The sequence below is a fragment of the Bos indicus x Bos taurus genome, chromosome 29 (assembly GCF_003369695.1).
Source record: "Bos indicus x Bos taurus breed Angus x Brahman F1 hybrid chromosome 29, Bos_hybrid_MaternalHap_v2.0, whole genome shotgun sequence".
Lineage (NCBI taxonomy): Eukaryota > Metazoa > Chordata > Mammalia > Artiodactyla > Bovidae > Bos > Bos indicus x Bos taurus.
The window spans coordinates 7,299,628-7,423,343 of NC_040104.1; the positions used below are offsets into that span (position 1 = coordinate 7,299,628).

Consider the following 123,716-nt stretch of genomic DNA (forward strand, 5'->3'; position numbering starts at 1 on the left):
TATATATAATTGTAAGTATGTGCAAATGTATATTACAGGATGTGGGTTTTGTTTTGTTTTCTCATTTCTAGAAGTGTTTGTACCAAATGCACCTTTGCACTTTTCTCACTCAGCAATACTTCGTGGAACTCTCTTCAAGTCAACTGATATTGCTGTAATTCACTCTTTTTTAATGGATATAATATCCTACAAGTGGAACTCAGCTACCTGTATGTTATTGCTTTGGTCTTGGTTGAATGCCAATATGAATATTGCTGCAATAAATCTTTCATAGTGTCTAAGGGTTGGAATTGCTGGGTTGAAAGATATAAGAATTTTGTGTTTTGCTAAATATTAGCTGAGTGCTTTTTTTTAAGTAACATATCTCATTTCCACAAAAAATGCATGGAAACTTCTGTGTCCCTGTATCATCTTCAGCCAACAGATGCTAAAGTTCTAAATTTTTGCCAGACTAGTTAGCAAAGCAGCAGAACTATATCCTTTTAATTTGCATTTCCTAACTTTTCAGTTTAATCATCTTTTCCTTTGCCATTTGGAATTTTCCTTCTGTGAATGCCTCTTTATATGCTCAGTTCATTTTTCCATCGAGTTCTTTGTCCTTGATTTGTAGAGCAATAGTAAGCTGCTGGGCCCCTAGGGGCTCAGAGGGTAACGAATCCTCCTCAGTGCAGGAGACCGGGGTTTGATCCTGGGTCAGGAAGATCCCCTGGAGAAGGGAATGGCTACCCACTCCAGTATACTTGCCTGGAAAATTCCATGGACAGAGGAGCCTGGTGGGCTACCATCCATGGGTTTGCAAAGAGCCAGACACAATTGAGCAACTAACATATACGCATATACTGTAAGCTGCTCTTGCCTTCTGCTTTGTAAATATTTTTCTTCCTTTTTTGAAAAAATATTTTACTGACCACACTGCACTGCACCTGCAGGTGGAATCTTTGTTCCCTGACCAGGGATTGAAACCACGGCCCTTTGCATTGGAAGCTTAACCACTCCACTTAACCAGTGGAGTCTTAACCACTGGACTGCCAGGGATGTAACTGTAAATATTTTTTTCTAAATCTGTTCTCTGTTTCTTTGCTTTGTCTCCAGCATCTTTTGGCATTCATATATTTACATTTTTAATTGAGTCAAATATGCCTATTATTCCTGTCATAACTTCTAGGTTTCCAGTCTTGGTTAAGAGAGTCTTCTCATTTTTAAAATTTTCTGACAATATTTTTATTATGTTAACAAAAAACATAATAAAAATCTTGTAAGAAAAGGAGAAGAGGGGGGCAGAGGATGAGATGGTTAAATAGCATCACTGACTCAGTGGACATGAATCTGAGCAAACTTGGGGAGATTGTGAAGGACAGGGAAGCCTGGTGTGCTACAGTCCATGAGGTCCCAAAGAGTTGGACGCGACTTAGTGACTGAACATAACAACAACAACAAATTTATTACATTTAAGAGTTAGATCCTTCTGGAATTTATATTTTGGAGACTAGCATAAGAGATAAAGCCAGTTGTATTTTCTTCTGGGTGGGTAGTGAACTTTGTGCTGGCACCTGCCATTACTTAGTACAGCCCCTTTCTGCTAAATCGACACTCGGCATGTGTCATATATTAAATCCTAAAATAGATAGGAACCCAACTTGATATTCTTAATTCAGCTGCATAAATCTGCAGGTCTAATTCTTTCCCAATACCAAATTGCTGTGATTACAGTGTTCTTACAGTGGCTCCTTCTTGAAAAGTGAGGCCCCTTCACGATTCTTTTTTGTATATTTTCACTAATCCCAGACTTGTATTATTTGAGATAAGCATTAGAATCATTTAAAGCTATTAAAAGAGGAAATTTAGAGATTTCCCTGGCTTTCCAGTGGTTAAGACTCCGAGCTTCCACTGCAGGGGGTCTGGGTTCAATCCCTGCTCAGGGACAAAGATCCCACATACCACGTAGCCAAAAAAATGTAGAACACTAATTTAAATTGCATTAAATGTATATACTAATTTTGGGGACAAGCGATCATTTTATGCTATTATGTCTAACTATCCAAAAATCTAGGATAGCTTTCTATTTGTTCCATTTTAAAACATGTCTTTCAATATGATATTGAAAAATGTGATTGTTCATATTGATCTCTGCTTTTCTTGCTAAATTTAGATTTATCTTTGATTCATTTTGAGTTAATTTTTGCACATAGTATAAGGGAAAAGGTCCAACTTCATTCTTTTGCATGTGAATATCCTGTTTTCCAATACTATTTGTTGAAAGACTGTCCTTTCCCCTTTGAATAGTCCTGGCACTCCTGTCTAAAATTGAGTGAGTGAGTGATAGTCACTCAATTGTGTCCAATTCTATTGCTCAGTCATGTCCCATGGACTATAGCCAGCCAGCTCCTCTGTCCATGAAATTTTCCAGGCAAGAATACTGGAGTGGGTTGCCATTTCCTTCTCCAGGGAATCTTTCTGACCTGGAGATCCAACACAGGTCTCCTACATTGCAGGCAGATTCTTTACCACCTGAGCCACCAGGGAAGCCTACTATTAAGAGACATTTCTAAGTATAAAGACAGGTCAACAAAAACTATCAGCTGATATATGCTTGACTTTATCTTATAATCTATAGACAATACATAAGAATATGTAATGAATCCATACATCTTTTTCAAAGAAATACCCAAGACAGAAGTAGCAATAAAGTTATAAATGACAGTCATCAATCAGATAAAATAATTTAGATGAAGCTTGTCTCTCTCGATGAGATGGGGACTGGGCAAGTGGTCAGGAAGGAAATACAACGTGCTTTTAACTTTGTATAAAAAAAATTTATTGACCATAAATGTGAGGGTTTATTTCTGGGATCTTAACTCTATTCCATTAGTCCCTGTATCTGTTGTTATGCCAATATCACAGTGCTTTGGCAGGTCTGTCTTTTTTTTTTTTTAATTGAAATATATTTACTTGAAATTAACACAACATTTAGGTCATACCTCAATGGTCTAGTGGTTTTCCCTACTTTCTTCAATTTAAGTCTGAATTTGGTAATAAGGAGTTCATGATCTGAGCCACAGTCAGCTCCAGTATAGAGCTTCTCCATCTTTGGCTGCAAAGAATATAATCAATCTGATTTCGGTATTGATCATCTGGTGATGTCCATGTGTAGTGTCTTCTCTTGTGTTGTTGGAAGAGGGTGTTTGCTATTACCAGTGCATTCTCTTGGCAAAACTCTATTAGCCTTTGCCCTGCTTCATTCCATACTCCAAGGCCAAATTTGCCTGTTACTCTAGGTGTTTCTTGACTTCCTACTTTTGCATTCCAGTCCTCTATAATGAAAAGGACATCTTTTTTGAGTGAATTTTAGTTCTAAAAGTGTCTTGTAGGTCTTCATAGAACTGTTCAACTTCAGCTTCTTCAGCGTTACTGGTTGGGGCATAGACTTGGATTACTGTGATATTGAATGGTTTGCTTTGGAAACAGAGATCATTCTGTCGTTTTTGAGATTGCATCCAAGTACTGCATTTCGGACTCTTGTTGACCATAATGGGTACTCCATTTCTTCTAAGGGATTCCTGCCCACAGTAGTAGATATAATGGTAATCTGAGTTAAATTCGCCCATTCCAATCCATTTTAGTTTGCTGATTCCTAGAATGCTGATGTTCACTCTTGTCATCTCCTGTTTGACCACTTCCAATTTGCCTTGATTCATGGACCTAAAATTCCAGGTTCCTATGCCATACTGCTCTTTACAGGATCGGACCTTGCTTCTATCACCAGTCACATCCACAGCTAGGTATTGTTTTTGCTTTGGCTCCATCCCTTCATTCTTTCTGGAGGTATTTCTCCAGCGATCTCCAGTAGCATATTGGGCACCTACTGACCTGGGGAGTTCCTCTTTCAGTATCCTATCATTTTGCCTTTTCATACTGTTCATGGGGTTCTTAAGGCAAGAATACTGAAGTGGTTTGCCATTCCCTTCTCCAGTGGTTGATTGACTATGCCAAAGCCTTTGACTGTGTGGATCACAATAAACTGTGGAAAATTCTGAAAGAGATGGGAATACCAGACTGCCTGACCTGCCTCTTGAGAAACCTGTATGCAGGTCAGGAAGCAACAGTTAGAACTGGACATGGAACAACAGACTGGTTCCAAATAGGAAAAGGAATACGTCAAGGCTGTATATTGTCACCCTGCTTATTTAACTTCTATGCAGAGTACATCATGAGAAACGCTGGGCTGGAAGAAGCACAAGCTGGAATCAAGATTGCCAGGAGAAATATCAATAACCTCAGATATGCAGATGACACCGCCCTTGTGGCAGAAAGTGAAGAGGAACTAAAAAGCCTCTTAAAGAAAGTGAAAGAGGAGAGTGAAAAAGTTGGCTTAAAGCTCAACATTCAGAAAACTAAGATCATGGCATCTGGTCCCATCACTTCATCGCAAATAGATGGGGAAACAGTGGAAACAGTGTCAGACTTTATTTTTGGGGGGCTCCAAAATCACTGCAGATGGTGACTGCAGCCATGAAATTAAAAGACGCTTACTCCTTGGAAGGAGGGTTATGACCAACCTAGATAGCATATTGAAAAGCAGTGACATTACTTTGCCAACAAGGGTCTGTCTAGTCAAGGCTATGGTTTTTCCAGTAGCCATGTATGGATGTGAGAGTTGGACTATGAGAAAGCTGAGCACCGAAGAATTGATGCTTTTGAACTGTGGTGTTGGAGAAGACTCTTGAGAGTCCCTTGGACTGCAAGGAGATCCAACCAGTCCATTGTAAAGGAGATCAGTCCTGGGTGTTCTTTGGAAGGACTGATGCTAAAGCTGAAACTCCAGTACTTTGGCCACCTCATGGGGCAAAAGTTGACTCACTGGAAAAGACTCTGATGCTGGGAGGGATTGGGGGCAAGAGGAGAAGGGGACGACAGAGGATGAGATGGCTGGATGGCATCACCAACTTGATGGACGTGAGTTTGAGTGAACTCTGGGAGTTGGTGATGGACAGGGAGGCCTGGCGTGCTGCATGCAGTTCATGGGGTCACAAAGAGTAGGACACGGCTGAGTGACTGAACTGAACTGAGCTGAACACAACGTTGCAAATCAACTATACTTCAATAAAATTTTTTAGGTTCAGTGGCTAAGAGAGACTTCGCTCTCCCATTGCAGGGAACCAGAGTTCAATCCCTGATCAAGGAACTAGGTCGCGGATGTTGCAGTTAAGTGTTCACCTACCACAGCCAACGAACCTGCATGTGGAAACTAAGACCTGGCACAGCCTATAATAAATAAGTGTTAAAAAAATAAAAATCTACCAAAGAAAGAGAAATGCATTTGACAGATAACATTGTGGAAATTTAAGGTGTACAGCATGTTAATTTGGTATTTTATATATTATCATATGATCTCCATTGTAGCCATTGTTAGGTTCCCATCAGGTTACATCATCATCATCCTTACAGCATCATCCATTCTTTTTAGTGGTTGGAATCATTAAGTTCTGGTCTCTTAGAAAGTCTGATGATTTTACTACTATATTATTTGGCTGGTTTGTTTGTTTGTTTGTTTCGATGCCATCTTTTTTTTTTGTCAGAAATGTGTTTTCATTTTCTTTTCTTTTTTTTTCTCGTTTCATACATGATATTATACATGTTTCAATGCCATTCTCCCAGATCTCCCCACCCTCTCCCTCTCCCACAGAGTCCATAAGACTGATCTATACATCAGTGTCTCTTTTGCTGTCTTGTACACAGGGTTATTGTTACCATCTTTCTAAATTCCATATATATGCGTTAGTATACTGTATTGGTGTTTTTCTTTCTGGCTTACTTCACTCTGTATAATAGGTTCCAGTTTCATCCATCTCATTAGAACTGATTCAAATGTATTCTTTTTAATGGCTGAGTAATACTCCATTGTGTATATGTACCACAGCTTGGAACAAAATAGAAAGCCCAGAGATAAATCCACGTACATATGGACACCTTATCTTTGACAAAGGAGGCAAGAATATACAATGGATTAAAGACAATCTCTTTAACAAGTGGTGCTGGGAAAACTGGTCAACCACTTGTAAAAGAATGAAACTAGAACACTTTCTAACACCATACACAAAAATAAACTCAAAATGGATTAAAGATCTCAACGTAAGACCAGAAACTATAAAACTCCTAGAGGAGAACATAGGCAAAACACTCTCCGACATACATCACAGCAGGATCCTCTATGACCCACCTCCCAGAATATTGGAAATAAAAGCAAAAATAAACAAATGGGACCTAATTAAACTTAAAAGCTTCTGTTTGTTTGTTTTTTTAACCTGATCTGGCAGTTTGTCTTTTATTGCAAGTATCCGGTCTCTCACATTTAGTGTAATGAATAATACACTTTCAATATTACTTTCAAGTCTTTCAATATTACTTTATGAGTAGAATTTGTTTTACATTGCTATTTCTTTATTTAATTAAAGTTTAAAGAAATGAGGTCTGTCATAAAAGTGTTTTAACATACTACTGAATAAACCTAATGTTCCAGAAAGAATCCTTACTCTGCCACTTATTAGCTATATGATTGGGTGAGTAATTTAACTTCTCTGAACCTCAATTTCCTGGTCTAAAAAATGTGAATAACACCACCAGTTGTTATTCACATTTTTCAGTTGGTGTTTGTGAGAAATAAATCACTGTTGAACATAAAGGGCCAGCAGAGTAAGTATACAATAAATAGATGCTAAAATACACTTTATTGAATCAAAGACTGCAGATTTATCTTACGACGTCGTGGGGCTTTGGCACTGCTGAGGTCTCCTGAGGTTTGAGAACCTCTTCCTTGGTCTCTATTTCTGGAGGGAGCAGGAAGCCAGCCAGATCCAGATGGATGTAGAAGCTTTAAATTTTTCCCCTTTTTGGTCGTACCACACAGCATGTGGGATCTTCATTTCCTAACCAGGGATTGAACCCGTGCCCCCTGCACTGGAAGCACAGAGTCTCAACCACTGGACTTTAGGGAAGTCCCAGGAGGCTTTAAAAAGGTGGTAAATGTTTGGAATAGCTGACCATGGGGACCAGAGAGGAGCTGCCCATGCAGAATTTCTTCCTTGTGACAACCATGAGACTTTCGAGGTCCTCAGAGACAGAGGGATCAAGGAGAGAGTAGGGACTTTTCTGGGCAGAACATAAAGGATCTGGCTGGTAGAGGGTGTGCAAGAGAGTGGGAGGGCTCTGGAAAAAGTAATTTGGAAGTAGAGAAAGAAGATGCTGGGAATTCCCTGATGGTCCAGGGATTGGTACTCCGAGAGGGGTTGATCCCTCCTGCACATCCCCCCACCCCCACAAGAAGGAGATGCTATGGGGTTGGCTGCCTCCTAGGAGGACTGGAGTGGAGTCAGTCTCTGACATTAAATAGTATCCTTCTGTGCAGCAGTCACATTGCTGCTGTCAAAGCAGAGAACCTTGACTTTCTCCACTATTCAGCTTTGTTTCTGTTTTGAGATCCACCATGCCTTGGGAGGGGGGTAGTTAATCTCAGTAATTTTTGAGGTGTGGACTTACATCTAAGGTAGAGATGGAGGGGAAGGAAGGGCTCCCCTGGAGCCATGATGTTGGTCATTTGAGCTGGTGGCTGAGTGCCATAGCTTTGTTTGAAATAAGGAATATTACCAGGTATAAAGAGAGACATTGCATAATTATAAAGGGGTTATTTCAAGAATACATAAAAACCCTAACTGTAGGTACTCAGTAAGAGTTCCTGGATGCGTGAAGCCAAAACCAACAGAACTGAAAGGAGAAACTGAGAAAACCACAGTTCGGCGTTCCTCCGTGGGTAATTGATAGAAGTTCAGAGAACGCCAGTGAATGTGGAGAAGATCTGAACACACTCTTGACCAAGTTGACCTAATTGACGTGAGTGTGTATCCAGTCGATCAGTCGTGTCTGACTCTCTGTGACCCTGTGACTATAGCCCACCAGGCTCCTCTGTCCTGGGATTTCCCAGGACAAGAATAAGAATAAGAATTCTTCCCAGGTAAGAATACTGGAGTGGACCCGGGGATGGAACCCACGTCTCCTGAGTCTCTGGCATTGGCAGGCGGAGTCTTCACCACTGAGCCTCCTGGGAACCCCAACCTAATTGACGTTCACGGTCAAAGACAGTGCCTGTTCCCACCAGTTGGAAAGGAAGACTTTGTAATGTTACAGGGAGCACTGACTCCTAGAAGGGTCATGCCTCAATAGTCAGGAATAATTAGCTCCTGGCTAAAGGCTGTTCTGTTTCCACCTAACAGATCCCTGGTACAAAATATATAAAGTATTAAATATTTATTATATATAAATATATATTTATATAAATTTATTTATATGTATTTATATATATGTACTCTTGCCTGGAAAATCCCACGGATGGAGGAGCCTGGTAGGCTGCAGTCCATGGGGTCGCTAAGAGTCAGACACGACTGAGCGACTTCACTTTCACTTTTCACTTTCATGCATTGGAGAAGGAAATGGCAACCCACTCCAGTGTTCTTGCCTGGAGAATCCCAGGGATGGGGGAGCCTGGTGGGCTGCCGTCTATGGGGTCGCACAGAGTCGGACACAACTGAAGCGACTTAGCAGCAACAGCAGCAGCAAAGCATTATATATATATTTAGGCTTTGTCCTAGTTCCTGGCACAGAGTTCCTAAAACCCTTGGAATGTCCTGAGTAATACGGATGTCTTTTGTTATTCATAAGTCCTTTTCAACCATAGCCAAATTTGTGCTGCTACTGCTGCTAAGTCACTTCAGTCGTGTCTGACTCTGTGCAACACCATAGACGGCAGCCCACCGGGCTCCCCCGTCCCTGGGATTCTCCAGGCAAGAATGCTGGAGTGGGTTGCCATTTCCTTCTCCAATGCATGAAAGTGAAAAGTGAAAGTGAAGTCGCTCAGTCGTGTCTGACTCTTAGCGACCCCATGGACTGCAGCCTTCCAGGCTCCTCCATCCATGGGATTCTCCAGGCAAGAGTATTGGAGTGGGGTGCCATTGCCTTCTAATGAGGTTATTATCGGTGGGCTCCTAAATAACTTCAGAATAGAGCAGGTAGCCTGAGAAACTACCCTTGTGATTGGTGGATGGAATTTTTAGCCCCCTGCCCCAACCTTGAAGGCGAAGAGCGGGAATAGAGATTCAGTTCAATCACCAATGGCCAATGACTTAATCAATCACACTTACATGGTGAAACCTCCATAAAAACTCCTAAACAGGGTATGGAGTGCTTCCGGGGTGGTGAACACCCAGTGCTGGGAAGGTGGAATGCCCAGAAAGGGCATGGAAGTCTGTACTCACCCCTCTACTTCACCTTCTCTTCCATTTGGTGGTTACTAAGGTATACCCTTTGGGCTTCCCCGGTGGCTCAGAGGTTAAAGTGTCTGCCTGCAATTCGGGAGACCTGGGTTCTATCCCTAGGTGGGGAAGATCCTTGGGTCGGGAAGATCCCCTGAAGGAAATGGCAACCCACTCCAGTATTCTTGCCTGGAGAATCCCATGGATGGAGAAGGCAATGGCACCCCACTCCAGTACTCTTGCATGGAAAATTCCATGGATGGAAGAGCCTGGTAGGCTGCAGTCCATGGGATCACTAAGAGTTGGACACGACTGAGCGACTTCACTTTCACTTTTCACTTTCATGCATTGAAGAAGGAAATGGCAACCCACTCCAGTGTTCTTGCCTGGAGAATCCCAGGAACGGGGGAGCCTGATGGGCTGCTGTCTATGGGGTCGCACAGAGTCGGACACGACTGACGCGACTTAGCAGCAGCAAGGTATACCCTTTATAATACAACATTTCCCTGGGCTCTGTGAGTTGTTCTGCTGAATTACGGAACCTGAGGGAAGAGGGTCATCTATAGATAGTGTTAGAATTGAAATGAATAGTTGGACACCCAGTTGGTATCAGAGAATTGCTTAGTGTGACAGGAAAAAAAACCTTCAAAATCTCAAAGCAAGATCCAAAGTACCAAATCATTTCAAAGTAATTTAAATGTGTCCTAGAATACAACTCAAAACTATTTGTAGGAATACAAGGATATCCTAGCACACAAAAAACTGAAATTCATCAGGCCTGATACCAGCGAAAGGTTACAAATATGCAAAAGTGTAGGAAAATATGACCCAATAATGAAAAGGAAAATTAATTAATTAAAACTGCCCCAAAGGGATTTCCCTAGTGGTCCACTGGTGAGAAATCTGCCTGCCAATGCACGGAATACGTTCCGTCTCTGGTCCGAGAAGATCCCACATGCTGAGGGGCGACTGAGCCCACGAGTCACAGCTGCTGAAGCCCGCGCAGCTAGAGTCTGTGCTGCAGAACAAGAGAAGTGACCACAATGAGGAGCCCGCACACTGCAGCTGCAGAGTAGCCCCTGCTGGCTGCAATTAGCGAAAGCCTGAGCGCTGCAGCAAGACCCAGGGCAGCCAAAAATAAATCAGTACAAGAAAATCCATTTAAAAATAAAACACACACAGAAAAAAACAAGTGAAAAGTCCTGCCCTGCCACTTCTGCACGGCGTCTTCCCTTCTCTGGACTTCAATCCACTCATTTGTAAAATGAGAATCAGTGTCATACGGGGTTGTTTTGAGAGATTTAAATGAGATTCATTCACATGAAGGGTCATGTTCTAAGCCCTCCACAGAGGCGAGATAGTATTCCTAGGGGAGAGGCATCTGGCCCCTGCTGTGCCTGTGGAAGCCCACCTGGTCCCTCCGGGTGCATCTTGGGCCTCCCCACACTGAGAGCAGGACCACTCCAGGTCTACCAGCTCCTGGTGGCTGGGGGAAGCCTTCTCCGGTGCCCTGATCCCTGTTGATGCCTGGGGACTCTGTGAAACCTCTCACATCGACTCTTGGGCTCCCATTGGCCATTATCCTTGCAGACACACTTGACCCGGCTCCAGCCAGCCCAGAAGCATAGCGCAGGCGCCCAGGCTGTGAGCAACCCAGGCTCTCCGGGTTCTCTTTTCATTTCCACACCTCAGCCAGGGTGTGGCCCAGTGGGAACTGGGACATAGGTTCTTCCTGGGTACACCCCAACTTCTCTGCTCCTTTCCGAAGCCTCTGCTGCGCCTCCCTTGTCCCCCGCTTTCATTATCCCCCTTGGGGAGGGTGGGACGTTGATGGGCTCAGTAGCTGAGCAGTCGTTCTTCCAAATCTATTGTTCATGACTCGGAAACCAGCATCGTGGCTCCTTTTGTTCCACTGTGTCCTGAGTCAGTGACTAGACAGGGAGTGTCTCCAGATGAAAGGAAGTGTGTGTGTTTGTGTGTGTATTTGACCTGTGACCCTCTTCTGGATGCCTCTGAGGAGGAGCAGTGGAATGGCGCTGACACTTGCTCCTGGGCCTTGGCTGGACTGGAGAGAGACTGGGGGTGTAGAGAGGCCAGAATGCGGGGAGGAACTGAGAAGCTGGGCCGGGGGCAGTGCGCTGAGTACAGGCAAGCAAACTAAGCCGGAGAAAGGGGAATGAACTTAGTCCCGAGTGCCCATGGGCTCTGCTCTGGAAGGAGGGGTGGATGCAGGAGATAGCTGGGGCTGGTGGAGGGGGACTCTGAGTTTGGGAGTTGGGAGGCCGGTGGATGGGCCTGTCTTGCTGCTGCTTGTTTGTGAATGCCAGCGAAGGAGCAGGATTTTCTTTCCTTCTTTGCCAAGATCTGAACAGCGTGAAGCTCTAGGATTGCCCTGGACCTACGGCTGCTCCTAGCCCCAAGTCAGAGCATCTCGCGTCGCACCACCCGAGCCAGCCCCATAGCCCTGGCTTTTATGTGGCTACCTTCTCTGGGACCACCTTTCCAAGGGTCTCGAACCTGGAAATCCGCAATGATCCAGAAAGGCCAGAAGGGCTGGGTGGGTGGACGTATCACTGTCAAAATGGAACTTTTTAATTTCTCCCTTTAAAATGTCAATTCCACCAGAGCTAGAGCTTGTCTTGCTCACTGCTCTGTCCCACGTGCATTGTGGGCACATAGTAAATACCTTGCTTGGGTCAAGATCTGAGGGGATTCCCCAGGGTGGGGAGCCTAGTGCCTTCTTTGAGGCTCCATAAGCAGAAGGCTGACAATCTCACGGAGGACAGAGGGAGACAGGTTTTGACCCTAGTCACAAAGGACCTTGAAAACCCAGAGCTGCTGTGAGCTTGCTATCGCCTGAGCTGACCACATGGAAGCTAGAGTTAGGCGGGGCAGGAAGGTGACTTGCTTCAAGGCAGACCCGAAGGGCCCCTGTGGGTCTTTCCAGCCACTGCATCTGGGACTGGGCTCCCGAGCCAAAGGTTCCTGCAACAAGATGTCAGCTCCTGAGTCAGACAGAACTGGGTTTAAATCCTGGCTCCTCTATTGAGCTGTGTGACCTTGGGCAGGTTACCCAGTGTCTCTGAGCCTATTACTAAATCTGTAATACAGCCATCCTAGTGATACAACGTTTGCCTCAAAGGCTGGCTGTAAGCACCAGATTCAAAGCTTCAGCCTCCTACAGCATTTAGCTCAACAACTGGCTCACCGCCAAAGCTCAGCAAACATTAGCTATTGTTACCGTGCTGGGGAAGGGAGGGGCGGTGGCTGAGGGGGGAGCTGGTGCTCCCAGCCCAGTAAACTAGGACAGATCACACAAGAAGCAAATTAATGGGTGGGTGGCCAGAAAGGGACACAACAGTGCCCTCATTCAACACTCGAGTGCACTCTTCTAGTTTGATAGAATTTTTAAAAAGTTGTTATCATGTATGTATGTATGTACAACTGTGCTGGTTCTCTGCTGCTCTTGGCAGGCTTTCTCTAGCTGTGCTGATCAGGGGCTACTCTTCGTGGCGGCGCGCAGGCTTCTCCTTGTGGTGGCTTCTCTTGCGGAGCCCGGGCTTCAGTGTGTCGGCTTCAGTGGCTGCAGCATAAGGGCTGGGTAGTTACGGCTCCCAGGCTCTAGAGCACAGGCTCAGTGGTTGCAGTGCAAGGGCTTAGTTGCCCACGGAATGTGGAATCTTCCTGGACCAGAGATTGAACCCGTGCCTGCTTCAGGCAGATTCCCACCCCCTAAACCACCAGGGAAGTCCAAGTTTGATGGAATTTTGATTCACACTCTTCCAAGTCATCTCTGGCAGGACAATATTCAGATATAGGGAAAGTGCCATTTTTAGGAGATTTATAGAGACAGATGTGCTTCCCAGTTGGTAAAGAATCTGCCTGCCAGTGCAGGAGATGCAAGAGACGTGGGTTCCATCCCTGGGTCAGGAAGATCCTCTGGAGGAGGAAATGGCAACCCACTCCAGTATTCTTGTCTGGGAAATTCCATGGAGAGAGGAGCCTGGAGGGCTATAGTCCATGCGGTTGCAGAGTCTGAGCACAAACACATCGAGACAGATACTAAATCCATAACTGGTGCGGAGATTTCTCAAACATGTCAGAGAACCGACAGAGAGCTTAGTTCTAAGTCCTTTAGCTAAGCAGGGAGGTCAAGGATTAGTTTTACTCTTCCTCTTCTCTGTTAGAACAATCTGCTCCAACAAAAGAACTATTTAGATTGTTTTGTAGCCAATTTTACATTGTTTTTTTATTAAACTCTGTTAATACAAAGTGCATTTGTAGAAACAACTTTTATCAACAATGACAATAAAGTTGTAATTCTTATTCAGCAAATGTAATTAGCATTAGGCCAACATTTAAAAATTCTCAGACCCCTAACTCAACACTGTAAAGCAACTATACTCCGATTAAAAAATGTTTTCACAAGAAGTTTAAAACACTGATTTTGAGACTCCCATTTGGAACTAAACCCACAAGAGAGGCTGAATTAGTCCTAAAATGAACTCAGTACTCCTATGGCTCCCACTTCTGCTGGAACTAACAGCAGAAGCAGAAGCAAACCCTTGTACCTTAGCCTGCATATACCTAGAGCTCTGTCTTGCTCTGGGCCCTGCCACACCTGGCAGCCTTCCAGGCACTCAGTGAATGGAACCGAGGAGAATTCCTGAGTGCAGCATATGCTCAGGTCTAAATGCGAACAATAGCCACCAGGTACGGCACCTTTTTTCATGGTGGGGGGTACAGGGTGCAATAACTGCAGTCCACTGTGTGACTATACCACAGTTCCTTTACCCATTCACTTGTTGATAAATATTTAGGTAGTTTACAGCTTTTCATACTAGAAAAAAGCTATAAATATCCTTGCACTTTGGGGGAATGTATTTTAAAATTTTTATTTTGGGAAAGCACATAGGAGAGAAAGAGCCAGTCAGGGGCAAACGCAGACTCAACTTTATAGACGCCAGTTTCCCAAAGTGGTTCTGCCCTTTCCCCTTCCCACCAGCAAGAGTCCCAGTTGCTCCACATGAGCTCATTTGATATTTTAGCTTGATTTGATTCTAGTACATGTGAAGTGGTACCTTATTATAGTTTTAATTTACGCATCTTTGATGACTCTTTTTTTTTTTTGGCTTTGCTGGATCTTCGCTCCCCTACCGGGAATGGATCCTGGGCCCTTGGCAGCAAAAACACAGAGTCCTAACCACTGGGATGCCAGGAAATTCTCTTTGATGACTATGATGAACATCTTTTATGTGTTTATTGCTTATCTATTTGTGCGTCTTTAACTTCTTTTTTATTTTGTATTGGAGTATAGTTGATCAACAGTGTTGTGTTAGTTTCAGGTGTGGAGCAAAGTGACTCCCTTATACATATATGTGTATCTATTTTTCAAATTCTTTTCCCATTTAGGTTATTACCAAGTATTGAGCAGGGTTCCCTGTGCTGTACAGTTTAAGTACTTGTTGGTTATCTATTTTAAATACAGCAGTGTGTACACGTCGATCCCAAACTCCCAATATCCTGCGTGTATCTCTCTTTTGTGTGAAGTTTCTTTTCAAATCTTTTGCTTGTTTTTTTTATCAATTCAGTTGCTCAGTCGTGTCCAACTCTTTGTGACCCCATGAATCGCAGCACGTCAGGCCTCCCTGTCCATCACCAACTCCCAGAGTCCACCCAAACCCACGTCCATCAAGTCAATGATGCCATCCAACCATCTCATCCTCTGTTGTCCCCTTCTCCTCCTGCCCTCAATCTTTCTCAGCATTGGGGTCTTTTCCAATGAGTCAGCTCTTCGCATCAGGTGGCCAAAGTATTGGAGTTTCAGCTTCAACATCAGTCCTTCCAATGAACACCCAGGACTGATCTCCTTTACAATGGACTGGTTGGATCTCCTTGCAGTCCAAGGGACTCTCAAGAGTCTTCTCCGACACCACAGTTCAAAAGCATCAATTCTTCAACACTCAGCTTTCTTCACAGTCCAATTCTCATATCCATACGTGACCACTGGAAAAACCATAGTTTTAACTAGACAGACCTTTGTTGGCAAAGTAATGTCTCTGCTTTTGAATATGCTGTCTAGGTTGGTCATAACTTTCCTTCCAAGGAGTAAGCATCTTTTAATTTCATGGCTGCAGTCACCATCTGCAGTGATTTTGGAGCCCAGAAAAATAAAGTCAGCCACTGTTTCCCCATCTATTTCCCATGAAGTGATGGGACCGGATGCCATGATCTTCGTTTTCTGAATGTTGAGCTTTAAGACAACTTTTTCACCCTCCTCTTTCACTTTCGTCAAGAGACTCTTTAGTTCTTCTTCACTTTCTGCCATAAGGGTGGTGTCATCTGCATATCTGAGGTTATTGGTATTTCTCCCGGGAATCTTGATTCCAGCTTGTGCTTCTTCCAGCCCAGCATTTCTCATGATGTACTCTGCATAGAAGTTAAATAAGCAGGGTGACAATATACAGCCTTGACATATTCCTTTTCCTATTTGGAACCAGTCTGTTGTTCCATGTTTGGTTCTAACTGTTGCTTCCTGACCTGCATACAAATTTCTCAAGAGGCAGGTCAGGTGGTCTGGTATTCCCATCTCTTGAAGAATTTTCCGCAGTTTATTGTGATCCACACAGTCAAAGGCTTTGGCATAGTCAATAAAGCAGAAATAGATGTTTTTCTGGAACTCTCTTGCTTTTTCCATGATCCAGCAGATGTTGGCAATTTGATCTCTGGTTCTTCTGCCTTTTCTAAAACCAGCTTGAACATCTGGAAGTTCACGGTTCACGTATTGCTGAAGCCTGGCTTGGAGAATTTTGAGCATTACTTTACTAGCGTGTGAGATGAGTGCAGTTGTGCCGAATGCTTTTTCTGCATCTATTGAGATGATCATATTAAACATACACATTTAACTTAATAAAGCCTTTTTGAAAACATGTATTTATTTGGCTGTGCCAGGTCTTAGAACACACAGGATCTTTGATCTTTCTTGTGATACGTGGAATCTAGGTTCCCTGACCAGGGATCGGACCCAAGCCCCCTACATTGGGAGCTCGGAGTCACCCACTGGACCACCACAGAAGTCCCCACTATGTCTCTCTCTTTCAGTCTTTTTTAAAAAAGATTTATTTATTTGCTTATTTATTTATTTTGCTGCGCTGGGTCGTCATTGCTGTGAGGGCTGTCTCTTGTATCACTGCGAGGGCTCCTCACTGCGGTGACTCTTCTCGTTGCAGAGCAGAGGCCTAGGGCATGCAGGCTTCAGGAGTTGAGGCACGTGGGCTCAGTCATTGTGGAGCACAAGCTTAATTGACCAGCAGCACGTGGGATCTTCCTGGACCAGGGATTGAACCTGTGTCCCCCTCATTGGCTGGTGGACTGTTAACCACTGGACCACCAGGGAAGCACCACTGTCATTTGATATATTACCTCTCCTCTACATTTTCCATATGTTCTTTCTGTGACTTATTAATAAAATAACTAGAAAATATTTGCAACACGAATACCTGAAAAAGTACCTGTATCCAGAATATATAAAGAATCCCTACATATCTTCACGACCCAGATAATCATGATGGTGTGATCACTCACCTAGAGCCAGACATCCTGGAATGTGAAGTCAAGTGGGCCTTAGGAAGCATCATTATGAACAAAGCTAGTGGAGGTAATGGAATTCCAGTTCAGCTATTTCAAATCCTGAAAGATGACGCTGTGAAAGTGCTGTACTCAATATGCCAGCAAATATGGAAAACTCAGCAGTGGCCACAGGACTGGAAAAGGTCGGTTTTCATTCCAATCCCAAAGAAAGCCAATGCCAAAGACTGCTCAAACTACCGCACAACTCTCAGAAAAGTAGTAATAGAAAGGAACTCCCTCAACCTAATTAAAAGCCTCTAGAGAAAAACCTGCAGCAAACGTGTTGCTGAATGGTGGAAGAGAATGCTCTCCTCCTAAGATTTGGGAAAAGGACTGGGATGTTCATTCCTACCACTTTTATTCAGACTTGTACTGCAGGTTCCACCCAGTACAATAAAGTAAAAAAAAAAAAAAAAAAGGAAAAAAGAAGAGATTAAAAGGCATTCTGCTATATGAATTGGAAAGGAAAAAGCAAAGATGCTTTTATTATAAAAAATATGATCATCTATGTAGAAAATCCTAAGAAATTTACCCTCTACTCACACACACAAAAAAGTTACAAGAACTAAAATGGGAGTTCAGCAAGGTTGCAGGATGCAATTTCCAACAATAAATTTCTATATACTAGCAATAAGCAATCATAAATTTAAAATTTAAAAACAATTAAAATATCATAAAATATTGAAAACTTAGGGATAAATTTGACAAAATATGTGTAAGGCCTATACACTGAAAAGTACAAAACAATGCGTGAAGAAATTAAAGAAAACTAAGTAAGGCTAGATATATACCTGAGATCATGGCTGAGAAAGCTGATATTAAGATGTCCATGCTCTGCGAAGTGTAGAAATTAACAAGCTGTATCCTAACACTTATACGAAAATGGAAGGGATTTTAAAGAAAAGAAGAGGAAAGTTGAAGGATTATAGTATCTAATTTCCAGATATAATGCAAAAGAAAAAAAAAGAACAAAAATAAAATCAAGGACCTTCCTTCATAGTCCAGTGGTTAAGACTCAATGCTTTCACTGCAGGTGGTACAGGCCGAGTCTCCCGGCCAACAGGAAACAAAAAAGATGTATTATAATGCTACAGTAATTGAGACTTTGTGGTATCAGCATAAAATAAACATATATCGATACAAACAACAGAACAGAGAGTCCAAAAGTACACCCGTACATATATGGTCAGTTGGTGCCAAAGTAATTCAATGGAGAAAGAATAATTTTTTTCAAGAAGTGGTGTTGAAACAATTCAATAATTGTGTGGAAAACAGGAAAAGAAAAGAAAGAAGCAAGCTCTTACTCAATACCATGTGCAAAAGTTAACTCTAAATGGATTATAGACCCAAATGTAAGAGCTCAAGCTATAAGGCTTCTAGAAAAAAATTGAAGAAAATCACAGTGGCCTTGAGTTTGGGAAAGATTTTTTTTTTTTTTTTAATTATCGAAGGGCTTCCCTGGTAGCTCAGTGGTAAAGTGAAGGAGACGTAGGTTTGACCCCTGATAGGGGAGGATCCCATGTGCTGTGAAGCAACTGCGCATCTGGGCCACAACCACGAAGGCTGTGCCTAGCCCGGGACCCGCAGCTACTGACCCCACGCGCCGCAGCAACCGCTGAAGCCCTGGAGTCCCAGAGCCCGCGCCCCACAGCCAGAAAAACCACCACAGTGAGAAGCTGGCGCAGCACTAGAGAGAAGCCCCCGCTTGCCGCAGCGAGAGAAAAGCCTGCGGAGCAATGAAGACCCAGCACGGTCAAAGTAAATAAATAAAAAATTTAAAACTCTTTAAAATTATTGAAGCGTAACAACATAACATTAGTCTCAGGCGTACAGCATATTTGATATTTTTAGAGATTTTACACTATACAGAGTCATTATAAAATAGTAACTATAGTCTGTGCTATGTATTACATCCTTGTGCCTTATTTATAAGTAGCAGCTTGTATTTCTTAATCCCCTTCACCTACTTTGCCCCTCCTCCCACCCCCTCCCCTCTAGTAACCACTAGTTTGTTCTCTGTATCTATTGCCAACATCCGCTGGATCATGGAAAAAGCAAGAGAGTTCCAGAAAAACATCTATTTCTGCTTTATTGACTATGCCAAAGCCTTTGACTGTGTGGATCACAATAAACTGCGGAAAATTCTTCAAGAGATGGGAATACCAGACCACCTGATCTGCCTCTTGAGAAATTTGTATGCAGGTCAGGAAGCAACAGTTAGAACTGGACATGGGACAACAGACTGGTTCCAAATAGGAAAAGGAGTTCGTCAAGGCTGTATATTGTCACCCTGTTTATTTAACTTATATGCAGAGTACATCATGAGAAATGCTGGGCTGGAAGAAACACAAGCTGGAATCAAGATTGCCAGGAGAAATATCAATAACCTCAGATATGCAGATGACACCACCCTTATGGCAGAAAGTGAAGAGGAACTAAAAAGCCTCTTGATGAAAGTGAAAGTGGAGAGTGAAAAAGTTGGCTTAAAGTTCAACATTCAGAAAACGAAGATCATGGCATCCGGTCCCATCACTTCATGGGAAATAGATGGGGAAACAGTGGAAACAGTGGCTGACTTTATTTTTCTGGGCTCCAAAATCACTGCAGATGGTGACTGCAGCCATGAAATTAAAAGATGCTTACTCCTTGGAAGGAAAGTTATGGCCAACTTTGATAGCATATTCAAAAGCAGAGACATTACTTTGCCAACAAAGGTCCGTCTAGTCAAGGCTATGGTTTTTCCTGTGGTCATGTATGGATGTGAGAGTTGGACTGTGAAGAAGGCTGAGTGCCGAAGAATTGATGCTTTTGAACTGTGGTGTTGGAGAAGACTCTTGAGAGTCCCTTGGACTGCAAGGAGATCCAACCAGTCCATTCTGAAGGAGATCAGCCCTGGGATTTCTTTGGAAGGAATGATGCTGAGGCTGAAACTCCAGTACTTTGACCACCTCATGCGAAGAGTTGACTCATTGGAAAAGACTCTGATGCTGGGAGGGATTGAGGGCAGGAGGAGAAGGGGACGACAGAGGATGCGATGGCTGGATGGCATCACTGACTCGATGGACGTGAGTCTGAGTGAACTCCGGGAGTTGGTGATGGACGGGGAGGCCTGGCGTGCTGCGATTCACGGGGTCGCAAAGGGTCGGATACGACTGAGCGACTGATCTGATCTGATCTGATCTGATTTGTTCATTTGTCCCATTTCTTAGATTCTACACGTAAGTGAGAACATACGGTATTTGCCTTTGTCTGACCTACTTCACTAAGCGTCATACCCTCTATGTCCATCCATGTTGTTGCAAATAGTAAGATCTCATTCCTTGTGATGGCTGAGTAATATTCCATTATATATCACATCTTCTTCATCCATTCATCTGTAGATGGGCTAAGATTTTTTAAACATGATACAAAAGACATGTAGTACAAAAGAAAAAATTGGACTTAAGCAAAATTAAAATATCTTTATTCTGCTCAACTGGTAAAGAGTCAACTGCAATGCAGGAGACTTGGGTTCGATCCCTGGGTTGGGAAGATCCCTTGGAGAAGGGAACGCCTACCTACTCCAGTATTCTGGCCTGGAGAATTCCATGGGCTGTATAGTCCGTGGGGTCGCAGAGTTGGACACGACTGAGCAAGTTTCACTTTCACTATTCTGCAAATAATAATGTTTTGAAAATGAAAAAGCAAGATACAGACTGAGAGAGAATATTTGCAAAACATAAACTCAACAAAGGACTTGTATTTAGAATATAGAAAGCCACATATAGTTCAAAAAGATCACCAAATTTTTTAAAAAGGCAAATATTTGAATAGATACTTCACTAAATAAGATACACGGATAACAAATAAGCACATGAAAAGATTCTCAGAAAACCTCTGGCAAGAAGTCTACAGAGAAATAGAAAGTGCAAATAATGTAATGAATGAAAAGGGACACATAACTATACTTACAGCAGATACTAAAAAGATAAGAAAGTCATCATCAACTTAATGCCAAGAGATTTTAAAACTTAGGTAGAATAAATTCCTAGAAAAACCACAACTTTTCAAAATCAACTCAGGAGAAGTCAAAATAGCCCTATAAATACTAATACAATTTTGATACCTAAATTAGACAAGGCCCCCCAAAAGGAAAACTACAGCCACTTAATTTACAAATGTAGTTGCAAAACCTCCTCCTAAAATGTCAAAAAATCAAATTTAACAGTGTAACGCACTGTGATGCAGCTAGGTGAATCCCAAGAATGCAGGATAGTTTAGTATTAGGAAATCTATGTCATACTCTGCACTTATAGATAAAGGAGAAAAATCATATGATCTCCATAGATAGCAGAAAAAAATTTAATAAAAATCAACAGCCAGGGAATTCCCTGGGGCTCTAGTGGTTATGGACTCGGTGGTTTCACTGCTGGGACTGGGTTGAATCCCTAATTGGGGAACTAAGAGTCATGAGCCCCACAGTGTGGCCAAAAAAAAAAAAAAATCAACACCCATTTATCACAAACACCTTAAACTAGAACTAGAAAGGAGCTTTCTTAACTTGATAATAGATATGTACAACAACAACAGAAAATCCCAAAATGGAATATGACCTGAGAACAAAAACTATACAAATATACTCTATATTTAATCACATTATTGGTGGTAGAGTTAGTATCGTTACCGCGAGTGTTTTGTCTACAGGATGAGACAGACCAAATGAACAACTGATTGAGAACTGAGAATTTTTTTTGTAGTAAAATATACATAATATAAAATTTACCATTTTAACTACTTTTAAGTGTACCGTTCAGTGACACTAAGTACATTCACGTTATTGTACCACCGTGACCACCATCTATCTCCAGAATGTTCATCGCCAACATAAACTCTACATCCATTAAATACTAACACCACATTGCTCCCCGCCCCACTGACCAACCACTGAGAACCATTATTCTACTTCCTGCCCCTATGAATGTGACTATTCTGGGTACCTCAAATACGTGGAATTGTGCAGTATTTGTCCTTTGGTGTCTGCCTTAGGGACTTCCCTATAGCTCAGTAGGTAAAGAATCTGCCTGCAATGCAGGAGACCCAGGTTCCATTCCTGGGTCAGGAAGATCCCCTGGAGAAGGAAATGGCAATCCACTCCAGTATTCTTGCCTGGAGAATCCTATGGACAGAAGAGCCTGGTGGGCTACAGTCCATGGGGTTACAAAGAGTCAGATATGATTAAGTGATTAACACACACACTATGTCACTTAGCCTAATGTCTTCAACGTTCATCCATATTGCAGCATATGTCAGAATTTCACTCCCTTTTAAGGCTGAATGAGATACACACACACACACACACACACACACACACATATATCCCATACACACACACACACACACAGATATATACCATGTTTTGTTTATTTGTGTATCTGTCCATTCACAATTGGGTTGCTTCTGTCTTTTGGCTATTGTAAATAATGCTGCTATGAGCACTGGTTTACAAATACCTGATTGAGTTCCTCCTTTTAGTTGTTTTGTGTTATACCCAGAGGTGGAATTGCTGGATCATATAGTAATTCTGTTTAATTTCTTGATAAATACTGTTTTCTATTTTCCACAGCACCTGTACCATTTTACACTCTTATCAATGATGTACAAAGAATCCAATTTCTCCACATTCTCAGCCACACTTGTAGTTTTGTTTTTCTGCTAACAGCCATCCTAATGAGCCATGAAATTAAAAGATGCTTACTCCTTGGAAGGAAAGTTATGGCCAACTTAGACAGCATATTCAAAAGCAGAGACATTACTTTGCCAACAAAGGTCCATCTAGTCAAGGCTATGGTTTTTCCAGTGGTCATGTATGGATATGAGAGTTGGACTGTGAAGAAAGCTGAGCACCGAAGAATTGATGCTTTTGAACTGTGGTGTTGGAGAAGACTCTTGAGAGTCCCTTGGACTGCAAGGAGATCCAACCAGTCCATTGTAAAGGAGATCAGTCCTGGGTGTTCATTGGAAGGACTGATGCTGAAGCTGAAACTCCAATACTTTGGCCACCTGATGCGAAGGGTTGACTCACTGGAAAAGACTCTGATGCTGGGAGGGATTGGGGTCAGGAGGAGAAGGGAACAACAGAGGATGATAAGATGGCTGGATGGCATCATCGACTCGATGGACAGGAGTCTGAGTGAACTCCAGGAGTTGGTGATGGACAGGGAGGCCTGGCATGCTGCGATTCATGGGGTCGCAAAGAGTCGGACACGACTGAGTGACTGAACTGAACTGAACTGAGTGAGTATGAAGTGGTATTTCATTGTAACTTTCAGTTGCATTTTCCTGATAGCTATTAGGTTGAGCATCTTCTCGTGTACTTATTAGTCACTTTTTATCTTCTTTGAAGAAATGTCTATTCAAGTTCATTGTCCATTTTTTAAATTGGGTTGTTTGGGGCTTTCCTGGTAGCTCAGTGGTAAAGGAATCTGCCTGCTACTGCAGGAGACACTGGTTCAATTCCTGATCCGGGAGGATCCCACATGCCTTGGAGCAACTAGGCGCGTGTGCCACAATTCTTGAGCCTGTGCTCTGCAAAAAGAGGAGCCACCACAATGCGAATCCCGTGCACCACAACTGGAGAGTAGCCCCGCTCTCTGAAACTGGAGAAAAGCCACTGTAGCAACGAAGACCCGGCACAGCCAAAAATAAATAAAATTATAAAAAAATAATAAATTGGGTTGTTTGCTTTTTTGGTTATTGAGTTTTAAGAGTTATTTATATATTGTGGCCAATGATGGAACAATTTGAACTTCAGTAATAATTGTAATGGAATAAAGCACCTCACGCGTGCTCAGTTGTGTCTGACTCTTTGCCTGTCCTATGGACCATAACCTGCCAGGTTTCTCTGTCCGTGAAATTTTCCAGGCAAGAATACCGGAGTGGGCTGCCATTTCCTCCTCCAGGAGATCTTCCCGACCCAGGGATCGAACTTGCATTTCCTACATTGGCAGGCAGATTCTTTACCACTGCAACACGTGGAATCCCTAAAACACATGAAAAACGTTTAAATCCATGCATTCGTTAAGATATTTTTTAAATGCTTATTAATTAACTTTGGAGGATGTTAAAGAACCAAGGCATTATTTTGAAAACTGATAAACAGAAATTCTATACCCTAATAATCACATTTAGATATATACCCAAGAAAAATTCTGGATATATGTAACAGGAGACATTCACAGGAATGTTCTGAACAACATTGTTTATAATAGCAATAAACTGGAAACCCAAATGGCCACCCTCAGGAGGAATAAATGAAAAACTGTGATATGTTTGTAGAATAGTACACAGTAGTAAAAAATTGAATGAACTAGGAAACAGATGAATATTAGTAATGTGTTGAGTGAAAAATAAATAACAAAGGACAACAAATAATACCATCTCTCTTACAGTTCAAAACTAAGCAAAAACAAACATCATGTATATATAATTTTTTTTCTTTAAATTTTTTTTATTTAGAAAAATCAAAGGAACAACAAATACAGAATTGTGGATGATGGCACCCTAGACACTGGGATAAGGAGAAGATGAACAGGTGAGGAGCAGGTGGGTAGATATAAGTTCTGAAGCTTTTCCATCCAGCCTCTTGAGTTTTGCAGTGGGTGCAGTGGAACTCGTTTTAATCTGAAAGGTATACATGTCTAAATTTTAAAAGGAGGACCATGCTAGCCTCAATGATGACTGTGTCATTAATCGAAGATTATAATTAATCCACTCTTTCTTCCTGACGACTGCCTCCTCAGAAAGAGTAAGGTGCCTTTTCTAATCCGGGGCAGCCACATGAAACCGAAATGAGTGGGAGGGGTGGTTAACTGTTTTCACTTTTCTCTTCCTGTTTTTTTTGAGCCTGGGAAAGCAAGTCAGAATTTCCAATCTTTTCCAATTCCCACACGATTCCCTAATTTAGAACGAACTTAGAGAAAATAAAAAGCCTTCCTGCATCTGGGGAAGACTGCCGCCAGCCGTGGAGCATCCTCACTGTGGGATGAAAAATCCTCCCGGGGGCGGTGTGTGCTCCAGCCCGACCCCCAACCCGCTCGTACGTGCTTGTACGGGGTTAAACCTTGGGGGACGATACCCTCGGCGAGGAGTCACAGAGACGGTTAATTAGTGGAAATGCTTTGAGAAACTCTTGGACCCCAGCAGGAAGCCCTGGGAGGAGGGGCGGGTAAGGGAGTTCAAACGGAACAGAGGTGTCAGGCTGCAGAGACGAGCTCCAGAGATTTACCCCTGGGTGACTACCCCTGTCCACCCACTGCCCCCGAGGGTCGGCAGTGTGGATGATCTTAAACCGACGAGCCTGCGGGTACTGCGCGAGCGGACGCGGCGCGGAGCCTCTGATCACGCTAACGTGCAGCAGGCTCCGCGAAGGCCACGATCCGAGTACTGCCAGGTGGGGAGGTCCAGGCCGCTTCTCTTTTTCCTCGTTGCATCCAGACTGGGGTGGACTGGAAATTAAAAAGTGCTTATGCGGCAATAAGCATCAAGAAGCACTTTTATTGACTAGGAAACCGTGAAGAGTTGAGCCACCTGGCCTTTGCGGGCGAAGCAGGCCGGAGCCTTTCCCTGCGCGGGGCGGGCGGTCAAAGCCCGGCAGCCCTAGCTTGGCTCCAGACCGGCTCGGGGTGACATCACCAAACTCCTCCGATCGGCGGGAGGAGGCCCCCGAAATCCCCTAAAAACATAGTGAGTAATCGCAGGCCCCGCCCTCCAGGCGGGGCCCAGACTCGGGAGCGAGCCGAGCTGCCCCGCCAGCCCCCGGAGCGGCCTCCAGGCGAGCTGCCTGTCGGTGCCCGGCGTGGCGCGCACTAGCTCCGGGTCGCCGGCAGCGGCGGCGCAAGCAGGCTGTCCACCCTGCACGCGGCCTATCTGTCCTCCGCGCGGCGCGCGTTCGCCCCTGAATCTCTCCCAGTGGCGGCGGCACCCGCGGCGCAGACGAGGGCGACGGAGACGCATTGCGCAGGCGCGGTCGGATTCCCGGCAGTGACGCGGCGGCGGGCGCGCGCGGCGCATTTCCGCCTCTGGCGAATGGCTCGACAGTAGCGCGCGCCGCGGGCCCAGCTGCGACCCCGGCCCCGCCCCCGGGACCCCGGCCATGGACGGTGAGGGCGCCCCCCTGACCCCGCGGGATGGCGGCGCTGGGGCCGCGGGGACCGCGGCGGGAGGCCCCTCTCCGCCTTCTGACCCTTCGTACGCCGATGGGCGCTGCGCAGGGAGCGGCCGGCCGGATGGTGGCGCGGGGCGGGGCGGGCATCGGGGGGTCTGACTCAGTTTCCCCCTGGGTGTGGGGTGTTGGGGGGAGCGTTGACTCAGTTTCCCCCCGGGACCCGGGGTGGGGGGGCTTGGGCAGTTCCAACTTAGTTTCCTTGTTAGAGGAGAATGTATCTGACTCAGTTTCCTCTAGGGATAGTGGGGGTGCCCTCCCTTAGTGTAACTTAAAACAGAAAAGGCCGTGACTCAGTTTCCCCTGGTGGAGGGAGGCGGCCATCCCTGGTTTCCTTCAGGAAAAGGGTGCTTCTGGCTCCATTACCCACGCCCCTAGTTTCCCTGAAGGTTCCAGGTAGCAGGCCCTGACTGTCCCAGAGAAGGAGCCTGGCTCCCTCTCACCTCAGGGAAGCGGGCCTTCCCTGATGAGGACAGGATGTGGGCTCCTGCTGACCCTTGTCTCCCTCTCCTTTCAGACCTCTTCCCCCTCATCTTCCCTGCAGGTAAGTGGACCATCCTTTCTCAGTGGGTCGGGAGGAGCTCCCCAAGGTCAGGAGCGATGGGGTCAGCCGGCTGATGGGCCTGGCCCGCATGTCCCCTGCAGAGCCGGCGCAGGCCTCTGGCCCCTATGTGGAGATCATCGAGCAGCCCAAGCAGCGGGGCATGCGCTTCCGCTACAAGTGTGAGGGCCGCTCAGCTGGCAGCATCCCTGGAGAGAGGAGCACGGACACCACCAAGACCCACCCCACTATCAAGGTCAGCAGAGCCCCAGGGCGGGGGACCCAGAGTCAATAAGGCTGGGACTTGCTTTCAGCCCCCACCCCACCCCCCCATCCCGAAATCTGTGTCTGGGAGTTGGGTCTGGAATTCCAGCCCTCTAGGGTGCTCTCTGTACTTTGGACAGATCAATGGCTACACTGGGCCAGGGACAGTCCGCATCTCCCTGGTCACCAAGGACCCCCCTCACCGGCCTCACCCCCACGAGCTAGTGGGGAAAGACTGCCGGGATGGCTTCTATGAGGCTGAGCTCTGCCCGGACCGCTGCATCCACAGGTGAGCTTCTTAGGGGTGGCAGGGGGTGGTGGAAGGTGGTGATGAGATGGGAATCGGAAAAGCAGGCAGTTATATTGCTGTTACAATGTTAATCGTTTCTGGACAGAGGGCAGAATTCCTCACTGCTTGCTCCCTCTCCAGCCTTGAAAGCTGATTCTTTTGTTTTGAAATTGTGTGTCTCCTCTCTCTAGTGGATAGGAGGAGCTCCATGTGAGCTCTGTGGCAAAGGTGTGGGTCCCTAATCACCTCTGAACCCCTGACTCCTGTGGCTGGAGTGTCACATCTCTTCTAGTCAGAATGAAAGCCATTGAACCAACGGTCTTCCCTGAAGCTTATGTACTGGTTGACAGAGGCAGACCGTAAATAAATGTACAAATAACTGAACAAGATATTGTTAGAAAGTCATCATTTCAGTGATGAAAATGAAGCAGTAACAGATTGGAAGAATAGCCTGAGGGGGGGGAGGTGAAGGAGCTGGTCCCATTCCTTTGCACTGGGAGGTCAGAAAGGCTTCTTGAAAGTAAGACCTAAATGTGAGAAAGTAGAGAAGCACAGAAGGGACATGCCCAGCAGAATGAACAGGTGCAAAAGGCTTTGAAATACGAACGAGTGTCATGTCTTTGGAGGGGGTAAGAGAAAGCCCTGGGGCAGAGGGTAGGGAGCTGGCAGGGACTGTGGCTGGGGCCAGGTGGCAGGGCACAGGGCCTTGTCAGCCAAAGTAAGGAGTGGCTTTCACCGTGGCACAGTTGGGTGGGGTGGCATTCAAGGGGGTTAAGAATGGAATGATCACCTGGTGAGTGGGTGGGGGATAAGGGGCAGAATGGGCAAGGCAGGAGGGCCCAGGCTCTGCTGGAGACAGTGGAGCTTATGCCTGGGGGGCCTCAGCTTTCAGAACCTGGGGATCCAGTGTGTAAAGAAGCGGGACCTGGAGCAGGCCATCAGCCAGCGCATCCAGACCAACAACAACCCCTTCCAAGGTGAGGGCGGCGACGGCGGAGGCCTGGGCCTGCCTGGAGCACCTCCAGCTGCTGTACGCTTCTGAGGCCACCTTCCCCTCACGTGTCCCTCACCGGCCAAGACGCGGTGCCCGTTCAGTACATACACCCGTTCAGTACATTTTACCATTGGAGAAACAGACAGAGAGCGGGGACGTAGGGGACAGGACATCCAGGGTCACAGGTGGAGTCAGTGATGGGTGTAGAACCTTCCCACTGCCCTCCTCTAGGACTCCTGCTATTTCACACACCTTCCAACAGCCCTCCCAGCCCAGAGCTACCCGCACACCCCGCTCCACCCCAGCTCCATCCCCGGCCCCGGCCCCGGCTCTCCTGACCATCGGCTCTCCTGACCATCGATTTTTCTGACAGTTCCCATAGAAGAGCAGCGCGGGGACTACGACCTGAATGCCGTCCGGCTCTGCTTCCAGGTGACAGTGCGGGACCCGGCAGGCAGGCCCCTCCGCCTGGCGCCTGTCCTCTCTCACCCCATCTTTGACAACCGTGAGTGGTCAGGGAGCCGCAGGAGGGGGAGAGGGGTGGGCCTGTGAGGAGGAAGGGAGAGGTGGGGAGGCGTGACCTCCAAGAGTCGCTCTGACTTCATCCAGTCATCCAGCACATCAGTTATCCCCTCTGTGCCCAGCGCTGTGCTGCCCAAAAAGACGAGGCAAAGGAGACGCAGAGCTGCCCTTGAGGTGCAGCGTCCAGGCTGGCAGGGAGTCAGATGGGAGACAGGCATTTCCAGCCCATGACGAGAGGTTGGTGTGCCCAGAACTGTACTGATGACTCCAGGAAATGAACTTCCAGGAACGAGATAATGTTAGAAACTAAGAATTCAATGAGGAAAGCTCACAGGAAGTTTACAGATGGATTGGGCTGACATTGGTCAACTGCAGTTTTAAAGTAGCCAGTAGGATACGTGAAAATAAAAAGGCTTTGGAGCCCCAAGGCCGGAAAACCAGGATGAACCAGTGTGTGGGGGTTGGGGGGCTCAGGAGGGAAGGATTCATTGCCAAGGCGGGTATGAATGGGTCTTGAATACTGCTTGGGTCAGGTGGAGAAACAGCAGTTGTGATCGCTTTGGTTCTCATAGGACTGTATGCTTCGTGAGGGCAGAGATGTTTACCTTTTGTGTGTGGTTATGTTCTTCAGGCCTAGAGCAGAGCTGGGCACGGAATAGGTACCGGTAGATAAAGAGTTGCTGAATTGGTTGGTGTGAGGCGCCAATGGAAATGGTTGAACCTTGGCTGCAGAGGTGTAGTCAGCAAACTCTGGACAACCTTGACCCTAGGCTGGGCAGGAGCCTTCTTTTCCTGCAGGTCAGCCCGGGAGAACGCTGGTGATTTAGAGATTCCTTCCTTATTCCCACACCCTCAGGCGCCCCCAACACCGCCGAGCTCAAGATCTGCCGGGTGAATCGGAACTCTGGGAGCTGCCTCGGCGGGGATGAGATCTTCCTGCTGTGTGACAAGGTGCAGAAAGGTACACAGCCAGAACGAGGGCTGGACCCAGGAGCAGGAGGCGAGGGGCAAGGCTAAGCAGACACACTAAGTATTAGGGAGCTGGTTTATGCACTGTCCCCAACTCCTTGGGGACAGCAGGGCCATGCATCTCTAGAGGCAAGTATCGGCAACTGCAGGGGGCGGTGGGCTGGGGGAGCTGAGCACCCATGCGGCCGCCCTGTCTCCTGCAGAGGACATCGAGGTGTATTTCACGGGACCAGGCTGGGAGGCCCGAGGCTCTTTTTCACAAGCTGACGTGCACCGGCAAGTGGCCATCGTGTTCCGGACGCCGCCCTACGCGGACCCCGGCCTGCAGGCCCCTGTGCGCGTCTCCATGCAGCTGCGGCGGCCTTCCGATCGGGAGCTCAGTGAGCCCATGGAATTCCAGTACTTGCCAGACACAGGTACCCAGCTGGGCAGGGCAGCAGTAGGGCTGTGGGTTCCAGCCAGTGGGAGTGAGGCTGGGCTGGATGCCACAGCTGTAGGTGAAGGTCAGAAGCTGGGGTTGGGCAGAGATTTCCATAATAATCAGAGTCTTCTCACCTCATTTAATAGTGATGCCCAAGACTTACTGAGCTCTTGTGACGTGTGGCCCTATTCCAGGCATATCAGTGAATTACCTGATTTTATTCTCTCATGAACCTTTTGAGGTGGGAGATAGCATCTAACTTGCCTGAGGTCACATAGCTAGTGAGTTATAGACCCAGACCTCATTTGAACCCAGGCCGTCTGGCTCCAGGGACCTGTTGCCGCACTGTATCTGTACTTATCACCACCACACAGCCATGGTGTGGTCAGGGCTTTCGGGCATCTGCTCAAATAGGAACAGCCAAAATGATCCTTTATCTGAAGCCTGTCATCCAGCCTGAAAGTGTGTCCTGCCCTGGGACCTGTCTAACAGTCTGGAAAACAAGGCCTGAAACGGCCATCAGTTCATTCCACCAGATGAGGACTGAGTGTCCACTTGGCACCAGGCTCTGCGCCAGGTATTCTCAATCCAAAGATGGATAAGACACGTTCCCTGCCCTTTGGGAGCTCGGTCACATGAGGAAGAGACACATGCAAAGCAGAGCCTACGTCACAGAATGACGAAGCAGCGAGGTGTGTGCAGAATACTGTGGGAACTGGAACCGGCTGCGTGGAGGAGGTAGCATTTAGGTTGGAGAAAGACCCAGAAGCGCATTCTCTAGGCGGGTGGAGTGGAAGGGCAGGGAGCGGGCACAGCACGTTTGGGGACAGCTTTGTGGCAGGAGTTCACATCGTCGGGCAGTGAGCAGGCCCCGGCAGAAGGACCTTGAAGGCTGGACTCGCGTTCATCTGGGGTCACATCCTAAGGCCTTGGGAGCCACCAAAGGTTTCTGAACAGAGAACTGATGTGAGCAGGTCTGGAAGCAGCCGGCAGAGGATCTGAGACGCGGGACACAAGGTGGGGAGGTTTTGGAAGATGTTCCAGTCGTTCCGGGAGAGAGGGTGCTGTATGAACCTCACAGACGGAACGCACGAGACCGTCTCACCCACCGCTGGCCTCCTCCGAGACCCTGAGCCCTACAGGCCCTGTGTGTCCTCCTGGGGACCTGTGCTCTAGCTGCTGCCTCTGCTCGGAATGCTTGGCCCCCAGATCTTCACGTGGTGGGCTCACACCAGTGCTTCCCTGGACCCCTAAACTAGATTCCTTGACCTTACTTGGGTGCTGTTACGTCACCCTGGGCCGCCACCTCAGAGCTCCTGTCACTTGTGTCAGTGCCCCTCTGTCACTTGGATGTCACAGCTTTGGCGAAGAGGAACCTTGTCTGCTTACTCAGGGCCATACTTCCCGTGGCTCGAATGGAGCCTGGCACGCAAGTGCTTGGTGAATGTGTGTCTAGAGGGTGAATGGTGGGGTGTGAGAAAGAGGAAGCTGCTGAGGATGTGTCCAAGGTTTGGGAACAGGGCAAAAGAGGTAGGGCGGGAACACCGAAGGGGAGAGAACCAGGGTCAGGTGTTTGAGGTGAGACGGTGAGGTTCGCTTTGGGCTCTTGATGTTGAGTGCTTTGGGCTTATCCAAGTGCTACAGTAGTTAGAGAGTTTGGAAAGCTCCAGACTAAACTTGGAAACCATCAGACAGAAGGTTAAGAGTCTGTTGAAGTCTTAAGCCAGCCTGTCGTGCCCGGGCTGCCCCAGAGCGCAGAGCGCACAGCACCAGGCCTGGTCAGGGCTGGACAGGAGCAGGGCCGTCAGTGGTGCAGGTGAGAGAAGCCTGAGGGGGGCCCTGCGACGGCTCCTGGCCCCTGACTTGGGGTCACCTGTGTCGCCTTTGGAGGGCAGATTCAGCTAACGGAGGTCTCCTCAAAAAAGTCATGGCGTTCTTTTAATTGTGGAGTGTCACAGAGTTGTGCTGCTCTTCTCATTGGCTGAGATTTAGAGAAAGGGTCTTGGAAAAGCTTGTCCTCTCGCCTACCTCCCGAGGGTCCTTTGGGAACTTTGGGGGTCCTACTGGTACAAGCAGGACCCACTTCCCTCCGTTACTTTCTCAGACGATCGTCACCGGATTGAGGAGAAGCGCAAAAGGACGTACGAGACCTTCAAGAGCATCATGAAAAAGAGCCCTTTCAATGGTAAGAGGGGGCGGCGGGAGAATCAGAGAGCAGTGGGTAGGGAGGGGACCCTAGACACCAAGAACTGACCTAGCCTTCACCCCACAGGACCCACCGACCCCCGGCCTCCAACCCGGCGCATCGCTGTGCCTAACCGCGGCTCAGCCTCCATCCCCAAGCCAGGTGAGGATTTCCTTTAGGTCATCACACCGGAACTGTAGGCTCAAATCTGTTCCACCATGGCTTCGACACCTCTTGGAGGGAGTCGAGCAGTCTCACCAGCAGGTGTCTGAAACCTGCACTCTGTTGGGCTCCTGTTTCTCAGGGCCTGAGCCTTGGTGGCCTAAAATCAGAGCCAGCTGGGAAGCAGTGAAGATGCTGATTCCCGGGCCCCTTACAGACCTGGGGAATCAGAGGCTTGGGAGGTGTGTCCCAGGAACCAGCACCCTCCTGGGGATGAGAACCCCTGTGGTGTCGGTTAAACCCACATTGAATGCCTTGAGATGCAGAAGTTTCAAAAATGCAGTCTCTGCTCTCAGTTCTCCATTGAAGTGGGGCAACCAAACAGTCCCCTCTGAAGTAGCAAAACAGCAACCTGTAATGCATGTGCTGCTATGTCTCAGAGGAGGAGGAAGAGGCACTGCTCCCTGCTGGCTGCTCGGGCACAAGGTTGTGCCCGTTCTGAAAGCATCCTTTCCTCTGAAGGCTGTGAGAGCTTTGTGGGCCGGGGTAGACAGGCAGGGCTCCACGGAGGTGAGCCTGGAACTGGGCCCTACAGGGGAGGCCAGATTGGCTAAGAAGAGGGAGTAGGTTGCCGGCGGTGACACCACAGGGAAGGGCTGAGCCTCAGCACTCAAGGCAGCGGCTGGGGCACAGAGGATGGGGGGCGAGGCTTTCTCTGACCCCTGCCTCTCTGTTTCTCTTCTCCAGCTCCCCAGCCCTATTCCTTTACGCCATCTCTCAGCACCATCAACTTTGAGGAGTTTTCCCCCATGGTCTTTCCTTCTGGGCAGATCCCAAGCCAGACCTCGGCCTTGGCACCAGCCCCCACCCCGGTCCTGACCCAGACCCAAGTCCTGGCCCCAGCCCCGGCCCCAGCCCCAGGCATGGCATCAACCCTGGCCCAGGCCCTAGCCCCAGGCCTGGCTCAGGCTGTGACCCCGCCTGCCCCCAGGACCAACCAGACCGGGGAAGGGACACTGACAGAGGCCCTGCTGCAGCTGCAGTTTGATACCGATGAAGACCTGGGGGCTCTGCTTGGCAACAACACTGACCCTGCCGTGTTCACAGACCTGGCATCTGTCGACAACTCTGAGTTTCAGCAGTTGCTGAACCAGGGTGTACCCATGGGCCCCCACACAGCTGAGCCCATGCTGATGGAGTACCCTGAGGCTATAACTCGCCTGGTGACAGGGTCCCAAAGGCCCCCTGACCCAGCTCCCACTCCCCTGGGGCCCCCTGGGCTCACCAATGGCCTCCTCTCGGGGGATGAAGACTTCTCCTCCATCGCGGATGTGGACTTCTCAGCCCTTCTGAGTCAGATCAGCTCCTAAAGGGGTGACACCCGCCCTGCCCAGCGCAGTGGGTTAGCAAGGGATTGAAGCCCTCCCAAAGCACACACTGATGGATTCTGGGAGGGTGGGCTCCAGTTGCCCCCAGCTGCCTTGGGTGATGTCTTCCTGGGGAGGGGGGGTGCATTTTATTCTTTTATTCGCAGTATCTCTCTCTCTTTTTGGAGGTGCTTAGGCAGAAGCATTAACTTCTCTGGAAAGGGGAGAGCTGGGAAGAGCTCTTCCATCCCTTATCCTGATGTTCGGCTCCAGGCTCTACAGAAAATTCTGGGGTCCCCCAACCTCACCCTTCAGCATCTAGTACTCTCCTAGAGAGATGGGCAGGCTGGAGCTATGGCCTTGGAGGCCACAAAGCCTTATTACAAGTGTCTTCCTCAAATCATAGATTCATTTATACCTTCAGGCAAAATAATCCCCGTTATGCGCCCCTCTCTGGTGCGGCATTCTTTGTGCCTAACTACCAGCCTTTGAGGGCCTGGCCTTCCCCGCCCGCGGAGGTCTCTGCCAGCTCTTCCCTTGCTGGGCTGTGGTTGGAGGGGACTGGTGGGGCAGTATTGGCCTTCTCCAGGATCCAGGGAGGTTCTCTGAGACTGCTCTGTTCTCCTTTTCTCAAGTGCCTTAATGGTAGGGCAAGCTGTTCAGAGTCGGGGAGAGCAGGCTGGCTGCTCTCCAGTCAAGAGGCTCAGTTTTTACTGAAGAATCAAACCATTTATAGACTATTGCTTTTTCTACTCTGAACTAATAAATTTGTTGCCATGCTGGCTAGAGATTTGTCTTCTTTGAGCACACTCTTTCCTGGTCATTTCAGGCTGGATGTTGGTGATACAGAGTTGGAGGGACACGTTTGAGAATACATTGCCACTGGGGAGCTTGCAGTCCACGGACACCTGTGGACACTCCTAGCTACCAGCCAGTGAATGAAAGCAGGCGGCTGTGTGGGGGCGAGGGGAAGTCCTAGCCTAGCGAGAGCCCGGTTGTACCCAGGAGTTGTGGGGATGGAGCATTTTCAGGAAGGGCTTCACAAAGGCCATGCTAGCTTCAGGTCTATACAGAGGGGCTAGCCAGCATTTATAGGTAAGCGGGGTAAGAGACGATGTTGGAAAGATTCGATGGGTCAGTCTGTAAAAGATGAAGAGGCTCGGCTAAGAGGTTTGGATTTCATCTCTTAAGTGGTTGGGGAGGGAGGTGCCAGGTGAAGGTCTGTCCTTTCATACCCTGCCCTGGGAGGACCAAGGAAATCTTAAATCCGAAGCCGTCTCCTCTCCACCACCGCGCACGGCCCAGGAGTCCTGAACAAAAACCAAGCCATGGCCCAAGGGCTAGGGCCGGACATCCTTCCGTTTTGTCCCGACGCACGCGCAGTAAAGCAGTCAGCCACCGGCCCTAGATAAGCGAGGGCCTGCCTTCCCGAGTGCGCAAGCGCACAGATAGCTTTCTACAACGGGGCGGCCAGGCAGTGCGCTTCGGAAAAAGCCCATCCTGAGGCCAATGGCGTTGCAGGGTTGCGGGAGGGTGAAGGCAGGAGCACTCAGGTATCAGTGAGACGTTGCTGCAAATCTAGCGAGTCCCCTGGGAACACAGGAGGCCCAGGGTGCAGGTTCCGATGGCGTCTACGAGAAAAGATGCCAGCTGGCGGCGGAATGTTGGGGAACCGGAAAGCATCTAGCGACTCGTGCTGCTCTGCGGCGTTTCTGTCGGGGGGCGGGGTCTGAAGCAGGTGTGCCACCCTGGGGCCTGGCCCAGCCGTACGAACGCCCGAGGGGCGGGACCCAAGAGCCGTGGCCGGGTCAGGACCCCGGCCGGAGTGCGTGCGGAGGTGAGGTTTGCAGCTGCTGCGCTGCGGGCGGGGCCAGGGCGAGCGCCGGGAAGGACCTGGCGGGGTGGTAAAACTCCTCACCGGAGTAAACTGATGGCCGAAACTGTCCGCAGTGTCGCCAACCTGAGCCCCGGAGGGAATTAGTGAGTTTGGGTCCTCCACCTCAGGCTGTGCCTCGCTCTTCTCGGCTTCCCCAGTGTCCTGAAGTGACCTCCCGCGCTCCCCCGAAAGCCCTCTCCTGGCCCTTCCCACACTCCCTGAGTGACCTCATCATGACCATGGCTCACCAGTCCAAAATCCTTGTCTCCAGCTCAGACTTCTCTCTCCTGTGCGCCCGCACTCTGGACATCTCACCCTGACATCCCTCAGGTCTTTCAAAATCTCGGTGCTCCAAGGGACCCTAGCCATCCCTGGCCTGCCCTTTCCCCGCAGTCATGGCCTTACCAGCCTCCAGGGCTCCTGTCGGAAACCTGGCCACCACCGTGGATTCTGCACCTTCTCCCCTAGCAACTTGAGTTCACTTCCTCACTTGGTCCTGGCAGCTGTGCCCGGTTATCCCCACCCCCACGGCCATTCCTTAGTTTAAGCAACCACCTTGCCCACTGGGGCTGCAACTACAGCCACCTCCCTGGCCATATCTTCCCTGTAGGGCTCTGACACCCACATCTCATCACCCTCCTTTTGAACATCTACCCACCACATCACCAGACCCCCGTTTTCTGCAGACTCACAGCCAGAGAGTAACCAGAGCCTTCCACCCTGCCTGTGAGGGATCCTCACTACAGTCCACCAGGTGAGAGCTGGGACCCAGTGCTGGGAACCCCAGTGCCCCCATTCACAGCCCTTTCTGATTCAGCTCCATCCTCCTCTACCCTGGATCCCTGCAAAAGCCAATTCCAGTCCAGTAGGCCCCCAACTGGTCCTACCCAGGATACCCTTGACTTCTCTATCCTGTGAACAGGACAGTAAACCTCTGCAACTCACATTACCTCCTCCTGATCCCAACCCTGTTTCTCATAGCCTGGCTCATCCTGCCAAAGCCTAAGTCGGTGGCTTGGGTCTCAGCAGGGCTGGACAAGGCATGTGATGCTGGGCAAGTCAGTGCCCTGTCTGGGCCTCAGGTCCTGAAAACAAAGAGTTTAGACACAATCCAAATTTGGACCCGCTAATGGACCTGCTACTCATGGGAAAGAGCCCAGCCTGGTGAGGAACAAGGGGTCAGACGCTGGTGAGGAGGAAAGTGAGTTGGAGACATGGAAACATCTCCCAGGCAGCTAAGGCAGAGAAGCTCCTACCTCTGGAACTGGGCCCTGCAAGATCTGGCCAGGTGACAGGAGTGCCAGGCTTGGGGGCTCAGTGTCTGCAGAGAGGAGAGGACTTCCTGTACCGGGGTCAGGGCCTTTAAAGGGGGGCGTGGCCAGCACCTTCCCTCCCCTGCCCAGCAGGTCCACTCTCTGCCTCTGATCTCAGCCCCTTGGGTTTGGTTGCAGGGAAAGGGCCTGGCTCCTACAGTTAAGCAGAATCGGTACAGAGTGTGGCGACTGGCTTCCCAACAGACCAAATAAATGTTTGTGGGACAGAAAACAAGGAATGGCCTAGCCTCAGAGAACCCCCCAGTTTGTGGCAGCCCAACTCTGAACCAATGTCCCCAGGGCTTCCCTAACCAGTCCCGGGAGCTTGGCCGGAGCCTATGGGAGCAAAACCCCTTCCCCCATCACGTCGTGCACACCTGTGTAGACACAAAGAGCAGTGGCTTCTTTATTCCCTGAAGTCCCCTTTTCTCCACAGAATATTTACAAATGGGTGGGGTGAGGGCAACTGTGTCACCGAATAATGGGCCGGGGAGTGGGGCAGTGCTAAGACGCGCCTCGCGCAGGGAGAGTTCCTGAGGAGTTTGTGCGGCCCAGGGGCCCTGAGCAGCCGGGCAGTTCCAGCAAATGGGCAGCCAGGCTGAGGCCCGCCTGACAGCTCAGGCCAGGTCGGTGGCCAGGGAGCCCAGCTGCTTGGAGGCCAAGAGCAGGCGGGTGGCCGCACTCTCCGACTCGGCCTGCAGCCGCCGGTTGTTGTGCCGCAGGCTCCGCACCTCCTCCTCCAGGGCCGCCCTGTCTGCCTTCTCCTGCGGGGGCGAGAGTGGGGGGAGGCGGGAGTCAGGGTGGCTGGGCCCCCAGCCCCGCTCCCAGGGCACCCGTGAGTCCCCGCGACCCGCGGCCGCCGTGTCACCTTCTGCAGGTCGTCCTGCAGCTTCCTGAGCATGGACTCCAGGTGAGAGACCTTCTCGGACAGGCTGCTGGGTTCTGGCCTGGGGACATGGAAGTCAGGACTCAGGGGGACCGGGGCGGGGGGCAGCACCACGGGCTGGTACCCAGACCCACCCGTGTGAGAGGGGCCCAACCCCCATCTTCTGACTCAGGTGTACAGAGCTTCCCTCTACTGCGTGGGCATGAACACTGGGCACAGGGTGAGGGGTAAGTCGGTGGAAGGCTTACTCAGCATCAGACTTCGGAGTTCCCTTGGCATCTCCACTCTCGAGGATGGGCTGTCCTGTGGGAACAGAGGGACCATCCGGGCACGTAAAGGGAGAGAGCCCCACTCTGGCTCCCGCACCCCTGATTCCCACCCCCTACCCCCGGAGCACCCTGGTGGCCTCACCCTCCCGGGAGAGCGACTCCAGGATGGTGTTGCAAGTGGAGGCGATCTCCGAGATGGACTGCCACTCGTCTTCCAGGGTCTCGCTGCCCGCCTCAGACATGACTGTGGGCAGCGAGGCTGGGCTCAGCCAGAGAAGCGCAGGCCAGGCCCCTCCCACTCTGCTCCTAGACCCCCACACCACCCTTGCTCCAGACTCACTTTTGCTGATAGAGTTCCTCAGAGACAAGGTTCGTGGCAAAAAGGAGGCCCTCAGCTCGGGGGCCGGTTCGTCCTTGTCCTCAAAGCCACCGGGGCTGCCTGGCCCATCCTGGGGGGCGGAAGTGGGTATAGATGGGGGATGCCCATCATGACCACTGTGCCCACCCCTGCTTGTGGGGCTCCAGAGCCTTGCTTCTGCTCACCTGAGTCAGGGGTGTCTCCCTACCCTCACTGGGTGCTGCCGGCTTGGCTGTGGTGGCGAGGAGGAGGTCTGGGGTGGTGTTGGGCAGGACTGGGGCCTCATCAGACAGGGAGCTGCGAGGGCAGGGACGGCTCAGCACTGGGAGCTGTGCCCGCCTGTGGCCCCTGCTTGCAGAGGCCTCCTGGGGTGCAGGAGAGGGGAGGCCGAGGGGGTACCTGCTGGGTGACGGCGGGTTCTGGCTGTGCAGGAACTCGGTCCTCTCCTCCACCAGGTCCCCAGGCCCTGGAGGACCACCGCTGTCATTCAGGCACACTTGCAGCAGCTGCTTCGTGTCGGGCAGTAGGGCCTCGGCGGGGGCCTCATCCTGCACCGGCTCTGCAGCCCCCCGCCGGCTAGGCTCCTGCAGAGACAGTGTGTACAGCTCCGAGAAGCTCCTGCAGGGGGGAAGAGGGGGTCAGGCGGAGTGTCCAGCACCACCAGCCCCACTCCCAGCTGTGCCGGAGGCTCGCTTCCAGGAGGAGAGCACGCCCAGCTGCCTAACAACAGTGAAAGAAGCCTGCCTGGCTGCTGGCCATTGTTCCCGCGGGCATGTGTGTGCGTGTGTGCTCAGTCACTTCAGTCATGTCTGCCTCTTTGTGACCCCATGGGCTGTAGCCCACCAGGCTCCTCTGTCGATGGGACCTCAGTTCAAATCACAGGGCTGCCCGCGTGTATCCTGAGCAAATCACTCTGTATGTCAACTTCTCCAACTGCGAAATGGAGATGATTCTACTGATCTCCTGGCTTGCTGTGAAGGTTTAAATAACGTGGGAAAACCACTCAGCGTAGAGATCCACAAAGTACTGCCTGGGCACAAATCCAGCCTCTTGGCTTTTCTTCTGTTTTAGCAGATGTGCCTGTTTCTGGAGTACTGAATACTAAGGATAGGTTTTTACGATCTTAAATGGTTAGGGAAAAAAAAAACACAAAAAGAATGTATCAATGGCATGTTAAAGTCATATCAAATTCAAACGTCAGAGTCCACACTCATCATTTACGTGACATCTGTGGATGCTTCTGAGCACCTGTGAGAGAGTTGAGCACCTGCAGCAGGGACCAGATAGCCCAGAAAACCTGAAATATTTTCCGTCTCTCTCTTTACAGGAGAAGCCAGCATGTCTCTACTTTAAAGTAGCAGGTAGTCAGTCAATAGTATGTGTGAGGGTGTCTTTGAGAAAGCTAGGCGGGGCTGCAGTACGATCTTTCCCGCAGTGAAGACAGTGCTTAGTTGGCTTCCTTCTACCCATAAGGAACGTGCCGTTCAGAGAAATTAAATAAGGGACGTGGGGTTCTCTAAGGGAAAAGCCTCCACGCAAGGTTCCTGTCGCCAGTGGGACACAGTAAGCATAAGCTAAGCAACGCGGTGGCCAAGCTGCCCGGTCCTCCCACCGCCCTGAGTCCCGGCACCCTGACCTGCGGGGCCGGCCGCTGTCGTCGGGGGGCAGGACGGTGACGCAGACCTTGGGCGCCGAGCGCAGCAGCTGGGCAGCGGCCTCGGGGCCGAGGCTGGGTACCGTCTGGCCGCACACGCGCAGCAGGCGCGCCCCAGGCCGCAGCCCCGTTGTCTCGGCGAACGTGAAGCGCTCCACGTGCGTGATGAAGCCGGCGGCGTCCACCTCGAAGCCCAGGCGGCCTTGGCCGTCGCGGGGCAGCGCCAGCTCACGGGTCTCGCAGCCCCGACTCACCAGCTGGGGCGGGGCGGGGCGTGAGCGGCGCTGCGCGCGGCCCCAGCGCCAGCCCCGGGACGTCCCAGGTCACACGGACCCTTTCCCACCCCCACCCCCAGGGAAGGGCATTAGCAACCACCCCGCGGAAGAGGGCTTGGGGACCCCCAGTTCCGGCTCTGCCAGGCTCCCGGACTGGGTGTGCCCCCGCCACTCTGACTCTCCCTTTCGCAGGAGAGGCGGCGGAAACGAGGGGTCCCAAAGCAGGCTCCTCCCTGCCGTGCCCCAAACTTAATCCCGCGCCTCACCTGCAGGCGCGCCACGACCTCGCCAACGGCTTGGCCAGGGGGCCCGTCGAACCGCAGCGTGATCGCCTCCCCGCGGCCGTAGTACAGGTCAAGCCGCTGCTCGGAGAAGGTCCAGGCCAGCACGTCGCGACAGGAGCAGTTGAAGACTACCCGGCCATCGCGCGGCGCCACCAACACCAGCGCCTCGGCCGAGATGCCCAGCAGGCAGGGCACCTCGGCGCCATCGGAACTGCCTGCCTCGGCTCCGGCCGCGCCCCGCGCCCCAGGCGCCGCGCGCACGCCCCACACCAGCGCGCCTGCCGCCTGCAGCTCAGCGCCTGGGCCCCGGGGGGCTGCCCGCCGTCTCCCGCCCAGGGAAGGCAGGCCAAAGCGCGACGCAGAGTCCAGCGATGTGGTGGTCACCTCGTTGGTGGCCAGGTCCTGCAGGTACTGCTGGCGTGTGCGCGTGGCCATGGCGTGGAACTGGCGTGCGTGGCCCGCCGCCTGTTCGCCATTGAGCGCCTTGGCCAGCAGGAGGGCCCGGAAGTCAGCGTTGGCCGCGAAGGGACCTCCGCCAGGCGGCAGAGCTGGCCCGAAGGCCGGCGTGTCCTGGGTGCGGCTCACGGCCACCCTATGGGGAGGGAGGCCGTAGTCAGGGGTAAAAGGAAGGTCCAAGAAGAGGCACCGCTGGCAGAACTGGAACCCTGGGGTGCCCACCTGTAGGAGGTGTGCGGAGTGCAGGGCGCCTCCGCCCGCACCACTAGGAATATGTGCTGGAAGTGTGAGCGGATGGTGGTGGGGCAGAAGGGCTTGCTGCCCGGTTCCTGGAACACGATGGTCACGATGTCGTTGCCGATGTGGCGCTTCCGCAGGAGCTGGGGGTTAGGAGGAGGGGAATGTGAACAGGGCTTCCCCATGTCCCTGCTCATTCAAGCCAGGCAGCGCCTGGGCACCCGTGGCCCCCACCGGCCCCCCAGTGCAGGCCTGGGGTGTCTGTCTTTGGGGAGTCACACTAGCTGGGAGGGAGAAGCTGGGGGTCAGCAGAGCTCAGGCCAAGGTCCCCGCAGCACCCCTCCCTGGTTCCCCAGAGCCCCCGTCACACCTGCTGCTGGTTATTGGGGGTGTACGGCAGCATCGTGGATACGTGGAACATGATCTCATGGTCCTGGTACGTGGTGTAGAGGGAGTGCGTGCCTGTGGAATCCGCTGTGGCCGGGGAGTTGGGGACACCGCGGGAAAGCAAGGGGAATCTGGGTGGCTTGGACCTGCCGTCCCTGCCCACAGGCTGGAGCCTCTGTCCTCCCCAGCCAGCAGGTGGACAACTCCTTCCCACCACCAGCCAAGGTCTAGGCCACGGGCTCCAAGGGCCTCAGCCTTGACTGCTCCCCTTTCCCCTCCCCGCCACCACAGGATTCAGCCTGGGGTTGGGATGCTGAAACAGAATGAAGACAGAAATGAGAAACGATCTGCTAAGAGAGGCAGGGGCGGATGTCCCAGGAGAGGACAGATGTTGGCCTAGGCACCAGCATGTGCGGAGCAGCTGAGAGAGGAAGGCAGGAGGTCACCTCCCAGGAACCCCGGGACCTTTCCAACACAACAGGCTGGGGCTGGGCTGGGGCTGTGTTTGGTGGGAGGAGGTGGTGCCCACAAACCCCCATGGCCCAGCTCCAGCAGTAGGGCACCAGGGCTTTGGGGGACAGTCCCAGCCCCTCCTCCCAGCCTTCACAACCCCCGATGCACGTCCTTAGCCTACCCGGAGAACTCTCCACCCCCGGCCCCAGCCCTAGGACAAGATGGGACAGAAAAGTGAGCAGGCAGCTAGTTCTTGGCAAGGCAGCCTGCCCTTCAGCACGGGTCTCCGCCCACCCCACCCCACCCTGACCCCCTGGGCCTCACTTTTGGTGTCCAGCTGGGCCCGGTAGCTCTCAAAGCCTTTGAGCCGCACCACGTCGCCCAGCAGGGTGAGGAACTGCATGAAGGCGGGTCCTGCCTCCTGGTTGTTGTACATCTCCTCCTCTGAGCCCTGGCCCGCCCGGCAGTACAAGATGCCCACCTTGCGCTGGAAGCTCAGCTGCAGAGGGGAGGGCACAGGCGGAAGGCTCAGGTCTCCGTCTCCCAGCAACACCCCGGGGGGCCTGGGGCATGGACGGGACACTGGCTTGGGGATCGGACTGCCTCTGCCCTCTCTAAGCCATGACCCTATCAAGTGGGTTCAGTCTCTCCTGCTCCGGGCGCTCAGGAGGGCAGAGGAGGGCAAGGTGGGAAGGAACAGAGAGGTGGCTGGTTCTCATGGGACCACAGAGGACGTGGTTCACGGAAAGGACCCTGCACAGAAGGTGCTCGATCCCAATCAGCGTCCACACAGTCATCCTCCTTAGCCCAAGGCCAGCCTGTCTTCCCCTCCCTGGAGTCCTAGGCACCTCGACCGCAGCCTCTGGAGCCCCGCACCACCTTTCACCCTCTGCTCCCAGCTCCTCTGGCTCCTTTGCATCTGGGCTTAACTGTGCACAGCTCAGGGTGCCCTGCCACCGTGCCAACGAGCCCAGGGCCCTCCAGCTCCTGCCTCCCTTCTTCACAGTAAGCCTGTCTACACTCACAGTCCCCACTTTCATCCCTCCTGACCCCTAGAGCCCCACACTTCCACCCCAACTTTTAAACCCCGAGCCCCTCTTAACAACCACAGGCATGGCCTCACCCTGGCATGCTCTCACCCTGGTTGGCACTTAGGACAACAGGAACTTCACTTGGCCTGTGACCCCAGGGACCACCCGCTTCGTGTCTGGGCCTCTTCTCCACTCCTGTTCTTTGCCCTCGGTGGCCAAAGCAGCCGTCTCCACGGACAACACCCCCATCTTGGCCTCCAGCGCAGCCCCTTTCCCAGCTGCAGCTGCATGGATGTCCTTCTAGCACCTGGCACCTCACCTCCTCCCTGTGACTCTTCCCTCCCACCCATCCTCCAGGGTCCCTGGCTCCACAAAAATACCACTCTCAGGGGCCAAGAAGGAGGGAATCTCAATACCCCCACCAGCCACTCTGTCCCTGGACTACCGCCTCTTCACCTCTGCCATCGTCACCACCAGGCCTGGCTTGGACAACTGCGACCGCCTTCAGCCTGGCCTCCAGTCCGGCCGCCACACTGCAGCCAGAGGGCTGCTTGACCTCTCAGATCTTCCACAGCTTCACAGCGCCCTCGGGACCAAAGGCCAGCCTTTGCCACCCTGTCCCCACTAGCCCCACTCCAGCCACGCTGAACTGCCCACAGGGTCCTGATGCAACAGTTCTTAGTCTCTAAGCTTCACCCACGTTGTTCCTTCTGCCCAGAACATGCCTGCCCTTCCTGGTTTGAGCTCTTGCATTTCCTCCATGATGCTAACCTCCTGGCCAAGGAAGGTCATCAGCCCCACACTGGTGCCCCACAGAGCCCTCAGCATCCCCCTTTCACTATTATCTTACTCATCATTATCCATGATTCTCTGTGGGTCTCTCCCCCACCTGGCTGTGAGCTACTTGAGGACAGAACCTGGTCTAGACAAGTCTCCAGCATCCAGTCTGGAGCCTGGTACCAAGGGATGAGGAAATGTTTGTTGAGTGACTGACTGAATGACCAAGGAGGAAAGTCAGGGCCAGTGGGTAGTAACTTTTGGCACAGGGGAGGGAAGGACTTCCAGCTGGCTTGGGTGGGCCCACAGTGGAAGGAGCAAGCAACCCAAACTAGCAGGAGACCCAGCAGGGCCTTGCAGGGCAAACTGCCAAAGAATGAGAGGGACTTGCAAGAAGAGGGAGTGGCGATCAGACAGTGCTCCTCAGCTGACAGGCACATGGGAATTATCTCGGGATCTCTTCACGTGCAGGGCCTGAGTCAGTAGGTCTGGGTTAGGACCCAGAACCTGCCTTTCTAACAAGCCCCCAGGTGATGTGGATGCTGCTGTTCTTGAGAGGCAAGGTTCCAGATGACCTCTCATGCCCTCCTTTTGAAAAGCTAGCTCTTCTGGGGTCCCTGTCCAGCTCAAGATCAGGGTCAAGGCTGGGTGGCTGGGAGCTGGGCAGACTTGATTCAGACTAGGTTGAGCTCTAGGACGAGGGTGTGCCCTGCCCACTCACCACTTGCTCGTCCAGCGTGAGGTCAAGGCTGGGTGGCTGGGAGCTGGGCAGACTGGGTTCAGACCAGGTCTAGCTCTAGGACAGGAGTGCCCTGCCCACTCACCACTTGCTCGTCCAGCGTGAGCAGCGTGCGAGGCACCTTGGGTGAAGCTGAGCCCAGGCGCAGGCAGGTGGGGCTCAGCCGTGGGGCCACATGCTCTAGAAGCTTCCTCGGGGACAGGCCTCGGGGGGGCCCTGGTGGCAGCGCGTCCTCTGAGATGGTGCCTCGGAGGGTCCGGAGCTAAGGACAGGATGTAGGGGCACTCAGGATACATGCAGGCGGCTCCGGAGGCAGTCCGCAGCCTGGCTCCCATGACCCCGGCCCACCTGCGTGGTCCGCACGATGATGCGGTAGCTGTGCAGAGTGCCCCCTCCGCTGCTGTCCTTCTCCTCCCGCCGCAGGCTCACTGCCACCGGGCCCAGGGCCTCATCCAGGCCAAAGAAGTTCTGGTGTTCTGCCAGGAGCAGGAGGCAGATGACCAGCCTCGCCCCTCAGCAGTCCCACACTCGCTCAACCACACCCATCACCAAGTCCCCCTCCCAGGTCCCATCACACTAGCTCAGATCATCCCCTCCTCAGCCCCGCCCACCTTTTACCAAGCCAAACCCTGACTCCTGTCCGCACCTATTATATGCTTGGGCCCTAAGCCTTGCCCGTATATCTCGCCCCGGATCCAGAGGGCCATGCCTCCCTGCTCCAAAGCCTAGATAGATCCTGCATGGCCTTGCCCAGCATGCCCATATTCTTCCCCAGAATATCCGGGGCTCTCCCGTGTGAACACTGATGATGACAAAGTGCCCAGGTGCAGGGGTTCAGATTTCAGCTCCCAGCAACAGCCCTAGGAAATCCCTCCCCAGCCCAGAGGAGTACGATGAACCCAACAGAGGCAGAGGAACATGTCTGGGTGTGAGGGGAGGCCTGGCTTGGCTGCAAGGAGGTGGTTACAGCTGGGCAGCCTTGACCCAGAGACAGAGCCTGACGCTTTACATAGCCAGGGACTCGACAGAAAGGACAGCGCGCTGCAGCTGACCCTTACCTTTGCCATAGAAGTACTTGCGGTAGTAGCCGGCGCCGAGGTCTGCGTGCTCCAGGCTGTAGGCGGAGGTTCGGTTCTGCGGCTCCTCCAAGACGGACACGGCCGCGTTGGGCAGTGACGGGGGCACAGGTGGAGACACTGGTCCCCCCAGGCCCAGCTCGCCTTCGCCCCCGAGCTCGCTCACAAAGCCAGGCGCCTCGAGCAGCAAGTCCGAGCTAGCAGTCTGGTCCTGAGCCGCGGCGGGGGTCCCAGAGCTGGCCTCCGCCTGCGCCCCCGGTCCCCGGGGCCTCGGAGACCAGTCAAAGAGCAGGCTCTGCACGTCGTAGTGGGCGAAGCAGCGGGGCTCAGGCACCGGCGGGAACTCAGGCTCCGGCTCCTCCGCCGGCAGCCCCAGTAGTGCCAGCGGGTCGGAGAAGAACCGGGCCGGGGGCGCGGTGGGGCGGCTGGCCTCCTCATGGCTGTGGGCGCGGGCACGAGGGCTGGCCGGCGTCGGGGGCCGGGCCTCGCCTGCATCGCTGCCGCTGCGCACGAGCGGGCCCCGGGTCGGCCTGGGCTCGAAGGTGTGCGGCGTCAGCGGGGGCCGGGCCGGCTGGCGCAGCTTGCGGGCGAAGAGGTCATCGGTGGGCGCAGGGGCCGGGCCCCGCCGAGGGCTCCCCACGCCGCCGCCGGCCCACATGGGCGCGCCTCGGACCTGGGGACCTGGCTCTCCGGGTGCCGGGCCGCATTGGCGGGCGCGGGTGGTTGGTGCCCAGCCGGCAGGCCGGTTCCTGCCCTGAGGGAAGAGTGGGCTGCTGAGAGGGGCCTGGGGAGAAAACAGGAACCCAGCCCCCAGCCTGGTCCTCCCCACGCGGGTTGGCTTCCGGCCCCCTCCGCGACCATCAAAGCCGCTTCCGCTTTCCTGGCCACTTCCTCGTCTGCCTGGGGCTGAGGTTTCAGCCCCCTCCTCCAGCTCAGCGCAGGGCAGGGCCAGGGGCTGGGCTGTGGCTACCTTGGCCCTGAGGGTCTGGGAGCCCCGGGCCGCCCTGGGGCCGCCAGGCGTCCCCAGCTCCCACTCACACACCTTGGCTGTGATCTGGGCCCAGGGTGAGGGTCCCCACCAAGACGTGGCCCAACCAGACAGATGATTTGTCTCCGCTGGGACGGGAAACCCATGGGGCCACTAGTGTCTGGGTCCTGCCCACTTGACAAAGGGAGGACGTCCTGTCCCCAGAGACCTTCCTCCCTGCTCCTCCCACTTCCTCCAGGATCCCAGAGGAACTAAGCACCCAGCGGCTGGGTCTCAATGCCGTGGCCCTCAATGCCTCGATACCTCAAGGACGAAGGGGTTCCCAGGGGGCAGTGGCAGGTCAGCAGGGACAGCAGGAGGACTTCCTTCAGTGCAGGAAGTGGCCCCAGCTCTGGGCCCAGCCCCCTGCCCGGCCCCACATCCTGAGGAAGGTGCTGGGGTCACACCAGCTCAGTCATGGGACCTCGGTCACCCTAACCTGAAGGACAGGTCTGGGCTCACCCTCCTGCAGGCTTCTGTGGCCCTGCCTGGGGGGAAGGGAGGGAGTCTTGGTGACCAGGCCCCTCTGCTGGAACTGGGACCTATGGGGACTTCAGCCTACCTGGCCACATTGAGGCTGACAGGGCATTCTGAGCCCCACATGACAATCAAACCGAGGTCCCCATAAGGGACTGCTCTTGCCCAGAGCAACTCTGTATCAGCTAGGATCTGAACCTGGGCCTGTCAGTCTGCAGGGCCTAAGCGATGCTGTACTTCCCCACTCCGAGCTCTGTGTGAGTAGGTGTGGGGCAGGTGGGGGCTGGGCTAAGGCTTGAGTTCTCACAGGATGTATGAGTGAGACACCGAAGGCCCCAGGGACCTGCTAAGTGCGGAAACGTGTCGAGACCAGGGGCAGGTGTAAAGAAAGGGTGGTGTGAGCACGTGAGGCGGCCACCCTCAGATGAACCCAGGATGGAGTGGGTGGCTGGGGCAGGGCTGTGGGTGACCCACTCGGGGTGCAGGCACCTGCTGGCGGGTTTTCATGCGTCAGCTAGGGCTGCCTGGGGCTGGGCTGGGGGTGGGGGGGGCACACGCTCTGTACCCCTCAGCTAGAGCTCTAGAACCAAGCAAGGGCAGGCCTCCAAGAGCTCAGAGTACCTCCTCCCTTAGCTTCTTCTAGGACAAAGTTCTTGACACTGACCCTGAACCTCTGTTCTCTCATCTCCAAAATGGGGTTAATTAACCCTTCCTGTCCCTTCCCAACCCTGCCAGGAGATTGCAAGCAAAGGCAAATGAGCGAAGCTGGCCATGTGTTAAGCGTATGGTGGCAGATGCAGGCCCTGGCTCCATGGGCCAAGCTCTGGGGCCTGGGCTGTGGTGTGTGTGTGTGAAGTGTGTGTGATGGGGTGGGAGGGGACACGAGGCAGGGGTCTGTGCAGGCTCCTGCTCCGTGCAGGTCGAGCTCTGTGTATCTGTGTGAACAGCTGGGGGCTGCTTCTTGCTCTGGCCCAGCGCTGGCTGGGCTCTGGCCCTGCCTTGAGGGGTGTTCTTGGGCTCTGCCCCCCACCCAGCAGCTTCACACAGGGTCCATTGAGGCCAGGACATTCCTTGCGGCCTGTGTCACTGGCGAGGAGGGGGCCGGCCCGCTCCCACAGATCCGGAAGGCCTGGCTGCCCCAGGAGGAGGCTCTGGACGCTTCCCAGCACATCTGGAGGTCATGACCCCATTTCTACTGCCAGGGGGCGCGACAGATGTTTCCTCCCAGGCCAGGCGCGGGACTGGGGGGCGGTGTGCAAAAGCTGGGTCGGAGGCCGCCCCGGGAGAAGGGGAGCCCCAGAACAGGGGGAGCCCGGCACACAGCCAGCACACAGCCAGCAGGCAGTCGGACAGTCGCCAGCTCCTCTGAGAGGAACCGGTAACCGCCGCATCCACTCACTCACCCGCCACAGGCCGGGCCGGGCTGTCCACGCAAAGGAGGTGGGGGCGGCACCAGTCAGAGGCAGGGGACTGGACGTGCTGACTCGGGACTAGAGCCCAGCGGGAGGTGGGGAGGGTGCAGGCGGCGAACTCCGCGAGGACTCTCTACCACCCACACACCACCCTGGCTGACCGGCAGGCCACCTCCTCCCCTGTCCCGCCCGACACAGTGCCGCCGCTCCCCCGCTCCCGCCAGTACCTCTGGGGCTCCCGCCGGGCCGCGTCCTCCGGCGCTGGGGTCCCGCTGCCTGCTCTCCAGCGGCGGCTCCAGGCGCCGGCTCCGCCTGGGGGGCGGGGCCACGCCGGGGGCGGGGCCGGGAGGAGGGGCGGGGCCGGCCCGGGAGTCCTCCGCGGCGGGAAGCGCAGCGGGAGGGGACTCGAGGCCTGGCCGCGGTCAGCGCGGAGCGCCTGCCCTGAGCCAGGCCCGGCCCGGCAAGCTGTTTAACTGTGGGGCTTCCAGCCCTTGGCCGAGAAACCGGAACAAGTGTACCGGCCTTCCAAACCAACTTGGGGGCTAGACCGGGACGCCTAGTGTTGGGCTGCAGCCTGGGCACAGAGACCAAGTGCTCAGAAAATGCCACTATTCATGAGTACTTGTAAGCGCTGCTCTACACACGCAGTCTCGTGTATTCTTAAAAGCCCTTAGGTGTCATCTCTTATTTACAACTGGAGAAACTGAGGCTCAGAGAAAGGCTCTGGCAAGGGTCAGACTGATAATTGCAGGAACCTGCCATTGGAGCTAGAAATCTTTGAACGTTTTGGCATGAGAAACAGAACTGCACACTTAAGGTCAAAGTTTAAAAAGGGAACAGGCTTGTGGCAACGAGGATCCAGTCCTACTTGAGTCCCACCCTGGTCTAACCTTGACCTCAGAGCCCAGCCCCACATCCTTCATCCCTCTCTGCTCATCTACCCTGACTTGACCACCTGCTCCACCCTCCACCCGAACACCCCCAGATAGAAGAAACTACCAACCAAAATCAAAAATAGTGTTATTAATTCTGGTGTCTCCGAAGCACGAAAAAAAAAAAAAAGAAAAAAAGAAAAAGAACCCCACCTTTCCCACATTTCAGCCCCAAGTCCAAGGCCAAAGGGCCACCCCAGCAGGCGGTGCAGGCCGAGGGGCCAAGTCAGTCCTGGCCATGGGCTTGAAGCGGGACCAGCCCATGGGTTTGGCTCTTAGGGCCCGACTGGGATGCTGCCTGCCTCAGTTTGGGGAGCCCAGGCCGTGGATTAGGGATGAGAGATCAGGGGTCAAGGTCAGAGGTCTGGGCTATTCAGTTCCAGTGCTCTGGCTAAGGCAGCCAGAGGTCAGGGTTCACATGTGGAAGCCAAAGCCACTTGGTTCTGTGGTCCAGCAGAAAGGGCCAGAGGCCAGGGGTCCAAGTTCCCAAATACAGGACTGAGGCCCAGAGGGCGCCAGGCCACTCAGTACTGGTGCTCCAGCAGGGGCTGAGCTGCCGGGCTCTCTCGCTCCTCTGCAGGGGCAGGCCAGTCGCCCAGGGCCCCGGTGGGCGTGCCAGTCTCAGGAGCACTGCTGTCCAAGCAAGGAATGTCCTGCACTGTTCTGGGGGGTGAGGCTTCAGTGCTGATGTCCGGGCTGAGGCTGAGGTCTAGAGGCGCCTGAGGGAAGGGAGACAGGTTGGCGGTGGGAGAGCAGACCTGAGCTGCCCAGACCTGACCCCGCTGGAAGAACCTTACCTGAGATTTGGGGGTGCTTCCTTTAGGGCTCCCTGAGGCTGGCTCCCCGTCGGATCCCCCTAGTCCCTTCCGACCCCCCAGGCTCCACTTCCCACTGGGACCCTCAGAACTTAGGAGACCAGGGCCAGGGGGCCTTGAGGGCCTGGGACCCTCAGGGAGAGCCGGTGAAGCGGGGGATGGTCCAGGGAGCCGAGGGGGTGGCCACTGCAGGAGAGGAGGGGGGCGCCCATCACCAGAGCCGCTCAGGGAGGGCCTTGGGCCCCAGGCAGGGCCTGGTGGGGGGGGCTGGTCCCCAGCGCCTGTGGGAGACAGATAACAGGGCAGACTTCAGTCACTAGGCTGCCCTTCCCACTCATGGGCTTAACTGGGCCTTGCCCACTCACCTGCTGTGTTCTCAGGTGTGGGTTGTGCCAAGGGGGGGTTATTGCTGAGGGAGGTCAAGCCCCCGCCTCCGCCACAGTCCGAGTCATCCACGTTCCCGCCGCTATTGCAGCCGGCACCACAGCCCTTGTGAAGCCTGGGAGAGGGGAAATGGAGACGACGTTGGTGGGGGGAGGAGGGTGCAATGCCCTCACAAGCACAAGTCCCCAACCCAAGGCACCTAACATCTCAGATCCTAGTCCTATTTCTAAAAGATTCTGCCATCTACTTTACAGGCTGTTTTTTTTTTTTAAGGTTACATTGTGAGGCATGTGGGATCTTAGTACCTTGCGGTGGAAACATGGTCTTACCCACTGGACAACTAAGGAAGCCCCTATAGTTTTTAAAGGTGGCATTATCGATGGTGCTTCAGGCTAAAGGCCACCTTCAGCTCTGGCTGAGAGGGCGGGGTGTGCAGTTGGGTCAGCTTGGGGTTCACCCCTGGCTCCAACGCTTCCTCAGTCAGACCCCGGAGGGCACCACTTCCTCTCTGTGAACCTCTGCTTCCTCCCCCGTGACCCCGGAGGCGGGGGTCAGAGCTCACCTCTCCCAGCTGCGCAGAAGCCAGCGGGCGATGGCGCCCAGGCTGACGGGGCCGCCCCACAGAGCCCGCAGCTGAGGGTGGCTGCCGGCCAGCGAGGTGGTGAGGGGAGACACGTAGATGGGGTAGCCCAGTGGCTGGTCGCAGGAGGAGTTGATCATGTTGCGGAGCGCCTGCTTGGCGTTCTGGATGCTACCGCGCTCGGGGTTGCGGTTGCGCAGGAACACCAGCTCCTGCTGCTGCCCGGCCCAGAGGCCGCGCACACACTCGCGGTTCACCTGCGGGGGCCACACATGTGGGAGGGGGTCAGGAGGCCGCGGCGGGAAGCGGGCAGGAGGGGTGAGCGGCAGGCCCCACCTTGATGACGCGGAAGCTGAGATGGCGCCGGTTGAGCATGATGATCTTGTACTCGTCCGAGGCGTCGTCCAGGACGTGGCGCAGCGCCAGCAGCGAGGGTGTGTTGCTGAGGATGGCACTGCGCCAGGCCGGGTCGCCCTCGTGCGAGATGACCAGCCGCTCCTCGTTGGCCGCAATGGCGTCATACAAGGCGGCTGGCTCCTCATACTCGTCTGGGGATGTGAAGTGGTCCTGCGGGGAGAACGGGAGGGCCGAGGTGGGCTGCCCTTGCCCTGGGCGGCAAGTTCACTGCCTGTCCGCCCTGCCTGGGCACACCTCTGCCTACCTGGTGAAGCTTGAGGGCCATGCGAACCCCGGGCGCCACCACGCGGTGAAGCAAGTCCATGTCGGCAAAGACCCACTCATCCCGCGGGGACGTGATCCTGAAGTCCCCCTTAAACAGGGCGTGCAGGCCGTAGAGGAAGGGCTCCAGGCTGGAGAGGAGGAGGGGGTGAATGCACCGGGCGCGCTGGGCTCCTCAGCGCTGGCTCTGTGTGTAGGGGTCAGAGGGCAGCCTGCTCTTCACGCTGGGCCTGTTTCCCCATCTTGACAAGGAGGTCAGTCCCTGCCCATGTCCCTCACAGGGTGAAGGTGAGGGGCAGGCAAGGTCCCATGGGGAGAGGAGCCGCACTAAAGGAAGGACTGATGTGGCCTTGGGGGCTGCAGCCAGAGGCCCAGAGCTTGTCAGGAGGTAGAGGAGGGGAGGGCCACAGGCCTGGCTGGGCACTCACCTGGCAGACATGCTGTGCGAGGCGGTCCCCAGGGCCCGGCGGCCCAGCACACACAGGCCAAAACACAGCGTGACGAGCGGCGAGTTCCAGTCCTGGTCCACAGGCTGCGGCACAAGGACCCCCGTCCCCAGAGCCCAGCTCAGACCTGGCACAGGGAACCTGGGGCAGGGACTGGGGCCCAGGCCAAGGGAGGCTGAGGGTGAGAAGAACCCGCACGGGGAGAGGGGAGGCCGAGGGGGAGAGGGCAGCCCCAGGGTGCTGGTGGCCGGACCTGACTGCGCCGGGAGGCACAGTACTGGATCCACTCCAGGTGCACGGCGCAGAAGGAGGGCAGCGAGAGGCCGGACAGGCGAAGGTCATAGTCCTCATCCACGCTCAGAGAGAAGGTGGGGTCGGAGTCAGCATAGCCAGGTGCCCGCACAGGACGCAGGGCCGTCGCAATGCCTTCGTGGCTCAGCCAGGCCTCCAGCTTTGGAGAGCGGCTCACGTAGTAGATGATACTCTGTGAGGAGAGGGCAGGGGTCACTGGGGGCGCGCCCTCACCCTGGCCACTAGGAGAGAGAGCGTCAGGGTACAGAGACTTCTCCCCGTGAGTTCCCTGGTGGTCTAGTGGTTAGGACTCTGCACTTTCACTGCAGAGGTCCTGGGTTCGATCTCTGGTTGGGGAACTAAGATCTCTCAAGCTATGTGGCCTAACCAAAAAAAAAAAGAAGCTTCTGCCTTAGATTGCGCTGAAGTCAGCTTCCCAGGACACCCATCCCCTCTCCCATTTCAGCTCCCTGAAGCCACACAGGCCTGTCTGCTCCTTCTCTCAGTCAGGGAAGAGGAAGGGGAAGGGGAAAGCTGACAGGAAGCACCCCTCCTTACGGAGCATCCACTAGAGAGTGCTGCCTGTGGCAGGTGCTCAGGTCACGGGTCCTTCAAGATAGCATGAGTGTGATCACAGGACTTCCCCTCAAAAAAAAGAGGCACAGCATCTGTACCCAAGCCAGGGGCTCCTCGACCCCTTAAGAGAATCTGCTGGGGACTTCAGTGGTTAAGACTCCGCCTTGCAGTACAGGGGACGTGGGTTCCATCTTTGGCTGGGGAACTAAGATCCCACACGCCGCAGGGCAAGTAAGCCCACGTGCCACAACTTCTGAGCCCGTGTACAGCCAGAGAAGCTGCATGCCACGACGAGGGTCCCTCGAGCCGCAACTAAGACCTGACTCGGCCAAGAAAGTAATAAAATACGTATTTAAAAATGAGAGATTCTGCTGGTTTCTAAGCAGGGGCGTGGGTGAATGGAGAAGAGCCTTTGGACAGTATGCGGCTGGTACAGACACGATGGATGGGCGGTCTGAGGCCGACAGTTGGCAGCCAGTCAGGTTGCTGCCCTGGATGGAGCCAACGCACGGTGGCCTTCTGCCTGGGGGAGGGATGGGGAACCCAGAGCTGCAGAGGCTGGTCCAGCTGGCTATGAACAGGGGCCTCTCGGCAACAGGAGCCCAGCAGCATGGTAGGACGTGGGGCCAAGAGCCTGGGCAAAGTGGCCACGGTATAAGCCCTCCTAGGAGCGAGTGCGGGCACGGGGCATCTGAGAAGGCAGTTGCTCTGACAAGTGACGCAGAGGGGCCACCCACTGGCAGCAAGGGTCAGCTGGGGGACACAGGACCGTCCAAGAGAGAACCTCAGGGGAGCAGGCTCCGTGGACTCCAACAAGCCGCCCACCCCTTCTGGGCCCACGACACGCCGCAGGGCAGATGCTGAGAGAGCATGAGGGGACCTGATTGTGACCCCTAGTCACTCCACTCCTGTAGTGCCCTCCTCATTCCTGCCACCTCACAGAACTGCAAGAATCTCTATTTCTCAAAAAGCTAAACAAAGGCAAAGAAAGCGACATGGCAGGAGTCCCAGAACCCAGCCCAGGGCTCCCTTGGGACCCCACACTGTGCCTCCTCAACCGCCTGCCCCACAACAGGTCTTGACCCCTCAGGCCTGGCTTGGAGGGCCCAGGTTAAGACAGGGAGGCCCAGCCCGGGCCTAGCCTAGCTCCGGCACTTCCTCCTGATGCTGGGGCCTCAGGCAAAGCACTTTCCACATCTAAGGCAGCAGCATGTCTCCTGCAAGGTGTGGTGGGCTTCTCCCAGCTCAGGAGAGGTGCCTGGCAGAGCCCACCCCTTGCTACGCACCGCTGCTTGGCAGCTGCTCCTAAAACTGTGTTAAGACCGCCACAGTTAGTGTTACTGTCTCTGTGTGCTGGTGGGGCAGGGCTGGTGGTCTGGAAGGTGGTCGTCAGCAATGCCCCTCCCAGGACCGAAGCCCAGAGAGAGGATCTGTGTAGGTGCTGCGCACTGGCCCCCAGTACTCACCACCCCACGGGAGCCTCCAAGAGGCAGTGACAGAGGGCCCCCACCCTAGGCCCCCAATGGGCAGAGTCACGGGGCCTCAGAGACCCGCTATCTGGCAGTGACTCTTTGGAAGATGCTTCCACTCTTTGAGGCCCCAGCTTCCCTTGGGCAGAGCAGGCTCCTGGAGACTCAGAAGGTGGCCTTCGGGAAGCTCCTGCCCAGCGAGCCCTGAGTGTGGGGCCCCGGCCACCCGGCCCCACCCTCCTACCCTGACGTAGTAGGTGACGAGGATCTTTCGGAGGTCGAACACCTGCAGCATGGACGCGGCGTTGTTATCGCTGATGCTGTAGCCCTCCAGCACGTACTTGCTGGCCGTCACCTCCCAGGCCAGCCAGCGCTGCCCGAAGGCCGCATTGAAGGACAGGACCCGCGGCAGGTGGCCTGGCTCACAGCAGCAGCAGCCCTCGTCCTCCTCCACGCCCTCAGTGATGGCCTCCACCTCCCGCTGCTGGCAGTATGTACCTGCGGAGACGGGGGGCCAGTCAGGGGACACGAGCCCATCCCCGCCTGCCTCCTCCCCAGAGTGCCCAGGCCCCTCCCCTGGAGGTGACGGGAGCCACCGTCACTTAGTGAACGGATGAACAAACGAGCCCCTTTCTCCTCCTAACTCCCAGTGGCCGTGGTGGGGTGGGACTGGGGTGGCGGTGACGGGACGGACAGGGCCAGATCCCTCACTTATAGACGCAAAGACTGAAGCTCGGGCTCGTGCTGCTCTGAGCTGTGCTTCGAGCCTCTCTGCACTCGGGGCCTCTTCTGAAGCTGGAACCTGCCAGGTGCATCCTTCCTGAGGGCCAGGAGCTGGCTCACTCCCCAGGGCTTATGCGTGGGCCCCAACCTGGGCCAGGCCTGAGTCCACAGAGCAGGCCAGCAGGAGCCCCAGGCCGGAGCTTCCACCAGAGCAGCCTGTTCACTACAGACCTGCCACAGTCAGGGCAGGGACGGGGCCGGGCCAAAGAAAGCCTGCCGCCTCAATGCTCAGACTAGGAATCCCAGGCCGTGGGGCCCGTGGCGGAGAGGGCCTTGCTCAAGGGCCCCAGCAAACTGGGGTAGAGCAGGGTTAGGGTCCGGGCCTCACACACGGACAAAGGTGGCGCCCTCGGCTCACCCCGGAACTCGAGGCCACGCAGCTGGAAGGTGACGAGGCCGTTGCCAACCTCGATGAGGTGGACCAGGGCGTTGAGGTAGTCAGAGGCCAGGACGAAGCAGTCACCGGGGCCGTAGTTGCCCCAGCGGCCCAGCACCAGGTCCCCACACAGTGTGTGCTGCAGTGAGCGGGTCAAGTGCTCGTAGAAGATCGAGTTGAGGTTGTTGTCATCAGCGCCTGGGACCCAGGATGGACGGACAGATGGACATGACAAGTGAGCAAGGCTCCCTCCCCAGGGCGGCCCTGCACCAAAGCCCCCGATGGCTGGGTACACACCAGGGTTCCGGTCCAGCTGAGTGACCAGGCGGGTGTTGGAATGATCCACGCGTTTAGTGCTGTTCAGAGACAGGGCGACACACAGGTGGCCAAGAGGGCAAGGCTCAGGTGACAGTTCCCGCCACCCTCCACCACGCCCCTCTGGGCTTGCACCCCGCTCCATGACAGGGGGAGGTTAAGGTTCACGGACGTGAGGGGACTCCCCCAGGGGCACCACACAGCCAGGAAGCCCAGGGTGTGAGCCCCAGGCCTCGGTCTGGCTCAAGCTGTGTTCCTGTGGATCAGCCACCTCAGTGAAGCCCACGGTGCTGTTCCCCACAGCCCAGCCTCCAATCTCCATCTGATCTCCCGGCAACCTGCCCCGTTCCACCCGCTCCCCACCAGTCCCCCTCAGGGTCCCACAGGGCATCCGCCTCCGGCCCAGGAGACTCACTTGTAGTCACGCTCCCAGAACTTGAGGGGCCGGGCGTAGGACATGATGAAGACGGCGCTGCCCAGCAGTGGGTTGAGAGGCGTGGAAAAGAGTGCCGAGAGCAGGGCCTGAACGAACAGCATGGCCGAGTCTGGGCGCGAGTCAAGGAGGTGGTGGGCACGCAGGACCCTCCCCAGCCTCCCTCATGACCCTTCCACCCCTGCCAGCCCGCCTGGAGCCCCCCCATCCGGGCGACAGCCCTCCCTGCACACTCCCACCCGGGCTGCAAGCGGCAGGCTGGGTACGTGGCACGGCAAACGGCTGGGCAAAAGCGTGGAAAGCTGAGCCCCAGGTGATCTGCCAGGGCGCGATGTAGGTCAGCACGAAACGCAACTTGTACAGCAGGTCCCACAGCTGCAGGGGTGGAGAGGGGAGAAGGTGAGAGATACACGGACTGCTCACAGAGAAGGGGGCCCACCAAGTGCCCACTCAGACCCCTGGGACTTCCGACACCATTAGCAACCCCAGACAAAGCACCCAAGGGGACATTAGCTATTTAATTCATATGATCGTCCTGGGAGCCTCCTATCACTGTCCCACTTCCCAGATGGGAAAACTGAGGTTCAGACGAGGTAGAACAGATACATGATTTGCTCAGGTTATGCCACTCTTGGTGATGCAGCTGTGATACCAAAAGTTAAGAGACAGTCACAGGCCCTGCCGTCAGAGGGGGACACAGTCTTGATCTCCACCATCCTGGGCCAGGCCAGAAATCAGACCAGAATGCTCACGGGAGTGAGATGAAAGCTCAGGCCTGTGCCAGGGTCCCCCGTGGGCACCACTGCGGGCCTCCAGTACAGAGCCAGGGAACAGGCCTTTGTTCAAGTCCCAGCTGACCACCAGCTCTCCAGGAAACCTGAGGCAAATCACTTATGCTCTCTAAACCTCAGCCTGCTCACTGCCCTACGAGGAGCCACTGCCAAGGCCCTCAGAGGGGATACCACGGGACTGGGGTGGGTCTCCCGCACCAAGGCAGGAGAGGCCTGCCCCCAGGGCTGCAGTGTGACCCCCAGCTCACCTTGCTGCAGAGCAGGGACATGAGGAAGTAGTCGAGCAGGAAGCCCTGGGAGAGGCGCGGGTAGTCGAAGTGAAAGAGCAAGACGGTGAACGCCAAGGTCAGGTACTGCTGGGGCGGGCAGCAGAAAGCCGAGCGCAGCAGCTTCAGCCCAGCCACGGTCATGAGCAGCGCCCGGCAGCTGTGGGCAAGAGGCAGGCTTTAAGGGCCAGGCGGTGAGGGTGGGGCCCACCCCTTGCAGGCCCCAGCCTGGGCTCTGCTGGGCGGGGCCCAGCTCTTCTGGGCCAGCGACCTTCATCTCTGCTCCCTGAAGAGGTCACTAACCCCCTCAACTTCAGGCGTACTGGAGGGACATGTCTGCTCCTGAGAAGGCAGGTGCTTCACTGGAAAGGGTGTCAGGAGCTGGGGGCCTACTTAAGCTTGCTGGCCAAGGGGACTCAGTTTCCCCCTGGGTTACTCAGGCAGGTAGGTGGTGGGATGACCAGGGGGCTGGCGGTCCTCACTAGAGGCAGAACTTGTCTGGGTGGCTGACGACCGTGTGAGCGTCCACCGTGAGGGCGTTGAGCACCACGGCCGGGTAGATGAGGTACTTCTCCACGCACTGCAGGCCGGCATACAGCTTCTCAAACCACATCACCTGGGCAGCACCTGCAACCACGGGCAAGGAGGTGGGCCTGCTGCTGAGCTCTGGGCCCTCCACATCTCCTCCTGCTGCTGCAAAGGGGGCAGGCGTGCTCTCCACGGGAAGCTGGCAGGAGGGCAGAGCCCAGGATGTGGGGGTGTGCAATTCTGGGCCCCTAGAATTTCTGAGCAGCTGGGGGTGTTGATCTTCAGCAAATCAAATGAGGGCGATGAGGCCCAGGCAGGGCGTGTTGGGGGCTCAGGGCAGGTGCTCTGCCCATTCGGCTGTCTGAAATAAAGGGTGATGACAACACCCCTGGTGTCCACCAGAGTCAGGACAGGTTGGGTGAGGCCCAAGTTCACAGTGACCCTCAGTCACGGGGACCTTTGGACCGGGCCCATCACTGGCTCAAGGTGACGTAGCCACATGGAGACGCTGGCCCAGTGAACAAGATCCTTCACTGTCTAAGAAAAACAAGCGCACAGACCTTCGCACCACAGATGCAGGGATTTAAATACAAACTCCAAGGAATCTGTGTTGCACAATTCAGTGTGCACTACACTGACCTAGTTCACTAAGAACCAGTCTGTATCTCTCAACAACACCTCCTGGAGTTCTACTTCTATCTCGTCAGGGTCCACAAGGCAGGCAGGGAAAGGGCAGAGCAGGCAGGGCGAGAGTGAGGCAGGGGCTGAGGGTGGCACAGGAGAGGGTACAGAGGGCAGTGAAGGGGCCGGAGGGCCCATGCCATCGCAGACAGGGCGGTGTGGACAGAGGCTGCCCCCTGCTGGCACCCTAAGCTGAGAGGTCCGAGCTCGTAAAGGCAGGTCGGTGGAGGGCCCCAGACTGGCCGGAGGCACTCACCTCGCACTTCGTACTGGCTGTACTCCAGCGGCTTCAGCACGGGCTGCGACAGGCAGAACCAGGGCAGCTGCTTGCGGAGCTGAGGCAGCAGGTAATGTGTGAAGAAGCCTACGGCCCCCGCCAGCGCGTACAACACAAAACCTAGCACGGACTGCAAGGAGGAGGGGAGGCTCAGCCACGGGCTGCCCGGCGCACAGCGACCAGGGCCCGAGAAGGATGTGAGGCCACGGCCGCCCGGCCCTCGGGGCATGTGCGCTCTGGCAAAGACCTGGGCGAAAGGACTGGCCTGTGCCCCACGAACCTTCAGAGCAATGAAGACGGTGCTGGCGCTGATGGCAAAGGTGAGCACGGCGATCACCACACACATCACCAGGTCGGAATGGAGAACCTCGCGCTGCAGGGTCGGGAAACACCAGTGTGGGTGCTGCTGCCACCGGCGGCTGAACACACCCTTCCCCACAAGACAGGACCCCGAGACTCCGGGCGCTTACCACTGACTGGCGCATCTTTTCTGGCAGTGGGTCTGGGGGCTCAGCACGGGCGGTCTCCAAGCTCCGCTCCTCCAGCTCAGGGAAGAGCTTGCTCCGGACCAGAGACCTGGGGGGTTGGGCCGTGAGAAGTCAGGGGCCTGGGTCTGGGAGGCTGCCCCTCCTCCCACAGGCCCTGGGGTCAGGCGGTGACAGGCACATGTGCAGACCCCGCCCCCAACCCTTGCCAGGCACAGACACACACAGACAGTCCGCGCAGGCACCCACCAGAGCACGGTGGGGTCGCTGCTCTGCCGGCTCAGGTGGTAGGACAGCGCGACCAGGAGGCCACAGAAGACGGAGAAGATGACAGGGACGTGCTGCTCCGGCCAAGGGCTCTGGAGAGGGAGCCCGCGCCAGTCAGGGCTGCGGGCACCCTCACCCGGGGCAGAGGCTACTGCGGGCGCAACTCACAGCCCCATCCCGCAGCCCCCCGCTCTGGACGCCTCCCGGCCCCTCCCAGGTCATCCCTACCTTGATGGCCCCGAGGCAGAAGCCGTAGAGCAGGGCAGCGGCCAGCAGGCTGCGGGAGAGGCTGAAGACGGCTGTCAAGGGGCTGGTGGCGGCTGCGAGGCGAGCGGAGGCAAGTAAAGCCCAGAGCCCACCCGCCAGCCCCCGCGGCACTGGCCCCGCTGCCCCTCAACTTCCAGGGGCTAACCTCCCCTGGACTCGGGGCCCGGCCCACTGTTCTCTGCTCCCCCAGCCCAGAGAGGCCTGCAGGGCCTCTTGCATTCTCAGGTTTAAACCACTTGCCTGGGGAGGAGACGGGAGGAGTGGGGAAGGGAAGGGAAGAGATGGGCTCTTAGAATCTTCCATGTAGACCAGGAAAAGCCTCAGCAAAGTGCTAGACCCACAGTCGTATACCCTCATAGCCTCACAGACCCACAGGCCTGCACGTCCTCCTTACCCAGGAGCCCCGCCCTGGGTGTCATACCTGTGCCCCCAAAGCCGTGCATGTCTATCTGCTCCAGCAGGTACATGAGGCAGGTGTTCACCTGGGCAAGAGGCCCAGGAGGAAGACGAACGGGAAGCACAAGGTGAACACTGGCAGGGAGGGGGAGCGGAGGCCTGGTCAGTCTGCCGGCTGCACCCCCGGCCCACCCGTAGGGCCTCGCTCCCCCCCACCCCCTTGCAACCTCAACCCTACCCGGCCTTACCAGTGGCCACGTCACGGGCACAAAAGAAGAAAGAGGCGGAGAACAGCGTGAGGCCATAGAGGGAGACAGGCGGGAAGGGCTGCGCGGAGCCCAGAGCGTCCAGCAGCCAGATGAGCAGACAGCAGATGCAGAAGTAGACGGGCCGGCTGTACGCGATGACCCAGTTGTGGCCCTGGGGAGGGGGCCTGTGAGGCGCCGCACCTCCCTCACTGAACGCCCTACTCGCGAACGCATGCTCACGTGCCCCGGGCCCGGCCCTGGGTCCAAGAGAGCTTGGCAGGGTCGGGGCAAAAGGACCAGGGGTCTGGGGGCAACGGGGAAGGGTGAGGGTCACAGCCCCGCCCAGGCCCGGGCCTCACGGGAGGCATGCTCCCCTGTACTCACGTGCATGGGGGAGGCGGCGTCCGGCTGCACACTCTGCAAGAGACAGGAGCTACATGGTGACGAGAGCCTCGCCCAAGGGGGTGTCAGAGGCCTGGGACCTGTTCAATTCCACTTCTGGGGCGTTGTGAGGGACCAGGGCAGGACTCCCCCTTCAACTGTCCTGAGCTTCAGTTCCTTCATTTGTTGGATGGGGGATGGTGGTGAACAGGGGACCTGAAGCATCTTATCTGTTTTCTAGCTCGACCCCCTCAAGAGGGGTCGTGGGAGGAGGGGGAGGAGACCCCGGAAGCCAGGCCTGACCTTCAGCAGGGAATACTGGCAGGAGGCGATGACCAGGCAGAACTGGAAGACCCAGATGTCCGTGAAGAAGCCCTTGAGCAGCAGCAGGTAGCCCAGGAAGGCGACGAGGCTGCTCAGGCCGACGCCGAGGATGTTCTCCAGCAGCCCGCGCGTCCTGGAGAGACCGCCGGGTCAGAGCACGCCTACCTCCTCCCGTACTGGCGGGGCAAGGGATTAGGGGGTGGGGGTGTGGGGGACAGGACCCAGCCACAAAGACCCACATCCGGGGTGGCGCCCATGCCAGCCATCATCTTGAGTATCTGGAGCTATAACCTTGGGCAGGGCCAGGCTGCACCTGCTCCAGGAAGCCAGCCCACCGCTACCCTGCACCCAACCCCAGGCTCTGTCCCCTCTAGACCCGGAGACCTCAGGGGCCACCACCCTGGGATCTGGCCGATCTGCCTCCCGCTTCCCCAAAGCACCGCTCTCAGTGCCGGGAGAAATCCAGAGCGCAGGAAGCCACCCAGACAACAAACGTCACCTGACCTCTCTGTCTTTCTGGGCCTCAGTTTCCTCCCAGAAAAAACGGAGAGCTGAGACAGATGATTTGCTGGCTTTTTAGGCTATACAGGATTCAATTTAATTGAATCTAACACAGAAGCAAATAAAAAAAATAGAAACACAACACGAAGAAGCCATGTCTCCCTCCAGCAAAATTTTGAGAGAAAAATGACCAGAGCACCCCCAACTAGGCCAACCATTTGCCCCTAGAAGAACCTGAAGCAATCCCACTGCAAATTCCAGCCCTCCACGCACCCGCAGTGACCCAGCGGTTAGGCTCTCTGTGGCCATGACGGCCTCCACACGTTCCCAGAGTCTGGAAGCCCTGGGGCCAGGAATGACAGAGGCCTGGGAGCCGAGGGGCTGAGTGCTCACCGGTCCAGCAGCGCCAGCAGGGCGAGCCGCTCATAGCGCACAGAGGTCCAGCGGCCAGGAAGAAGCCAGTACTTGTAACTGTGCTGGGCCCGGGGTGGCGCCTCCTCCATCAGCGTCTGCTCCTGGGATTCGTGCAGGGAGTCCTGGTCCAGTAGGTCAAACTGCGGTCCCCACGGCCGCGGCCATCAGCCCCGCCCTCCCACCACAGTGGTCCACGCCACCCCCTGGCACACACTGGCCATCAGCCCCATCCCCCACCACCGCGGTCCACGCCACCCCCGGCACACATTGGCCATTAGCTCTGATCCACTCCCGTCCATGCCACCCCCGGCACACACGAGCTGGTCTATACAGAAAGTCCCTACCATCTAGCAGCCCCACAGCCTGCCCTGACCCTCCACCCCAGGGCCTGCTCCTTTCTCCAGCTTCCCAAGATATGGCTCAACGGCTGCGGGAGCTGCCAAGGGCCAGGGTTACCAGCTCCTGTGTCTGTCTTCACCACTCAGGAGACATCTCTGGCCCCTTTCTGGGGTCAGCGAAATCCACCTTACCATTCGGGAGCCAGTAAAAATGCCACCCTTTGCCCAGATGTGGCCATCAGGGTCACTTTGACCACTCTACCCTGGAGCACAAGGAGGCCTGGCCCTGAGGGCAGGCCTGGGTGCCAATGCCACTGCTGTGAGGCCCTGGGCTGCCTACTTAACCTCTCTGGGCTTGTGGGTCTTTAAGTCAACAAGTGTTTACGGGACGCATTCATGAGCCTGTCCTGTGCCAGACTCCAGGGACACAAGGAGAGCCACCACAGCACAGCCTCTGCCTCTGGAGGAGCCCTCGCCCATGTGAGGACCGCACTGCTCTCCCACGGGACGGGGAAGGAGAACAAGCACGTAGGGAAGGGGCACGCACGGCTTCTGGGTGCTGCCCTTGGTCTCTCAGTGGCCCTGGCTGCGTGGGCACTACTCTCATGATTGTTCTTTAAGCTCTGAATCTGTGCCTTACACAATCCTAGTGTTTTTGTCACTTCCTGACCGATTACATAAGTTGTTGTCCACACCAGGACACTTTCAGGAACAAGAAGAGGTGCTCTTACTAACCCTACTGAAACAGACAAGCTCGACCAGCATGCCTCAAGCGACCCGTCGCCACTGTCCAGTGATCTCAGCTGTCCCCTTCGCGGGTGCCACTGCACCCTCCCCACTAACTGCGGACCCTGCCAGGGTAACGAAGCTACTCCAGACAAGCTTACTGAGTAAATAAATAAGCAACTTGAGTCCTTCATGTTCTGTGCACCCTGTGCTGGCCATCAAAGGTCAGGACAGCCACCTTAGGGCCCCTGGAGCCCTCACTCGGAACCACCTGGCCCTCCTGGGGCCCGCGCAAGCGCTTGGTGCTCTGCATCCCCCACCCCTTCCTGCAGGTCCTTCCCCAATGCTGGCTTCTCACCTCCGGGATCTCCAGGGGCACTCGGCGCACCTGCATGCCCTGCAGGACGACGGGCCGCGGCTGCAGCAGGTTCAGGCCGCCGGTGGCCTCTGGGACATCGGCTGAATGGAAGCTGGAGGAATGTGAGTGGCGGTCCCTGTGGGAACAGCAGAGGTGAGGGTCGGGGCTGTGGGCGAGCCCAGGAATGAAACAGGGTTGAGGCCAAGGCCAGGCCACAACTGGGGGCCCGAGGGGGGCTACTCGAGTACCCAGAAGATGTACAGGGGTGTCAAGAGGAGACAGGTCACAGAGGGCCTCCCTCCCAGACCCTAGGCATCCAAGAAGACCCTGGAGCCTCGTGCTTGGAAGTCCCGTGGAGCCAGGGAACCAAGGGATCCCTGCAGGCTTGCCCCTCTCCCCTCCATGCCCCTCGCTGCCGCGCACCCTCCTCTCCTCCTGGAGGTCTGAGCTACCTCCTGGAGGTCTTTGCTCCTGCCCAAAGAAGGAAGGGATAAAACCCCCCAGAAATGACAGCCCACTAGCCACAGGGCTGGGAGAGCCTGAGCTTGGAGACTCACCAGGCTCCATTGGCTGCCTGCTCCCCCTGCTGCCCCACGGGGTTCTCATAGCCACCTCCAGCCAGGCCAAAGGTGTAGGAACGCCGCACACCTGGAGCACAGACAGGTGTGGGACACAAGGCAGCCTGTCAGGGACAGGAGCACCGAGGCCCAACCCACCTGAGAAAAACCCTGTGCTGGGTTCTCCAGATGGCAGCCCAGCCCCAGGGCACCAAGGGTGTAATTTCAGGGACGATGACTCTCAGTGAGGGGGGAGAGGCTGGGCCACAGGCTTGGCCACTGGACGCAGGGAGGGGCTCACCGCTCTCGTCGTAGAAGTAGTGCACAGCACCCTCGGAGGTGTCATCGAAGGTGCAGGCCTCGTGCACGTTGGCACCGGCCCGGGTGAGCAGCAGCGAGGAGGCGAAGTGCAGGGCCGAGGGCAGCGTCAGAGCCCGGGAGTGGGAGGCCGCACGGCCCCGCTGAGCCTCCTGCAGGCTGCTGGGGAGGGGGCAGCCCACGGGCTGTCAGCAGCACTCAGAGCCAGTGGGCCCCCACCCCCCAACCCCAGGCAGCCAGCTGGTGCTCACCTGGGGGGCGAGCCCATGACCGAGGCTGGGGGGGTGGGGTTGCTGCCGGCGTTGTGCCGCCTCCGGATGGCCTGTGCCCGCCTCACGTTGCTTGAGTGGTCCCGCTTGCCAGTCTCCTCGGCAGCTGTCCAAAGAGAGGTCCCCCACCGCGATTTTAAGTGACAAGAAAGTGGACAGAGCCTGGGGGCGGGTGGCAAGGAGATGCAGGTGCTCCTGTGTGGAGCTAAAGATCAGGTCTAGTCCAACCATATCCAGGCTCTGTGACCCTGCCAGGTGACCTAACCACTTGGGCCATGATTTCTAAATCTGGGAATAAGTACGTGACTTGTTCTGCTCCGCTGGTGGCCCAGGAGGACGAGCGTGGCTCGAGAGACCTCGAAGAAAAAGGACTCAAGTGCTAGCTTTAGGACTGGAGCCAGGTGCCGGAGGTCTCTGCCTTAAAGGCCTCCTCTCTGCTCAGCCCTGCTTATCTGAAGCGCCAGCAGATGACCGTCACCAGACAGCAGTGTTCACGTCCACCTGCTGTCGGAGGCTGAGCAGGCCCCCCTCCAGCTGCCCCTTGCCTCGACCCCCGCCCCTCCCCAGCCGGCACTCACCTCCCCCCAGCGCACCTTCCTCCCGCAGCTCCCCGCGCCAGCCAGGCTGGTTGGCAGCAGGTCCCCTGCGGGCCTCAGCAGCCAGCACAGTGGGCTCAGCGGCAGCCAGCTCCACCCCCGCCTGGGCCTCCAGCTCAGCCTTGGAGCCTGCCGGGGGACCCCGTAGGGCATCCCCCCCTGCCCCGTCCATGCTCAGCACGCGGGCGTGCGTTTTGGCGCTGGCAGTACTAGGCGTCCGCTGGGTCCCATAGGGCCGCTTGGGGGGCACAGCCATCCCCTCCTCAGCCCCGTGGGGGGCCCGTCGTTTTCGGGCTCCCCCAGCAGCCCCCCGAGAACTCGCGGGGGAATAGCATGAAGTGGAAGAGGAGCTGTCGGTGCTGTAGCGGCGCTGGGACCGGAGGCTGGAGGCTGGGCTCAGTTCACTGCCCTCGCTGGTGTCGTCATCCTCGAAGAAGCCCCGGCCTTCCAGCAGCGGCCGCCGAGGGGCACGGCCGGTGGCAGGGGAGTGTCTCCGCACAGGCGGCCGCCGTTTGCTGGGCCGGAGCAGCGCCAAGTCCTTGGGCCGCACAACCAGGAGAGGCTCGGCCGGGCCCGGCGGCGTCCCTGCTCCTACAACCGTGTCGAAGGAGCGCAGCGTGTCATCTGAGGGGACTCCGGCATCAGGGGAGGCGGGCAGCTCTGCCTCCGAGGGGGGGTCTGTGTCGCTGCCCTCGGGGGCTTGCCCTCCAGGGGGGCTGTCCAGGTGGGTAGAATTGGTCTTCTCACTCTTGAAGCTGCTCAACGTCTCCCTGTCAGTGCCACTGAAGCAGGAATCTGAGGAGCCAGCTTTCTGGGGTGTGGGGTCCCCTGAGCCCCGCCGGTCCAGGGGCTGGTAGCCTCCTGCTCCCCGGCGCTGTTCCCGTCGACTGCTGGTCCTCACCAGGGCCCGCTCGGGCCGGGTCAGGGTCAGGAAGCTCTTGCTAAGCTCCTGGCTGAGGCTGCCCTTCAGGAGGGGGCTCATGGGAGTGTCAGCCACACTGCCACCACTCCACGGGGCTCCATCTCCAGCCAGGGGAGAACGTTCTGAGGAGTCCGTGCTGGGGAGAGAAGGGTCCGGGGCGGCCCCTGGAGGTGTCTGGGGAAGGTCTCCAACTGTCAGAAGAGAAGAAGACACGAGACTAGAAAAAGGTGTTCTATATCAGGAGCTGATGGCTGAGAGGGTCCTACGGCCCCGAGTTCTGAAAGCCCAGGGGGGCGGGACACTGAAGTCCTATCTCAGAGAACTAAGAGAGCCCCAGGAAGCAAAGGTTAGGGTGACTCAAAGACATGGCGGCTAGATTTCTCCCCAAGCCCTTGCCAATCATGCCCACTCACTCAGCTTCTCCTGTGAGCTTAGCTTCAGCATCTCTCGATCGGCCGAGGTCACGATCACGTTGTTGCTGCCCTGCTCCCGCACCAGCTCCTTGATGTCTACAAGCACAGCCCCAAACGCATTAGCAGTACCTCAAGGCATCGATGTGCTGGGCCCCGCTCTGCACCGCCACCTCAGTTCTCAACAGCAACCACCTACCTCTGAGGGGCCCAGAGTCCTCTATCCGGGGCAGCAACTCCTGAGCAGGTAAAAGAAAAGTTTGAAGGGGCCAAGAGAGCAAAAAAGTAGGTGTAGGACATACCCACATGGGGACAGGCTCCCAGGAGAGGAGTAGGGGAGGCTGAGGGCCGGGACCACTCACCGAGACCTGGTTGAAGCCAAACACGGAATGCTGAGAGCTACAGCGCACAGGGGGCGTGGAACTCACTTTTCGAAATACGGTCATTTCCACTCCAGGATCTCTAGCAGTGCACAGAAACATCAGCTTTAAGCTAACCTTCCCTCTTCACGCAGCACCTCTCCCACCATCCCCATCACTCCTCCCTCCACGTCGATTCTCCTGACAAATCCAGAGCCAATCAAGGAATATTCAACCACTCTTGGAGGCAATGTTCCCCAAGCCCCCTCTCCATCCTCCAATGCCAAGGCCCAAGCACCAAGAACCCTCCATTTCCAGCACAGGCCCTGCCTCGCCCACCTGGGCAGATTGTTGTCCCCCTGGGCAGGCTCTTCCTCTGGTTCCCCCATGGTAGAGTTGCGCTTCTCCACAATCTCGCCCTGGTCGAACATAGCATGCAGCCGATAGTTCACAGTCTTGATGGTAGCGAAGATGACAGCCACCACAAGGCAGTACACACCAGCCACCATCAAGCTGGGGGGCAGGACCTGGAGGTGGCAGCAAGTCAGGTCCTTCCTCATAGAGCCCTGCTCCCACAAGGGGTGGACCTGCCACCGCCATCAAGGTTAGGATTCACAAGTTCACAAGAAGACTTCCTGACCCCTGCATACAACCAGTACGAAGACCCTGCCTTTACTTAACTAACTGGACAAAGATTAAGTGAGGGGCTCAAGGTCACCCTGGCCAGAAAATTCTGGCCTCTCCTCCACACACTCCGAACTCTGCTTTGAGTCCCCTTCCCACAGCCCGGAGTCCCTGTCAGTTTGCACCCCTCGGTGACATCTGCCCTCCCTTTCCCCGGCGGGAGTTACAGGTGGCGGCAGCGTCTCACCATGTACAGCAAGAAAGGGAAGGTGAGCAGGAAGATCCAGACATAGAGGTGGAAGCAGTTGGAAAAGGTGCTCTGGTGCGGGTCGAAGAACCAACCGCCGGTGAGCGAGGCCCACACCCCCTGGCGTAGGATCTGCAATACCTGCGACCCCATGGCCCCGCCGCTGCTGCGCGCGCCCTCCTCCCGGGACCCTCATGGGGGCGGCCCCTGGCCCATGCCCCGCCTGGCGCCCGAGGGCCCCGGGGCCCGGCCTCGCGCTCACGCCATGGTCTCCCCCAACTGGGGAGAGAGATCGGAGGGGCGAGGGTGCGAGCAGGGGGCGGGGCCGGCCCGGAAGTCAGCGGTGTGAGACCCAGGCGCGGGGGTGGAGCCGCATCAGAGGCGGGGTCCTGGCACCCACTCCCGCCCCAGAACTGCTCCCGAAGGCCGGGTCGGCAGGCAGGCGCGGGGCACGGGCCAGGCACCCGTCGGCGGCATCCAGAGGTGGGCGTGGGGTGGGTGCTCCGGGGATGCAGCGACGGCTCCCTCGGTTCCGGCCCGGGGAAAGCCCCGGGACCCTGAGGTCCACTTCCGGGGTCACAGGTCACTCGCTTTGGGCTCCGCGCTCGCCCCGCTTCTGCGGGAGCCGGCCCAAGGGGGAGGCCGGAAGAAGGAGCCGCGAGCCGCCAACCTGCAGTGGCGCATGCGCCCAACAAGCCAAGTTGGGACCCGGAAAAGGAAAACCTGGAGGCTTGAATGCGCAAGCGCAGGGAGGTGGTAGAGCGATAAGAAGCGGGGACCTACGGGCTTGCGCAGAGTCCGGGTCTAAGGGAAGGGACGAGCCGAAAGGCAAAACCCCTTGGGCGCATGCGCACACCTGAAAGTTGCCAGCCTAGCGGAGACGACTGGGCGGAACCCAAGGGATAGTTGAGTGGCCATCGAGTAACGGCGGAGTTAATTGGCGCAAAATTCTCCCAGTGAGTTACAAGAGGCGGGGAAAAGGATGGAGGCGTGGACCTGCCTGAGCTAAAGCTACAGTTCGGCGCTACGGGGGCACACCCCCTCTAGGTCCAACCTATTCAGTGCGAGACGTCATGAGTGGCCTCTACTTCCGGGTCAGAGATTGTAGAGAGCGCTCCTTCAAAAAGGCAGAAATAGTCGAAGTAGGATAGCGTCGTTTTTCTTAAAGTGACAGGCTCAAGGCAATCAAGGGGTCAATCCTGCGGTTGCGAGCGCGGTTTAGCTATTCTGAAATCAGTCACTACGCACATTTCAGGACCACAGTCTCAGGTTTCCTCCCCTTCACGGGGAAGAGGCATGAATAAGTGGTTTTCCAGGTGAGGGAAAGGAGGACCTGACAACTCGTTCCAAGAGCTCGAGGTGCAGCCAGTTCCGTCCTCCTCGTCTTAACACACCCCCCCCCCCAACGCCCGCCCATCCCACTAGGTCTGCAAAGCTGAGCTTCTGGCCCCAATTTCAGATGCAAAGCGAATGAGGCGCAGAGAGGATGGATCACACAGCCCTGCAGCATCGGGGCCAAGACCAAACTCGGGTTTGTCCCCTTCCCAAGCCAGGTTCTTTGCCCGAGTTTTCCTGATGCGGATGTAGAGGGGAGAGATGGCCCGTCGTTAGCAGAAACCAACTCGACCCTGAACCTGCTGTCATGGGAGGTGGGGGCTACCCTTCCCCTCCGTCGGCCTCTCATTGCCCGCCTACCCAGGAACTCCCCGGCCCAGTCGCCCCGCAGCCTCTGGGAGGGGAGCGGTGCTACCCGCCCGCGTCATCTGATGCTGTTTCCTGCGGGAGGGAGAACAGCGGAAAAAAGTGAAACTCCACCCTCCACCTCTGCCTCCCGCCCCCGGGGCCAAAGTACAAAGGGAGGAGGAAGAAGGGAACGGGGTTGGAGCCATCGGGTCGAGAGAGCCCAGCCAGGAAGAGACAGCTAGCCCCAGCAAGAGACACTCCAGCCACCCCCTTCGCAAGGAGACCCAAACAGAGTCCAGGCGCTGCCCCTTGCTGGCCCAGCTTACACTTCGCGGGGTGCTGGAGCCAGGCTCCCAGGACTGCTCCAGACTGAGGGACGCCGGGGCCCCTCTTTGCTAGCCATGGTGAGACGCCAGAGGCCCCAAGGGCTCACCCCCCAAGCCTGACCACACTACCCTGGGTGGCCTTCCTCCGGAAGCCCGAGATGCAGGGGGCCGGGAGGCGACACTCCTGGATCCCCAGAGAGGCGTGGGTCTGGGGCTGAGGGCCAGGGCCCGGATGCCCAGGTTCCGGGACTAGGGCCTCGACAGTCAGCAGGGGTGGGGACCAGGGGCACCCAGGGAAGGTCCCCCACACCCACCAACGCAGCTCCCAGCCATGGAGCCCTTGAAGAACCTCTTCCTCAAGAGCCCACTGGGGTCATGGAACAGCAGTGGCAGTGGGGGCGGCGGGGGCGGCGGCGGAGGCTGGCCAGAGGGGTCCCCGAAGGCGGCAGCTTATGCTAACCCTGTGTGGACAGCCCTGTTTGACTACGAGCCCAGCGGGCAGGACGAGCTGGCCCTGCGGAAGGGCGACCGTGTGGAGGTGCTATCCCGGGATGCAGCTATCTCAGGCGATGAGGGCTGGTGGGCGGGCCAGGTGGGCGGCCAGGTGGGCATCTTTCCGTCCAACTATGTATCTCGGGGCGGCGGTCCGCCCCCCTGCGAGATGGCCAGCTTCCAGGAGCTGCGGCTGGAGGAGGTGATTGGCATCGGTGGCTTTGGCAAGGTCTACCGGGGCAGCTGGAGAGGCGAGCTGGTGGCTGTGAAGGCTGCTCGCCAGGACCCCGACGAAGACATCAGCGTGACAGCTGAGAGCGTGCGACAGGAGGCCCGGCTTTTCGCCATGCTGGCGCACCCCAACATCATTGCCCTAAAGGCCGTGTGCCTGGAGGAGCCCAACCTGTGCCTGGTGATGGAGTACGCTGCCGGTGGGCCCCTCAGCCGTGCCCTGGCTGGCCGGCGTGTGCCCCCCCATGTGCTCGTCAACTGGGCCGTGCAAATTGCCCGTGGGATGCACTACCTGCACTGCGAGGCCCTGGTGCCTGTCATCCACCGAGACCTCAAGTCCAACAACAGTGAGTTCTGGGGAGTGTGGTTGGAGGGTGGCATGGCCTGAGCACACATCTACTGCCAGCTCGCAGCTGAGCCTACCTGGGGATCTACTAGAGACAGGAGCTACTGTTCTAGGAGCATCTCAGTTGACCAGGGGTGCCCCTGGGCTCACACTAGCCCCAAAGCAAGAGTCCCAGGCACCCAAGAGTCCTTTACGCCCCAGCCCCAGGAGGAGGCCTTTACCCCAACTCACAGGTGCCAAGTTAAAAAATTGGAATCTCTCAGAATTGTAAGCAACCTGCCTACCATGGCCACTACGTCAAGGAAGGGCATGCTGGATCCTGGCACCCCTCATCTTCAGGGAGCGCCCACTTGTCCTGCGGGTGCCTCCTGTCTCCTCCGCTTGTGGTGGGCAGCTCCTCCAGAATAGACATCTCAAAGGGAAAAGCCCCTCCCGTCCTCCCCACCCTCGGTGGTCAAAGCTGGGGTCAGGGATGGAATTCTAACCCCACTCCTTTCCCTGGCTGCACTCTCTCTAGCTGGTTATTTCAACTCAGAGCATGGATTTCACTCTGTAAAAAGGGAGTGATTGGGAGAATGAAAGGGCTTAATCGTTGGGCACCCAATGCCCGGCATCGGTGGGTCGTCAGCCATGGGTGTGGACGTTTGAAGGCTGGATTGCCAGGAGGGCTTTGCCTGGAATCAGCACTTGGAGTGGGCGTGGCAGGGCTAAGAAGACTTGAGGCACTCTATCTCCAGCCATTTCGGGTCTACGCGTGGCCTAGCATGGGCCCGAGACAAGCAAGTGACAGGTTCAGAGGGCTTCCTGAAGCAGGCAAGCTTCACACCTGGCCCAGAGCAGGGCATGTTCAGAGAGGCACCCAGCTGGATGTCCTGGCAGGGCCTGATGAGAGCAAAGTCAAGGAGGCAGCACCCGGCACGGTAGTAGGGATGTGGGTGGGCCTGCTGGGGCCCAAGGTGCAGACCGAAGAGCAAGAGGAAGGGCCCGCAGGACCACTGGAGAGCCACGGGTGGCCCGCGGAGGGGTGAGCATGGATACTTTGAGCCTCCCGGCCTGGGCTGACCATGGATCAGAGGCTTGTGGGGAGCAGAACACCAGGGCCCAGTACCCAAGTCCCTTCCTGGGCCGGAGGGGCCTCAGGAGGTCTGCCAGCCACCCCACCCACTCCTCTCATCCACAATACGGTGCAGGTCCCAGCACTCAGCTGCGCTGCTGAGCCCCAGCCATCTAGGGACCCTCACTCCCTGCCCCAGCCTGAGGGGTATTCCCCGAAGGCCTGGGGGGAGGGGACTCCCGTCTACTGTTTTTCCTCCAGTTTTCTTTCCAGAAAAAATGGAACAATAGCCCAGGCCCCTGCTCCCCACCCTCCCCACCGCTTCCTGCGTTTCCTGCTGCCCCTGAGCCGGCTTCCTGCCCCTGCTCCAGCCTCTGCTCTCTCCCCAGCCCAGCTGCCTGCAGGGGAGGAAAGAGTTGGGGGTGGGGGGGTTTGTGGGAGAGGAAGGAGCCAGGGATGGCACCCCCACTACCCCCAGTTCCCTGCTTTCACCCTGAGTCTGGGTGGTGGTGAAGGGCAGGCAGGGTGCCCTTAGCCTCCCTGAGCCTGGGCTCCCACCTCACAGACCCCAGTTCTAGGCCCGGGGTGCTGTCTGCGGCGTTGTGGCAGGGGGGAGTCCCTGGGCTGGGGGGGCTCAGGCAGGAAACAATGGCGTGATTTTCCTGGACAATGGGGGCCTTGTGAGGAAGCCTGGAGGGGAGAGGAGGGGGAATTCTCCAGGCCCACGAGTCACAGGACTGACCAGCCAGCCCGGCCTGGGCCTGACCTCCCCCAATTCTCCCCCAAAGGACTCCCCCCTCCATTGGAGACCTGGGCCAGGCCTCCCAGAAAGGAGAAGTAGGGACCATGGGAGGGAAGCGGAAGAGGTGTGAGCTGCTGAGGCCACTCCCGGGCTCCCCAGAGGCAGTCTAGGGAGGGGGCTGGGGGCCAGGTCCCTTTTCAGAGCCAGGGAGCCCTAACCTAAGGGGGTGCTGGGAGGGGGATCTCTAGCTCCTTCTCTGAGTGACCCCTGATCACCCCATCCCTAAGGTCTATATCAGACACCAGAAGAGCAGCTTGGGTTGGAACAAATTCAAGGCCATTGGAGAAAAGCAGGGCTCACGGAGGGGAGGCTAAGGCTTCACAGGTGTGAGGTCAAGCTGGGGACGGGGTTGGCAGAAAAGTCACCAGTACAAAGGAGTCCTGAGACTGAGTGGGTTGCCACCCCTGTCTGGGCTTCAGATGATCTAATTGAAAAAAGGAGGCTGGACTCCCAGCTTGAGATACTGGTGCAGAAAGTGCTTCACCAGTCCGTGAGGTACCACAGGTGGCTAGAGACCTGACCAAGAAGTAGCAGGGGTTGGTCTTCAAGAGGATGGGTTGGTCCTGGCACCAGAGGAAGTGGGAGTCCCTCCCCAACCCCAGCACATGGACCCCTTTGCCTGGTCCCTCCCCAGCCACCCGCCCCAGCCTGCTGCGATTCTTCTTTGAAACGGATATTCACAGAGCTTACTAAATGGTCTTGTTCTGAGACTCCAGCAGCCAGGCCAGAGGCTGTGGTGAAGCTGCGAATAAGATGTGGTAGCGGATGGAGAGGAGTCAACTTGAGATTCATGGCAGCATCTTTGGAACAACTGTCAGATCCTTGTGTGAAAGCTTTAAAAAGGGTGATCTTGTTTAATACTCATGATAACCCTCTGGCTTTTGTTGTTATCCTCAGCTTTAACTGTTCAGGAGTCAGCCCCAGTTTAGCTCAGAGGAGAGGGTAGGTTGCAGGACCGTTCTCTGAATTTGGAGACAAGGCAGGAAGATTTGCCAGGCACAGTGGGAGGATGTAGGTGGTTGTTGAGGGCATGGAGACCAGGTAGGGTGACAGCTGGGCAGCTGGACCCACTTCTGAATGAGGGCTCCACATACGGGAGATGCCAGTGAGGAGGGAGCAGCTGGCACCTGGGAGAGGCCAGGACAGCCTGGAGGCAGTAGGCCGAGGTCAAGGGGAGGCCAGTCTCTGAGAAACACCGGCATTGAAAAGGCTAAGGGTGGGGAGGCCTGAAGGAAACAGCACAAGCAGCCAGAGGCCCTGGGAGCCAAGGACAGCAGGGAGGGGCTGAGTAGCAGTGCCAGATGCCCCCTTGAGGCCCAGGGAGCTTGGCCAGCAGCAGGATCAGGAGTTGTGGCTTTAGGCCTAAACGAGTGAATACCCTGGTTGTGCCACCTCCTCTGAGAAGTCTTCCCTGACTCACCTGTACAAGGTGCCTGTCTCCTCTGACCCAACCCCAGAAGTCTGCGCTGCCCCCTCCGTGGTGCTGTCACCCTGGGCAGGATTGCTGAGAGATGTGCCCTGAAATGGCAACCGACTCCAGTATTCTTGCCTAGAGAATCCCAGGGATGGAGGAGCCTGGTGGGCTGCCGTCTATGGGGTCACAGAGTCGGACACGACTGAAGCGACTTAGCAGCAGCAGCAGTGCCCTGAAAGGATATGTGTTCAGAAATGTCGTTGGCTTGGATGTCCCTTCTGTACAAAACAGTTGACTATGACCAGAAAAGTACAGAGTCCTCTTCAGACCCTCGAAGATTCTCTGACTTTGCCTTACATTTTTCCCTTGAAAACCTCTCTCCTTTGAGCCGTGCTTGTCCTGGTGAGACATTTGCAAGTTGTTGGCTTTCCTGTGTATACAGGGTATGGTGGTCCCATGAGGGACAAAGCCAGGAACCCTTGCCGTGTCCATCCACTCCTACATTTGTCCCAAACTCCTTTCTAGTCAACAACCACCCTTAGACCCCTTCGTCTCTCATCACATCTAGCCACATCAGTGGATATCTTTTGGAATCTTTCTCTCTTCTGGAAATGGCTGTGCTAGCCACAGTGGGACATGGGCACCAGGGGTCTATAGTGCCCGCTGGGCTTCCTTTCTCACCAGGCAGTTCCCTCCTGCTCCCCACCCCCAGGGAGGTTCTAAATCACACTCTTGCCTCGACAAAATGGCAACACACAGGTTTCTTTTGAAATCAAAGTCACAAATGCTGAGAGGCTGCCATATTGCTTATTTCTGTTCTGTGCAGGGTTAGGGGAAAGTTAGAACACTGGCTTTGGAACCACGCATACCAGGTTGTGGGTGATACCTGCTTTGTTTGCTTATGACCTTGGTTAAGTCAAATTGTTGCTCAGTTTCCTCTTCTGCAAAATGAGGATAATGATGTCTTTGTTATTGCTGTTTAGTCACTAAGTTGTGTCTAACCCTCTGCAACCCCAAGGATTAGAGCCTCCAGGCTCCTCTGTCCATGGGATTGAACCCCTACCATCGCCTAGCTGAGGCCAACTCCTCACTCTGGTCTCAGCTTAAATGGTACTTCCTCTGGGAAATCTTCCCAAATCTTACAATTTACTTATTGGCTGAGCCAAGGGCATGTGGGATCGTAGTTCCCTGACCAGGGATTGAACCTGTTTCCCCTGCAATGGAAGTACAGAGTCCTAATTACTGAAGTGAAGTGAACTGTTAGTCGCTAAATCGTGTCTGACCCTCTGCAACGCCAAGGACTGGAGCCCACCAGGCTCCTCTGTCCATAGGATTTTCCAGGCAAGAATACTGGAGTGGGTTGCCATTTCCTTCTCCAGGGGATCTTCCTGTCCCAGGGATCGAACCTGTGTCTCCTGCACTGGCAGGTGAATTCTTTACCACTGAGCCACCAGGGAATCCCATGATGTTTACCTCACAGATTTGTGTATGTGTGTGTGTGTGTGCTAACACTGAGTATAAATGCCTAACCTCTAGGAGCCCCTTGGTAAATATGTCCCAGCCTTGTGTTTATTGTCTCATTCTATCCCAACCCCAGATACGAGCTCTGGCAAGGTTGAGACCAAGTCACCTCACTGCCCCCATTACCTAGCCAGGATATCTGTCCGATGACAGTTTGCTCCCAGCTCCTCCCCTATCCCCACCCCCTGAGCCTGGAACCACAGTCCAGCCTCTCTTCCCCAGTTCTGCTGCTGCAGCCCATTGAAGGTGACGACATGGAGCACAAGACCCTGAAGATCACGGACTTCGGTCTGGCCCGTGAGTGGCACAAAACCACGCAAATGAGTGCTGCGGGCACCTATGCCTGGATGGCTCCTGAGGTTATCAAGGCCTCCACCTTCTCCAAAGGCAGCGATGTCTGGAGGTGCGGCTGGGTGGAGTCTAGACAGATATGAGGTCGTGGGGGTGGGAGAGGTGGCAGCCAAAATCTAGGGCTGGATGGATAAGCAGAGGCCAAGGGAGGGACACAGACCACTTACTCTTGGTTGCTTTGGGGTGAAATGGCAATGAATGAGTCGAGGCGGGAACACAGACCCTTTGTCTCCCCTACAGCTTTGGGGTCTTGCTGTGGGAACTGCTGACCGGGGAGGTACCCTATCGTGGCATCGACTGTCTTGCTGTAGCCTATGGTGTGGCCGTGAACAAGCTCACGCTGCCCATTCCATCCACCTGCCCGGAGCCCTTCGCACAGCTTATGGCTGGTAAGGGGATGGGGCAGGAGGGTGAAGGGTAGAGCTCCTTGGCCCAACAGGACATATCCACTCACAGACCCCTTCCCCTGTCCCCCCCCCCCCCCACCCCCGTCCCCACTCCGTTTCCCTAGACTGCTGGGCGCAGGACCCCCACCGCAGGCCCGACTTCGCCTCCATCCTTCAGCAGTTGGAGGCGCTGGAGGCACAGGTGCTACGGGAAATGCCGCGGGACTCCTTCCATTCCATGCAGGAAGGCTGGAAGCGCGAGATCCAAGGCCTCTTCGACGAGCTGCGGGCCAAAGAAAAGGTGGGAGGAGTCGCGGTCCCAGGGGTGGAAGGAGACACCGGGAAGGGACGTCTCACGGAGTGGGGATGAGCGCCTGGGACCGTACCCGCCTGACGCCACGGCCTTCGCTGTCCTGGGCACAGGAACTACTGAGCCGCGAGGAGGAGCTGACCCGCGCGGCGCGTGAGCAGCGCTCACAGGCAGAGCAGCTGCGGCGGCGCGAGCACCTGCTGGCTCAGTGGGAGCTGGAGGTGTTTGAGCGTGAGTTGACGCTGTTACTGCAGCAAGTCGACCGCGAGCGGCCGCACGTTCGCCGCCGACGCGGAACCTTCAAGCGCAGCAAACTCCGCGCGCGCGACGGCGGGGAGCGTATCAGCATGCCACTCGGTAAGGGGCGGGGCCCCAGCGCGCCGCCCGCCATTGGCTTCGCGGGTGGTGGGGCGGGGCCAGGCGGGTGGCTGACCGCGCTGGGATTGGTCTAGGGCGTCGGTGGGTGGGCCTGTGAGCGGAGGCTGCAAGAGGTGGGATCGGGAGTGTGTTCTTGTCTGTGGGCGGGTTCTGGCGGGAATATTTGCATGTCGGCCTGGGAGTGGCTGCGGCCGGGAAGGGGCGGGGCTCGTGAATGTTTGGGAAGGCCGAGGGCACGGGGTGGGCCCTCTCCGACTTCGCCGCGCTTGCCGGGGTTGGGGATTTCCTTGATCCAGGATCTCAGGAAGCCAGTGAGGCCGGCCCCAGTCACCTAGCCTCCGTGTTAGGCCGGATTCCAGCACTGCCTGCGTGGCCTCCGCGCTGCCGAGGGGCCCTGCGGGTTAGGATCCTGTCTCTCCTTCACCACAAACTTGCACTCTGCTTCTCTCCCCCCAACTCTAGACTTCAAACACCGCATCACCGTGCAGGCCTCGCCTGGCTTGGACAGGAGGAGGAACGTCTTCGAGGTCGGGGCTGGGGACTCTCCCACCTTTCCCCGGTTCCGGGCCATCCAGTGTAAGCAGCTTCTCCTCTTGCCCACGTCCTTCTCCCCAGATCTTACCCTTTCGTCAAACCTTATCCTTGGAAGTGGATCCCTTGCACTGCCTCCTCCTCTTCCTCCCTGCTCCCAGGTTCCCTCCCCATCCATCTAAACTGGTATCTGAGTTCCCCAAGCATCAGTCATTTTACAACTTTTTTTTTTCTAACAATTGTATGATGCTATGTACCATCCACTTTCCTAAGTGCTTTGCTAATTATTAGGGTGTCCTCGGTGGCTCAGAGCATAAAAAGAATCTGCCCATAATGCAGGAGACCCAGGTTTGATCCCTGAATTGGGAAGATCCAAGAAGGGAATTGGAGAAGGCAATGGCAACCCACTCCAGTACTCTTGCCTGGAAAATCCCATGGACGGAGGAACCTGTTAGGCTGAAGTCCATGGGGTCGCTAGGAGTTGGACACGACTGAGCGACTTCACTTTCACTTTTCACTTTCATGCATTGGAGAAGGAAATGGCAACCCACTCCAGTGTTCTTGCCTGGAGAATCCCAGGGACGGGGGAGCCTGGTGGGCTGCCGTCTATGGGGTTGCACAGAGTTGAACACGACTAAAGCGACTTAGCAGCAGCAGCAGCAAGAAGGGAATGGCAACCCACTCCAGTATTCTCACTTGAAGAATCCCATGGACAGAGGAGCCTGATAGGCTACCATGGGGTCACAAAGAGTCAGACACGACTGAGTGACTAACAGTTGCTAATATTAATTCCACACAATGACCCTGTGAGGTAGATGTCTTTATTATTACCTAGGTTTTACTGATGAGAAAAGTGAAAGAAGTAACTCCTAATACTGCATAGCTGATAAGTGGCAGGGTCAGAATTCAGACCCAGTTTGCTGCAGTGTCTGTGCTAACTCCTAAGCAGCAAATGCCAGCTGAAGGACTAGAAGAGATGCCCCACTGCCAGTCTCAGGACCCACACTCACCTACCCCACCCCAGTTTGTGCAATTTCTCTGTAAGCCCAAAGCTTACCATGGGAATGGGATGGGGCCCAGCCTGACTATCCGCTCCCCATCCTCCAAGAAGTTGCCCCTGGAGCCCAGTTCTTACGATGGGAGGACAAGGATCAGGGTCCTTGATCTTGACTCAGACTCCTTCGGTTCCCCCCCTCACCCTACCCACCACAGTGGAGCCTGCAGAGCCAGGGCAGGCATGGGGCCGACAGTCCCCAAGACGTCTAGAGGACTCAAGCAATGGAGAGCGCCGAGCATGCTGGGCCTGGGGTCCCAGCTCCCCCAAGCCTGGAGAAGCCCAGAACGGGAGGTGAGTGCCTGACTGCCACCTACCCAGCAGCTCCTGCCTCCCAGCGGTCCTGAGATTCACGAAGCACGACTCCTTCTCATTCCCTCACTAGGAGAAGGTCCCGCATGGATGAAGCCACGTGGTACCTGGATTCAGATGACTCATCCCCCCTAGGATCTCCTTCCACACCCCCAATGCTCAATGGTGAGTGGCCTTGTCTGCCCCCAGCCAACTGTTGCTGCACTCCTATGGGTACTATGGCAAGGCAGGCCATTGCTAGAACCCAGGTCTGACGTATAAGCCCCCAACTGAGGGAGATCCCGCCTAGGCCTCAGGGGGCCCAGAGTGGTCCCATTGTGCAGGGCTGGCCTCCATCAGCTGCTGTGCCCTCAGCAAGCTCTAGGGAGCAAAGGAAGACAAGAAACAGTGGCCCCTGTTTGGGACCCAAAGGAAGTTGGGTGCAGAGAGGGAAAGGAAATTGTGCATGTGGGGTGGAGTTAGAAAAGTGGCTACTGCACTGTGCTTCTCAGAGTCCTTTCTGGGGAGCTTGGAGGTGGAAAAGAGGATAAGAAAGCTGAATGGGTGGGCATCCAGGGCCCCCTCACTGCATCTGGGGCAGTTCTGGGGTCTTCTGTTTTCCATAATGGCAACAGCACTTGCTGTGTATCAGGTATTCCATCCAAGCAACAACCCCATGAGGGATTATTATACCTATCTGAGGCTCTGAGACATAATGTCATCTACCTAAGTCCCCCAGCTAAGGATCTGAACCCAGGAAAATATTGACACTCAGGCTCATAGTGAGCTTCCCCAGAAGCTTTCATTTAAAGAAGGGGTTTCTCACCTGCAAGCTACTTGGGAAGCTAGGGGATCAGCAGAAAGCAGGGATCCTGGGTCAGAGGGGCATGGCTCATCTCAGCACTGCCCAGCATTGGCAGGGACTAGAAAGTTGCAGCCTCCCTTGCCCAAGGGTCCTTTTACAGCCCCCAGCTGCACCTGCTTCTCAAAGTCAGAATATAGGACCCAGCTGTCATCAGACCAGAGTCCCATTCAGCAAACAAGTTAGACTCACTCCTCTCACCCCACCCAATGCATCACCTCCACCATTACCTAAGCTAGGATTCACAGTAATAACAACAGCAAACGTTTATTGGGTCCCTCGTGTGCCATTTTATAGAGGAGAAAACTGAGGCACAGACAGGTAAAGTGATTTGAAGTAGGACGCATAGCAGAACAGGGATTTGAGCCCAGGGCTTCCCTGGTGGCTCAGCTGGTAAAGAATCCACCTGCAATGCGGGAGACCTGGGTTCGATCCCTGGGTTGGGGAAGTCCCCTGGAGACGGGAAAGGCTACCCACTCCAGTATTCTGGCCTGGAGAATTGTATAGTCCATGGAGTTGCAAAACTTTCACTGACTCCAGAGGCAGGGCCCTGGACCCCCATCTGCCATGCCATTTCTTGCTCCAGCAGTTGCATTGCCCTAAGCAGGCTGTGCTACAGGGACCGAACTGAGAATTGGAAGGCCAAGGGGGCTGCTTGGAGTCACCTGCTCTAGAATGCCCCAGGCCAGAAAGTTCAATGGAGAACATGAGGTCCTGTCAAGCTGGATGTGCAGGCAGAAGCAGCCCCTGACCATGGTCTACAGATCCCTTCAGATCCCTTTGGCCTTATCTTCCCTGGGCTCCCAGGAGCAGGGACCTCATCTTTCTCCAGCTTGCCCCCTTACCTGAAAGGGTATCCCTTGTCCCAGCCCAGCTGCTGGCTGAGCATCTGTTTGCACCTGTGCAAGCCTTCAGCCAGCTGTCTTGGCCCACCCACAAGTGAGTGATCTTGACCTCCCAACCACCTACAGAGTCAAAAACCTAGCTAAGAATCAAAGATGTCCCTGAGAGATTGTCCCAGGTGTTAGCCACCCCACTGGGGAGTCCCATCTCCCACCCCTTGTCCCTGCCTGGGTGTGCTGGCCCCTGGGGAACTGGTTGTTACAGATGGGTGGGCACGGTCTGCCAGCAACTGCCCCATGAAGCTTTTGCCCTGGAGCCACCAACTACCACATGGCCATGTCCTTTCCATGAGGCCCTGTAGAAGTGATTTCACCTTCATCTCTGAGTCAAGAATGGTTTTTCTGCTTTGTCCGTAACAACAGGGTTGCCACCTCTTACTGCCAGGGAGTTTAGAGGTAAATTAAAATTACTGCCAAGTTACCTGGGGCAAGTTTCTGACTTCTGGGAATCTCAGTTTCTCAGGATATCAACCTCAGTAACTTCTTTCCATTCTTAGTTGGTGTGCTGATCTCCAGTGTCACTTTGTTCTTTTTTTTTTTTGCTTGTTTTAAACATGTTTTTCCCCTGTTCTGTTTTAAACTCACTGTAAATGATCAGTTTCCTCACCTATAAAGTGGGGAACAGCGATCACCTTACGTGGTTGTCACAGGGATTCTAAGAATGGATTCTTCCATCAAACATGTACTGACACATATAATGAGCCAGGCATCATCGTGCTAGAGATCAGCAGTGCCTTGACCTCTGGGCGGGCCTAGTCTGGTAGAGGAGGCAGGCTCAGAAATAAACAAGTACAGTAGAGAGTAGCATGTGGCTGGCTGAAGGACTATACAAGGCATAGCATGAGCAAGAACTACATAGGTTAACAGGGGATTCTGAAAAAGCTTCTATTTTGTTTTTTAAACTTTTCTTTTGGTTGCACTGGGTCATCATCGTGGCACACGGGCTTCTCATTGTGTGCAGGCTTAGTTGACCCACAGCATGTGGGACCTTAGTTCCTCTGCCAGGTTCAAACCCCCATCCCCTACATTGGAAGGCAAATTCTTAACCACTGGACCACCAGGGAAGTCCCTGGCAAAGCTTCTAAAAGAGGAAAAGTTCTTGTTTTCCTCTGCATTCTATTGCTTCACTTCTGACACATATGTGTGGAGCTTTTCCCACACCGGCCAGTTCTGGGCCACCAGCTGGAAGTCCTACAATCCAATCCAGTTCTGACACCGTGTACCTGGAATTAGCGTCAGACCCCACAGGCTAAGGGCTCAGGACTCCAAGGCTCCTCTGTTCTGCAGACACCAGTTGTAAGTCCAGGTTGTCACCGGTGCTCCTCTCCAACCAGCTCTACATCTGAGGTTCCTACGACCCCCGCCTCAGATTTGATAATGTCCTTGAAGAGGTCACAGAACTCAGGAAAACCGTCTACTTCCTAGACTACTAGATTATTATAAAGGATACAGGTCAAGGACATACAGATGGAAGACATGTGGAGGGCAGGGTATGTGGGAGGGGCACACAGCTTCCATGCCCCCTCTAGGCACACACCTCTGCTGGTTCACCAACCCAGAAGTTCTCCAAACCCTTTGGCTGGGTTTTTATGGAGGCTTCATTACGTGGATGTGATTGATTAATCATTGGCCATTGGTGACAGGAGTCAATCTCCAGCCCCTCTCTTACCCTGATGCAAGTAGAAGTTGAAAGTTCCAACCCTCTAATCACACAGTCCGTTCCCCTGGCAGACCCCATCCTCCAACAATGACCGCATCAGGGACTTCCCTTGAGGTCCAGTGGTTAAGACTCCGTGCTCCTAATGCAGGGGTTATAAGTTTGATCCCTGGTCGGGGAACCAAGATCCCTCATGCTGCACAAGGCTGCCAAAATAAAAAGACATCAATATGAACTCTCATATGGAAATTCCAAGGGTTTGGGGAGTTCTGTACCAGGAATGAGATGAAAGCCAAATATGTACTTTTTTATAAACCACTGTCACAGCTTCGTAGAAGCTGTGATCTCTCAGCTGGGTCTTAAATGTTAAGTAAGGGACTACTGAGCGCGAGGTGGGAAAGGTGTGCTGAGTGAAGGGAACAGTGTGTGTGCAACCATGGGGCTCACCAGACCTAAGGAAGAGGAATCCTGGTTGGAATTCACTGAAGGACTTGAGAGCCAGGGACTCCCAGGCCTGAAACAGCAGGCTGGGGCCAGTTCAGGAAGGATCTGGAAGTTGGGGTGGGGGGGGCAGGTTTAAGCAGAGACTTGTCTTTAGCAGGTTTACATTTTAGAAGGCAGTGGCCACTGCAGGGGTGGGGTTGGGTAGGAGATAAGAGAGAGATGGGGTGGAGGTGGGGGGTGGAATTCCCTGGCTTTCTGGTGGTTAGGACTTCATGTTCTCACTGTTGAGGGCGCGGGTTAAATCCCTGGTGGGGGAACTAAGATCGCACAGGCCTTGGGGCCGAGCCAAAAAAGAGAGAGATGAGGTAAGGGTTGTGGCTGAGGATTGACCCCAAGCAAAGTCCTGGTTCACTGCAGAAGCTCACGTTTTTCCCAGCTTTGCATTCCTTCCTCTGGACCCCCACCCACTGCTCCACGCCAGGCAGGCCCAAGGAAGACAGAGAGGCCCTGAAAGCCCAACCAAGGAGCTTAGGCTTTTTTCTAGCAGCTGTGGAGAGCCATGGTAGGTTCTAGAGCTGAGGAGGACTTGACAAAATTGGGGTTTGTGGGGGGCCATCACAGGCTGCCCTACCTCAATGACTGGTTCTCCAGACCCACCCATTTGGTCTAGAATGGAATCAGATTAACCCTAGGCCCACAGGTTAGGACATATGTCCTTTAATCCAGGGCAGGGTAGCCTTAGCTAAGCCTGGGAACCCCTGGGGCATGAGGCTCAGACAACGTAATGCCCCTAAATCACTCAGCTCAGGCCTGACACAAACAACTGACCTCTCCGAGCCTTGATTTCCTCATTTCTGGAATAGGGACAGTGTTGTATCCCTTTAGAGCTGTTGTGTACATTGGAATTGGCCTGTGTGCCTTATACAGGTTAACACTGGAGGCCAGAGCAGGCAAGTAGAAGGACCAGGGCTGCCCAACCAGGGAGGAGATGGGCACCGCACGGGTCCCAGCTGTGACTCTGGCCCCTGTGGATATCTTCTGCTGCCCATTGAGGGCACTGAGGCCGGCCCTGCTCTGGCTTGAGCTTGCTTCTTGGTGGACCCTCGGCCTTCCCTCCAGCCAGCCCTCCTTTCGTGGGCCCCAGGCCACCTGGCTTAGCTCCTGCTGCTTTCAAAGGTTGCACTGCCCTCCTCCACCCCCAACACTTCTGAAAAGCCAGAATGGGGATGCGGAGGGAGGACTTGGACTGGGGGAGTCAGGGGAGCAGAAGTCAGCCCTTGCTCCAGGGCCGCCGGAAGTCGGCCTAACCTGTGTACCCGCCGCCAGGTAACCTCCCGCGGCCGAGCCCGGAGCCCGAGGAGCCCCGGCGGCCGGGCCCGACCGAACGCGGCAGTGGCTCCGGGACGCCCAAACTGATCCAACGCGCGCTGTTGCGCGGCACCGCCCTGCTCGCCTCGCTGGGCCTCGGCCGGGACCTGCAACCTCCGGGGGGCTCGGGCCGAGAGCGCGTGGAACAGCCCTCGCCAACACCGCCCCGCTCGTCGCTGCCCACCCCGTCCCCCACCGAGCCGCCCCCATCCCCGCTCATCCGCTTCTCCTCCGAGACGCCCGAAACCCCAGCCTCCCCGCTGAGCCCCGACGCCTCTGGCCCGGCCGCCCCCGCGCCGCCCCTGCTGCTGGAGCTGGGTGTCCCTGCTGCGGGGCAGCCCTCAGCCAAGAGCCGCCGGCGCGAAGAGGAGAGGCGCGGTAAGCGGCCTACTGCCTGGTGACGGGGGAGGAGGGGCTGGTGGGGACCCGCAGGGCAGTGAGCAGGGCTGCAGCTGTCTGCTGGACCTCCAGCTGCGCCCTGGGATGTGGGGAGCTGAGTTCTATGTTCAGCCATCGGGGCGGGCCAGGCCGGTTGTGAAATAATAGAAGTATTAAGGATCTCCCTAGCAAACTCCCTGGTGGCTCACGGTAAAGCGTCTGCCCGCAATGTGGGAGACTCGGGTTCGATTCCTGAGTCGGGAAGATCCCTTGGAGAAGGTTCTGACAATCCACTCCAGCACTCTTGCCTAGAAAATCCCATGGCCGGAGGAGCCTGATAGGCTACAGTCCATGGGCCCCATGGGGTCACAAAGAGTCGGACAGGACTGAACAACTTCACTTCTTAGCAAACTCCTACTGGCTGTTTACCTGGGTCAGGTACTATTTCTAGTCCTTTAGAAAGGTCGCTTCATTCAATTCTGATAACAGTGCTATGAACTAGGCACTCCGGTTAGACCCATTTTTTGGTTGACATGTAAGGCACAGAGAAATGAAGGGACTCAAACTAACCAGCTGCGGAGCTGGGTTGATCAAGACCTGCTCCTGAGGCTTCCTCACTCTTAACTGCTAAATCGCAGCACCATGGAGCAGGAAGGGTTATGGAAGTCTTGAATCCCAGAGCTCACTGCCATGAGCAAACTGAGGCCCAGAGCAGGGCAGTGCCCCCTGGGGACACCCAGGAGCCGGTGACTGCCTGACCTGGGCCCCCTCCCCTTCATTGAATAGCCAGCGCCGTCTCACCGCCGCCGGGGATATCACGCTCTGCTCCTGGCACCCCAGGGACCCCGCGCTCGCCGCCTCTGGGCCTCATCAGTCGACCTCGGCCCTCACCCCTCCGCAGCCGCATCGACCCATGGAGCTTTGTGTCCGCTGGGCCACGGCCTTCACCCCTGCCCTCGCCACAGCCTGCGCCCCGACGGGCACCCTGGACCTTGTTCCCAGACTCAGACCCCTTCTGGGACTCTCCGCCTGCCAACCCCTTCCGAGGGGCCCCTCAGGACTGCAGGGCACAGACCAAAGACGTGGGTGCCCAGGCCCCGTGGGCACCAGAGGCAGGGCCCTGAGCCGGCTGGCTGCTCGCCCACCACCCTGGAGGAGCCTCAGCATACACTGGAATAGGAGCCAGGCCAGTCTCTCCAGCTGCCTTGGTCTCGCCCAGGGACGCCGCCCCCTCTGGGGGTCAGGAACACTACACTGCACAGGAAGCCTTCACACTGGATGGGGGGGCCTGCACCCCCGACACACACCTGCAATGGGTGGGTCCCCCGACTTACCCGCCCCACTGGGGCCCGACACTGTACCCAGCTGGTTGGGAGGACCAGGGCCTGTCTCAGGGAATTGCCCCCCGGGGGCGGTGCAGGGAAGCAGGGAGGTGCAGGGGAGAGGGGCCAGCCTTAGCTGTCACCAGCACTTTTGACCAAATCCTACTACTGTGTCCCCTGCCCCTGGGCTTAGTGCCTGGGCCCCCCTGCCCTGGGGGTCATCTGGGGCCAGGGCTCTCCGGGTGCCTTCCTGCTGCCCTGGCCAGGGCTGGGGCCATGGCCTCAGGATCCAATGAAGCCAAATAAACTCCCCAAGCTGTCTCCCCAAGCACAGCCTGTCAGCGTTCTTCGAGATAACTGGGGGATCCAGACCATCCCATGACCCTGGTGACCTCAGGCCCCCAGCAGAATGGCAGGTGGCCTGGGCCAAGGTTGGGATCCTCTGGACCGCATCTCTCTCCCGGGATCAAGTTCAACTGATCATCAGGTGTTACAAGGCCCTTGTTAGCCTCCCTGACATCCACACACTTGGGCCTTACTTGCCTGTTCCCACCCTGGCTGGGCCTTTCCCACCATTTCAAGCAACTGTTTGCCCTGATTGTTCCTGTTTCGGGGTGGTTCCCACTTATTCTCAGGGCCCACAACAACACCACCTCCCCTGGGGCCCCTTCCTGGCCATGCTGCACCCATTCCAGGCAGCTTGCTGAACTCAGGAGCCCACAGTTCTCTGGGTGGTATCTTAGGCGTTTGTCCAGGGTTTGTTTTTATCCTGAGGCCTGGACACAGAAGAGGGTCATCCACCCTGACACCTGGCTTCACTCACACTTCTCTTAAGAAGGCACGGGGGTTCTACAGACCACCCCTCCCATGCCACGCCCTAGGACAGGGGCCCCTGGGCTCATCCTCCAGTGGTTTGTGGGAGTCGTGGTCCAGGCTCCCTCTCCCCCTCCCCTTTGCACCTCACCACAGCCAGGTCTACTGTGTTCAGCAGGGCGGGGACTCGGGAGAGCACAAAAGTTTCTCAGGAAGGATTGGGAATGGCGGAAGCCTCACCTCTCCAGAGCACCCAGCATCCTCCACATCTGTCCTGCCTGCCCCATCCCAAGTCCTACCATCCTTCTTCCCATTCTTCTGCCCAGGCCACCACCTTCTCATCTGGGGTACCGGCCGTAGCCCTGTCCATAGGTCCCCATTTTTCTCACCACCCAACCTCCTTCCCACCTGGCCTGGCCTCTTCTCTTCCCCAGCTGAACTGTCGCTCTCCAAAGGGAGCTTTTCAGGCCAAGTTCCCCTCCCCCAGAACACTCTCCCATCATCCAGGGCGTTTCCTTCAGGGAGTTTATGACAATGTGAACTCGCCCTGCCTTCTTGCTAACAGGTTTCTCCTGGGAACACTGGGAGGGCAGGGACCTGCCTCTGTCCTCTCCCCTAGGGTCCTCAGGGTCTGGGGACCTGCTGACTAGTGAATGGGGTCTGTGACTGGGTGAGCTCACATGAACCACCACTGTGGGAGGGGGAACTGGTCAATCGCCTTGCTTTCACCTGATCCTCACCGCCCATCACTCAACCACCCAGCTTTGGGGACCTGGGTGGGAAACTTGTTGCCCCCAGAAACAGAGGAGTGACCCCAGCTCCCTCCCAAGCCTGAGCCGCCTCGCCTTGCCCTCCTGGCTCCACTCACCCCAGCTCCATCCCAGGCTTCCTTCCCTCTCCAGCCACCCACGCAGCCCCTCCCCCCAGCCCCACCCTGCCCAGCCCCTCCCAGGTGCCTGTGGTGGAGAGTTGGCTCCCCGGGCACCTCTGACAGACTCTGGTGGCATACCATGGGGGCTCTAAGGCCCTGGGCCCGATACGGGCTACTGGCTGTGGCCCACCTGCTGGCCCTGGGCCTTGGGGCCACAGTGCTCCAGGCCCTGGAGGGGCCTCCAGCCCTTCGGCTCCAGGCCAACCTCAGGGCCGAGCTGGCCACCTTTCAGGCAGAGTTCGGGGCCTGCCTGCCAGCTGGGGCGCTGGAAGAGCTGCTGGGCACCGCCCTGGTAGCCCAGGCCCATGGGGTTTCCAGCCTGGGCAATGGCTCCGAGGCCAGGAACTGGGATCTGCCCTCAGCCCTGCTCTTCACCGCCAGCCTCCTCACCACCACGGGTAAGGCGGCCGGCGGGGCGGCAGGAAGGCGCTCTCAAGGCAGTCCCTACCCAGGGTTCCTGAGGGTGCAGCCCTCCCCCAGCCCCAAACTGCTAGACAGAACCCAGGCCTCATTAGGCCTGTCATCAGGGCTGGGGCTCCCCCCACCAACACACCCCAACTGGTGCCTCAACTTCAGGTGCCAGGGGGCGTGGCCTTCTCAGCCCCACCCCCAGGCAGCTGTGAGACCCAGGGGAGGTGCCCAGACCCCACTGGCCTGAGGCGAGACTGGGGAGCCTGTGCGGTGGGATGGATTCTTGGATGGAGGGAAATGGAGTGAACCCAGGTACCACCAACCCAGGAGGAGTGTGGGGGAGGATGTCAGCTAATGAGACGTTAGCCCAGGCAAGAGGGCACAGAGACAGACACGAAGAAATTCCTGGGAGAGGAGACAACAAGTGTGAGGGCCCAGAGCCCAGGAAGTGGGGGTGGGGGGTGGGAGTGAGGTGTTTGCCGTGTAAAGTGTGTGAAATTCATTTATTTATCTAGGCTGCACCGGGTCTTAGTTGCAACACCCAGGAGGATCTTGGATCTTCATCCTGGTATCTTTAGTTGTGGCACATGGGGTCTGGGTCCCTGACCAGGGATTGAACCCGGCCCCCTGCATTGGGATCACAGAGTCTTAGTCATCAGACCACGAATGAAGTCCTGAATATTTTTTGAAGTCCCATTTTCAACCTTCTTTTGGAGAAACTTGTAAACCTACTTGCGCTGAGCCAGAAGCCCCTGTTGGAGAACAGGGCCCGCCCTTGGGACAGTGTGTGTGCTCTCCCCCCAGCCTCTGTCCCCACCACTCCCTTTTGGCTCACTTCTGACTCCTGGAGGCATCTGTGTTTTACAGCCCTGGACCAGCTGATCCTGTTCCCCCAGCAGGCCCTGATCTTTCACCTGCCCTGCCTTTGCACATGCCTTTCCACCCTTGGAAAGCACACTGCCTCTTTTGCAACCCTCCATGTCTGGTGTCTTGACTGATTTTCCTGCCCGCCTCCCATCTGAACCTGAGCAGACTCAGGTTCCAGCACAGGGCCTGGCACCCAGGGTAACTTGATATGCCTTTGGGGAATGAATGAAAGACTGGGTAACATTTCACCTGGTGAACTGGGAAGTGTGGATCAAAGACAGACTGAGGAATCTCTCAGGTCAGGCTGCCTCGGGGTAGGACGGCAGCTCTCAGAAGTACCCCAGCTACAAGAGGCCTGAGGGGGACTCTTCTCTTTTCATCCTTTCATGTTCCAGAATGTAAAAGAGTGACCCAGAGAGGTTCAGGGACTTTACCAACACCCCCAGTGAACAAGGGGAAGAGCCCACAGAGAACAGGCCCTGAATAGTTCTGGCTGTGTTGGCCACCAGAGGGCAGCCTTCTGCAGGAGTGAGGCTCGGGGAAGTGGGCACCAGCGGCCCCACCAGGGTCCTCATTACCCGTGGCTCTCTCCTCTCCAGGTTACGGCCACATGGCCCCGCTATCAGCTGGTGGAAAGGCCTTCTGTGTGGCCTACGCGGCCCTGGGGCTGCCGGCCTCCTTAGCCCTTGTGGCTGCCCTGCGCCACTGCCTGGTGCCTCTGCTCAGCCGCCCCGGGGCCTGGGTAGCCACCCGCTGGAAGCTGACGCCGCCCAGGGCTGCACTGCTGCAGGCAGTTGCACTGGGCCTGCTAGTGGTTGGCGTCTTCGTGCTGCTGCCAGCACTGGTGCTGTGGGGTGTGCAGGGCAACTGCAGCCTGCTGGAGGCCATCTACTTCTGCTTCAGCTCCCTCAGCACCATCGGCCTGGGGGACCTGCTGCCGGGCCACGGCAGTGGCCTGCATCCAGTGCTTTACCACCTCTGCCAGTTTGCGCTTCTGGGTGAGTCCAGCTGCTAAGGAGGATGGGGTAGAGGGGAGGAGAGAAGGGAAGAAGACCCTGGACTACAACTCCCATAAGCCCCTGGGGGAGGCTGAGCCTCACAGGTTGGAAGGCCCCTGCCCCAGGGCATGGTGCAGAGTCTTAGTTGGCAGTGGGAGGAGAATTGTGTGGGTGGGAGGTGGATGGGAGCATGAGAGCTGCCCTAGTAACCTCTCCTCCCCAGGTTACTTGCTCCTGGGGCTCCTGGCCATGCTGCTGACTGTGGAGACCTTTTCGGAGCTGCCCCAGGTCCGTGCCATGGTGAAGTTCTTCGGGTCCAGCGGCCCTGTGAACGCTGAGGACGAAGGTGCCATCCTAGGCCAGGACGAACTGGCTCTGAGCAACATGCCACCCTCTGCAGCGGCCCCAGCACAGGCCCCAGCTTGCTGACAGGTGTCGGTCATGGAGCTGCGCTCCTTGCAGGTGGAGAAGCCTGAGGAGGGAGCCCTACGGAGTGGCTGGGGAAGGATCCGGAGGAGGGAAGGGAAGGCACGGATGTGAGAACCTCGGGAAATAATGTGTTAATAAAAAAACAGGCAACAGAGCCAGCTGTTCTCCTCTCTTCTGTCGAAACGGGACTTCCCTACAGCCATCAACAACCCAAACTCCATCATCCTTTAAAGGCAGAGGTCAGGCCTCTGGTCCCGCCTAGGCTGGCATCTGAAAACCTCCCCATTCCTGCACAGTCCTAGTGCGGATCGCACACCGCCTTATCGGCCGAGGCCCCACCCCCTTCCGTCTATTGAAAGCCCCGGTCACCCTGAGAAAGCCCAGGCGCCCTGGCGTGGCCTTTTCCAACTTTATTGCCCGCGAGGAACAGGAAGGAGGGCGGGGTGTTGAGCGCGGCAGATCACCAGGCGTCCCTCCCACCCGCTGGAGCTCGCCGGCCGGATCCGGCCATCGGGTACGGGCTCGGGGTGGGCACGCCTGGGACCCTCAGTCCACCACGAACACACACGCACACTCACTCACACGGACTAATAAATACGGCCCGGACGGCGCGGCCGCCCAGCCAGCCGCCCTTGTCCGTCGGGGCCCGAAAGGCTGCGCTTCCTTTCCTGGCAAAGGGTCACGGCGGCCCCTACTGGTCGCGTCGGGTCCGGTCCTCCCGAGCGCAGGCCCAAAGCGGCGATCCGGCGCGGCGGCGAGAAAGGCTGCGGTCTGGGCGGACCGGGAGGGACGAAGGCGTCTGGGCCCGCGTGGCCTCAGCTCAGCACGCAGCGTTCGCGCCGGCCCAGCTGCCGGCTCAGCTTGCGGCGCCGCTGCTCCAGGCCGCGCTCCAGGCGCTCATCCTCCTCCAGGGCGCTGGGAGGGAACGGGTTCCGGTCAGCCCCAGCAGCGTCAGGGCCCACACGCTGGCCGCCGCCCGGGGCCGAGACCGAGCACTCCTCCTTGACCTCCCCCACAGCGCCTCCCCAGCTCCCGGAGCATCCCGGCCCCACTCACGTCCGCTCCTTCTGGTCCAGGTTCCGGACCAGCTCGTCTCTCTGGTTCACCAGCGACACCAGCTCCTCCAGCAAGAGTTGCTCTCGGCGCTGCTGCGCAGCCGTTTTCAGCCAGTCTGCGAGCAGAGGAGGCTGAGGGTCAGGAGGCGCCAGCCCCTGTCCCATCCTGGTCCCCGGTCCCACGGCCCCATCTCCCACCTTCAATGGCCAGCATCGCCCGTAGCTCCCGGCTCAGTAGCTCAAATCTCCGCTCCAAGTCCTGCTCTTCGATGCTGGGGGGTGGGGTGCCAGGTCAGGGAAAGGGGAATGGCCGGGAGTGTCCAGGGTTCTGACCACTCCCTGGCCCCCACCCCACCTCACCATCAGTTCCCACAAAGCCATAGGCAGGCAGAGCTATACCCCAGTCCCCGCTTGGAATTATCTCCTTCGTTTCTGTTTGTTTTTTTTTTTTTTTTTAAGCGGCATATAGGATTTTAGTTCCCCCACCAGGGATATGGAACCTGCACACCTTAGAGGAAGCAGGGAGTCTTAACCACTGGACGGCCAGGGAAGTACCTCTTCTGTTTCAACTGTTCCCCATCATATTGTCTCCTCCCCCCACCCCACCCCTTTTTAAAAAATAAGAAACAACTCAGAATTGTTTGGATGAATATTATTCATAAATGGCAAATATTAGATTAAAATTTATTCTGAAAAATGACCCAAGATGCAAAAAGGAGGCAAAACCACCTTCACCATGCAGGACTATAAAGGCAATGATGCCCGGGGAATTGCTTCTGACCCCACTCAGGAACTCAGCTCAGCTGTCTCTAGGCCTCAGTGTTCCTTACTGTAAAGGAACGGGGTCAAACTGGGGCGCTCAGCACTGACCTGCCACAGTTTTCTTTGGGCCTCGATTTTCTCATTCATAAAAACAGTATCAATTTAAGAAGTATACACTTTACACAGGAAATTATGAAAAAACATTAAGATGGCTGAGCAATTTCTCAAAAAAAAAAAAAAGTAAGGAAAGAAACCACAACTTTGTGGAAAGAAAAAAGCAGTGAAGAGTTCTAATCAAGGTAATTATGTTTGCATTTGCTCTGCCCAGGTTGACACTAGTGGTAAAAAATCCCTCCTGTCAATGCAGAAGACATAAAAAACATGGGTTCACTCCCTGGATCAGGAAGAACCCCTGGAGCAGGGCATGGCAACCCACTCCAGTATTCTTGCCTTGAGAATCCCATGGACAGAGGAGCCTGGCAGGCTACAGTCCATGGGGTCAAAAAGAGTCAAACAGGACAGAAGCAACTTAGCACGCACACACTGCTCTGCCAGCCCTGGGTGGGCAGAGGCAGGGCCTGAATGGGGAGGACCAGCACTCACAGCAGCTGCAGCTGATCCTGCCTCCGGATGAGAGCGTTCTTCTTGTTGACCAGAGTGAACCACTCTTGGATCAGTACCTCCTCCTGCAGCCTGTCGGTACCTAAATCAGGCCAGGACAGTCACCAGGCCAGCCCCTGACCCCTATGTCAGGAGCAGGGAGGTGGCGGCAGGGGGTGGGGTGGGGGGTTTGGGCGTGGTTTCCCTTGAGTATCCCAGAAACCAGAGCTGTGTGCCTCCAGCAAGCTGCTTCCGGGCTGCAGGCCTCAGCGTGCCCATCTGTAAATGGGGATGGTGACCCCAGCCTCCGTCCTCCCAACTCCTCCCAGGGTCAGAAAGAGCTGCAGAGCAGGCCAGATGCGGTGGCATGTGCTGGCGAGTGGACTCCGGACGCCTGTCCCACCTGACTCCATGAGGCTCCTTAGCTGCTTCTCCACCTCGGCTGCCCGCCCATCTATCTGCCTCTGTTCCTGTTCCAAGGCCTGAAGCTCTGCGCACACGTACTGACTTGTGTCCTGGAACCGTTGCTGGGGTGCAAAGCGGGGGCAAGGGACAGGGTGGGTTTGGCCCAAGCCCTGCCTAGGAAGCCCACCCATCAGCTCCTCCCACTCCCACTTCCCACCCATCACTCCTCCCTCCTTACCAGCCCAGAATCCTCCCCTGGGCTTGGGGGCGGTTCTTCCGCTGGAGGAGTCCCACCTGCGGAGAGAGACCAGGCTGAGGGACCCCACAACTGACAGCTGCCTCCAGAGGGGCCCCAGCTCAGGATCTGTGAGCTGGCTGAGTTGAGCTGAGTCACCACCCCTTCAAAGCTACTCACCAGAGGGCTGCTGTGGGGCTGAGGCTGCGGGAAGGCCAGGAGCAGGGCTGGGGTCAGGGCTTGTGCCTTCCTGTGGAGGAAGAGGCCAGTAAGAGCTTGGAGGGGCTCCCCTGACAGCAGGCCCAAGGGCCACTCACATGGGGAGGGGGAACCTCCCTGCCCCAGTAGCTTCTCAGTCCAGCACGCACAGAACCCCACCTCCACCCCTTCTGGAGAAGCGCCTCCTAGAGCGAAGGCCGTGGCCTTCACCACCCTGGGCCCTGTGGTCAGGCCAGTCCACTTCCGCTGGCCGAGCCTCCTAGTCCCCGTTCCTGGGGCCCCACAGGGCTTTTGTGAGTTGGAGGTGAAAGGCTGTGAGGGGTGCAGCTGGGGCCTCTCCTTCCCCCTCCTGCCCCCTCCTCCGTGGAGCTGTCTCAGGCCTCCTCAGACTCCGTCACCTAGCGCCAGCATCTCCGATCATGGCTGGGGCCCCACACAGGCTGAACATGGCCATTATGAGCCAGCGCCTCCAACTCCCGGCCAAAACAGGTTCCTCTCCCACCTTCTCAATCCCCACACCTGAAGGATGTGTCACATGACTGTCAGTACAGAACAGACGGCAGGACCGACCGATTTTAGCCCGGAAGGGCAGCTGGCCCCTCAGGTGCCCTGCCCCAGCAACTTGCTGGCACTGTCAGCCCTGGGGGCCCCCAACTTTCAGCTCAGCTGATAGCCTGGCCCCCTCGAGGGCTCCTGCTCTGGCCACCTTTCCAAGTCACAAGGTGAGGAGAAAGCGCTGAGCCAACCCGCTGTCCACCCGACCCGGCACCTCTCTGAGACGTAGCCCTGGAAGTGCCCTGCTCAGGGGACATCCTCTCTGGCCTGGGTAGGTGGCAGCCTCCTTACCAGCCGCCCCCTCCCTGCCACACGCCCTGCCTGCTGACCTTACCCTCAGGCCACAGCTGAGGGGGGTCTCCCTAAACCTTCACCCCGATAGTGTCAGTCTCCTCACTCGCCTTCTCAGTCCCCAGTCTCGCTGCCAAGGCCTGTTGGCAGTTCCAACAGTAACTCCTACTGCCCCGAACCCCATCCGGACACCATGCGCCAGCCCCAGGGGTGGACTTTCACTTCCCCAAATCGTTTCCTCAGTCTGGAGCAGCCTCTCTCTTGGGCGGCTGGATGTCAACTCTCCCTTCATGACCCAGCTCAGCCCCACCTCCTCTAGAGGCTCCTTCACCCGCCTTCTTCCTCCCTCCCTGACTTTCATGCCTCCTGAAGCCTCCTCAAACCCCAGCACGGCCCCCAGGGCCTCTCCCATTACAGCTCCGACGCCGTTCCCACCCCACCATGGCTGCTGGCTACTCCTGTCTCCTTAGGCAGAGGCTGGGGTCAGGAGGACACACTCAGGGCACAGCGCGTAACAGTAATGGCAGGCTGTGCATTAAGCATCTGTGTGTTGGATGCTGTGGGTGCCCTGACTCATTTCATCTTCCCATCAGCGCTGTGAGGCAGGGGCCCTTACCTTCCCCATTTTACAGATGAGGAAACTAAGGGTCAGAGATGACACTCAAACAGGGCCTGGCTTGGGCCCCACTGTCTAATCCAACAGTCTGTTCCCAGGCTTGGCCACCAATTTGCTGTCTGCCTCTGGGCCAGTCATACCCACCTGGCCTGTTTGTGTCCTTGTACGTAAAGGACATACAAGCCCCATGGGGGTTGCAGGGCTCCAGACCGGCATGTGAGGAAAAAACACAGTTCCCCCCTTTTTTGACTACACCCTGCAGTGGTCCCTTAAACCACTTTGCAAAAAAACTTTCATGTCTTTGCTTCTCATCTTCAGGAAAAGAGAACAGCGATGTGGCTTGTCCAAGGTCACGCAGCCAGTGCAGACTGCTGGGCCCAGTAGAGGGCGCCATTGGAGAGTTCCGACTCAGTGGACCTGGGGGTTCACACCCAGAACCAACTCCCTTTACACTTCACATCCGAGCCTCGACATTCCTACTTGCAAAACGGGGTATCAGTTGCCCCCCCAGAAGGGGAACTGTAGGAGTCGATGAGGAGTTGATGATGTGGAGCAGGGCAGGCCAGGCAGGAAGCAAGTGCTCAACCAACAGGGCAGGCAGAGGCGGGCAAGTGGAGAAACCCCAACCTCAGCAGCAACTGAGCTTACTCACAGCTGCTCTGATGGGAATTCCAGCACTTCCTCACGTCTGACCCAAATTCCCCTTTCTGCAGTCTCCTGTGTGGCCCCCTCCTCCAGAAAGCCCTTGCAGAGCCACACCAGAGGCACTCGGGCCTCCTGGCTTCAGCCTTGCCCCAGCTTCAAGCTGCCTGACTTCATCCTATCCGGGGGCAGGCCTTTCCTCCTCTACAGCATACACAGGGTGGGGGATGGGAGTGGCCAAGAAGGAAGCGGGCCCCTGCAGCCCCAAATATCTCCTGTGGGACAAGGGCTGGAGGGGGGGCCTGGCTTGGAAGGACCAGACACTGGGACTTGGGCCCAGAAAAATCGAGCTTTCCTTTTTTCTTTTTCCACTGCTCATGGATGTGTATTTTAATAAGAATAATTGTGTCCAAATACAACAGGAGTTTTTCATCTCTCAAGTACAATGTAACAGAGCCTTCCCTTTTAAGATATAAAGAGCCATTGACGCACACTGAGGGGGCTTTGGCCACAGGCCAACACAGCCCAGGATAGCTGTCCAGCACAGCTCCTCTGGGTGTTTCTGATGCTCTCCCTGTTTCTCATTCATAGGGTCAATGCTGCACCTCCGACCCCACACTCAGGGCTCCTGTTCTCCAGGCCAGCCTCATCACTGCCCACGGGAGGTGACCTTACAGGAGGTGACTTACGGAAGGTGACTGGCAGTTCCCTAAGTTAGACCCAAGCTTTCCTGCAACCACATGTTTACTTGTGAGGTCCCACCTCTTGAGAACCACCCCTCAGATTCTTCACCTGGGAAAAGCTGCCCATTTTATTAGCCTGGCTCAAGTGGCTGCTTCTTCCAAAAAGTCTTTCTCAGTTTGTTCCCTCTTTTCCTTAGAACTCAGGGGTCATCCCCGGGCAGCTGAAGGCTTGAAGCAGCCTGACAGAGCTGCCCCTGCTGTCCAGGATGGTGCTGCTGGAGAGTCCAGGGCCTGGACGTTGGCAGCTGTGAGTCCCTGAGCAAACCCTTGACCGCTCTGAAACAGTCTCCCTTTTAGCGTACTGACCACAAGACTCCCTGGTGGCTCAGTTGGTAAAGAATCCTCCTGCAAGGCAGGAGACCCGGGTTCCATCCCTGAGTTGAGAAGATCCCCTGGAGAAGGGAATGGCAACCCACTCCAGCAATCTTGCCTGGTAAATCTCGGACAGAGGAGTCTGGCAGGTTACAGTCCATGGGGTAACAAACAGTCAAACACAACTGAGCAACCAAACCACCACTGCAAGACACCCTGGGAAGCTGACCTGAGACCTGCAAGGGATGGGGGGGAACATGGGCACCCACCAGGGTCTCCCATCTCCAACTTTCCCTCATCAGAATAGAGAGGAAACTGGTCTCCAGCGTCTGGAGTTAAAGATCCAAGTCGGAGAGTCTTGGAGCAGGGAGGCCCTGGAGAGCTCCCTTGAGTACAGAAACCCTGTTCCCAGCTTACAGGGCACCTCCAGCCAAAGAAATACCCCAGCCCACTTGACAGTTGATGAAGAGCCTGCGCTGAGTGCTGACTCCCGGAGCCTTCTGGGAACTTCCTATTACAGCCTGACTCCACTGAGTGACATCCCAAGGCTGGCAGCAAAAGTCAGCGGCTCCGGGCCGGGCGGGCCTTGGGCACGGGCGCCCCTGTTGAGGAGCTCGCAGGGGACTCCTCCGTGGCACCGGTGCCTCGGCGTCCAGCAGAGGCCGGTCGCCCCTCACCCCCGCGCCGCTTCGCTCTCTCGACCCCGAGGCGCTGGAGGGCACTCACCGCCGCTGCTCCCGCCGCTCCCGAGTCGGGCTCGTCCCCGGAGAAGGAGCTGCTGTTCCGGAGCCGCGAGCGCCTCTTCTTCAGCAGGTCCGCGTCGCGCACGTGCGAGAAGGAGCCGTGCGCGCGGGGCGGGGGCACCGGCCCGGCCTCCGCGTTGACCGACGGCCGCCGCAGCCTCACGCCGCCCGCGGCGCCCGGGGTCCCCACCCCGTTCACCAGCCCTTCTGCCGGGGGCACGGACGCCCGGGCTCCGGGGCCGTCGGCCGGGGCCTCGGTGGAGCGCGCCTCCTGGGCGGCTACGGCCCCGCGGTCCTTGGAGGCCGCCTCGGAGGCCGCCCCGTCCACGCGGGTCGCGGCCTCCTGGGGCTGCTGGGGCGCCTCGGCCCGGTGCTCGCGCAGCCGCTGCGCCAGGCCCCCGGTGTCCAGGTCGTCGGGCGGGCTCGGCTGGGCGCTGGCAACGCGGTACGTGCCCGCGCCGCCGCCGCCCTCCAGCTGCACCAGCTGCAGCTCCTGCCCCGTGCAGAAGGCGCGGATCTGGCACAGGTAGGTCATGACGATCAGCTTGTCGGGCACCGACAGCAGCACCATGTCCGCCGGCTCCAGCAGCCGCGACACGCCCAGGGCCGCGAAGCCATCGAAGGCCTAAGGAGCATGCGGGAGGGTTACCCAGCGACGCGGCCGCCCCGCCCCGGCCCGCCGCGGGGGTCCCCGCGACTGCACGCCCGGGTTTGCCCGCAGCGCCCTCACCCTCCTATTGGGAGAAATCTAGCAACAGGATCCGCCCCCGCGTTACCCAGCAACAGCACACCAAAAGGGTGGTTTCAGGGAAAACCATCTGGTGGAAATATGCTTTAAAAAAAAACATAACTAAACTCAGAAAAACGAACAGTTTAAAGACCAAAAGGGTAAGTGGCAGAACCTCCAAAAGCCAGTGCTGGGGGCCTGAAGCCCACAGATTACTCTCCTACACACAGATAGGATCCCAGATCTCAGCTTGGGCCTAGCCGGGGACCCTTCTTCCCTCCAAGCACCAGCCCTGCCCCTTCTCACCTGCTTGTTGTTCTGTTTGATGTTCAGGGGATCAAGGGAGGCAAAGTCTCTGCAGGGAGAGCACTGATCAGAGGCTGGATTCCCACCACCCTCCCCTCCTCCGCAGGCTTCCCCATTCACTGCCACCCCCTCCAGCCACTCACATCTTGTCTGGGTAGAATCGATGCAGGATGGCACAGAAGGCCAAACCGTTGCGCCAGGACGTGGTGAAGTTGGTGATGCGCACGCCGCGGTAGCCGGCAGTGACTTCCTGGCACCACTCCAGCAGGGACTGGCTGAAGCTGACCTGGGCAGGTGGTGCCTGGGGACACAGGGATGGGCTCAGGGAATGCGGAGGTGGGACCTGTGCCCTCTGCCCCTTGGGCACAAAACAGCTCCAGCTCTGGGTCTGCAGGAATCACCGCACACCACTGGCCAGGGCCTTAGCATCAGGCAAAGGGTTTCCAGCTCCAGGGTTATCTATCAAGGTCACCTAAAAGGTCAGTGGCCCCCAGGCAAGAACAGAAGTCATCAGCAGCCACACCTCCAGGTCAGCCTACAAAATCAGCTTTGGCGGGGGTGGGGGTCCTACTCCATGCAGCCCAGGGAAGACAGGGTTGGGGAGCCAGGGCATCCTGAGAGGGGAGGAGGCGAGGGGCTCCTGGAAGCTGAGCCCCTGTCCCACCCCACCCCAGTCGGCCAGGTGGGTCCATGCAGAGCCGCCGTTCGCTCAACCCAGGTTAGTGGGAAGCAGCAGACTGGGCCCTCGGCGGCCCCCATTCCTACCTGGCTGCCCGGCAGCCTCCTGTCCTCTTCAGGCTCCTCTGGGGAAGAGGCCCCGGAGGGCCTGGACACCCCAGCCCCTGCCCCACTGGCCACCTGCACCTCCATCAGGCTGGCCTCTGGGAGGTTTCCCTCAGCTTCTTTTCCCTTCTCGGCTCCTGAGACCCCAGCCTCTGCTTCCTGGGCCTCAAAAATACCAGATGGGTTCTCTGAAGCCCCTGAAACTGCCATCTCTGCTTCCCTGGCCCCCCAAACCCCAGACTTGGCCTCTGAAACCCCCCAAATCCCAGTATCCGCCTCCTGGCCCCTTGAAACTGTAGTTTCTGCCTCTGTTCCCTGGGATTCTAAAACTTCATGCTTTACGACTGGGACCCCTAAAGCCTCATATTTGAGGGTCTCCCCAAGTCCAGTCTCTGCCTCCTGGACCCCGGAAGTCTGAGCCTTTCCCTTCTCAGCCTCTAAAACTGTAGTTTCTGTCTGTTGATTCCCTAGTCCCTCAGCCTCTGCCATTCCAGCCTCTGACCCTGCGAACCCTGAATCTCCCACCTCTGTCTCCTGGGTCCTCAGGGTCTCAGCCTCCATCTCTGGGGCCCCTGAGCCCCCAGCTTCGATCTCCTGGATCCCCAGTATCTCAGCTTCTGCTACCTCAGTCTCTGTCCCTGGGACCCCTGAACTCCCTACCTCTGTCTCCTGGCTCCCTGTTATCTTGGATTTTATCTCTGAGACCCCTGAACATCCCACTTCTGTGTCCTGGGCCCCAAGTATTTCAGACTCTGCTGTCTCAGCTTCCCTTCTCAGTATCCCTGAGCACCCAGATATCTCCTGGGTCCCTAACATCTTAATTTCCAACATCCCAGTCTTTGTCCTCAGAACTCCTGAACCCCCAGCCTCTGTTTCCTGGGTCCCCAGTTCCTTACACTCTGCCATCCCACCCTCTGTCCCTGAGGCCCCTGAAATGCTTACCCCTGTTTTCTGGGTCCCTAGATCCTCAGACTCTGCCATCTCAGCAGCCTCTGACTCCAGGACCCCCGATCTCACTGCCTCTGTCTCCTGGGTCCCCAAGGTCTTCGCTTCTGCTGCCTCAGACACTATCTCTGGGGACCCTGAGATCTCCTGGGTTCCCAATAACTCTGACTCTGCCACCCCAGGTTCTGTTCCCAGGACGCTCGAATCCCCAGTTTCTACCTCCCAGACCCTCAGATCCCTGGACATCACCCCTTGTTCAGCTGCTGGTGGGGCCCCCTCATACCAGCTCACCTGGGGCCCAGCGCTTGGTGCTCCAGCAGAGGGCCCCTGCTCCAGGCCTGTCCCCCCAACACCAGGGGCTCCGCCCCTCACCTCTGCACACTCTCTCTCCTGGCCTGCAGCAGCCCTGGCCACCTTGAGGTCACCAAGATGCCCAGAATGCCCCACAGGCTCTTCTGGTGTTGGGCTCAGGACTGTGGGAGCTTCATCCCTGGTCTTGACCCCTGTCCTCCCCTGAGAGCCCCTTGGAGGAGCCTCAGGAGTACCCTTGAATCTTGCCTCAGATGTCACCTCTGTGGCCTCTGGTCCCTTAGTGTCCACAGGTTTCACCTTTGACCTCTGCTCCACATCCACGTGATCGATCTCTAAACTCTCTTCAGCCTCCCCAGCTCTGACCACTGACCTCTGACTGTTCACCTCTCTGACTCCTGGCCCATGCCCAGTGTCCACCCCACTAGCCTCTGCCCTGTCTCCAGCGCCCCCCTCCTCAACCTTGGGTTTCTGCCCTTCCAAAGAGTTGCTGGAGTCTCTGTTCTCAATTCCTGGGCCCAGCCCAGCTCCCTGGGCCTCTGTCCCTTCCTGAGGGCTTGCCCGCGCCTGGGTCTCCACAGCAGAATCCACTCCTGCTGGGGGAGCCCCGGAGGCTTTGGGGGCCTCATCCTCTCCTTGGTGGACTGGGGGCCAGGGGGCATCAGAGCCTTTCTGGAGCCGAGGGGCTGGAGTGGGGGCCATGTCCTGGCCTGGCTGTCTTGAGGGCCTGCGGAGAGAGCAGAGAAGGATGCACTGCAGGAGCTCAGTTGTCCCCCCATCCCAGCTTCCCTCCCCACCTGCCAGACTCCTGGGACCCTGGAAAGGCACGTTGACTCGGGGTGTACAACTTCTGAAGAGCAGACGGGTGAGAGGGGCTGGAGCTGATTCTAAAGCTCACCTTGTCTCTGGCAGGGTTCCGGGGGGCCTTGAGGCCTTGAGCCCCACCTGGCCCCCTGCTACAGTAGCTGGTTCTGAGCCCTGGCCCCGGGAGGCCCTGGCTGGGGGCGCAGGGGCACTCACAGGGGCTGGGCTGGTATCCTCAGCACTAGAAGGGCTGGCAGCTGCAGGGAGGAGGAAGGGAGAGGATGCTGAGGCTTGGGACCTGGGACTGGAAGTCACAGTCCCCCCCCGCCCCGGGCCCACCCCAACCCCAGCCTGGGCCTCACCTGCCTGCCGGGGCTGCAATCGGCCCTCTTCCTCCTCCTCACAGAGTGTCTTCAGCTCCCGAGGGGTCTCTGGGGGTGGGGTGTTGGGGGCACAGTCAGCGCCAGGAAGGGCCCTGCAGGTCTGACCCCCCTCCTTCCCCCAACTAGAATGCTGGGCCTACCTGGGAAATGCCCCAGCCTCAGGGCACCGCCCCGGCCTAGGAGAAGAGACAGGCCCACAGATGCAGAGAAAAAGAGAGAGAAATGGACAGACAGAAAAAAAAAAAAGCCTTAACAACCAAAAGAGAGGGACGAGGTTGTGTGGTGAGGGGTGGAAAGCCCAGACCGCAGCCCCTCTCTGTGCTTTTGGCCCAGCTGTCTCCCAGCAGGTTTGTGGGCAGGTGCACACTCAGGGTGAGAAGAGGGCAGGGGCACGGCGGCGGGGGGCACTGGGAACCCATCTTGCAGGACACTCAGGGCTGCTGGGCAGGCTGGGATCCCTGGCAGCAGTGAGCTCCCTCCACTGGCCCTGCCCCAAAACAGCAAGAGGATTTTTGGCCTGGGTGATCCCCCACCCTCTGGTGATCTCAACCTCCAGCTGGGAGCCCACCTGGCTGGGGCACACGTGTCCGTGCCTCCAGGGCTCCTGGACCATTGGCCTCCTCCTCATCGCTCTCGGCAAAGTCATCCAAGTTGCCCACGTCACTAGGTTTCATGCTCATGAGGCTTGCAAGGCTCTGCATGTCATCATCCCTGCGGATTGGAGACCAGGGGTAAGGGCTGGCGTCAGAGGTTGTGGACTAGGACCCAGGAGGGCGGGCAGGCACTCACGTGGCACGGCCCTCCCGCAGCAGCACCCCGGACAGAGTGAGGCTTAGTTCGGCCTGTACCACCTTCACCGACTTGGGCTTCAGCCGCAGCCGCAGCGGGACCTGGGTAGGCACGGGCCCTGCGTGGCGGGCCAGGTCCACCTCGGCCGTGGCCAGCACCTTCCGCTGCCCCTTGGACTCCTGGGGGCAGGGGAAGGAGCATCAGTGCTGCCCCAGAGTCCCCGAGACCCCAGGCTCCCGCCCACCCCGGCCACTCACATTCTCAATGATGAACGTCCACTCTTTGGCCTCATACTGATCCACATGGGGGTCCTGCGGAGGAGGGGCACCAGTGAGTACAGGGGCTGCTGGGTTGGGGGCAGGGCAGGGAGGAGAGCTTGCGCTAGTTCAGGAGGAGGTGTTTGTTTGGGGCCTTCAGACAGGCTGGCCCCTCCTGGCAGGTATGCACTTCAGCTCCTGATCCCAGCTCTCCCTCACGCGGTGGGTAAGTGCCACCTCCTCCAAGGAGACTTCCTGGGCCACTCAGGCTGGGTAGGCCCCCTGCCATGATTCTTGGTCTCACCCTCTGTTCTTTTCTATTTGGATGGATAACCCATCTCCCGTGGCCCCTGGGGTTGCAATCGCCCGCTCACTGCCCCTCTGTGCAGGAGGGCTAGAGACTCACCCGGTACAGGGTCACAGAGATGTCCACATTCTCAGGTACCATCCACACCACGGTGCCCCGGTATGGGTTCTGGATGCCCGGCTGCCAGCTGTGGGCCTACAGGAGCCATTTGAGTCCTCCCTCCATCCTAACGCTCCCCTTCACTCCTTGTCCTCGTCTCCAACCTTGACCCCATCTTTTACTCTCTTCGATAGATTCTGATCTGAATCCAACTCCAGTCCCCCAACAGCCCTCCCCCACTCGCCCCATCCCCCAACTGGCCCCACCCCCAATCTGGACCCCCAGCTGACATCCTCCCCACCTTGGAGCAGATGCGTCGGTTCCGCCGGGTCCACACTACCACCAGCTTATCCGGTTGCCTGGGAGGCGAGGGGCGGGGGAGAGGGGGCCACTCAGTCAGGCCCACCCAGCCTCTCCATCTCTTCCACAGTCTTCCTTCTGCCCGCATCCCCCTCCCCCAGGACAGGGGCTGAACAGCCCCCTTATCTGGGGCCACAAGGAGCAGGGTGGGGCTGCCAAGGCAGGGTGAGGCCTGGGCCAGAGGGCAAAGGCCTGTGGGTTAACAAGGATTATGAAGAAAGTCATACAGAGAGACGGGCACATACAGGGACAAAGACAGCAACCCAACAAGGACCTGTAAGACACAGACTCTGAGACAGCGGAAGAGACAAACTTGGAGTAAAAGGAGTCCATTCACTCACAAATATCTGGAGAGTGCACACTATAACCCCAGTCCACGCCAGGGAGAGCCCAGACCCTGCTGGAGCAGGAAATGGGTCGTGTGAGGGCCTGGAGAAGGCAGGCTCCAGGCAGAGGGGACGGCAAGTGCCAGGGTCCGAGGATGGGGGTAGGTGTAGGGTCGGGTAGGGGGGCAGAGGCTGGGAAACAGAGAGGCATAGGGTCAGCTTGTCATTGGATACCCTCCCAGGACCTTCCACGCCCAGCCCTTCTCTTTGCAGGGACCCCCATTCCCACAAGGGACATCAGGGGGGACTTCTAGAAGGTGACATCTGAACAGCATAAGCTGGGGCAGAGGCAAAGAGATGCGGGGGGACAGAGACAAAGCCAGAGGAGAGAGTCACCAGGCACGTGGCTGGGCCTGGGAGGGAGGGGCCGAGTGCTGCCCAAGAGGGTGGGGAGGGCTCGGGGGTCATCAGGCAGAGGGGGCAACACAAGAGCCCTCCGTGCCTGCACCCAGTCCCGTGCCAGGACGCTCAGGTTCACCCAGCTCACAGACCCTCTGGAGGCTGAGCCAGGATAACTGGTTCTCCAGTCATCTTCAGGGGATGCTGAGACCAGAGAGCTTAGGGGCCGGGCAAGGGCACACACCTGAGTCTAGTGGCCCTCCTGCACCCGACACTGCAGGCCTCGGCCAAGGGCAGCCATGGGGCCTTCCCAGAAAGGGGAAGCAGACTGTGGGAGCCTGGGGAGGGCGGGGCCTGGCCGGGCAGCCTGACTCAGGTGGGGCACACCCTCCCGGGGAGCTGTGACCCGGGCAGGGGCAGCTTCCCAGCTGGGGCTCCAGGCAAGAAAGTCCAGGAGGCCCTGCCCGCCTGTTGTGACTCAGACACACTGACACTGCGCACACCCTCAGCCAGCTCTCTGCCATAATGCCCAGCATCCCCCTGGCTTCACCCAGGATGCTGGGGCAGAAGACAGAAGCCACAGGTCAGAGTTCAAGTCCCAGCCCGGTGCTGTGTTACCTCAGCCAGCTCCTGGGCCTTTCTGGGCCTCACTGAATGGTGTGAACCACACTCTGGCTGGCCCGGTTAAGATCAGGGATTGACAGCTGCCCAAGGGACCCCAGGCCTCCTGCTCACTCCCCTCCCTTTGGACCCTCCGGTCCCTTCCTGTCCCTCCTCTTGGGAGCCTAAATTTAGCCCCGCCTGGCTGGGTGAGGCCCCCACAGCTGTGCTCTAATCCAGCCAAGGGAAGCTGACACCAAGGAGCACGTATATTTAGGGTGTGACGCAGGGGCCCGGGCAGCTGCGGGTGGGGGCATGTGAACCAGACGCCCCCAGGCTCTTTGGTAGTCCAGGTCAGGGTCCTGCATCCCCTGACACATCTCCCCCCAGCCCACCACCTTGCCTTCTCCAGGCTCTCTCCTCTGGGACCCACAACCTCTTAAACCCTCGGGCCCCTTTAAGCTGCTGCTTGCCTCCCTCCTCATCACTCCCAGCGCTCAGTTTCCCCTTTTAAGGATATTATGGAAATGAGTCCAGCCGCCCAGGGCCCACTCCAGCTGAAGGGGCGGGTGGTTCCTCTGGTTCAACAAACAGGCAGGGGAGGAGAGGGCACCATCCTTGTTCTGAGCTGTACTGAGGTCATGGAGTTGGTTGTCCCAGGCCCTCCACCCGCGGATCTGAAAACTTGCCCCGTTTTCTGATGTTCCACCTTGAACCACCCCTCTGGCCAGAAATATGAGGCCTCCCTTTCCCCAGCTCTGAGCGCAGCTAAGAAAAGTGTGGGCCCACACAGATCCTCAGGCCTGGAACTCCTGACCTCCACTCCCCAAAGGCTGCCCACAGTCCCCCAACTCTGGGGATCCCCCAGAGTCGCCAGGACCCTTCTCTGTGTCTGGGTCCCCAGGGCCCTGGCTGGAGTGGGCGGTCTCTTTGGCCACTGGACGGAGGTCAGGGTTCTCAGGCCCCCGGATGGGGTCCCAGCCAGTCTGGGGAGTCCCCCAGGCTTCCCTCCCACTCACCATTTCTTGGTGCACTCCACCACCAGCTCGTGGTAACAGGCCACAAACTGGAATTTGGCGGCCCGCTTGCCCACGCGCTGCAAGCGCTTCCACACCGAGGTCATGGCCCCGCCGCCTCCGCCGCCCGCTCCTCAGACCCGGGACTCCCGCTAGTCCGCGACCGCTGGCCCGGCCCAGGTCCCCATGGCCTCCAGGATCCTATCCGCGCCGCCCGCCCCGTCCGTGCGGAGGGGTCCGAGGCGCAGGATCGGGGGCCGCTCTTTCCGCCGCCGCCGCTGCGGGGGCCCGCCGGTGATCTGGCCGCCTCGGCGGGGTCGTCTGGGGCGCGTCGGGTCGCTGGAGCGCTGAGCGGCGAGCGCGCCGTTTCCTGGAGCCGCACCCCCGTCGGAAGGCGGGCGGGGCTCCGGCGGGAGGCGGGGGCCGGGGCCGGAGCGCGGGGGCGGGGCGGCCCGGCTTCCGGGGCCTCGCGCGGGAGGGAGAGCGGGGTCTAGGGGGATGTCTAGACCGCAGCGTCCGCCTGTTGCGAGCCGAGGCGGTGAGGAGGCGCGGGCGGGGTAAGGGGGCGCGCGGGCCGGGGCAGGGGGCCACCAGCAATTGGTGCCGCCCGCGAAAGCGCTGCCCAGCCGCCTCCCTTCCTGCCCGCAGCCCTGCGAGGTACGTACTGGTGGCCCCATTTCACAGGCTGGGGAAATAGAGACCAGAAAGGAGAAGAGACGTGAAGGGTCTCAGTGCGCTGAGCCAGAGCCAGCTGGGGAGAGACTCCTGTTGCGACCCACGTGTTAACCAGAGGAGGAAGGAGCAGGGTTAGGGGCCAACCCCAGTGGCCCTACGGTGAGCAGCACCCACTTGCCAGCCTCCAGACCTGGCTCTCCAGCTGTCAAGTGGGAAGGCAGTCCCAAAACCCCACAAGCAGCTGACCTCCACAAGTGTGTGACCTTGGGCAAAGTACCAACGCTCTGAGCCTCAGTTTTTACCTCTGCAAAATAGGGATAATTATAGTTGCACCTTTTACAACATCATTGAGAATGAAACCTTGGAAAGCATTTAGTGTGGAACCTGGCTGATTTTTGCCAGGTCTTACTAAATGAAATCCGTTATCGTGGAGAGTAAAAGTGTGTGTTTACTCTCCCTCCCCTGGAAAGCCTGCCTCGGGGCGTTAACCGCTGCGTTCACACCTAGATTAGAGCCCTTATCGCCAGCCCGCCTGCTGGGTCGTGAACCGCTGCAGGTGTCAGGCCGAGTTAGGAGAGAGCCGTAGAGCAGCACACTGGCCTGTTCCCTCTCTGTCAGTGCAAACGCTCTGCTAGGTTTGTGAATGGACAGAAGCCTGGTTCTTGATAAATGCTCGGTCTGAACAGGACGTCTGACTGCCAGGAGTGTCAGCTGAGTTCTCTCCAGGGCGCAAGTGACTGTGCAGCGGACGTGGGGACAGGCAGCCAGCCGGTAAGCCTAACTGCGCAACTTCGAGGTCCTCTCCTCTTTGTTTCAGGAAGTTGTGGGGTATTGTGTGCGCGAAAGCCTTAGCACCCACCACTCGCAAATGTGCAGACTTAACTGGGGGACGAGGTAAAGAAGCTGACACCCCGGTTTAGCTGCAAGACCCAGCCTTGTGGCTCTCCACTGTAAAAGAAAGCCTTTTATGTACAACTCTAAAGGTCTCAGGTGCTGTAGAGGGGGAGCCAGGCAGAGAATGGGGGTGTTTGGCCGCTGGGAATATGTCTCAGGCATGGAAACCCAGAGCCCCATCACCCCTCCAGGGCTTGCCTGGACTCTAGGGGGGCCTCGGGCACTGGGGCTCCATCCCTTTCTGCCTCTGCAACTCTTTCCTCCCGCCCATTGGTCACTCGTTCCCGGCCTTTCCAGGAGGCGCTTTCCCCTCTCACGCCCAGGGCCCCTCGGCCTGGCCCGCCTGCCCGGGCCCACCCATTTCCTGTGCCGCTTCAACTCCGCCCCAACTTGGGGTGGAAAGTTTCTCTCCTCGAGATGGGCGGCTGCTTCTCCTTCCTTCCCGGCCGGCCAGGAAAGCCCGAAGCGAGTGGGTAGGCTGGTTGGGCTCCAGGCCTCCAGCCAGAGGGGGGAAGTGACTCGGCCGCAATCACACAACCGCGAGACCACGCCGAGCCAGCTTGGAACGATGGGCTGGCAACTCTGCCCGGGGACCGACGTTTCGCACCCGGCCGCAGCCGAGCCTCTTCAAACTCGGGGTCTCGGGCGCCACCCGCTGGCGGAGCGCGGGGCAGCATCTGTCAGAATCACCGCTATCTTCCCGCCCCAGAGCCAAGCAGTCAGAACACACCAATGCTGAGACAGTATTTATTTATCTATGAGCCAAAGAGGCTGACCCCTAAACTTAAATATCTAGCACGGAGCCTTGGCCCTCCTGACCTTGGATGGTGCAGGAATGGGTCCTGGAGAGCCCCTGTCTAGGGCAGTGGAACCCAGGGGCCAGAGGTGGGATGCCCCTGAGCCAGCAGCTGCCAACAGCAGCGAAGGTGAAGAGACAGGAGCCAGGCCACTCAATCCCAGTCCCAGAGATGCCAAGGGAAGTGCTTTGGACCCCACTGCCAGACTGAAGGTCAGCCACGCTGGAGGTCCCACAGGTGGGACAAGTGGAGGACCAGTGCCATGGGCAGAGGCTAGAGCCCAGGTACCCGCCGCAGTGCCAGCTAACCCAAGACACGAGAAGGTAGGCATCTTTGCCTCCGTGGGGCCCAGACCTTGCCCTCCTGTGAGGTGAGGTGGTATGGGGGAAAGCAGGCACTATAGTCTGAGTACTTGCTGAGGGGTGAGTTTCTGAGCCTTTTTCATGGGTGCATGCCCCCACCCTCCCAGCTCTCAGAGGCTGATGTGGAAGGCATCCTGCAGCCACTGGTCCCGGACATTGTGTGTCTGGGGCACAGTGAGGGGTGGCGGGTCTGGGGGCAGGCTAGCATCTGGAGGCTCCTCGTCATCAGACAGGCCAGCGTCGGGTGGGTAGGAGCTGTCTGAGTGCAGGGAGGACGACAGGTCCTGGCACAGGCTCAAGTCTTGGCACAGGTGCTTATAGTCCTGGATCGACTCATACAGGCCCCACAGCTGGCACAGCAGGGACATGTCCAGCTGCCGCAGGCCCACCTGCAAAAGACTGAAAGTGGGCTGGGGTTGCAGTGCCAGCCACCCCTCCGCCCAAGCCAATCTTCCCAAGCACAGGTTTCTGTGGACAGCTTTGAATCTTAGGCAAGTCAGTAACCCCTATCTGCAAGACAGGGACAAGACAGCAGAATGGAAAGAAATAACACTAGTAAAGCATTTAAAAATATATGGGAACTATTGCCAATAAACATAGCTGTAATTATTACCGTATCCCCTCTGACCCAGCTGGCTTCTGTCGTTCCTCTAGACCCAGACCGCGTTGCCTGTGGACCCCGCCCCGCCCGCGCCTGGACTCTAGCTTGGTGGCTGCCCCGTCGCCCCCCAACGCCTAGCTGACCGAGGCCCAGCTACTCACCATTTCCTTGCGCAGCGCCGCTAGCGCCGAGTCGAGGTTGACAGGGCGACGCGAGCCAGGAGGACCCGCGGCAGTTCCCGCGTTGGCGGCGCCGGTGGCTTGGCGGGGCCCGTCCGGGACGCGGGCGGCTCGGCTCAGCTCATCGTGGATGCGGCTGCGCTGACTGTAGACGCGCTCTAGCTCCCTCCACGAGCCCCCGCTCGCGTTGAGAAGACCGCTGAGGCCGCGCGGTAACGGCGGGAGACCAGCCAGGGCGCAGCCCGCGCCGTTCGGCGCCTCGGCAGAGGGCAGCCCATTCATGGCCGGGCGGGTACCAGAGGATGATGCCGCCTCTTTTTCTCCAACGCTCCGCCCGGGCCGCCGCCCGCAGGCCCCGTACCCCGTGGCCCCGCCAGCTGAGCCCAGCCGCCGCCCGCAGGCCGCGCTTTGTTCCCACCCGGACTCCTCCGACTCCGCCCCTGCCCCACCCCCTCCGCCTGGGCGGGGCCTGTCTTAAAAGGGCAACGGCTCTGTGCGACCACGTTGCCCCAGGAGACCAGAGAACAGGGCATTGGCCACCGATAGAAGGGAAGCAGGCAAAAAGGAGGAGGGAAGAGGTTAAAAGCGGAGGGTGCGGTTCCTCCCCCTCCCCAACACTGTTTGTTTATTCTGGCCAATTACAACTCTCAAGGAAAAGGATCTAAAAGGGATGGGGTGTGGTCAGGAGACAGGTTAAGACCATCCTTGATCCCTACCTGACTACATCCTGTCAGTATCTGAGTACCTGGTCTGGGCCTGAGGTGGGACAGGATGCTTGTCTGGATGCTTGGGGGAAGAAAGGGAAGCTACCGAGGGGACTGGAACCCCAAATCTCTCTCAAGGGTGGGGAACAGGCTGGATGGCTGGGGAGGTTCCAGGATTCCTTCAGAGATCCACACCTCCTGTTTCTGCTTTTGAGGTTGGGGCCTCCTCACCAGAAAAAAAAAAAAAAAATAGCACATAGTCCTCTGCCACCTCATCCTTTGAGTGGGGATACTGAGCAGAAACAAGCCCCACTCATTTCTCAGGGCATCAAGGAGACCACACTGTGATACCATGAAAGACCAAAAGTAGGGAAAAGACGAGTGGAGCTGGGACTTGCATGCACACTCAGAACCAAAAAAAGAACAAACCACACAAGAGGAACAGCTGTTTTTCTACAGGGTTTTTCTCAGGAGGGGTTTTTTAGTGTTGCAGCTGCTGCAGACTACGCAGGGCTTCAGCACACGCCCGGATAAGGCTACACAGCTGGATGCTAGTCTCCAGGGAGGTGCTAGAGCCCAGCTCAGCTGAGGCCCAGGTCAGCTTCTGCAGGAGAGCCTCCTGTGTGCAGGCCACCACATCTGCATTTGGAAGCACAGCAGGAGGGGGTGGCCCCTGGACTGCCTTAAGCCCTGCCGCGGCTCCCTCACAGTGTTCCGGACGGGGTACTGGGGGCTGAGGTGCAGGCCGAGAGCTCAAGGGGGGCTCCGAGGCAGAGGCCAGCTGATGCTCCCGAGCTTGGGAGAGGGCAGCCTGCGCATTCAGAGCTAAAAAAGGAGAAAGCCAGTGGAATGATCAGGATATACCTAGCCCCACCTCAGCCCTGAGACACTTCCCTACCCTTCACTGTTCTGTACTTGAGATGTATTCTCTGCCCCAGTACAGGGGAACACATCCATTTTCTTTTTTGTATCAGAGGTATTTACGCCCTTGCTCAAACAGCATAAGGCCTTCTCTCATCAGAACTATGCCTAATAAGCTCAGGCTCTGGTGTCTGGCACACAGTAGGTGCTTAGTGCTCTTACTGAATGAATGGTCCTTTCTAGGAGAAAGGAGAACGCAACTCACCCTTGCCCCACCCACAAATACCAGTCTCACCTCCCAACTACTGTTCCTGAGCCTCTATCACTAAGCACCCTCGACCCCTCACCCGGGTTATCTTTATCCACGTCTGAGTCGAGCTCCTGACAAGCCACGCAGTAGATTTTCCGCTGTTTGTCTTGGAGGAGGATCGTCTAGGGCCCAGAAAGCACAGGGAGCAGGGGTGAGACGGGCGATGGGGTTCAGAGGGGAGAGATGGGGAAAGGGCCGTGTGGCCTGGTCCGCGGCCCCATACTGGATCCCACGTCCCGAGTTATCTCCTCACCCCGCAGTCAGCGCAGGTCTCGCCCAGCATGCGGTAACCACGCAGCAGGTAGTCGCCCATGAGCCGGGAGATGCGATCCTGTCGCTCCCGCCGCGCTTGCAGCACCTTCGTCTCCGCTTCGGTCGGGGGCTCCCAGGAGAAGTCGTCGACTTCTGGGGGAAGAGAGGCACAAGGGGCCGGAAGGTCTTGCTGAAGCAAGGTGCCGCCCGAACCGCGAAGCCACAGGCCCCCGCAATCCATGTCCTCACCAGCGCCGTTTAGGGCCATGTTGCCGTTGTCGCCGCTAGACTCACCGGAAGTGACGCACAAGCAGCGCGCCTTCTGCTTGCCCCGCCTTTCCCTGTCGGGCCGAGAGTGAGGGCGGAAATGACGCTATCTCTGCTCTTCGACGTCGCGATGCCCAGAGTGGGGCGTGTCTCCTGCAGTCTGGACCCTGTCCCACTGGCACGCCCCTCGGTGGGATTCTGTGGACAAAAACTTTTCGACTGGCTGGGCGTCAGGAGGGGCGTCTCCGTGATAATGCCACTCAGGTCTCTGGACCCGAAAGTGACAGTACAGGGTCTCTCTTCCCGCCGCAGTTGGAGGGGATCGCTTGGCTTGAGAAATCTCCGCTGGCCTCCGCCTGCCTGGTGTTTCCCTTTCCGCACTGGCAGGATCCGGGACAGGCGGGGCGGTTGGCATCATCACAACACCACTCTTGATAATAACAAACGGCCCCTTCCGCGTGCGTGGAGCCTCCTCGGGCCTCACTCGTTCGCCATTCAACTGGGAAAGCAGTCCAGGCAACGAAAGTTCTCCCCGTCAGTTGTTCAGTCTCCAAGTCGTGTCCGACTCTTTAGGACCCCAGGGACTGCAGCACGCTAGGCTCCCCTGTCCTTCACTATCTCCCAGAGTTTTCTGAAACTCATGTCCATTGAGTCAGTGATGCCGTCCAACCATCTCATGCTCTGTTGCCCGCTTCTCCTTTTGCCTTCAATATTTTCCCGGCGTCAGGGTCTTTTCGAATGAGTCGACTTTTTGCATCAGGTGGCCAAAGTACTGGAGCTTCAGCATCAATTCTTCCAATGAATATTCAGGGTTGATTTCCTTTAGGATTAAATGGTTTGATCTCCTTGCTGTCCAAAGGACCACAGTTCAAAAGCATCAATTCCGCGCTTAGCCTTTTTTATGGTCCAACTCTCATATCCCTACGTGACTATGGGAAAACCATAGCTTTGACTACACCTACGGACCTTTGTCTGCAAAGTCTATACCTTTCAGCTTATTTCAAGACCCCTCCCCTTCTGCATGTTCGGTGTTCCAGTGTGCCCACCCCACTACCCCCTCCATCCCCATCCAAAGGCCTGGGACTGATGCAAAGTCAGCACCTAAGCAGGTTTTTTTATTTTGTTGAAGTTGGCACACTCAAAAAGCCAGCTGATGGAGGCGGGGGTCGGGTGGGATGGTGGTGGCAATCGCTGTGCTGGGCATGTGCTGTTTCGGTCCCAGCCGCATGCTGGAGAGTAGGGGTGAGGGGTTTGTTATGCATGCCTGTGACCCTTATGGGGGTTCCCAGGTGGTAAAGTGGTAAAGAATCTTTAGGCAACACAGGGGAGAGTGGATTCGATCTCTGCTTGCCGCTGCTGCTAAGTCGTTTCAGTTGTGTCTGACTCAGTGAGACCCCATAGACAGCAGCCCACCAGGCTCCCCCGTCCCTGGGATTCTCCAGGCAAGAACACTGGAGTGGGTTACCATTTCCTTCTCCAATGCATGAAAGTGAAAAATGAAAGTCAAGTCGCTCAGTCGTGTCCGACTGCATGGACTGTATAGCCTACCAGGCTCCTCCGTCCATGGGAGTTTCCAGGCAAGAGTACTAGAGTGGGGTGCCATTGCCTTCTCCAGGATTCGGTCTCTAGGTGGGGTAAATCCCCTAAAGGAGGAAATGACAATCCACTCCAGGATTCTTGCCTGAAAAATCCCACGGACAGAAGAGCCTGGTAAACTACAGCCTGTGGGGTTGCAAAGAGTCAGACATGATAGCACGCACGTGACCGTCATGCTCTTCTTGAGTGGGTTGCTGTTAAAATAACTCGGGCTTCCTAAACATTGGCCCCAGTGGGGTTTTTTGTTTGGTTTCTCCTCTCTTTTTTGCCCCATACACATTCTCTCCCTTAGTAGGTTTGGAGAAGCCAGGTGGAGCAGGCAGTAGTCCCCCTGATGTGCAGCCTGCAGTGCCTCAAGGCTGTATTCCAGGGAAGTGGAGGCACAAGGACTTAGATTCCCACTTCAGCAGTCTGTCTCTGACTGGCAGAACGTGCTTTCATGTTTTACCTGCAGCTAGTATGGCCTCCTCGTGGCCCCATCTTCCTCCTACAGAGACTCCCTGGACCTTCCATTTTTGGACACTTGCTGCCTCCTGCTTCCTTGGAGGGCCCTGGGCCTCGAGTCACTCTGTCCAACTACCAGCAGGCTCTTGGGCAGCAGTGTACCTGACTCAGGGCCTGACACCAGGTTGGTTCTGCCAAACTGACTAGAGGGACTCCTGGACTCTAGCCTATAGGCACAGTCCCTCCAGGTCCTTACTATCTTCAGCTCTCAGCTCCTCCTTACCTCCAGATTCTTCGATGCATCCTTCTGTGTCATCATAATGACCGATATCCACTTGACAGCTTATCCTACCAGGCCTCAACTAAGACCCTTACATTCATCTTCCCATTTACTCCCTTTAATTTATTCCTCATGACAACTCCTCTCTCCTGGGTGGGGTTGAGGAGTAGAAACAGCTCACAGAAATTCACTACTGCTATGGACAAAAACAAATAGATGAACCACTAGAACTTGGCTGGCTCACTTGGGAGATGAGGGGTAGGGCAAGTGATACTTGGTAAGATAGAATGGCAACAGCTGGGCCATCTTACAGCTCAGCCCTTTCTATAGGCTATCTGCCAATCTTAAATCCATTCTGAGATGACAACACAAGGTCTCAGCTCCTCCATCCCCACCCCGCACCCCACAGTGGGTCCTGGCTGCTATAAGGGAGCTTTGTCCCTCTTAGGGGAATTTCCTTGAGACAGACAAACTCCCATAGCAAACTAGAGATGAGGCAGTGATTACTGCTTGGGCTCGTATTGTTTGAGTTTATAGTACTGACTGCTACAGGTGACACAAAGAAATCTAGATAAATTCTTGTGATCAGCTCCCGCTGGAAAACTCTCCTAGTCCTTCTATTAAAACAAGGCAGAAATAACATGTTATTATGAGAGTGGGACAGAAATACCCCCTATTAAGGCAGTCTCCTTTAAAAGAAAAATCACAGCTGTCAAGCCCAAGTCCTGACAGACATCTATAAAACACTCTTGCCAACAACAGCAGAAGTCATATTCTTAAATATACTTGGAACATTCTCCAGGATAGACTGTAGGTTAGACCATAAAACAAGTCTTAATACACTTATTTTAAAATTTTATTTGTTTATTCAGCTGTATTAGGTCTTAGCTGTGGCACATGGGATCTTTCACTGTGGCCTCAGACTCTCCAGTTGTGTGTGGCTTAGTTGCTCTGCAGCATGTGGGACCTTAGTCCCCTGACCAGGGATCAAACCTGAGCCCCTGCACTGCAAGGCAGACTCTTATCCACTCGACCACCAGGGATGTCCCTGAAAACACTTTTTAAAAAGGGTGAAAATCATACAAAATATGTTCTCAGATCACACTGGAATGAAATTAGCAATCAATAACAAGGAAATTTGGGAAATTCACAAATATGTGGACATTAACACCCTCTTGAATAACTAATGGGTCATAGAAGAAATCACACAGGAAGTTAGAAACTACTTTGAGATTAATGAAAACACAGCGTACCCAAACTTGTGAGCTAGAGCCACAGCAGTGCTTAGAGGTAAATTTATAGTTGTGTGTTACTTTTTTTTCTTCTTTTTTTCTTTTGGATGCACTGTAGGGCTCATATGATCTTAATTCTCCAACCCAGGATTGAACCTCAAACCCGAGGCTTCAGCAATGAGAGCAGCAAGTCCTAACCACTGGACCGCCAGGGAATTCCCTGTACATTCTTATATTTAAAAGAAAAAAAAGTCTAAAGTCAGTAATGTAATCTACTACCTTAAGAAACTAGAAAAAGTAGAGCAAACTAAATCCAAAGAAAACAGAAGGAAAGCTAGAAAAAAGATTCAGTTCAGTTCAGTCCCTCAGTCGTGTCCGACTCTTTGCGACCCCATGAATCGCAGCACGCCAGGCCTCCCTGTCCATCACCAACTCCCGGAGTTCACCCAGACTCATGTCCATCGAGTCAGTGATGCCATCCAGCCATCTCATCCTCTGTCGTCCCCTTCTCCTCTTGCCCCCAATCCCTCCCAGCATCAGAGTCTTTTCCAATGAGTCAACTCTTCACATGAGGTGGCCAAAGTACTGGAGTTTCAGCTTTAGCATCATTCCTTCCAAAGAAATCCCAGGGCTGATCTCCTTCAGAATGGACTGGTTGGATCTCCTTGCAGTCCAAGGGACTCTCAAGAGTCTTCTCCAACACCACAGTTCAAAAACATCAATTCTTCGGCACTCAGCCTTCTTCACAGTCCAACTCTCAAATCCATACATGACCACAGGAAAAACCATAGCCTTGACCAGACGGACCTTTGTTGGCAAAGTAATGTCTCTGCTTTTGAATATGCTATCTAGGTTGGTCATAACTTTCCTTCCAAGGAGTAAGCGTCTTTTAATTTCATGGCTGCAGTCACCATCTGCAGTGATTTTGGAGCCCCAAAAAATAAAGTCTGACACTGTTTCCCCATCTATTTCCCATGAAGTGATGGGACCAGATGCCATGATCTTCATTTTCTGAAGGTTGAGCTTTAAGCCAAAGATTAGAGAAAATCAACTCACCTACAATTTAGTTCTTTAGAACAGGGGTCCCGACTCCCTGTCCACGGCCTGTTAGAAATCGGGCTGCATGGCCAAAGGTGAGCGGCAGGCGAGCCAGTGAAGCTTCATCTGTACTTACAAATGGCTCCCCATCATTCCCATTACTGCCTGAGCTCCAGCTCCTGTCAGATCACTGGCAGTGTGACATTCTCATAGGAGCACGAAGCCTTCTATGGACTGCACATAGAAAGGATCTAAGCTGCTCACTCCTTATGAGAATCTAGTGCCTGACGATCTGAAGTGGAGCTGAGGTTGTGATGCTAGCATTGGGGATCAGCTGCAAATATAGATGATCATTAGCACAATAAATGTAATGCTCTTAAATCATCCCCAAACCACCTCAACCACCCCTGGCTGTGGAAAAATTGTCTTCCACAAAACTGGTTCCCAGTGCCAGAAAGGTTGGGGACCACTGCTTTAGAAGATCAACAAAATTGCCAAACCTTTAGCGAGACTGACCAACTCAAGACCAGGTCAGCCAAATGGTGTGAACCTTGCAGCTCCAGCTGGAATGCAGTGTGGCTGTGGTTGCTGAGTCAAGGAGTCCCCAGACATGAAACAGATAATGTCACGATCCTGCTGCCTGTAGAGGGCTTTGGACCACAGAGTTCTCAGCTAATTGTGGAAACAAGTCATGGCTGATCAAACCATCTAGATCACTTACGCAGATACCCCTGCTGAGGATCCATTCTCTGATGAGATGACAGGAATCAAGCTGTGGATCGAGCCCACAATGCCCGGATTGTCTCCACTTCTGCCCGGACCCATCATCATACCAGATACAGCAGCACGTCCACCATCACAGAGTGGACACAAAGTGTAGGACTCTGTGCCTCTGATGCAGAGGCCACCACTTCATGCCAGATTTGTGATTCCAGCCAAAATTCTTCGTCCTGCAAAGAGGGAGGCTACAGTGTATATGGCATTGTCGCTGCCCACTCCTGAGAGATTGAAGGCACAGGACCTTGATTCCTTCTTGGGGCTGTGGATGGTGCTTCATACTTTTTCAGTTTACAGTGGTACTCTTTCAGATCAATCAGTCAAGTTTGGTCACACCATTGTGGTTCTTGAGACTAATCCGTGTAATGTTCTTGGCTTTCTGGACCAACTGAAGTCTAACAATGGTGTACCCTTCATCTCAAAAGCCACCCAACAATGGGCTGATAGTCTAGGTATCTGCGGTCCTTACGTTCTCCCTAATCATCCACAAGCATGAAGTACTGTTGAATGTTGAAACAGCTCCTCAAAAATTAGCTCAAAGAGGTTTCTGGCTCCTCCTCCTGGTCCACATACCTCAGTACAGCGGTTTAGTCACTATGGGACCACCTCCTCTAGGCCATGTCCTTCATAATGATCAAGATGAGAGGGGTGGGGTTTATATAGACCAGCTTTGGAATTTTAGGGCTCACCGTTCACCATTCCTGGACATAATGCTTCTTTCTTTCCCTTAACAGAAACTCCAGGTCAGCGGGGTTGGTGAACGCTGGGTTACAGCCCGGTCAGAAAGGGGACTCGAGACTTCCCTGGTGGTCCAGTGATTAAGAATCCGCCTTCCAGTGTGGTTCGATACCTGCTCTGGGAACTAAGATCGTACATGCAAACTAACTTCACACGTTGCAGCTACAGAATCTGCACACTACAACTAGAGAGAAGCCTGCGCACTGCAATGAAGAGCCCGCATGCTGTAATGAAGATCTCGTGTGCCATAACTAAGACCCAGTGCGGCCAAAAAAATACATTCTAAAAACTAAAAATAAATAAAGGAGGGGACTGCGGGGATTCTCACTATATTATGGTTCAACCACCTGGATTCTCTTGTTTGACTGACATGGGTCTAGATCATGAGAATCCCTAGAGGGCTTGATGTGCACTTCCCTCTCTCCGTGAGTCCCCCTGACAGTGGCCCACATGTGGAGTGGTAGACATTGTGGGTCTCTGTATATTTTATAAAAATGTCCCGGTCCTTCTTGCACACAATATTCCAGATGAAAAGTACAGGCAGGAGAGACTGTGGAAAAGGTGGCGCAGTCAAGGAGTCCCCAGATGTGAAACAGATAATGTCACAATGCTGCTGCCTGTAGAGGGCTTTGGACTGCAGTCTTCTCAGCTAATTGTGGAAACAAGTCATGGCTGATCTACTAGGGGAGTAGAGCACGCTGACTTTGTGATAGTGGAGGGAGAATAGCAAGCTTGGCACCTGGGGAGGGGACACCTCAGACCCTGGGAGAGAGGGGGGAAGAAAGACACTAACATTCCTGTCTTTCTAAACCACCTGGAACCTTCTGCACTGAGGATAACATCTTGGTCAAACTCTTTCAAGTGGTTTAAATTTGACTGACTGGTAGCTCTGCCATACTCCACTAGACAGTTCTGACCTTGACTTGACTGCCATTCTGCTTAACTTTACCAAGAGATAGGAAAGAGCAGGAGGTAGCCTCAGCTCTTCTTGTTGTTCAGTTGCTAAGTCGTGTCCAACTCTTTGTGACCCCATGGACTGCAGCGCACCAGGTTTCCCTGTCCTTCACCATCTCCTGGAGTTTGCTCAAACGCATGTTCATTGAGTCGGTGATGACATCCAACCATCTCATCCTGTCTCCCCCTTCTCCTCCTGCCCTCAAGTACTTCCCACATAAAATACCTGTCAACACCATCACCTCCAGATAAAGTCCCCAGGCCCAATCCTGTAGCCATCACCACTCAGTCATGCCATCAAGTGGATAAATGCCATCTGGCCGGTGGCCTAGACAAACAGGACTAACTGCCCTGAGCCAAGCCTTCCAAAAGAAAAGACTAGACTCAGTTATTTGAATTGGGCTGGGAGTCCTAAGGCCTACCAACCCGAGAGGAGGCACTGTCAACCTGGGACCCCCTAACTGATGTAGGTCCAACTGGGGGGCACCATGTTTCTTCCCAGAAGTACCATGTGTACCCTTGAGACTACATGACTGATGTGGAAGTCATATATTAATGTGCCTCTCTCTAGAAAACAGTGATTTGAAATTTCTCCTTGACTTTAGCCTACTTGCAAATTAACATGTGAGCCTGCCACAGGTTCTTGCTTGCTAGCAGAAGACAGAAGACTCCTGGGGGTCAAAGACAAAGAACTGTCTCACTCATGACTGAAAGCATTAATCCAGGTACAGAGGATATATATATATATATATATTTTTTTTTTTTTCCCTCTAATACTTATTCGGGCTTCCCTGGTGGCTCAAATGGTAAAGAGTTTGCCTGCAATGCAGGAGACCTGGGCTCAATCCCTGGGTCACTAAGATCCCCTGGAGAAGGAAATGGCAGCCCACTCCAGAATTCTTGCCTGGAGAACCCTATGGACAGAGGAGCCTAGTGGGCCACAGTCCATGGGATCACGAAGAGTCAGACACGACTGAGCGACTAACACTCAATACTTACTTATTTGGCGGTGCCAGGTCTTAGCTGCAGCATTCTGATCTTCAGTCTTCATGGTGGCATGCGGGAATCTTAGTTGCAGCATGTGGGATCTAGTTCCCTGACCAGGGATTGAACCTGGGCCCCCTGCCTTGGGAGTGTGGAGTCTTAGCCACTGGACCACCAGCAAAGTCCTCCAGAAGATATATTAATTGCACAGATTCTGGCCTTCAGGGGAGAAGTCCGGAAGAAATCTATCATCCATAGCAATCTTGCTCGGTGAACTGAGTGGGACTGTCCTGAATGCCTTCTGGGCCAAGGTGGAAAGGGTAATGCAAAGAACTAAGGAGCGAGCCACCTGCTTTCTGAGGTAGACCTATTGTTTTCTGGATTTGTTCAGCTGGGAAGCATGGCTGAGGTCAGAAGAGCAAGTTGGCTTTATCCTGCTGCTTGCAGTCTTATTGATAGTAGCTTTAATTAAATGCTGTATGTGACAAATTGAACAGGCTTGGTCCTAGCTTCTGTCGATCAGATTTGCCAACAGAGTGGTGAACTCATGGGAAAATTCACCAAAAGCCAAGACAGTGTAGAAATGGGGGGTGGATATTATTGTAACACAATTCTCCAGGGATCCTTTTGAGTTTATGCACGTTTTGCAAGAGAGGCACTGACTGCCTTTGTCCTGGACTCTCTTCTTAAGGATGTTGTGAACAGCCATGAAAGACTGAGATAGACGTTCCCTCTAGAGCAAAGAGCACCCATCAGCAAAGACCTGGGAGGACTTCCCTGGTGGTTGAGTGGTTAAGATCCCACCTTGCAGGGCTGAGGACTCAGATGCAATCCCCGTCAGGGAACTAAGACCCCACATGCCATAGAGCAGCTAAGCTCATGCCACACAGCTACGGAGCCTGCGCACTCTGGAGCCCACGTGCCGCAACTAGAGAGTATGTGCCCCAGCGGAAGGTACCACATGATGCAATGAAGATCCTGCATACCGCAACTGAGACCCAAAAAGTAACCAAATACATAAAAATACAGAAACAAACAAACAAGAATTGTTAAAAAAAAAAAAAAAAAAAAAACTTGAAAAAAACAAAAAAGACATAAGTCCTTAAATTTAGGGCCTGCTCCCATACCACAATCCACTGCATGCAGTCATCTACCCAGGCCACTGGCGCCACCCCACAGGACTTGGGGACCAGAGGACTTATGTCAATATGCTGATGATTGTGCTATTTACTATGCCATGAATAACGAGGTCCTTTGTCTCTGACCCAGGAATCTCCTGTCTTCTGCCAGCATCCATGAACCTGTGGCAGGCTCACTTGTATTTGCTGGTACGGTAGAACCGCAGACCCATCGCAGTCCTTGACACGAGGAAAGCACTCAGGTCTCAGGAGTGCTGGTGGTAAAGCCAATTTAGAGCAGGCACGGTGGGCAGCCCAGCTGTTTGGGAAGCAGTGGGACCCTTTCCTACCCTCTCGTGGCCGAGCCCAGCATTTGTCCTTTCTGTGGCACAGTGGGCATGGCAGTAGCTAGGCCTGACCCTGAGTGACAGCACACCCCACCAGGGCACATTCACACACAGCTCAGTTATAAGCTCCTCAACCACCGCATTTGATGGATCAGGTTCTCGTGGCAACAGGTGGCCTATGTTTTGTAGCCACGGCTCTGAGCACTGTAACTGGCGTTATTGTATCATCAGGCTAACAGGCATCCAAAAGGCGTTGGCTTTTCTTCTTGTTTTTCACTGCGGTGTGAATTGGCCTGACATTTCCGGAGCAAGAAGAAACGGCTAGATGATACAGTAATAAAACTAATAATACTCGGACTTTCCTGGTGGTCCAGGGATTAAGAATCCACCTGCCAGTGCAGGGGACATGGATTTGATCCCTGGTCCAGGAAGATCCTGGGCCTCCCAGTGGCGCCAGTGGTAAAGAACCTGCCTGCCAGTGCAGGAGAAGTAAGAGACGTGGGATCGATCCCTGGGTCGGGAAGATCCTCTGAAGGAGGGCATGGCAACCCACTCCATTCTTGCCTGGAGAATCCCATGGACAGAGGAGCCTGGCAGGCTACAGTTCATGGAGTCGCACAGAGTCGGACATGACTGAAGTGACTTCGCACACACGCACACCAGGAAGATCCCACGTGCTATGGGGCAACTAAGCTTGTGTATCACAACTACTGAGCCCAAGCTCTGGAGCCCGTGATCCGCAACAGGAGAAGCCACCGCAGTGAGAAGTCCACACACCACAAGAAGGAGTAGCTCCAGCTCACTGCAACTAGCAAAACCCCGAGTGCAGCAATGAAGACCCAGTGCAGCGAAAAAGAAATAAATAATACATAAATAAAAATGTAAATATATATATAATTTAATTGAGTTAAGATGAATGAAATAGCCTAATAAAAAATAATAATACTCAACTTTTGGTGTATTTTTTTTCAAACACAACAGAAACTTTATTTCCACAATCCATGTGAGATTTCTGAACCTGTGCCAAAGAGGCAAGACAAGACCTTTTCTCTCAGGCCTGTAACTGACATGTAAATAAACACAAATGCAAGTCCAACATACACACTGTTGACAAGTAACTCCTAGTCCCTGTTTTAGTACCATCATCACAGGGGGATGCTCAAAGGGCAGTCGGTGTCAGCAGCCCCTCAGAGGAATTTTGGTGTATTTTATCTTGGGGCCAGGCACTGCGCGAACAGCTTGAATTACCCTCCTTTAAGCCTCAGGACAGTGCCGTGAATTGTGTCTTATCATCCCCAAAGTGCAGATGGAGAAGCTGAAGCCTGGACAGGTTAAGAGATTTCTTCACAATCACCCTGCTGGGAGGTGGCAGGGCTGGGCCTCCACCCAGGCCGCGCTTGTCTCCGGTCAGATTCTCCCCGGTGGACTTTTCCTGGGTTCGGAAGGTGGAGACAAGGGTCGGGGCTGAAGATCCTCTGGCTGATCAAGCATGAAAGTGAAAGTGAAGTTGCTCAGTCGTGCCCGACTCTTAGCGACCCCATGGACTGCAGCCTATCAGGCTCCTCCATCCATGGGATTTTCCAGGCAAGAGTACTGGAGTGGGGTACCATTGCCTTCTCGCCTGATCCTTGACTTCCCCTTAAAGGAAAGTATTACGGAATTTCAGCAGCAAACATCATCTGGTTCCTACTCAAACCCCATCTCCAAGAA

General features: G+C 55.8%; 8 protein-coding genes and 1 non-coding gene across 21 annotated transcripts; 4 read left to right on the forward strand and 5 right to left on the reverse strand.

The window, feature by feature from the left end:
* Nucleotides 1-25,699: 25,699 nt before the first annotated feature.
* Nucleotides 25,700-34,629, forward strand: RELA (RELA proto-oncogene, NF-kB subunit). The gene is made up of 11 exons (XM_027531201.1): nt 25,700-26,065; nt 26,645-26,671; nt 26,773-26,924; nt 27,073-27,221; nt 28,107-28,198; nt 28,589-28,720; nt 29,594-29,698; nt 29,910-30,122; nt 32,232-32,312; nt 32,400-32,474; nt 33,222-34,629. The coding sequence occupies exons 1-11, from the start codon at nt 26,059-26,061 to the stop codon at nt 33,842-33,844; spliced, it is 1,656 nt and encodes a 551-aa protein (XP_027387002.1). The 5' UTR covers nt 25,700-26,058; the 3' UTR covers nt 33,845-34,629.
* A 2,781-nt stretch (nt 34,630-37,410) lies between these two features.
* On the reverse strand, nt 37,411-49,145 carry SIPA1 (signal-induced proliferation-associated 1). Its single transcript, XM_027531199.1, has 16 exons — nt 49,056-49,145; nt 45,895-46,666; nt 45,185-45,312; nt 44,922-45,098; nt 42,614-42,788; nt 41,820-41,923; nt 41,435-41,592; nt 40,739-41,348; nt 40,180-40,454; nt 38,943-39,161; nt 38,729-38,840; nt 38,526-38,634; nt 38,328-38,429; nt 38,165-38,219; nt 37,899-37,977; nt 37,411-37,794 (listed from the first exon to the last, which is right to left on the reverse strand). Exons 2-16 carry the CDS (start codon nt 46,568-46,570, stop codon nt 37,648-37,650), a joined length of 3,126 nt encoding a protein of 1,041 aa, XP_027387000.1. The 5' UTR covers nt 46,571-46,666; nt 49,056-49,145; the 3' UTR covers nt 37,411-37,647.
* A 686-nt stretch (nt 49,146-49,831) lies between these two features.
* Nucleotides 49,832-69,237, reverse strand: PCNX3 (pecanex 3). The gene is given in 36 exon segments (XM_027531834.1): nt 49,832-50,479; nt 50,558-50,856; nt 50,941-51,074; nt 51,522-51,796; nt 51,876-52,106; nt 52,201-52,348; nt 52,646-52,749; nt 52,917-53,147; nt 55,244-55,497; nt 56,141-56,356; nt 56,456-56,514; nt 56,889-57,018; nt 57,173-57,281; nt 57,946-58,123; nt 58,446-58,590; nt 59,429-59,579; nt 59,730-59,822; nt 59,920-60,025; nt 60,184-60,293; nt 60,430-60,521; nt 60,890-60,952; nt 60,955-60,999; nt 61,113-61,284; nt 61,497-61,529; nt 61,797-61,950; nt 62,712-62,833; nt 64,155-64,290; nt 64,712-64,802; nt 65,013-65,191; nt 65,281-65,404; nt 65,877-67,007; nt 67,230-67,325; nt 67,426-67,465; nt 67,589-67,688; nt 67,925-68,112; nt 68,457-69,237. Coding segments are annotated over 36 exon segments (6,087 nt in total). The 5' UTR covers nt 68,610-69,237; the 3' UTR covers nt 49,832-50,284.
* Nucleotides 53,241-53,313, forward strand: TRNAE-UUC. Its single transcript has one exon. It is a non-coding gene; the product is annotated as a tRNA-Glu (tRNA).
* A 161-nt stretch (nt 69,238-69,398) lies between the features above and the next one.
* MAP3K11 (mitogen-activated protein kinase kinase kinase 11) lies at nt 69,399-86,887 on the forward strand. Its single transcript, XM_027531849.1, has 10 exons — nt 69,399-71,535; nt 76,548-76,728; nt 76,917-77,065; nt 77,188-77,363; nt 77,486-77,729; nt 78,213-78,326; nt 79,494-79,629; nt 79,721-79,812; nt 84,818-85,237; nt 86,024-86,887. Exons 1-10 carry the CDS (start codon nt 70,797-70,799, stop codon nt 86,359-86,361), a joined length of 2,589 nt encoding a protein of 862 aa, XP_027387650.1. The 5' UTR covers nt 69,399-70,796; the 3' UTR covers nt 86,362-86,887.
* Nucleotides 86,888-88,322: 1,435 nt separating this feature from the next.
* Nucleotides 88,323-91,292, forward strand: KCNK7 (potassium two pore domain channel subfamily K member 7). The gene is made up of 3 exons (XM_027531851.1): nt 88,323-88,701; nt 90,181-90,579; nt 90,803-91,292. The coding sequence occupies exons 1-3, from the start codon at nt 88,383-88,385 to the stop codon at nt 91,006-91,008; spliced, it is 924 nt and encodes a 307-aa protein (XP_027387652.1). The 5' UTR covers nt 88,323-88,382; the 3' UTR covers nt 91,009-91,292.
* A 111-nt stretch (nt 91,293-91,403) lies between these two features.
* EHBP1L1 (EH domain binding protein 1 like 1) lies at nt 91,404-106,990 on the reverse strand. Of its 12 annotated transcripts, none has more exons than XM_027531842.1 (21): nt 106,600-106,990; nt 104,197-104,254; nt 103,896-103,991; nt 103,490-103,543; nt 103,233-103,411; nt 103,012-103,154; nt 102,584-102,619; nt 102,423-102,491; nt 102,155-102,317; nt 101,719-101,983; nt 99,985-100,161; nt 99,363-99,520; nt 99,220-99,268; nt 98,170-98,811; nt 94,246-94,315; nt 94,069-94,124; nt 93,829-93,952; nt 93,429-93,528; nt 92,262-92,335; nt 92,065-92,179; nt 91,404-91,923 (listed from the first exon to the last, which is right to left on the reverse strand). In XM_027531842.1, the coding sequence occupies exons 1-21, from the start codon at nt 106,701-106,703 to the stop codon at nt 91,824-91,826; spliced, it is 2,832 nt and encodes a 943-aa protein (XP_027387643.1). In that variant the 5' UTR covers nt 106,704-106,990; the 3' UTR covers nt 91,404-91,823. The 12 variants fall into 12 exon arrangements, with proteins under 12 accessions (XP_027387643.1, XP_027387642.1, XP_027387640.1 ...); XM_027531841.1 differs by having other exon boundaries at nt 99,985-100,167; XM_027531839.1 differs by having other exon boundaries at nt 101,239-101,983.
* Nucleotides 106,991-108,898: 1,908 nt separating this feature from the next.
* On the reverse strand, nt 108,899-110,629 carry FAM89B (family with sequence similarity 89 member B). Its single transcript, XM_027531815.1, has 2 exons — nt 110,087-110,629; nt 108,899-109,713 (listed from the first exon to the last, which is right to left on the reverse strand). The coding sequence occupies exons 1-2, from the start codon at nt 110,384-110,386 to the stop codon at nt 109,435-109,437; spliced, it is 579 nt and encodes a 192-aa protein (XP_027387616.1). The 5' UTR covers nt 110,387-110,629; the 3' UTR covers nt 108,899-109,434.
* SSSCA1 (Sjogren syndrome/scleroderma autoantigen 1) lies at nt 108,899-112,592 on the reverse strand. Of its 2 annotated transcripts, XM_027531814.1 has the most exons (5): nt 112,481-112,592; nt 112,233-112,384; nt 112,017-112,101; nt 110,087-111,633; nt 108,899-109,723 (listed from the first exon to the last, which is right to left on the reverse strand). In XM_027531814.1, exons 1-4 carry the CDS (start codon nt 112,497-112,499, stop codon nt 111,290-111,292), a joined length of 600 nt encoding a protein of 199 aa, XP_027387615.1. In that variant the 5' UTR covers nt 112,500-112,592; the 3' UTR covers nt 108,899-109,723; nt 110,087-111,289. The 2 variants fall into 2 exon arrangements, with proteins under 2 accessions (XP_027387615.1, XP_027387613.1); XM_027531812.1 differs by having other exon boundaries at nt 112,233-112,514.
* Between the last annotated feature and the right edge of the window lie 11,124 nt (nt 112,593-123,716).

Excerpts from the sequence above, each read along its gene's own strand:
- SSSCA1 (XM_027531812.1), bottom strand. The coding sequence starts at position 112,499 with ATGGCCCTAAACGGCGCTGGTGAGGACATGGATTGCGGGGGCCTGTGG. Across the intron at positions 112,102-112,232 it reads AGACCTGCGCTGACTGCGGG|ACGATCCTCCTCCAAGACAA; the intron begins GTGAGGAGATAA and ends TCTGGGCCCTAG. Across the intron at positions 111,634-112,016 it reads CGTGGATAAAGATAACCCGG|CTCTGAATGCGCAGGCTGCC; the intron begins GTGAGGGGTCGA and ends CTCCTTTTTTAG.
- EHBP1L1 (XM_027531836.1), bottom strand. The coding sequence starts at position 106,703 with ATGACCTCGGTGTGGAAGCGCTTGCAGCGCGTGGGCAAGCGGGCCGCC. Across the intron at positions 101,984-102,154 it reads GGAACCCTGCCAGAGACAAG|GCCCTCAAGACAGCCAGGCC; the intron begins GTGAGCTTTAGA and ends CTCTCTCCGCAG. Across the intron at positions 91,924-92,064 it reads CTGGACCAGAAGGAGCGGAC|CGCCCTGGAGGAGGATGAGC; the intron begins GTGAGTGGGGCC and ends GTTCCCTCCCAG.
- RELA (XM_027531201.1), top strand. Across the intron at positions 27,222-28,106 it reads CCGGACCGCTGCATCCACAG|CTTTCAGAACCTGGGGATCC; the intron begins GTGAGCTTCTTA and ends GGGGGGCCTCAG. Across the intron at positions 28,721-29,593 it reads TCACCCCATCTTTGACAACC|GCGCCCCCAACACCGCCGAG; the intron begins GTGAGTGGTCAG and ends CCACACCCTCAG.
- SIPA1 (XM_027531199.1), bottom strand. The coding sequence starts at position 46,570 with ATGTGGGCCGGCGGCGGCGTGGGGAGCCCTCGGCGGGGCCCGGCCCCT. Across the intron at positions 38,635-38,728 it reads GGGAGACACCCCTGACTCAG|GATGGGCCAGGCAGCCCCGG; the intron begins GTGAGCAGAAGC and ends TCCGCCCCCCAG. Across the intron at positions 37,978-38,164 it reads ACTCCGAAGTCTGATGCTGA|GCCAGAACCCAGCAGCCTGT; the intron begins GTAAGCCTTCCA and ends CCATGTCCCCAG.
- FAM89B (XM_027531815.1), bottom strand. The coding sequence starts at position 110,386 with ATGAATGGGCTGCCCTCTGCCGAGGCGCCGAACGGCGCGGGCTGCGCC. Across the intron at positions 109,714-110,086 it reads CGGCGCTGCGCAAGGAAATG|GTGGGCCTGCGGCAGCTGGA; the intron begins GTGAGTAGCTGG and ends AGTCTTTTGCAG.
- KCNK7 (XM_027531851.1), top strand. The coding sequence starts at position 88,383 with ATGGGGGCTCTAAGGCCCTGGGCCCGATACGGGCTACTGGCTGTGGCC. Across the intron at positions 88,702-90,180 it reads CAGCCTCCTCACCACCACGG|GTTACGGCCACATGGCCCCG; the intron begins GTAAGGCGGCCG and ends TCTCCTCTCCAG. Across the intron at positions 90,580-90,802 it reads CTGCCAGTTTGCGCTTCTGG|GTTACTTGCTCCTGGGGCTC; the intron begins GTGAGTCCAGCT and ends TCTCCTCCCCAG.
- MAP3K11 (XM_027531849.1), top strand. The coding sequence starts at position 70,797 with ATGGAGCCCTTGAAGAACCTCTTCCTCAAGAGCCCACTGGGGTCATGG. Across the intron at positions 71,536-76,547 it reads AGACCTCAAGTCCAACAACA|TTCTGCTGCTGCAGCCCATT; the intron begins GTGAGTTCTGGG and ends TCTCTTCCCCAG. Across the intron at positions 77,730-78,212 it reads GCGTATCAGCATGCCACTCG|ACTTCAAACACCGCATCACC; the intron begins GTAAGGGGCGGG and ends CCCCAACTCTAG.